The 144,179-nt window shown below is 42.7% G+C and overlaps 1 protein-coding gene and 1 long non-coding RNA gene across 4 annotated transcripts in view; one reads left to right on the plus strand and one right to left on the minus strand.

Annotated features, from left to right (window-relative positions):
* The first annotated feature begins 2,513 nt into the window (after positions 1-2,513).
* On the plus strand, positions 2,514-95,785 carry LOC126161708 (ornithine aminotransferase, mitochondrial). 3 transcript variants are annotated; one of them, XM_049917738.1, is made up of 7 exons: positions 2,514-2,643; positions 80,623-80,745; positions 81,246-81,470; positions 87,365-87,588; positions 93,293-93,544; positions 95,143-95,395; positions 95,506-95,785. In XM_049917738.1, the coding sequence occupies exons 1-7, from the start codon at positions 2,586-2,588 to the stop codon at positions 95,673-95,675; spliced, it is 1,305 nt and encodes a 434-aa protein (XP_049773695.1). In that variant the 5' UTR covers positions 2,514-2,585; the 3' UTR covers positions 95,676-95,785. The 3 variants fall into 3 exon arrangements, with proteins under 3 accessions (XP_049773695.1, XP_049773711.1, XP_049773703.1); XM_049917754.1 differs by lacking the exon at positions 2,514-2,643 and adding an exon at positions 75,038-75,178; XM_049917746.1 differs by lacking the exon at positions 2,514-2,643 and adding an exon at positions 77,686-77,790.
* A 1,919-nt stretch (positions 95,786-97,704) lies between these two features.
* Positions 97,705-144,179, minus strand: part of LOC126161726 (uncharacterized) — a 244,996-nt gene continuing 198,521 nt past the window's right edge. Inside the window, exons 2-3 of the long non-coding RNA XR_007534950.1 lie at positions 107,860-107,997; positions 97,705-98,270 (exon numbers count right to left, since the gene is read on the minus strand). This is a non-coding gene — a long non-coding RNA (uncharacterized LOC126161726). The remainder of the gene's footprint in view (positions 98,271-107,859; positions 107,998-144,179) is intronic.

Below are 144,179 nucleotides of genomic sequence, written 5' to 3' on the forward strand. Positions count from 1 at the left end.
TCCTAAAGAACACCTTTGGGATGTTTTGGAACGGCGACTTCGTAACAGGCCTCACCGACCGAAATCGGTACCTCTCCTCAGTGCAGCACTACGTGAAGAATGGGCTACCATTCCCCAAGAAAACTTCCAGCACTTGATTGAAAGTATGCCTGCGAGAGAGGAAGCTGTCATCAAGGCTAAGGGTGGGCCAACACCGTATCGAATTCTAGCATTACTGATGGAGGGCGCCACGAACTTGTAAGTCAGTTTCAGCCAGGTATCCAGATACTTTTGATCATATAGTGTATCTGGATGTATGTGGAGGAACGGCAGTCAATTCTTTCTCAGGAGTCGAAACCGGAGAAGATAGTTATGTGGGACACCAAGGTCTGGAGCGAAGTCGACGTTCTAACTCATCCGATAGGTGCTCCATAGCGTTCAGCTCGGTAGTCTGGACAGGCCAGTGAACAACAGAAATGTCATTACTATCCACAAACGAAAGCCTCACAGATACTGCCTGTTATGCTGATACGCGCAGTCATCATGTCTGAATTGTCCCTCTACTTTAAACAGTACACATTACTGTAAAATGTGATTATGTTCTTTCGCATTTTGCGCTTTCTTCACGCCGCTAAAGATACCACACCCTAACTACGAAAATCATCCTCATACCTTAAGATCACAACGTCCCTACTTCACTGTTGGCACTACACGTGATCGCAAGTAACGTTCTCCAGAGATCGCTAAACCCCAACCTTTCCATTATGTTATCACAATGTCAGCGTGATTGATCACTGCAAATCACTCATTTCCAGTTATCCACTATCAAGTGCCGTCGCTCTCTGTACCACCTCAAGCGTCCCTTGACACTGACCACAAAAATTTGTCCCTTATGAGGAGCTGCTCGACTATTGTCCTCCATTATTTTCACGCGGAACGCACAGCAATTGTCCTATGTGGACAGCTGGTAGTGTTCTGGAACCCACGGGTGATTCCTTCTGCCGACTTCTTGCGAGTATTTTATGACCACCCTCCGCAGTTGCAACGATCCCAGTCCATCAGAACCTCTTGCCTTCCTGGTCTCGGTTTAGTTGTGGACGTTCCTTCGCGTTTCTACTTGACAGTCACATTACTAAAAGTCAACCTGGCCAACTTTAAAAGGATTGAAATGTCCCTGATGGATGTGATACCCAAGTGACATCAAATGTCTAGTCCATGTTCGAAGTCACTGACCTCTCTTGACGGACCCATTCCGCTGTTACTTCTTCTCTGCTGACAGCTTAGTGCTCGCCGCCTCCTTTTATTTTGGTAGGTCCTCCTCTCGTGACATTTACAGGTGATTTTACATGGGGATACCGAGATACTTTTGATCCAGAAGTACGGGAGACAACACCACGGATATGATACACGAACTGGGGTGGCAGTTATTGAAACAAATACATTTTCGCTGCGGCCGGACTTTCTCATGAAATTTCAATCACTAGCTTTCTCCTCAGAGTGTGGAAACAAGTTGTTGGAGCCCTACATAGGGAGAAATTATCATCACAGCAAAATAAATCAGAGCTCGCACGGAAAGATATACGTATTCGTTTTTCCCGCGAGCTGTTCGAGAATGGAACAGTAAAGATCTAGCTTAAAGGTGATTCGATAAACCATTTGTCCAAGCACTTAATTGTGATTTGCAGAGTAATCATGTAGATGTAGATGCATATCAGATAGTGTACGTGAGCTGACTGTACGTCTATCAGAAATCGATTCCAGCCTGGATTCCGAAACGACAACGAAGAATCACAGAACTCTTTGAGAGCTTCCAGTCGAACGCTGTAAAATAAAAATAAATTAGAAAATTTTCACAATGATACATACGAAGTCCACAGGGAGATGGTCTGAAATTGTTTTGATCCCGTTATGGGCTCCACATCCAGTCCCAACGTGTTGCCTTCCGAGTGATAGGTTCAATTTTGCATAAACATTGTTACCCCCTTTCCTAAAAAAAAAAAAAAGGTTGAAATGGCTCTGAGCACTGCGGGACTAACATCTGAGGTCATCAGTCCCCTAGAACTTACAACTACTTAAACCTAACGACATCACACACACCCATGCCCAAGGCAGGATTCGAACCTGCGTCGTAGCGGTCGCGCGGTTCCAGACTGTAGCGCCTAGAACCGCTCGCATACTTAGGCCGGCTTCCCTTTTCTATTCTTCCCTCCACAACTGCAGTTAGTGTTACCTGAACGAAATGCCACAGTTTTCTTATTTAAATCATTTGCACGATAATACAACCAAGAAAATTTACAGTTGCGTCTTTCACAAACAGATAAGTGCGTGGAATATCTGCGACATGGAACTAAATTATTATAACGGAGCCACGCTTGCGTAAGGCGTGTAAGTAGCCCCTCCGGACACCCGGGGCTCTCTCCAGTTCCGTGTGATATGGTGGCCAGGCAGGCAGTTGTTTTCCGACAGCCAATCAGCGCGACGCGACAGTCGGTGATAAGGCGGTGCGCGCCTCCCAGACCTCCCTGTGTGGCCGACCTCCCCGAACCGTGAGCAATAGAGCAGCCAGTGCGCCAGCAGGCAGCGAGGGATACAGGCGCTACCTAACCATGTCTGTCGTACGAGTAACAGCGCGCGCCTTCTCCACGGCGAGATGTCTTCTCAAAGGTGCGTGAAGGCTTCATCTACTGCTTTTAGTGAGACATTTCCTACTATGATTCTCTCAGCACAGCCTAAATTCGACTACATTCCATTTTCAATACTCTGTGTGGTATACGTTACTGCCGTGGTCTTCTGTCCTAATACTGTTTTGTTGCAGATCTCCACGCTAGTCGATCCGTGCAAGCCCACTGATCTCTACACAATTACCGCAACCTATACTCATAAGAACCTGCTTACTATACTCAAGAGTAACTATCTCTCTACAATTCGCACCCAGTTGAAACCTCTTCATTACCAACTTAGCCATTCGGGAATGGCATCAGGCTGTATTTGTCAACCGTTCCCTCTCTTTAATCAAAATGTGCCACGAACTTCTTTTCATCCCAATTCCATTTCGTATCTCCTCATCAGTTATCTGATCAACGCATCTAATCTTCACCATTCTCCGGGAACACCATGTTCCAGAAACTTTCATTTCCCTCTTCTCTACACTGTTTATCCCACACATTTCGCTTCCCTACAATGTCTTCAGAAAATACTTCCTGATATTAAGAGTATATTTGATATTAGAAACTTCGTCTTTTTCAGAAATATCTTTCTTGCTGTACCCAGTCTGCATTTTATTACTCTCCGCTTTGGCCATCATCAGTTACTTTGCTCACCAAATAGCAAATCTCGTCCTCTACTTTTAATGCATCATTTCCTAATCTAATTCTCTAAGCATCGCCTGATTTAATTTGACTTCATTCCATTACCCTGCTTTTACTTTCGATGATGTCCGTCTTATAGCCTCTTTTCAAGACACTGCACATTTCATTCAACTGCACTTCCAAGTCCTTTGAGATCTCTGAGAGAATATTACCATGTCGTTCGCATACTTCAAAGTTCTCTTTCTTTTTTTCTCCCTGAACTAGTTCCCTGTCCGTCTTCCCCTTGATTTCCTACACAGCATGATCCAAGTTCAAGCTGAAAATGCCGGTGATAGGACACAGCCCTGTCTCACTCCATTCTGAACTGCTGCCCTTCTTTCATATCCGACTATAACACTTATAATCTGGTTTCTGTAATAGATGTAGATAAACTTTCGCTGACTGTATTGCATCCCTGCTACCTTCAGCTTTTCAACCAGTGCTTTCCAGTCAATATCGTCAAAAGATTTGTCTATAAATACAACTATAATTTCTCTTTCTTTAACCTAACGTCTAAGATAAGTCATAGGATCAGTACTGCCTCGCGTTTTTCCTACATTTCTCCGAAAATAGCCCGCATCTCGTGGTCGTGCGTTAGCGTTCTCGCTTCCCACGCCTGGGTTCCCGGGTTCGATTCCCGGCGGGGTCAGGGATTTTCTCTGCCTCGTGATGGCTGGGTGTTGTGTGCTGTCCTTAGGTTACTTAGGTTTAAGTAGTTCTAAGTTCTAGGGGACTGATGACCATAGATGTTAAGTCCCATAGTGCTCAGAGCCATTTGAACCATTTTTTTTCTCCGAAAATAAGAGCGATATTCCCGAGCTTGGCTTCTACCCTTCTTTGCATTCTTCTGTAAATAATTCGCGTCAGTACTTTGCAACCATGACTTATTATTATGATGGTTTGGTAACTGTAATTGTATCAAAAAGTCAACAAGAGATTTCAGCCATTCCAATTGTTTGACACACTGTAGTGATGGGTCGTGTACACCTTTTCGCTTCCTTGTCACGGTATCAGAAGCATAAACTTCACACGCTTATTGAACCCTCATAGGTATAAAACTGATCATTCTCCTGAATCAGTGTTACAACTCTGCTTCTGCTAAATTACCTCACATTTCATATATTAAAAATTAATGTTGATTTCAGGAAAATACAAACGTATCGCGGAAATATTTCGCATTTCTTCCTAAAGGAGAAAACGGCCAGCAACCTGTTCTGATATTAATAAAACTTGAAGAACGTTTCTAAGTGCTATAAAATAGGAAGTCTTCAGTACACTTTGCTTCAACAACGTTACGGAGCTCTTCGTAAAATGTGCAGTGCAAACTGTGCGTCCTGTTGTGTTTTGTTCTTCTCATCTCAATCTTTACCTCGCAATGAGCTTGGCTAAAACAATATCTCGTTATCCATATCCTCGTTGCCTTCTTCCTCCCTTGCACTTGTGCTACGGTGGTGCAGGATATCCTGTTTGCTGTGAACACTTTCTAATTTTGAATAATGCTGTGTTATTTCTGTGGTCGTATGTAATTATTACCGCCGCGCCGTTTGTTAGACACAACATAGGAAGAAACGTCGTGAACATTATCCACCTTGCGAATCGTGTACATGTCTTCTTGTATGTTTTCCACGACTTAACTGTTTATGAGACTTATATTGGAACCAGCCCGTCATTGTACCAAACGTTGTTAATTCCGCTTGAGGATTGCAGCCAAGTCTCGCACGCCTCCCTGTCTCGGAAACCGTCGCATTGCTACGCTTGTGAGCACAACAGTCGTTCTATATCAAAGACTTGTGCAATGTAGAATGTTTTAAGTTACCTCTAACTTACATTAATGCGAACCTTTTGACATACACTCTGTAATATAATAATATCAAACTGGAGCGATCTCCGTTTCCAGATACTGTTGTGCTAACTCCGATTTCGAGTTGAAGGTAATCCGACGTTTCTATTCTATTCTACAATCTCACGTGTGAAAATATGGTCTTGGCAGACGAGATATTAATTAGCAAGTACTTCTACCTACCTCTGGAGTATCTGTCGAGAATAGAAAAAGAAAAGGGTTACGGACGTGTCAGAAAAACTATTTCGGTATTGCCTGGAGTGTTGTAGAAAAACTGCAATAATAACAATTCAAGATACAGGCAATTATACCTCAATTCCGAAATTTTCGGCCAAGGATATTTCGTTTCGAAGTCTTTACGCGCAAAGACAGTAATCACAAGACCTTATCGTTTCCAATTCCTGAAGTCGCTATTATGACGCCTGAAACGTGAACATCCGTCGGAAGCTGTCTTGATGAGAGTGATGATCAACGTAACTTTCAAGTCGACAACTACTTTGTACACTCGTACCTGTTAGTTATGCCGTATTATTATTATTGTATTATTATTACTGTGTTTTTGGAACATTCTGTATGATGGGTCCTGTTCTGTCTTGAGCGGAGTGTTTTTGTTTTGTCACGTAGATCTCTGCGGTGAGTGGTCGTGATTGTAGTACCGCGTTTTTCGTATCGACGGTTGCAGGGAGAGGGCCAGAAGCGATACCAGCGTTTAGTCCGCTCTACTCGAGTAGTGGCACTCTGGCCGATAGGCCTAACGCTACAGGAAATCAGACGGTCGAATGACTGAACATTTCGTTGCTCAGTGCGTCGAAACAGCAGAGACAAGTGTGTGCGAACTGTCCGCTCTACTCGGCAAAGTCCGCTGAGCACTGCAGCGCTCAGTTGTTATTTCAGGATTTGATTACGTATTTGGTTCAAATGGCTCTGAGCACTATGGGACTTAACTTCTGAGGTCATCAGTCCCCTAGAACTTAGAACTACTTAAACCTAACTAACCTAAGGACACCACACACATCCATGCCCGAGGCAGGATTCGAACCTGCGACCGTAGCGGTCGCGCGGTTCCAGACTGTAGCGCCTAGAACCGCTCGGCTATAACGTATTTGTCTCACCGAAAAGTTTCTATAATAAAATAAACTTCATTATTCTTTCTTGTTGACGTTTTCAAAGCAGAAAAATTTACGAACAAGTATATTTCAAGAAGGGTCTGAATATAGCAAAAAGGAGGGACATGCCGATCAACATCGCGTTGTGTACAGCATTAAACTGATTAATTTCGTTTTTTTCTTGTTACACACGTAGCTTCTTTTCCAAGTAGGCTTTCTTTTATTGAGGGTTCAACAGCGCTTGGAAAGTGACTTCCTCCAAGTAGTCATGGATTTTCCTCGCCTGGTCGTCTCATTTAGTAATTTCCTTTTTTCGGGGTTATTTCTTTAAAATCTCACGAATGAGGCTGAACTGGAATTCGGCGATTCGAGTACTGATTCAGAAACACACATATAACATAACAAGGGAATTTGGTGCGCTTATGTCTGAGGTACAGAAAAAGGTTTTCTTACCATTTTACTGTTTGGCGAATACATTCCTCTTAGCTAAGTAAGATACAGTGGGCGCTATTCGTCCAGTTTGTTTCAGTTTTTACGAAATTGGTTTGGCAGTCCATTTTCCTCCATAATGTAAGTTCAGCTGTATGGATGTGGTAAACAGACATGACTCTCTTTTGTTATAACATGTCACAAATATTTACTGAGGCGACTTCTAAACATATAATTCCGACGTTAGCACTCTTTACTCGATCAGCTACCGTCGCATACACAGTCAAGCGAAAAATTTTCGACACTGGACCCATAAAAAATTAAAAAAAAAACGTTAAGACGGTAGTTTTACTGCTTCAGGTGTGTTGCATAGTCTCACGCTTGAGTAAAGCGCTCAGACCGTTCGAAACTGTCAGGAAAGACCTACTGTGGGGTGGTATTCAACTCGCGCTTGACATTGGCATGAATGTAGTTTCCTTTCGCAAGGCGTTGGCAATTCATGCGAATTTCTGTACTTTGTCGTTTTGTAATAGGTTCTTATGTAACACCAAGTCTCGTAAGCTACGATGAGTTTTTTCCAGAAAAGAAGTCTACGTTTTGCATTTCAATCAAATCGGGCAAATTCGCACTTGTCGTTCGTTTATTTCGGGAGTCAGGGTGTACGGGACAAAGTTTGCACACATTTTTCTTTCAGAACGTTTTGAAGAACGTCTTTAACACGTGATTTAGAGACGCTGCTCCATTGCGAATTGTGACACAACGACCCTGACACCTTACTGGTCGCACGTCCACTGCTTAGCATTGCCTGCGCACAACCGACTGGTCGAGCGCGCATCTGTTATTCACAGTTGTTAGTTCAATCTGTTACCGTCGTTACTGCGCGGACATCGCCTATAAGCCAGAAAAAAAATCAGTCTCGGAACTTTTTGGACAGACGGTGTACACACGTTGCTACCGCTAGAGGCACGCAGGTTGTGCACGGATATACAGGGTGTATCAAAAAGAATCATCCGATTTGGCACGTCTATATTTCTGAAACTAATAAACATATACAATGAATTTTGTTTTTTGATTAACGGGAAACTCAAAAAAATTTCTTTTTCATAGCTTTTCCTAGGTGTCCAATATGCCCCCCTTAAGGTGCACGGCGTATGTCAATGCGGTATCCAAATTGTTTCCACACTGCAGCGAGCATGTCTTGAGTTACAGCTTCCACAGCTGCTGTATGCGATGTCTCAGTTCATTCACTGTTGTTGTTAACGGAGGCTCATAAACAGAGTCTTTTACAAACCCCCACAAGGAATAATCACAGACAGTCAGGTCCGGCGACCTTGGAGGCCAGTAATGTAAGGCTGAATCATTTGGTCCAGTGCAACCGATCCATCTTTTAGTAATCCTTTGGTTAAAAAATTTCCGAATTTCCAGATGCCAGTGTTACTATCTGGCGGGAACCATGTAAAACTCGAGAGTTTGCTCTTCCCAACAGTACGTTGTTCATGCACGTATCTCAAATACCATAATAGTTATGATCTTTTTAAATCGGATGATTCCTTTTGATACACCCTGTATAAATAGCTGGCAGTTAAAGCATTGAACAGCGTTACTTATGATCATTCCAAGAGATGTTACTGAGTGGCATACGATTTAATACAGAATAATGACGTGCTGTCGGCTGACGGTGAATGCAACCACTTCTTGTCTCCCCGACAGTCCAAAACTTGTGGTGCAAATTTCATGCACCTTCTGGTTTAGAAACGGTTAGCTTCGTGTCTACGAGTGGCGACCTTGGTAAGCAGAAGGCTTGTGGCGACTTGGTGCGGAATTTCTCTATAGCCTATGTTGATTTTTGTTCCAAGTTGTCCCTGTTTGCGCTGTAGCAAAACGGAGATATGAAGAGAACCAATATTGTTTCATTCGTATGTCGCAGAAGCAATGAAGACAGCGAACGAAATATGCCGAAGGGCAATAAGTGGCAAGGGAATATTTACCAATGGTAAGTTTCGTAGACGTCATAGACCTGTTGACCGAAAGGAAGCAAAAATAATAAGACTTCATGAATGGAAAGGGCATCACACCTGGTGCGTATTTAAAACAAGCTTAGACGAATATGATGAAGAATGGCAGAAGCAGCTTGTATAAAATCGAACTGGAGAATAAATAGTAGAAGGGATCGTGATATAATTATCGTATCTAGGAAACAATATTTCGCACGACGACAGAAGCGGGTGTAAGAAGACGATTCGTACAGATGAAGATAGTTTTCTTTCAGCAACAGCTTGACTGGTACCGAATACTGACACGGATCCGAGAAATAGGTTCCTGCGAGTGTATATCTGGACCACAGCCTTGTACGGAAATGAAACCCAGAGAAGAGGAAACTGGGAACATGTGGAAATTTGATGCAAGAGAAAGGTATCAAAAATGAACTGAGCTAATGAGGTAAGTAATAGAGACCTACGAGAGAGAATCAGCCAGGAAAATGTCTAAGAAAATCTATTACCCTAAGAAGGTACAGATGACTGAGGCATCTGCTAAGATATATAGCACTAGTATTATGACTGGAACAAGCAGTAGAACAGAAAATTGCGTGGGCAGAGAAAAAGAGTGGAATATGTGAAACGTATTAAAAAAGATACTGGTTAGGATGACTACGTAGAAATTATCAGCAGGACAGCACATGCACTGCCTGACAAAAACTGAAGTACCAAGAAGACATGGTCCGACGTCAATGCACATTTACGCAAGCTGCCTAAAGGTGTGTGGCGGAGGATACTTCTGGTATCACTAACTGATCGCCCTTACCCTGTTCCGCTCGAAATGCCGCATGGGCGGAATGATTGTCAATAAACCTTTGTATTATCTCCAATTTTTTCTTCGCTGTCATTTGAGGGGAACAATATGTTGTCCGACTCTTCTCGGAAAATGTCCTCTCGAAATTTCAATAATAAACCTGTCTGTGATGCAGAATGCCTCTCTTGTAACGTCTGCCACTGGTGTTTGTTTAGTATCTCTGTAGCGCTGTCGCCTGGACTAAACGATCCCGTGACGAAACGCACCGCTCTTCGCTGTCTCTCCTATCTGACGAGGATCTCATATTGATGAACTGTACGCAAGAATTGGTCGAACGAGCGCCTTATAAAAGTCTCTCCTTTTGTGGAAGAGTTACATTTCCTTAAGATTCTTCCTACGACTCTCAGCTGGTTTGATGCTGCCTGCCACGAATTCCTCTCCCGTCTCCAGTACCAACCTTTTCATCTCAGAGTAGAACATTCAGCCTGCGTCTTCATATATTTGCTGAATGTATTCCAGTCTCTTAGCCTCTACAGCTCCCTCTAGTACCATGGATGCTATGCCCATATGTCTTAATACATATCATATAATCCTGTCCCTTCTTCTTCTTCTTAGTCTTTTCCATGTCTTCCTTTCCTCGCCGATTCTGCGCAGAATCTCCTCGTTTCTTACCTTATGAGTCCGCCTAATTTTCAACATTATTTTGTAGCAAGACACCTAAAACGCATAGATTCTCTTCTGTTTCGGTTTTCACACAGTTCATGTTTAACTACCACATAATTCTGTGCTCCAAACGTACAATCTCAGAAATTTCTTCCTCAAATTAAGTCCTACGTTTTATACTAGTAGACTTTTCTTGGCCAGTACAGCCCTTTTTGCCAGTGCTAGTCTGCTTTTGATGTCCTCCTTGCTCCGTCTGGCGTTGGTTATTTTGCTGCCTAGGTAGTAGAATTCCTTAACATCATCTAAATCATGACCGTCAATCCTGATGTTAAGTTTGTCACTGTTCTCATTTCTGCTATTTCTCATTACTTTCATCCTTCTTCGATTTACTCTCAATCCATATTCCGTATCGTTAGGCTGTTCATTCCATTCAGCAGATCATGTAATTCTCATTGACTTTGACTGACGATAGCAGTGTCATCAGCAAGTCGTACCACTGATATCCTATCACACTTTGAGTTTTAATTCCATTCCTGAATCTTTCTTTTATTTCCATTATTGCTTTTATGTGGTAATTCCACGTAAGGTCGCTCTGTATACTTACTCCTACATATTTTACGGTAGATACTTTTTCCAGCAATTTGTCATCAATAATGTAGTTGTACAGTAGTAGATATCTATTCACATGTATGCGCAATATGTTACGTTTATTCACAATCATAGTGAACTGCCAGATCCTGCACCATTCATCAGTCCTCTGAGGTTATTCTGCAAATCGATATTGCTTCTGGCGCTGCTACTTTCCTATAATCAACCCCATCATCTGTAAACAGTCTTAAAGAGCTTCCAGCGCTTTCTGCTGGATCATTTATATATACTATAAACAGCGGCAGTCCTTTCACACTGCCATTGAGTACTACCGAAATTATCTTTACATCTCTCGATGTAGTTCCGTCAAGGGTGACGTGCTGAATTCAACCCCTAGTAAAACTTCAATCAGTCGCAAATCTGGTACGATACTCGATAAGCTCCTAGTTTTTTCACTAACTGGCTGTATGGGACGCTGTCAAACGTAAATTCACACATGTTCACGGCACTGGAGGGTATGTAAATGCAGTTGGAATTCTGTGTGAGAGGTATAACGGCCACCAGAGTGCAAAAGTGTTGTTACCAGGTCTGGGTGGTATATAAACGGTGTCACATAGGTCGTTTCTCATTAAAGCAATCATTGAATAAATTTGCTTACTACATCTTTCGCGCTTTTGTTAGGCTACGTATCCAGTGCACTTCGACTTAAATTTATTTAGGACCATCCTGAATCCTGTGGTTTCTTCTTTCTCTTCCCTTCTTGCAATTCCGAATATGGTGTTTCCACTGCTTGTGGGACGAATATCGATCTCTGGTTCGTTTGTGCGCTTCAAATACATAGTTCCGGAGTGTGCCACACGAACAGAATACATGCTTGTTTTACAGCTTCCTTTCTAGACTACACACGAGTTTACTTCTGGATATGGCGTCAAACTCCTGAAATAAGTGCCGAGAAATTTTTATTACCATCTTTATTTCATTCATTGGTCATCATTTTTGGTTGCCACTACTGACGAATACTTCTTCCAATTCTGTAAAATTTTATTCTCTTACTTGTGGATAGTAAATAAACATCGGTTGGAACTACTGTACTTAATTTCATTCCCACTTTCATACTTAATCAACTGAGTTCTTACCCCATCTGTTGAGATTATTCTGCAGACGAAGCGAAAACGTAATCCTCAAATCCAATAAGATTCACAGAAGTTCTGTTGATGCATTTGTGCGTCTTGTAGCCAGCTTCCATCAGTCTTCTTGAGTTTTGGTCATACATCAGGATGGCAATCGGAGCTTCTGATGTTGTGTGGGATACATGGCATAACGTTTCACAGTTATTAGGACGATATGGAGTGTTACACTCTACTAGGTAGATGTCTGCACTTCAGTTGCTCATGAGTGTATACTATCCTCCATCTTCATTTTTTATGATGCAGGAGAAACACATAAAATTGTTCTAGAAATATATACCGGCATCTACGGATAGACCTAGGAACAAAACAGGTCACCGGCCGGAGTGGCCGAGCGGTTCTAGGCGCTACAGTCTGGAACCGTGCGACCGCTACGGTCGCAGGTTCGAATCCTCCCACGGGTATGGATGTGTGTGATGTCCTTAGGTTAGTTAGGTTTAAGTAGTTCTAAGTTCTAGAGGACTGATGACCACAGCAGTTAAGTCCCATAGTGCTCAGTGTCATTTGAGCCATAGCCAAAACAGGTCACGAATAAACATCACAGTTCTTTGGATAAACAGATCTGATATCGGATCGTTGTTGTTTTCCTATAGATTCACGGAGTTCTGGATCCATTATGAATAAAACAGTCGCACAGAGTTGTCAGCTGACGATGAACTCCCAAAGACAAGTCCCATTCTGCGGGCACTTGTGCCTCTTTTACCTCTCTGGTACTTGATCTGTCTTCATAGCCGCCACCAGCACCTGCCTTCACTAGCGTCAAGATTCCCAAACAGATACCGTGGGGTTTCCGAAGCCTACGATAAGAAGCTACTGTCTCGTCCTCTAAGTTAATGGACTGCATTTATTTTGTTATCGTGAAGACGAGTTGTAGCACTTAAAAGCCTCTTATCTCCAATCGGGTGTCATCATAACGAAAATATACCGATAATAGCCACTAGGAGTTGTCCACTGTTCTGATATCCATCGAGTGTCCTCAAGTGGCCACTGTGTTACTAAATTGGTGCGCTAAATCTGTCGGTTACGTCGGACAGCGGATAATGAAAAACCATATGTTCTTTACGATATCGTTTATTATGTCACAATATTTCATTGAGATACAGCAACGTTGCGCAATGCCATTCCCTCTACGTAATGGAGGTCATTTTGTGCTTTCAAGAGCCACAGAAATCAATGCTGATGCGTCTACCTAAACTGTTATACAGAAATATCGCTTTTAGGACATTTTGAAGGCCTTCCATATGGGTTCACATAAGTGCTCTAAGTTGTTGTTTGTGTCATCACGCCGGCCGCGGTGGTCTAGCGGTTCTAGGCGCTCAGTCCGGAACCGCGCGACTACTACGGTCGCAGGTTCGAATCCTGCCTCGGGCATGGACGTGTGTCAAGTCATTAGGTTAGTTAGGTTTAAGTAGTTCTAAGTTCTAGGGGACTGATGACCACAGATGTTAAGTCCCATAGTGCTCAGAGCCATTTGAACCATTTTTGTGTCATCACACCAAAGTTTCGCTCTTCTCGTGATGTTTAAAGCAACTCTTTCACTGCGTTGGGAAGGTGTCGAAATACACTTCCAAATTTATATTTCATAAATTCAGTTTTCTGTCCCTGAATTAAAAAAGATGCAAATGTTTGTAACATTTGGTAACTTGAGAAACTACTTACCATATTCAGTGGAACGATAATATTAATTAGCAGACGCTAAAGAAATTACCGAACTATCAGTCACATCTGCAAAATACTAACACGAATTTTTTACAGACGAATGGAAAAACTGATAGAAGCTGACCTCGGGGAAGATCAGTTTGGATTCCGTAGGAATGTGGGAACGCGTGAGGCAATACTGACCCCACGACTTATCTTAGAAGAAAGATTAAGGAAAGGCAAACCTACGTTTCTAGCATTTGTAGATTTAGAGAAAGCTTTTGACAATGTTGATTGGAATACTCTCTTTCGAATTCTGAAGGTGGCAGGGGTAAAATACAGAGAGCGAAAGGCTATTTACAATTTGTACAGAAACCAGATAGCAGTTATAAGAGTCGAGGGGTATGAAAGGGAAGCAGTGGTTGGGAAGGCAGTGAGACAGGGTTATAGCCTCTCCCCGATGTTATTCAATCTGTATATTGAGCAAGCAATAAAGGAAACAAAAGAAAAGATAGGAGTCGGTATTAAAATCCATGGAGAAGAAATAAAAACTCTGAGGTTCGCCGATGACATTGTAATTCTGCCAGAGACAGCAAAGGACTTAGAAGAGCAGTTTAACGGAATGGACAGTGTCTTGAAAGGAGGGTATAAGATGAACATCAACAAAAGCAAAACGAGGATAATGGAATGTAGTCGAATTACGTCGGGTGAATTAGGAAATGAGACACTTAAAGTACTAAAAGGAGTTTTGCTATTTGGGGAGCAAAATATTTGATGATGGTCGAAATTGAGAGGATATAAAATGTAGACTGGCAATGGCAAGGAAAGCGTTTCTGAAGAAGAAAAATTTGTTAACATCGAGTATAGATTTAAATGTCAGGAAGTCGTTTCTGAAAGTATTTGTATGGAGTCTAGCCATGTATGGAAGTGAAACGTGGACGATAAATAGCTTAGACAAGAAGAGAATACAAGCTTTCGAAGTGTGGTGCTACAGAAGAATGCTGAAGATTAAATGGGTAGATCACATAACTAATGAGGACGTATTGAACAGAATTGGGGAGAAGAGGAGCTTTTGGCACAACTTGACTAGAAGAAGGAATCGGTTTGTAGAGGGAGACCACGAGATGAATACACTAAGCAGATTCAGAAGGATGAAGGCTGCAGTAGGCACTGGGAGATGAAGAGGCTTGCACGGGATAGAGTGGCGTGGACAAGCCAGTCTCAGGACTGAACACCACAACAACAACAACAACAACACAAGAACAAAGAAATTAGGGACGACATTAACTTGGTTCCTACGAGACATATTGTATCTCTATCACGACATGTGCATCTGGCGTAAAGTATGACGAAACTGACAGAAAATATTAATCAGATTATTTTTTTGGTTGTTTAGCTGTGGAACTGAAAAAATAGAGAAATGTAAAGCTCGACATAGCACCAAAATCCCTCATGTTCGATTTGCTCTACTCCCAATGGCCATACTGTGTCCATACTGAAGGAAATTTAATGAATAACTGTTCTTCTGTGTAAAGCAGGTTACTCAACAAGTAAGCTGAAGTTTTCTAACAAGTGAGTTGATCGCACTATTTTACTTCTGTGGCTCCAGCCGGTGGATCTCAAGTCACTGTCTTTTTCCGAGTAGGTTCTCTGAAGTATGAATCTGTCGCCTCAGAGTGAATATATTGGACAAACTGAGACCACTGCTAGACATGTTGCTACTTTTTCTATCACGCTTCCGATTTAGAATTTTTTTTAAACCTTATGGGACTTAACTACTAAGGTCATCAGTCCCTAAGCTTACAACACTGGACTCGCATTCGGGAGGACGACGGTACAATCCCGCGTCCGGCCATCCTGATTTAAGTTTTCCGTGATTTCCCTCAATCGCTCCAGGCAAATGCCGGGATGGTTCCTTTGAAAGGGCACGGCCGACTTCCTTCCCCATCCTTCCCTAATCCGATGAGACCGATGACCTCGCTGTCTGGTCTCCTTCCCCAAACAACCCAACCCAACCCCCTAAGCTTACACACTACTTAACCTAAATTATCCTAAGGACAATCACACACACGCATGCCCGAGGGAGGATTCGAACCTCCGCCGGGACCAGCCACACAGTCCATAACTGCAGCGCCCTAGACCGCTCGCCTAATCCCGCGCAGTGCAATAAAACTTAGTCTGTGTTATAAATAAAATATACGACTGTTACTGCGCACAATTCCCTCCTATATAGGATGTGTCAGGAGGGAAGGTACATGTTTTGAGGTGTAATTTTGTTGGCCAATTTGAGGTAGTTTCCCGTCTCGATAGACCGAAAGTATCCTGTATCAAATTGTCCATCTCAGTCTTCTCTGCACTACTGTGGTACGTTGTAAACAATGAAAATGACTGAATAATGCAGAAAATAAACAGCAATGTGCATTAAAGGTGTTTTGTCTCGGAAACCATTTGGAATAGGGCATATACGATTTTTTGTTCAGAATCATTAGTACTGTCACCCCTCAAAGCAGGTAGCTTTCCTCCTGACTTGCCCTGTGTTACACTGTCTGACAAAAAATTGCAGCGGTCAGAAGCGGCCGAGGAAATGAAACCGAACTTCACGGGATGAGACGATATGTGATGTAATTTCAGCGATTAAAAAGTCGAGACAAATTTACAAAGAACTCGGCAGTATGAGCCCACTTATCAGTATGACGTTGCAGCCCCCGCCCCTTCCGACTCCCGAGGCAAGCTGTTGTAATGGTCCTTGATATCCTGCATGCTATCACTAGGATGAATTTGACTCCTAGCTGAGGGGACAGATCTGGGCATGGTGCTGGCCACTGTACCTCAACGTCGCGCAGACTGTTCATAGAGATACGTGGCATTTGTAAACGAGTGTTGTCGTGTTGAAAAATGGCATCACGTTGCTGTCATATCAGTGATAACACATGAAGAAGCAAGATGTCTGTGATGCACCTTTGTGACGTCATAGTTTCCTCAGTCAATAGCAACCGTGACCTGACGTTATACTCTACGGCTCCCCACACCTAGACGCCAACAGTGACATGGCCGTGCCTCTTCAAACATTGGAAGAATGAGGCCTCCCTACAGATGGTCGCCATACTCACCAATGACGGTCACACGGGGAGGTGTGGAAGCGCGATTCCTTTGTACACAATGCGACGCCACTGATCAGCAATCCGTACTTCTCTGTCACGGCACCACCCCAAACAAAGCCGTTTGTGTTGACGGCTCCTGACACACGGGACGGTAATTCCCTAGTCTAGCTGCTGTTAGTCTTCGACCAATTCTGTGGAATGGTGCAGCATGTTGCAGGGAGTCTACCACTTGTTCTTGGATTACAGGAACAGACGTGAAGGGGTTACCAATGTGCTCGGTGCACAATACGGCAATCCTCATCTGTGGTGGTCACACATGGTCAGCTGGATCCTTGTCGCCGAGTATGCCCCCCCTCACATTCCCATGCAGTCCAACTTCGGGCTCCAGTCTCAGGGCAGAGCGGAGTTCAATAGTAACAACGGCATCTCATCGTTTGTACACAGATTGTATGCATCGCTTAGTTTAGTGTTATTCTCATGTGCTTCTGAGTAAAAGTGGACAGTAGACGTTTATGTAGCTGTTTTTAGTACTGCTATTTATATTTTTGTAAAAACTTGTGTATTTTTCGATCGTTTGTGTTGAGTGAGTTCAACATCTTGGGTTAATGTTACATTACTTGTGGCACTGACAAAAACTGATTAAAGATGGACAGAGAGTGAGCCTGTTGTGTACAGATGCAGGGGGAGTTGACCACTGACGGAAACAGCTGGAACCTGTGTTGGCCACGGTCGACAGGCTTGACTGCTGCCCTAAAGGCACCTGGAACGATTGCTTAGGCACCTCTCCTCTGGAGTCTATATCGTCGTCTGTGATCCCTGATGACGCTGCGTCTTGCGATTCGGAAGTCTCAACTAGGTGACGTTTACCTGACGACGATTGGCGAACAGTGGCTATGTCGCAAATATCGGGGCGTAAAGTGAAAGTGGGTACTGGGCGCACGACCATCCCTTACGTCTTGGAAACAGGTTTGTGGTATTACTTGCTGCTGAAAGTATAAGGGACAGTGAAATGAAAACGAGACAGATAGAAAAAAGTAAGTAAGTGTTTATTATTTCAAAAGTAATCGCCGTAATTGTTAATACATTTTTCCCACTGTGAGACAAGACGGTGAAAGCCTTCACGAAAATGATGATTGCAGTTGCTTACGGAACCGTGACTGTACTCAGGCGCACACGTTTTCGTCCGAAGCAAATCGATGACCATGAATGCCTTTCTTTGGAGCTCCAAGAATATGGAGATCACATGAGGAGAGATCGGGACTGTATAAAGGATGTGTAAGAGCTAACAGCGAAACTTCTTCAGTGTAGTCGAAACAGCCTTACAACACGTGGATCCACCGTGTTACGATTTCAATATTTTCCCATACTCTTATTAATTTCGTTGAAGGAGAAGGGCTAAAGAAGCAAACGACAATTGTACCTACTACCTACAATGTACTCAACTGAGATAGAGAATAGTTTTCGAGATTTGTACTTATTATTTCGCTGTTCGACCCGCAACGTTCAGACGCATCAGAATACTTTACATGTTCACTACTGCAATAGATTTTCACTCTGGCTTATAACACGCCACGAACTAGAAGCACAACTCTAATGGAATCTTTTAGAACGGTTTTGAGATTTCTCGACAAATGACTCGCTGTACACTTGATGCTAGTCAGTATCGGTTACATGTCCTAGATTTCTTGAAGCTGATACTGAACTGATACGTCTGAAAATATTTTTTCCCCTAGAGACATTGGGAGGGGGGAGGGAGGGGGGGGGGGAAGGATGGTGAAAGGGGTCAACTGCGAGTCCCTAGCCCTCGCTGGTACGACCTAACTTCAGCGTGAGCCGTACAGCAATTTACAGAACAGATTCACATTCGGGACGAGCAGGATTCAAATCACTATTCGAGCGTTCAGATTTAGGTTTTCCGTGCTTTCCATCTATCGCTTAAAACGAATACCGGAATGGTTTGTTTGGAAGAACACATAGCCGATATCTTTTCTCACACTTATCCAGTCCATGCTTTTGCTCTGACTATTAGTGATCGGGTTGTTGACGGTATGTAAACTCAGATTTTCATTTCTTTTTTCCGTATCTTAATGAAACTGACATTCACGGGACTTCAAAATCTAGAAAATTGAAACCCATGACCCACAATTTTTCCAATCTTGATTTGTTGCCAAGAAGGTTTTTGTTGTCTAATGGGGAGTCAATATCAGTTCGTACGAAATCTTATGCTCCCATTGTTCGTTTCAGTGAAGAAGTTATGTATGTGGTTTCTGTGTTGAAATAGGACACCGCATTCTTAAGGTTGAGTGAGCTCGATTTTACAAAAATGGGGCGATTACCATGATTTGAATCCGCTCGAACACACTTGCAGCCACATGACCACAGTAAAGGAAGACCAGCCACATTGCAAAAAATCACAGCTGAATTCATAGCTAGACAACAAAATAGATGAACAGCCACGCTATACAGACCCGTCTCTTCGCTGTGGAGGTACAGAAGCCACTGCCCCATGGATGCGTCTCTAGTCGCCACGAATTGTAGAGCGTAGTGATTAGCATGGGCGCCGGAACAGTGATATTAAATGCTTGAATCAGTATGCTGTATAAGTTGAGAAACTCAGATGGGAAGGCATCAAAATCAATATGAAAAACCCACTTTTGGGTAGAGCTCCATTCATATAGGTGGTGGATTTATTGTTCTGTGGAGGTAATTTAGAGCTAAAAAAGTGTAGTCGTATAGCAACTTTGGCAGATTCAGCCGCGTAATTGGAAAAGTTGTGTAAGTGACTTTAATGGGTGTGTGCGTGGTGTAGATTGGTGTGGTGTCACGTTTTTGTGGGATGATGATGTGAGAAGGGAGAGGGTGTAAGCCGGTGCTTGCATGCAGCCCATTCCTCTCGAAGAGCACCGATGTGGCAGCCGAGCTCTCTGTCCCCATCAGACGGATGGTGTGACACTCCCTCGGTTCGTGGGACACTGCGGAGAGGTTTGGCAGACGGCCGGGGTGGCCGAGCGGTTCTAGGCGCTACAGTCTGGAACCGCGCGGCCGCTACGGTCGCAGGTTCGAGACCTGCCTCGGGCATGGATGTGTGTGATGTCCTTAGGTTAGTTAGGTTTAAGTAGTTCTAAGTTCTAGGGGACTGATGACCTCAGATGTTGAGTCCCATAGTGCTCAGAGCCATTTGAACCATTTGGAGAGGTTTGGAATTTAATCTAAGACTGGTGATCAGGAACAATACGCCACCGGCCCTCCTCCGCTTCGCTGCAAAGTCAAAGGGAAAGCAGATAACAACACGCGGCGTACCCAGGCGGTAACCTATTCAACTAATGACCATACCCACATTGCTTCGATGATCCGATGAGAACCGGTGTATTCAATGAAACAAGGCTGTTGGAATTATTTGCAGCTGATGGTACAGGTGGGTAATAGACACAGTCCACCTGCTCATTCATCAAGGTAGTTCACCAGGGCCGATTTGCGAACACTTTTTCACACGACATGTCGTTTGGCGCCCCACCTCTCAGACATTAGCGGCCTTTCCTTGCCCTTTTGGTATGACCTTTAGAAATAAATCTAAATGTCGTGATCGTCAAAACAGGTTCTTCTTTCTTTTAAAATAATACTACATAGATATTCCTCTGTAACAGAAATAAATTTCTGAATATTATTCCAGTGCTAAATATCAAAAGCGAAAATTCAATTGCATGCAGAGTAATTTCCGAGAGCCTTAAAAGCATTTAGCGAAAGCAGAATGAACGCTGTATTTCTTTAGCTTCAACAAAAATGTACTATCAACTAAAGTGAGTAAAACGAACGAGCTGTCTGAATGTACCGGGTGATCAAAAAGTCAGTATAAATTTGAAAACTTAATGAACCACGCAATAATGTAAATAGAGAGGTACAAATTGACACACATGCTTGAAATGACATGGGCTTTTATTAGAACAAAAAAAAGTTCATGAAATGTCCGACAGATGGCGCTGGACAGCAAAACGTCTGCGACTGCACATGACAATCGTGTATAAAAGGAGCTGTAATGAGAGAGAGAATCAGATGAGCCAGCAGTCGCGGCATGTTGACGTTACCTGGAAAGGCGCTTTTAGTGAAGCTGTATTATCAGATTGGGGAATGTGCTAGCTCAGCGTTACGATCCTATCGCCATAGGTAGTGGATTCGAACGGGTAAATGTCCGTTGACAAATGCAGCTGTGGCGAGAATGATTTCGATGTTCGAAGCCACGGGTTGTTTAGACGATAGGCCCCTAGTGGCCGACCGAGCACAAGGCGTAATACTGCTGAGACAGCTCAGGAAGAAATGGAGACTGTAGCGGGTTCGTCTATGCACGGGGAAGTCAGCGCTCGTGCAGTCGCACGTCGCACCGGTATTCCATACACTACTGTTTGGTTGGCACTGAGGCGTACCCTCAGATGCTATCCGTACAAAATCCATCGGCATCATGAACTGTTACCTGGCGATTTAGTGAAGCGGAGGGCATTTGCGGTGTGGGTGTTTCAAAAGATGGCGGAAGATGACGATTGAAGCTCATTTCACGCTCCGAGGGTCTGTCGACGCCCACAACTGCACAATTACCTAAAATCCTAGAACTGTCGTGGAAACTCCATTGCACGACGAGAAAATCACGGTATGGGTTGGATTTACCACATCTACCGTTATCGGGCCTTTTATCTTCGACGAAATGCGTGATTCTGGTTTTGTAACTGCTACCGTTACGGGTGAGAGGTACGCCGATATGTTACAGAATCGCATCATCCCCAGCATGGCTGATAAACATCTGCTGGAACGTACGATGTTTATGCAGGATGGCGCTCCATCCCATGTTGCTAGACGCGTGAAAGATCTCTTGCGCGCGTCATTTGGTGATGATCGTGTGCTCAGCCGCCACTTACGTCATGCTTGGCCTCCCAGGTCCCCGGATCTCAGGTGTTACCTGAAGTCGCAAGTGTATCGTGATCCACTGACATCTCTAGGGATGCTGAAAGACAACATCCGACGCCAATGCCTCACCATAACTCCGGACATGCTTTACAGTGCTGTTCACAACATTATTCCTCGACTACAGCTATTGTTGAGGAATGATGGTGGACATATTGAGCATTTCCTGTAAAGAACATCATCTTTGCTTTGTCTTACTTTGTTATGCTAATTATTGCTATTCTGATCAGATGAAGCGCCATCTGTCGGACATTTTTTGGACTTTTGTATTTTTTTGGTTCTAATAAAACCCCATGTCATTCCAAGCATGTGTGTCAATTTGTACCTCTCTGTCTACATTATTCCGCGATTTATTCAGTTTTCAAATTTATACTGACTTTTTGATCACCTGGTATGTGAAGAAACGGCAGCCCATTTTTCCTCAAGAGCCGAAACCAGAGAAGGTAGCGATGTTGTCCGCAGGGTTCTGGAGGGAGGTCGACATTGTAGCTCATCCTGAAAGTCTTCCATTGGGGTCACGTCGGGACAAGCCAGCCTGTTTCAGGAATCTTATTGTCCACAAACCATTGCTTCACAAATGCTGCTTTGTGACAGGGAACATTGTCATGGCAATACAGTCATCCTCTTTGAACTACCCTCTACTGCACGCAGTACACAACACTGCAAAATGTGTTCATATCATTCTGCGTTTATCGTTTCTTTAGGCGCAATAAGGGGACCACACCTTACTTAACCACGGAAAACACTGCAACACCGTATCTACTGTACCTCACCGTTGGCACCAAACGTGATGGCAGGTAACGTTCTCCAGCCATTCGCCAAAATCAAACCCTCCATCGATTTGCCATCGGATTGCCTCATCACTCCAAACCAATCGTTTCCAGTTATTCACTATCCAGCGACGTCACCAATTACACCACCTCAAGCATCGTTTACCAGCGAGTTCAAAGATGTAGGGCTTATGCGAAGCTGCTTGCCATTGCGCACTTCCATCGTGCTAGCTGTACTCTTGGCAGCACTCTGGATATGTCGAGTGTTCCCTTGCGCTGATTTCATGCAATTTTTTATAACCAACCTTCGCAATGCTCCATGCCCGTCAGTAAATGAGGTCTGCCCGTTCTTGGTTTAGTTGTGGTTGTTGCTTCGCATTTTCATTTTACACTGGATTTTCAGGTGACATCCAATCAGGGTTTCACGTTCGAAGTCAGTGAGCTCTGCTGACCAATTCATTGCGCTGTCACTGCTTCTCTGCTGACAACACAACACTCCCTGCCTTCTTTTATACTGGCGGGTCCGCCTCTCGTGGCATTTAGTGGTCCAGTCTGCATTACATACGGGTATTGGGATACTTCTGATCACATAGTGTATCATGTTAATAGTCACGAGAGGACGTGACTTCAGCACAGTTGTGGGGATACACGACGAGAGCATCGTGTATCAGGGAAGATTTAGCTTTTCGAAAATCAAAGCTCAGCTCTCGAAATAGGTATTTGAGTAATGTCGAGCCCGCCAGTAAATAGCATAGGGTTGTGTTGGCCACTTTGTCTCCACCAACGCATTCACTGCCTAAATACAACTATGCAGAGAAGCACATGAGCCCACTCTATGTGTTTCGAGTTTGCCTAGGTCTGTGTTGATGTTGATGACTGGCTGTAGGGAGTAACTATAATTGATGATGTGAGGGTAATTTCTCGTCACAGATACACCAGGTGATTGTGTATTTGATCACATATTGCTTACCCAGAGACCTACTGCACTACAAATGTTTGAAAATTAGAATGACGGCTGAATCATAACATATCGAGCAATTGAGAACTTTTTTCAGTATGGATTGTTCGTGTATCCGCCACCGTTGCTGTCTACGGTCCACTCCCATTGCCACCTAATGATTCCAGGGTCTTGCAAGGATCTCCGCTGCACTGCAAATGTGCTGAGCGATGCCTTCGTGCAGCCATTCTTCCCCGGATCTATCGAAACCATTCTGCTGCTCATTTTTCGTTCGATCCTTTCCTCGATGCTTATTCCACTCCACAGCTAACGGTAAGCAATATACAGAGGAGTCATTCTCGGTTTTTACGGTCGTTGAACGTCAGATTGCGCGTGCAGTACCAGGACCTAGGCGATGCTAAAAACGTATACAAACCTGTCTGATATCTGTAGAAACTTATTTTATAATCTCAAACAGTTCGGCAGTCCCAATGGTGTTTGTATGTGGTATCGTAAGGTAGTTACTAAGTGGTAGTAGCTGCGAGTAAATCTGAAAACGTGAGAGCATCTACATCTACGTGACTACTCTGCAATCCAAAATTAAGAGCCTGCCAGATGGTTTATCGAACCACCTTCAGACTATTCAGACTATTTCTTCACCTGTCGACTCTTGAGCAGTGCGCTGGAAAAACGAACACTTAAATCTTTCCGTGTGAGCTCTGATTTCTCTTATCTTATTATGATGATTATATTTCCCTGTGTGTCTAGTGGCAAGCGTTGCTGCCTCTGGATAACGGGGTCCCGGGTTCGATTCCCGGCCAGGTTGGGGATTTTCTCCGCTCGGGGACTGGGTGTCTGTGTTGTCCTCATCGTTTCAGCATCATCCATGAAAGTGGCGAGACTGGACTGAGTAAAGATTGGGAATTTGTACGGGCGCTGATGACCGCGCAGTTGAGCGCCCCACAAACCAAACATCATCATTATTTCCCTGTGTAGCTGAACACCAATAAAATAGTTCCACACTCAGAGGAGAAAGTTGGCCGTTGAAATTTCATGAGAACATTCTGCCTCAACGATAAACGTCTTTGCTTTATGACTGACACTCCAATTCCCGTATCATAGCCGTTTCATATGCTCAGCTCTTCCGCGATAATACAAAAGCAGCTGCCTTTCCTTGAACTTTTTGGTGTCCTCCGTCAGTCCTATTTGATGCGGATTCCACATCACATAGCAATACTCCAGAAGAGTGCGGACAAGTTTAGTGTAGGCAGACTCTTTAGCAGGCCTCCAGGATTTTCTAAGAGTTCTGCCAATAAGGCTGTCTTTACTTTGCTTCCCCCACAACATTATCGATGTGATCTTTCCAGTTTCAGTTATTCGTAATTGTAATCCCTAATTATTTAATTGCATTTACAGTCTTCAGATTTCTGTGATTTATCGTGTAAGCGAATTTAGTAAATTCCTTTTAGTGCTCATGTGAATGACTGCAGAGTTTTCATTATTTAGAATCAATTGTCACTTATCGCACCACACAGATACATTGTCTAAATCATTTTGCAATTGCTTTTGATCATATGATGACTTTGCATGACGGTAAATGACAGCATCATCTGCAAAGAATCTGAGAGGGTTCCTCAGATTGTTTTCTAAATCGTTTATATGGATCAGAAACAGAAGTTAGCCTATAACACTTTCTTGAGAAACACCCAGATATTACTTCCGTTTTACTCAATGCTAACGGTCAGTTACTACGAACTGTGATCACTGTGACAGGAAATCAAGCACTTCGCATTACGCGGATGCGTTAACATCGTTAGTAGTTTCGGAAATGAGAGCTCATTTTCGGCAAGTAACATGCACTACTTCATCCAGCCGTCTTCCAGAGCTCTTGCAATCCCAGGCAGAAAAAAATGAAAAGAATTTTCACCTGTTTGCGGGCGCGGTAAATGTTAATAACCCGCCGGGATTTGAGACTGATTCCTTATCGAGTAGTCACCCGTGTAAGGCCTCTGCAACTTTCTTACTTGCAGGGGGTCCCTGATTTGTATGAATACTGGGAGAGGTGAGCATATCACGGAACTAACAGTAAACAAACAAGGAGTAATAAGGAACATACGTTCTGGAATCAAGATTGAACTAAACACAATTGTAAGCCGTGGGCAGCCTTTACTGATGTTGTACAAGACTAACTAACAGAGAGCATGGTTGGTTGATTTGGGGGAGGGGACTAAACAGCGATGTCATCGGTTCCATAGTATTTTTTTTTTATTCCACAAAAAAGTAACAAAAATGGCTAGCTTACAATGAAATGACATAAATAAGGTGACAGATAACTGCAATATAAACTACAGCATTCAAAGAATGAGGAATGATATGCAGTCTTTAGCAGCAGCACACATTTAGCACGTCCACTGTCACCTTCAACTGGTGGCAGTTCAGCATGCACATTTTCTTCTTCTGCTGCCTGAGGTTCCCCATCATCATTTCCCAGACCCAAATTAATCATTCAGTAAATCTTTGATGTGTGTTCCTTCCAGGGTAAATTACGTGGACAGAAGAGCAGTCCCGAACAGCGACATCGCAAAGTCCTTCGCTGCCTTGTTATTTTTGTCAGTTCCAGCCTTCTAAACTCATCCTTAGGGAGTTCAAGATCTTCCTTGATAGCAGACGCCAGAGGTAGGGAAGGATGACGACGGAAGTCGACCGTGCCATTTCAAAGGAACCATCCCGGCATTTGCCTAAAGCGATTTAGGGAAATCACGGAAAACCTAAATCAGGACGGCCGGACCCAGTTTTAAACCGTCGTCCCCCCGAATGCGAGTCCAGTGTGCTAACCACTGCGCCACCTGGTTCGGTACAGAGAACATGAGTCACAACTACACTGCCGGTAAAAAAATTAGCACACCCGGAAAGCCGGCATCAGTTTTGATCCGATGGCAGCATGTGCCACCTGGGGGATAATAGATGTACTGATAATTGTTTCAACGTCGTCCACTAACAGATAGCATAGTGGCATAGCTACCAGAGCGCCTTCTGTGTCCACACTGTAATAGGGAACGATCACAGCCAGAAGGCTCAGCATGGTGCAAACGTGTGAAGCAAGCAGGCGACCATGCCACGGAGACGCATTCGTGCTTCCTAAAGCGTGGCAACGCAAGTTGGACGTGTTGTGTCAGTTGTACAACGATGCTTGTGTCAGTGGTCACACGAATATCCCCACACCCATAGAAGAGGCTCTGAACGTCCATAAGCACAGGCGCCCGCCAGCATCGTCATATTGTAAGGGCAACAATAGCAGATCGTACAGTTATTACAGCACAGGTAAGAGGCCTTGTGACCCCAAATGTGTCACCACGAACTGTTGCGAACTGATTGTTTCAGTGTGACTATGGGTACGCACACCTCTAGCCCGTCTTCCACTCACGTCACAGCGTCGACGCGCTCGGCTCTGTTGGTGCCGTCAGAGGATCACCTGGAAAGTGGAATGGCGAGCCGTGGTCTTGACAGCAGATTCTGGCTGTACGCAAATGATGGTCTAACCTAACCTAACCCAACCTGACCGCGCGTACGACGTGGACCTGGTGAGCGCTGTCTCGTAGAGTGCGTTAGTCCAAAGACACACTGGCACCACCCAGGCCCCCTTATGGTCTGCGGTGCAATAAGCCGCAATTCTTTGCAAGACGTGTAGCAGCTTCCCTAGCCAGCACAAACTCCAGACTTGTCTCCAATCGAGCGCCTGTGAGATATGATGAGATGAGAAGAGACTCGTGCGACTTGTGAGCCAACAGCACTTACAGAACTTCGTCAACCGTTCGAGCAGGTGTAGCACAATGTACCCCAGGCCAGTATCCGCGTCTGTACGATCGACTGGATGCCAGAATCAGCGCCTGTATTCCCGCCCGAGCCGGCCGCTGTGGCCGATCGGTTCTAGGCGATTCAGTCTGGAACCGCGCGACCACTACGGTCGCAGGTTCGAATCCTGCCTCGGGCATGGATGTGTGTGATGTCCTTAGGTTAGTTAGGTTTAAGTAGTTCTTAGTTCTACGGGAGTGACGACCTCAGATGTTAAGTCCCATGGTGCTCAGAGCCATTTGAACCTGGTAGCCTGTCTCACAACCGCTTGTGCTATTGATCTGTAAATGAAGTCAAATCATATAGTCAACATACACAGTTGCAACAATAAATCTTGAGTGAATTGGTAAGGTCTACAGGGGTGTACCAATTTTTTCCGGCATTGTACATACACAGGACTACGAGCAAATCGGAGAGATAATGCTTAACCAACAGAAGTAAATCATGGTGACAAACAGGGATATTTTGGTGAATCTTACCACGTAGCTGTCGCCGTTAGTTTTGTAATGTTATGGTGAAAATAATAACCAGCTAAACTGCTAGCTCTGCATGGCGATAAATGCCTATAACAAAACGTGGTTGCGAATAATGACAAAGCTGCAGCTGCTGGTTCGTCTCGAAGTTCAAACTGAATGAACTGGACCTATTGTGAGGTGACTGGCGCCGCACACCGGTTGATTTCCGACGTCAAAAAATAGCGCCGTTACCGGCTGTGTGGGAGACGGAGGTGCCGGAGCATGCCTGCTGTGAGATGATAACAGACGATGTCCTTTTTCCGACAGAGGTTTCCAACACCGGACCAGTCCCAACTGTCGGAACAGCGGTTTTTTCTGTATCTCTTCAGCTCCGACGAGCAAGAAGACGCTAGTTTGAAACATTAACAGTTTTTAACGTTTTCTGCTATCTTGAATACATTAAGAAAGCTGTTTCGCCACAACATTTAGCTACACCTTCCACCTACTTCTCTACATAGTCACCAGTCTGACATAGATATTTGTCTTAGCGTTGAACCAGTTTTCCGATACCCTGTGCCATCAAAATGGCTCTGAGCACTATGGGGCTTAACTTTTGAGATCATCAGTCCCCTAGAACTTACTAAAAACCTAACTAACCTAAGGACATCACAACACACATCCATGCCAGAGGCAGGATTCGAACCTGCGACCGTAGCGGTCGCCAAGTTCCAGACTGTAGCGCCTAGAACCGCTCGGCCACCTCGGTCGGCCCCTGTGCCATCCGTGATTATCCACACTGGTCTCTAACTCGTTGTCTGCGCCAAAATACTGTCGCAAACGGTTCATGTGAGCAAAGATATGAAAATCAGAGGGAGCAAAGTGCAGGTTGGGTGGTGAGTGACCAAACACGTCCCATCGATAACGCTGCACGAGCGTCTTTGTTGGAACCGCAGTGTGCGGCCGAACATTGTCATGAAGAAAGACAGTGGCTGATGACAACTTTCTTTTTCGCTTGTTCTGAATTGTTCTTCCTAGACGATTTTTTCGAATCGCCCGACACACTCACTGAACAAGATCATCGGCTGACATGCGTTTGCTCCCTGACAGCCTGCATCATGAACGTCTGTGCGTCCTGCTACAGAGTTCCCGGACCTTTGCCGCACATTGCTGTTACGCGTGACAATTATGTTACGTGGGCTGCTTGAAATTAATAGGAACCTTAGAATGAAGGGATCGAATGACCGCACACACTATCCACCTCATGGCAGACTCTATTGTTCGCATCTTTACGTGCTCACTGTGTACTCAGATCTGGAAAGTGCGATGTGACGCTACCGATGGGCGTACCAGAGACACTGCGCAACACATCTGCACAAAACTTCGTCTGAGTTTTACTGTGGTTCCAGTTTCACAAACGATCGGACCTTTATAAAAAAAAGTACGCCCGTGTTAACTCCTCTCAAAATGACGGACGCCAAAATTTTTTTCCAAATTGCTGTCCCTCAAATCATTATCGTCAAGTTTGTCTTCTCTCGAAAATTTTGCTAATGGTTTAAATCGGGACTGAATTTTAAGTAACTCTGAAACGTCCCCTTAGAAAAATTATACATGACTGTGCTTAAACTGACACACAATATTTTTAGCGCAACGGAATCTGATTTTCAGTAATCCCTACAAGAGAATGGCCCTGACTAAATTAACCTATACGTTTCACAAATCACTTACCTCACAAAAATCTTCGTTACTCGAACTACTGCAATACAGCGAGCGCTACTACTGCCAGCTAAATAAAAGATTCAAACTACAGAAGGCACTAACTACTGATAGGCATAGTTAGCAAATGAAAGATTTTAATAGAGAACAAACAATGTATTTACCTTAATAGCCATAATATACACTCCTGGAAATGGAAAAAAGAACACATTGACACCGGTGTGTCAGACCCAACATACTTGCTCCGGACACTGCGAGAGGGCTGTACAAGCAATGATCACACGCACGGCACAGCGGACACACCAGGAACCGCGGTGTTGGCCGTCGAATGGCGCTAGCTGCGCAGCATTTGTGCACCGCCGCCGTCAGTGTCAGCCAGTTTGCCGTGGCATACGGAGCTCCATCGCAGTCTTTAACACTGGTAGCATGCCGCGACAGCGTGGACGTGAACCGTATGTGCAGTTGACGGACTTTGAGCGAGGGCGTATAGTGGGCATGCGGGAGGCCGGGTGGACGTACCGCCGAATTGCTCAACACGTGGGGCGTGAGGTCTCCACAGTACATCGATGTTGTCGCCAGTGGTCGGCGGAAGGTGCACGTGCCCGTCGACCTGGGACCGGACCGCAGCGACGCACGGATGCACGCCAAGACCGTAGGATCCTACGCAGTGCCGTAGGGGACCGCACCGCCACTTCCCAGCAAATTAGGGACACTGTTGCTCCTGGGGTATCGGCGAGGACCATTCGCAACCGTCTCCATGAAGCTGGGCTACGGTCCCGCACACCGTTAGGCCGTCTTCCGCTCACGCCCCAACATCGTGCAGCCCGCCTCCAGTGGTGTCGCGACAGGCGTGAATGGAGGGACGAATGGAGACGTGTCGTCTTCAGCGATGAGAGTCGCTTCTGCCTTGATGCCAATGATGGTCGTATGCGTGTTTGGCGCCGTGCAGGTCAGCGCCACAATCAGGACTGCATTCGACCGAGGCACACAGGGCCAACACCCGGCATCATGGTGTGGGGAGCGATCTCCTACACTGGCCGTACACCACTGGTGATCGTCGAGGGGACACTGAATAGTGCACGGTACATCCAAACCGTCATCGAACCCATCGTTCTACCATTCCTAGACCGGCAAGGGAACTTGCTGTTCCAACAGGACAATGCAGGTCCGCATGTATCCCGTGCCACCCAACGTGCTCTAGAAGGTGTAAATCAACTACCCTGGCCAGCAAGATCTCCGGATCTGTCCCCCATTGAGCATGTTTGGGACTGGATGAAGCGTCGTCTCACGCGGTCTGCACGTCCAGCACGAACGCTGGTCCAATTGAGGCGCCAGGTGGAAATGGCATGGCAAGCCGTTCCACAGGACTACATCCAGCATCTCTACGATCGTCTCCATGGGAGAATAGCAGCCTGCATTGCTGCGAAAGGTGGATATACACTGTACTAGTGCCGACATTGTGCATGCTCTGTTGCCTGTGTCTATGTGCCTGTGGTTCTGTCAGTGTGATCATGTGATGTATCTGACCCCAGGAATGTGTCAATAAAGTTTCCCCTTCCTGGGACAATGAATTCACGGTGTTCTTATTTCAATTTCCAGGAGTGTATATAACAGTTCATGACATCCATTCTTACAAATGTACTGTTTCTGATGGACACACCTCCAGATTATTCATTCTCAAAAATCGGCCATCTCACTTCCCCACATCCACCACTGCTGGCGGCTCACCTCCAACTGCGCAACGCTATGCGCTGTTAACATCCAGCTGCCCAACACTACAGTGGCAGACAACAATGCAAACTAGCCACAGACTGCACACAGCACAGCCAGTGATTTTCATACAGAGCGCTACGTGGCGTTACCAATATAAGAACCTAAACAGCCTACTTACATAGCCCCCTGCTCCCCACAAAAAATTTTACAAATTGTTTTAGGCAGTGACCAATACAGATTTGAAAAAATTTTTCATAATTACAATAACAAAGAAATCAAAGCCACACACTTATTGATACAATGTTGGTCGAAAGCTAAAATTCTCTCACAGTCTATAAAGACAGTCCTGATCGTTCATCACAGTAAAATAGCAGTGTTTTTCTTAAAGTCTGAGCAGTAAAAGAAAATGCACACGGAAGTAGTGGATTTCCATGCAGTCTTGAAGAAGTAGTGTTGTCCTTCTAACGGAAAGACAGTGCTGACTCTTGACATGCAGGCAGGTAATGGGCCACAACAGGGCAAACCCACAGCAGAGTCAGTCGAAGTTTTGAAGAATATTGGTAGGTAGGTCATCACAGAGCAAGACCCACTGTAGTCCTGGTAGAGAGTATGGTATTGGTGGGCCATCAAAGACGCAGACCCACTGTGGTCCTTGCAGAAGCAATGGTATTGGTGGGCCATCAAAGATGCAGACCCACTGTAGTCCTTGTAGAGACGGCCAGCAGCCATGTGTTGCGACTGTGCAGGTGCACAATCACCACCGAAGAGTCTTGCGGATTATATAGCAAGTCCATAAACCACCACTTGTGCGCTCACAAAAAATTTTTTTGAAATATCCTTAGAACCAGCAATGCTGTTATCCAGTCCCTTGCTGAATTATTAACACACTAACAGTCCATACTTCTCACATATTGTCCATATACTATGACCAACAGAAACGTGTGCAGTGAAATGATACTTAATTTGATGAACTGTTGTCAATTACAATTTTATAACATAAGAATACAATAACAAAGGTACAAAATACATCATTAAAGAACATAACAATATAGATAACATTTGTAGTAAAACAGGATTTACAAAATAATAGAAATAAACATGTACATCAGTGTTACAGGAATTATGACGTAAGTAAATATATAAAATAATGAGAATAGTTTTCGAAACATTAATTTCACACTTGAGCACAGAAACAAAACAGAATTAATAATGTCAAAACATCTTTACAAAGTGAATAACATATTATTAATGCAAATTATATTTGAGGATAACAGTATTCCTCATCATAGTGAATGTACCTTAGTACTAGAAAAATTCTACAACATAAATCGTATTAGCTAAACACATAAAGACAGGAAGAACACAAATATACCAGAGTACACAAACACATAGCAGAATAACAGAAAGGGAAAGGACAGGGTTTGTTTTACTGCAGTATCTTGCAAACAAAACTTTCTTTACTTCTTGGAGATCTCCCTTTATTCGTCATTATTTCAAAAAGTGCTATCTATACCTGCTTTCTGTACTTTTTTCGTAAAACTTCTCAATGCAGTTCTTCCAATTAATCGCAACTCATTCTCTTAAGCTAACTTAAATGTACTGAGCTCAGATGTTAAACCAAGGGACGAGGCAATTCAGCAGCACAAAACAATTAATACAAACAGCAATGAAAAAATGCAAATTGGCAAAGCTAGCAGCAGTAAATGTAATAACTTACATCTAAACATGACAAACCCACAAGCAGAAAAAATATTACAGTAAAAACAACAATGCAGATAAGGGAAATGTCTATTCACATCTTAATGTCTATGTAATTAAAGTGGTGCACCACAACAACTTATTGTAAAAAAAAAATTACCATGTACTTGAAAAGAAAATTATGTATGCAGTTACTGTTACTAGTCCCTTCTCATTGTTCTTTCCTATCCAAGTGCTCCATTTTTGAAGAATATGGATCATAAAATTATTATTTAACAGATCTGTTGACAGAAAGTTTTCACATTAGCAAATGCATTCAATTTTATTTTATAAAACCAATGTTGTAACACAGCTGGAAACCAGATATCAAATGAAATACGCAACTATCTAAAGTGAAGCATAAAAATATCATTCAATAGTCATGTGGCATTTCATAAGTTAGCAGAAATTCTCTCAACTCTCGTATAAAGACACTTGTCATAATCAGGTGTGCAGATGTTAGAATATTACCCATCAGTTCATAAGCATTTCAGTAAGTAGCACAAAGTGCAATATGTTTCCAAGTAATGAGCGTGTCGTATTTGCAATGCCTTCTACAAAGGAATGTCAATGGCGAGGATAATGGCCTCCCTTTTTTTTCCAACTTTGCCTCTGAAAGGCACACACTAATGGCTTTTTCCCAGGCGACTATCGCGCAGCTGGGTGCCCACCACGCATTACATGAAGGTCACTTAACTTTCCTACAGATATATTTACAACAGCAGTTTGCGCTACAGTGACAGTCTCATATAAAAAAATTCACAGGTCGAGAATTTGCGTTACAAATCTGTAGAAACAAATACCTATAAATATAACAGTGTAAAAAAAAAAATATTTGGCGGCTATGTGATACATTCACGCATTTACACATATTTCATAACTCTTAAAGTACGATTCTTGGTTTCCAACATCCTTTTTCACAAATCATAGTCCCTAACCAATACTCATTACTCCTTACCTTATTACACATATACATATTTGTCGACACTTCTTCAATATTTCATCATAAGAAATACATAGCATAATCAAATTCCTTATATACGGTAGCATCATCTTATTGATCATAAACATACCTCAACAGCATAATACATATCGTCGTCATAACAATATCATAACATCTCAGTCAATTCTCAAAATCGTCGTAGCATCCTCCAATAATTTCAAAACCTAAAAAAATTCTCTGCTCATTTCAGTAGTGTCATCTACCTCAAACGTACTTTAAAAATCATGATCCCATACCCAATACATCATTCAAAGCTCTCATAATATCACAATGGTTCCGAAAAAATATGAACAGTTCACAAACTACAGATAAAATACAATTTCATAAGTGTGAAGTTATCCAACTGTGTAATTGCATAAACATCTGTCACTGACGTAGTAAAAAGAATGTTTGTTTCTCTGTCAAATAATCTGATATCTGTGTAATTCTGTGTTACAGAAATATGGTACCGATGTGTAAAGTTGTATAAGAAAATACCATATCAGCTAGGGCTCCTTGTGTTTGCCAAACACATGGTACACAAAGTAAGCGTGTACCCCCCTGAGGTTTAATGTAATTATACCCTCAGGTGTTACAGATTGCCCGCATCTCGTGGTCGTGCGGTAGCGTTCTCGCTTCCCACACCCGGGTTCCCGGGTTCGATTCCCGGTGGGGTCAGGGATTTTCTCTGCCTCGTGATGGCTGGGTGTTGTGTGCTGTCCTTAGGTTAGTTAGGTTTAAGTAGTTCTAAGTTCTAGGGGACTGATGACCATAGATGTTAAGTCCCATAGTGCTCAGAGCCATTTGAACCATTTTTTTGTTACAGATTACAGCAATGGAATGAAATGTATCACGGAAAACTTTCTTTGTAATTCAAAAATCTTTAAAAAATAAATGTTTTAAGTACAAAATTAATCACTCAAATACGTGTACTGTAGCGCTAAACTGTGCGTCTTGTAAGATAATCTCTGTGGAAGTGTCGTAGTTATCGTCCTCTGTAAGCAAAGTTCTGCTGAAATCAACGTACTTACCTCAACATAAACGAAAGTGAAATGCTTTGCGTATAGATATCGTAGTTATTACGTACCTTACCGTGATCAAGAAAGTACTATAATGTCACGTATTGTTGTGCTACGGAAAAGGCTGTCTCATTGTAGCTATACCACAAAAGTTACTACTAAAACACGTTTTACTTTCCAGAAGAATTCAGAAAAACTGTGCAGATATAAAACAGAAACACCGCAAAAACAACATTGTAAATTGTCACTCATTAGTAGCATCGTGATAAAATCGTGTAGCTGTCACATAAACTAACCACTGTGTCATCTGGTATACTACAGAAAGTACTTTATATCCAGAATGTATTTTCAAGTTAACCAAAATGTTGCATTATAATCTCATTAGCAGTACCAGTACATGTTCTAAGTATATAAGCCTTATAGTTGTTATGTAATCGTGCAACTAACAAGCAAGAATGTACACACACAATAACACTGTGACATCTGTTCACTATAACAATGCATTCGTAATTTCTGTTTATATAAGTTCTCTTGGTTCTTGACTGGATATTTAACTTCAAACATTGTTGCATGTTAACAGATTCTAAGTCTGACAAAGCATACTAGTAATGTAAAGTGAAAAGTTTTATGGCAAAGAGAAAGTTAAAAAGCAGATTATCTTTCAATAAACGGTTTTACGTGTGAAATGTGGTGTAAACCTTTACTCTTCCTAGTTAGCAGAGTTTCAACTTCAACGCAATTATCATGTGGTTACGTGGGTAAGGAACGCTGGAATTTTTCTCAAGGTTAGCTTATGTTATTTTTCTCAAGCCCAGCCGGCGCATGTGGCTGCCTACCGGTGCGAGTCATTGTCTGTTTCTTCGTTGGCGCGCGTCGTTATTAGGATTAGGATTAGGAGACCTAACTTCTACAAATTCACCTTGTCGAGAGTGCCCTGCTCTATTGTAATCTCGCCAGTTCTGACGTAATTCAAGTCTGTCGTTACGATTATATCGTTTGTCGTCATGTTGGTAGTTCCTGTCGTTTCTTTATTGTCGGTTAAGTGGTGGAAAATTTCTCCCCGAATTATCACTGCATGGTGGACTGTTGCGTCTGAAGTTATTCTGTCTCCCCTGATAATAATAGTTCTGGTTGCCATATTGTCTGTTTCTATGATTGTCACTGTTATATTCATTACTACAGAAATGCGATCTTTCTCTGTAACTCTTACTACTGTGCCAACGGTTGTCATACGGGTGGTGTCTGTTTTGGTCACGATTTGTGTCGTGAGAATAGCCTTGTCGTGTCCAGTTATTATTTCTTCCATCGTGGAATTGCGACGGATGTGACCTGTAATTGTTGTGTTCCTGTTTTCATGTCCCGCGATTGTCAGTGTCGATTTCCAATTCTTGTAAGAATCCCTGAAAAGCTTCAATGTCGTCTTTGAAACGTCCTGCCAAAATAATACACTCCTGGAAACGGAAAAAAGAACACATTGACTCCGGTGTGTCAGACCCAACATACTTGCTCCGGACACTGCAAGAGGGCTGTACAAGCAATGATCACACGCACGGCACAGCGGACACACCAGGAACCGCGGTGTTGGCCGTCGAATGGCGCTAGCTGCGCAGCATTTGTGCACCGCCGCCGTCAGTGTCAGCCAGTTTGCCGTGGCATACGGAGCTCCATCGCAGTCTTTAACACTGGTAGCATGCCGCGACAGCGTGGACGTGAACCGTATGTGCAGTTGACGGACTTTGAGCGAGGGCGTATAGTGGGCATGCGGGAGGCCGGGTGGACATACCGCCGAATTGCTCAACACGTGGGGCGTGAGGTCTCCACAGTACATCGATGTTGTCGCCAGTGGTCGGCGGAAGGTGCACGTGCCCGTCGACCTGGGACCGGACCGCAGCGATGCACGGATGCACGCCAAGACCGTAGGATCCTACGCAGTGCCGTAGGGGACCGCACCGCCACTTCCCAGCAAATTAGGGACACTGTTGCTCCTGGGGTATCGGCGAGGACCATTCGCAACCGTCTCCATGAAGCTGGGCTACGGTCCCGCACACCGTTAGGCCGTCTTCCGCTCACGCCCCAACATCGTGCAGCCCGCCTCCAGTGGTGTCGCGACAGGCGTGAATGGAGGGACGAATGGAGACGTGTCGTCTTCAGCGATGAGAGTCGCTTCTGCCTTGGTGCCAATGATGGTCGTATGCGTGTTTGGCGCCGTGCAGGTGAGCGCCACAATCAGGACTGCATACGACCGAGGCACACAGGGCCAACACCCGGCATCATGGTGTGGGGAGCGATCTCCTACACTGGCCGTACACCACTGGTGATTGTCGAGGGGACACTGAATAGTGCACGGTACATCCAAACCGTCATCGAACCCATCGTTCTACCATTCCTAGACCGGCAAGGGAACTTGCTGTTCCAACAGGACAATGCACGTCCGCATGTATCCCGTGCCACCCAACGTGCTCTAGAAGGTGTAAGTCAACTACCCTGGCCAGCAAGATCTCCGGATCTGTCCCCCATTGAGCATGTTTGGGACTGGATGAAGCGTCGTCTCACGCGGTCTGCACGTCCAGCACGAACGCTGGTCCAACTGAGGCGCCAGGTGGAAATGGCATGGCAAGCCGTTCCACAGGACTACATCCAGCATCTCTACGATCGTCTCCATGGGAGAATAGCAGCCTGCATTGCTGCGAAAGGTGGATATACACTGTACTAGTGCCGACATTGTGCATGCTCTGTTGCCGGTGTCTATGTGCCTGTGGTTCTGTCAGTGTGATCATGTGATGTATCTGACCCCAGGAATGTGTCAATAAAGTTTCCCCTTCCTGGGACAATGAATTCACGGTGTTCTTATTTCAATTTCCAGGGGTGTATGTCGTAAATGTTCAGGTAATTTGATTAAGCAAATGCGGATGAGTTCTGAGGGGCTGTATGGGTTTGACAGGTACTGATTCCTGTGCAACATGTCTTCAAAATATTTCGCAAGACTGGAAAATTCAGATTGTTCGAAATGTTTCATCATTATGATGCTATGTTTTACTCGGTCTTGTGTAGCTTGAGACCAATATGCTGAGAGGAAGGCATGATAAAATTCTCCTTCACTGTGACAATCGTGAATGACCGATCGCATTCTTTCAGCTGGTTCATTCTCTAAGTAGCCACACATAAATTCTAATCTGTGCTCTAATGACCAGTTGGGAGGAAAACAATGAGAGAATTGATGGAGCCACGCTTGTGGATGAATGTCGTTGCCAGAATTCTTAAATGTTTTGAATTTACGTGTAGTAATGAACAGCTTATAGTCAAAATCATCGTGTCGGCGAGTAGCATATTGGTCATTGTTACGTCGTGTCGGCGGTTCCATCTCTGATCCGAAAGTTCGGCTACTTTCTCCGATAGTGTACTTATTTTCTCAGTGTGTTTTTCTGAACCAAATTTCAGAGTGTCCATTTGTGTTGAAATCGTATCTACTGCATCCTTTAAGTTTTCCTGAGTTTTTGCAAGTTGCGTAACTGAATCGGTAGATGCAACTGAGTCAGTTTTAGCTTGCAAGGTCTCATGATTTTCATGAACAATAGTTTGCAGTTCTTTTATGGCTAATTCGTGATTCTGTAATGTATTTTCATGCCGCAAAAAAATAGGTTGGAAATGCTCACAAATTTGTGTTTTTACGTCATTACAGACTTTTTGACATTTCGATTCGATTTTATGTAATTCAGTAGTTAAATCTTCTCGTGTTTGTTCAAGAGTATGTTCCACTGAGTCTAACTTTTGAAGCTTTTGTTCCATTGTGTCTAACTTTTGAAGCTTTTGCTTTGTTTGTCTCTGATTTTGTTCCATTTGTTGCATTAATTGCAATAATAATGTATTAGTGTCTGGAATCTGTTCCTCTATGCTCTTCGGCAGTGCATTTGCACCGGCAACATTCACAGTTTGACAAGCAGAAAATGTGTCTTGACTTATTTGAGAAAACGGTGAGGACGCAAAACCTGAATCTACAGTATTTGCAAGATTGTGTCCTGTCATTTCGGATTCCTGAGGCGAGCTGTTGCCGACCGATCGATCGATAATGCTTCCCTGTTCACTAATTGTTTCACTGCCTACACCATTATTTGCAGCCCGCTCCATTTCCCTATGCACAATTACCAAATTACTACTTTGAATATTAGTTAATTCATTACTCGGCGGCGCTGATAAGCTACGCTCGTCCTCACAATTATTTCTCAGTTTACTTTGGAGCCTAGTGTTACGTTTTTCACACGCCATTATTGTCACAATATTTCACACAACAACACAGAAAAGCACAATTTGAAGAGCAAAAATAAGAGATCACATTAACATAGCATTGAAAATAATATCTCGTTAATTGCAAGCGCAGCTGCGAAATACTTGGTGCAAATCTACTTGCATGCCACAACTGTTTTACTGTACAAGAATGAAAAACTACAACTACAAAGGAAATTCTCTCTACAATTATGCGCTAGCAATAAACAAAAGCTACACTAATTACACAAACTACAAGGAAAAAATCAGAAGATTCCAGTGAGGTATCCTTGGCTAAGGGTCGACATATGATCGTCCCCTTGCAAAAATTATACATGACTGTGCTTAAACTGACACACAATATTTTTAGCGCAACGGAATCTGACTTTCAGTAATCCCTACAAGAGAATGGCCCTGACTAAATTAACCTATACGTTTCACAAATCACTTACCTCACAAAAATCTTCGTTACTCGAACTACTGCAATACAGTGAGCACTACTACTGCCAGCTAAATAAAAGATTCAAACTATGGAAGGCACTAACTACTGATAGGCATACTTAGCAAATGAAAGATTTTAATAGAGAACAAACAATGTATTTACCTTAATAGTGTTTAAAAGTCATAATATATAGCAGTTCATGACATCCATTCTTACAAATGTACTGTTTCTGATGGACACACCTCCAGATTATCCATTCTCAAAAATCGGCCATCTCACTTCCCCACATCCACCACTGCTGGCGGCTCACCTCCAACTGCGCAACGCTACGCGCTGTTAACATCCAGCTGCCCAACACTACAATGGCAGACAACAATGCAAACTAGCCACAGACTGCACACAGCACAGCCAGTGATTTTCATACAGAGCGCTACGTGGCGTTACCAATATAAGAACCTAAACAGCCTACTTACAACTCGTAATAAAATTGGTAGAGAATAAATGGAAACCCCAGTGGCTTATTCATTACAAAAGCGCCCTTACTCTGTCACGTGACTGACTGCTTGTTAATTCCTACTCGGCTACTTCTTTTTGTTCGCGGCCTTGTGCAACCGCCCAAACGCGCCTCTCAAGACGTGCCGGTCTTGCGAAAGTTTGTCACACGTGCTGTGGCATCCACTTCGTCAAGACAATGCCGGTACGGTTTGCTGTAATAGATAGTGCCGGAGCTGTGTGTACAGTGGCTAGCAATCGCAAACACTGTCTGAGAGTGTATCCCAGCACTGACGAACCAAGGAAGTAAATATTTACGAGAACGATGCTGTGGATGTTAAGGCTATTATGGCAGGGTCATCTCTTTGGTATAAAACCGTTATTCTCGCCTTAGCGATATGTTAGCAAGGATAGATACGTAACAAAATGTAAGAGAAACACCAATCGCCTCGGAGATTAGCGAGTCGAGAGGATAAGACTTAAAAGAGTTTCTCCTTGGGGAACATAATCTATGGATGCGGCTGCTCGGTCTGTGGGCAACCGTGGAAGGTGCAGCGATGAAATTACGGCCCAAAGACTTCGTATTTACAGAAGTGTTTAACCAATCAACTTGGTGGACAAACTCTGAAAAGGCGTGTGTGAGAAATAGCATGTGGATGTGCACACAAGCTTGTGTGATGACCATCGAACTTGCCAAGAGATGAAATGAAAGCTGATGGAAACTGAGTTTATCGACTCATTGTGTTGATCTAAAGGCATGTGTTGGCCTATTTTCCATAGTTTCCCTCTTTGTTGTCTTATGGAATTATCTTTTTCTGTACTACACCTAAAATAACTAAATAGTTTACTTGACAGAAACGAGCAGTAAGAATGCCTTGTAATGTAGTTTAATGTACACCTTGCAGAAATTTTTTAAGAATCCTGGAATTCGAACACTCACTTCAAAATAAATTTACTCCTTAACAATTTTTGTTGCTGACGATAAACATCAGTCTAAACTTAACTGTGGTTTACACAGTCACAACAGAAGCCACAAAAAAAATATCCATCGACGCAGGAAATTTGAAATCGCTACCAATACAAAAGAAAATTACTAACTTACTTCATCACCCAGTCTTTTTGCAAGTTATATGAATATGTAGATTTAGAAATGGAAAAATTCTGTCAACTATTTGGGAAGCGGCAGCGTTTGTTATAACGCTGCATAACACGAATTAATGAGCTGTAAATAGCATTTGGTATTCACAAACAAGGAATAAAGGTTTCTTTGGAAAAATCAATGTAACTAAACAAATATTAAGCAACAGCTATCTATTATAACAGAGGAAATAGCAGGTTTTATTTCAGAGAAGCAAATTTCTTTCTAATTTCTTGATTAAAATTACCTGGCATAAGTATGAAATGCACCAAGTACATTTTTTGGGAGGAAATGTGTACTTTGAATCGTTCCACATCCTTAGAGGTCATGTTTCTTGGTGAGATGTACAGATACGATGAATAAAAGAATGACTGGAGGAATGAAGACTGAGGTCAACTCAGAGTTATAACTACGAGGGGCGTTCGAAAAGTCCTGCAAAGTCCGAGAGATGGCACCACCGGCGCTTATCGCGGTCATGTTTAGCGAGTAGCATCTTTGGAAAGAACGCCCACCAAATTTCAGCCGTATTGGTCAATTTCTTTGCGAATCAAGGAAGTCGAGTGGTTGTCAAAAAATGGACGAAGAAGAATTTTCGTGTGGTGATTACACATTACTTTATGAAAGGCAAAACGCCTCAGGAGACTAAAGTGAAGCTTGATAAACACTAAGATGACTCTGCACCTTCGACTAGAACGGTTTATAAATGGTTTTAAAATTTTCTGAGTGGCCATATGGGCACAAGTGATGCTGAACGTTCTGGACGCCCTGTGGAGGTTACGACTCCAGAAACCGTTGATGAAATGCATTTTATGGTGATGGATGACAGAACAGTTAAAGTGCGTGAGATTGCTAGTGCTGTGGGCATCTCGAATGAACGGGTACATAATATTTTGCACAAACATTTGGACATGAGAAAGCTATCCCCAAGATGAGTTCCGCGATTGCTCACGCTTGACCAAAAACGGAATCGTGTGAAGTGTTGCAAGGATGGTTTGCAGCTCTTCAGGAAGAATCCGCAGGACTTTAAGCGTCGTTTCGGTTCAAAAATGGTTCAAATGGCTCTGAGCACTATGGGACTTAACATCTGAGGTCATCAGTCCCCTAGAACTTAGAACTACTTAAACCTAACTAACCTAAGGACATCACACACATCCCTGCCCGAAGCAGGATTAGAACCTGCGACCGTAGCGGTCGCGCGATTCCAAACTGAAGCACCTAGAACCGCTCGGCCGTCGTTTCGGCACTGTGGGTGAAACATGAATACATTACTATACTCCTAAGACCAAAATACAATCTAAACAATGTGTTACCAAGAGAGAATCTGCACCAAAAAAGGCGAAGACCAGCCCTTCGGCCGGAAAGGTTATGGTGACTGTCTTTTGGGATTCGTAAGGGATAATTCTCATCGACTATATGGAAATCGTCTGGTAGAATTTTGCACAGAGCATAACTTAATCATAGCTAACACTTGGTTCAAGAATCATAAAAGGTGGTTGTACACATGGAAGAATCCTGGAAATACTAGAATGTATCAGATAGATTAAGTAATGGTAATACAGAGATTTAGGAACCAGATATTAAATTGTAAGACATTTCCAGCGGCAGATGTGGACTCTGACCACAATCTATTGGTTCTGAGCTGTAGATTAAAACTGAAGAAACTGCAAAAAGGTGGGAATTTAAGGAGATGGGATCTGGATAAACTGAAAGAACCAGAGGCTGTACAGAGTTTCAGGGAGAGCATAAGGGAACAATTGACAGGAATGGGGAAAAGAAATACAGTAGAAGAAGAATGGGTAGCTTTCAGGGATGAGATAGCGAAGGCAGCAGAGGATCAAGTAGGTAAAAAGACGAGGGCTAATAGAAATCCGTGGGTAACAGAATAAATATTGAATTTAATTGATGAAAGGAGAAGATATAAAAATGCAGTAAATGAAGCAGGCAAAAAGGAATATAAACGTCTCAAAAATGAGATCGACAGGAAGTGCAAAATGGCTAAGCAGGGATGGCTAGAGGACAAATGTAAGGATGTAGAAGCTAATCTCACGAGGGGGAAGATAGATACTGCCTACAGGAAAATTAAAGAGACCTTTGGAGAAAAGAGAACCACTTGTATGAATATCAAGAGCTCAGATGGATACCCAGTTCTAAGCAAAGAAGGGAGAGCAGAAAGGTGGAAGGAGTATATAGAGGGTCTATACAAGGGCGACGTACTTGAGGACAATATTCTGGAAATGGAAGAGCATGTATATAAAGACGAAATGGGAGATACAATACTGCGTGATGAGTTTGACAGAGCACTGAAAGACCTGAGTCGAAACAAGGCCCCGGGAGTAGACAACATTCCATTAGAACTACTGACGACCTTGGGAGAGCCAGTCCTGACAAAACTCTACCATCTGGTGAGCAAGATGTATGAGACAGGCTAAATACCCTCAGACTTCAAGAAGAATATAATAATTCCAATCCCAAAGAAAGCAGGTGCTGACAGATGTGAAAATTACCGAACAATCAGTTTAATAAGCCACAGCTGTAAAATACTAACGCGAATTCTTTACAGACGAATGGAGAAATTAGTAGAAGCCAATCTTGGGGAAGATCAGTTTGGATTACGTAGAAATGTTGGAACGCGTGAGGCAATACTGACCCCACGACTTATCTTAGAAGAAAGATTAAGGAAAGGCAAACCTACGTTTCTAGCATTTGTGGACTAAGAGAAAGCTTTTGACAATGTTGACTGGAATACTCTCTTTCAAATTCTGAAGGTGGCAGGGGTAAAATAGAGGGAGCGAAATGCTAATTACAATTTGTACAGAAACCAGATGGAAGTTATAAGAGTCGAAGGACATGAAAGAGAAGCAGTGGTTGGAAAGGGAGTGAGACAGGGTTGTAGCCTCTCCCCGATGTTATTCAATCCATATATTGAGCAAGCAGTAAATGAAACAAAAGAAAAATTCGGAGTAGGTTTTAAAATCCATGGAGAAGAAATAAAAACTTTAAGGTTCGCCGATGACGTGGTAATTGTGTCAGAGACAGCAAAGGACTTGGAAGAGTAGTTGAACGGAATGGACAGTGTCTGTTGTGAATTGGCAGGAGCCAATTCACGGAGTTTGGAGGAAGCCGAAAGGCACGCGATTAAGCTCACGCAGGCTGGCGTGAGGTCTGGAACAGGTCAGAGAAATAAGACTAGCAAAACAAGAGTAACTGGTAGAATACTTAACTTTAATCCACAATGGGTGAACATCTCTCGTTACTGTACAGGCTTCACAATAATAATTATCAAATGCTATGGCGCCTTGCTAGGTCGTAGCAAATGACGTAGCTGAAGGCTATGCTAACTATCGTCTCGGCAAATGAGAGCGTATTTGTCAGTGTAGCATCGCTAGCAAAGTCTGTTGTACAACTGGGGCGAGTGCTAGTACGTCTCACTAGACCTGCCGTGTGGCGGCGCTCGGTCTGCCATCACTGACAGTGGCGACACGCGGGTCCGTCGTATACTAGCGGACCGCGGCCGATTTAAAAGCTACCACCTAGCAAGTGTGGTGTCTGGCGGTGACACCACAGTGTCTTCAAAGGAGGATGTAAGATGAACATCAACAAAATGAAAACGAGGATAATGGAATGTAGTTGAATTAAATTGGGTGATGCTGAGGGGATAGGATTAGGAAATGAGACGCTTAAAGTAGTAAAGGAGTTTTGCTATTTGGGGAGCAAAATAACTGATGATGGTCGAAGTAGAGAGGATATAAAATGTAGACTGGCAATGGCAAGGAAAGCATTTCTGAAGAAGAGAAATTTGTTAACATCGAGTATAGATTTAAATGTCAGGAAGTCGTTTCTGAAAGTATTTGTATGGAGTGTAGCCATGTATGGAAGTGAAACATGGGCGATAAATAGTTTGGACAAGAAGAGAATAGAAGCTTTCAAAATGTGGTGCTACAGAAGAATGCTGAAGATTAGATGGGTGGATCACATAACTAATGAGGAGGTATTGGATAGATCTGCAGAGAAGTGGAGTTTGTGGCACAACTTGACTAGAAGAAGGGATCGGTTGGTAGGACATGTTCTGATGCACCAAGGGATCACCAATTTAGTATTGGAGGGCAGCGTGGAGGGTAAAAATCGTAGACGGAGACCAAGACATGAAGACACTAAGCAGATTCAGAAGGACGTAGGTTGCAGTAAGTACTGGGAGATGAAGAAGCTTGCACAGGATAGAGTAGCATTGAGAGCTGCGGCAAACCAGTCTCAGGACTGAAGACCACAACTACAACAACATATATGGAAAAGGAAAAAACTATTACAGGTGCAGGTTATTGGACCGTTTGAAAACCGAGCTGCGAGAAAAACGCCGGCGATTGGACCGTAAAAAAGTCCTTTTCCATCACGACAATGCACCAGAACACACCTCAGCAGATGTGGTCGCAAAATTAATGGAAATAGGAATCCAACTCGTTTCACATCCCCCCCCCCCTCCCATTCTTCAGACTTCGCTCCCTCGGACTACTATTTGTTCCCCAATTTGAGGAAACGGCTGGTAGGACAAAGATTTTATTCAAACGAGTAGGTGATTGCAGCAGCTAATAGCTATTTTGCAGACTTGGATAATTCCTATTATTCGGAAGGGATCAACAAATTAGAACAGCATTGTACGAGGTGTATAGGTCTAAAAGGAGGCTAAGTGGAAAAGTAAAAAAGAAGGTTTATCCCAAACACGTTAGTAGTTTTTATTTTTGCACAGACTTTTGAAACACTCCTCGTAGCTCGCATGAATCATAAATAGAGAAATTAAAACCCTGACACCGTTCAATGAACCATCCTGGAACTTGTTTCAAATGATTAGGTAAACCGTGGAGAACCTAATCAAGATGGGAAGGAAGAGAATCTGATACTGTCTGCTGCACCACTTCATTCTGCAAGAAGATGGAAAGCATCTAGGGGGGATGTGAAAGGGCTAGCAAAGTTCCTGTGGTTATCATACGAGCCAAATATAATACGTTTATCACTGAGCCAGGTATGTGGTTGTAGTCTGATGAATAAATCACACACACCTCTGTACTTGTAAATGGGCAGAAATTGCAACGTCTGATGTTGGTATTTTCCGGTTGTCTGCTTAGGGGCAGATAATTCTGTAGATGCTTGGGTTTATCATGGTAAATCTTTTCTCCTGTAGTAATTGGTCAATGTCCCAAGCGGTTTATGAATGCCACGATAGTGTCGCAGTCTAATCAAGAAATTTATCAGTGCTTTTGACACAACAGTCCGTCGCAGAAAATCGGATTCATTGATGCTAGTGTTTCACTGGCGGTAGCGCAGTTCAATGCTTCTGACGATAAGCTACGGATTGTATTTCTCACTATCTCTTCCTGAGTGTGACTCGCCCACTCTCTACCGTACATTCACAATCGGTACTCATTGTTATATCATACTCAGTTTTGTTTCTGGCTTCGATTTAGTTAATCGAATTCCACCTCACCATGCAATTGAAGCAATGACACATGTTAGTATCAGTGAGGCTTGTATTTCGAATATTCCTTCTTTGCTCAGATTTCCGGCGATTATCACAAGTAACTTAAACTAACGAAGAGATTTTGAGTCGAACTGGAGGAAAAAGAAATTATGGCATAACATAAGAGAATAAATCGGTTCAAAGGGTACATTTTGAAACATTAACTTATTTCAGAGTTGGAGGATGGAGGGAGGTGTGTGTATGTGTGTGTGTGTGTGTGTGTGTGTGTGTGTGTGTGTGTGTGTGTGTGTGTGTGTGTATGGGAGAGGATGGTGGGAGGGAGACGAAAATAGTGGAGAAAGATCAGGACTTGAATACAGTATATAGGTTCAAAGGGTTAAGCCAGCAGTTATACAACGGTGAAGGGGCTTACACAAGATAAACTAGCGTGGAGAAAATCGTCAAACCAGTCTCTGGACTGATAACGACAGCAATATTTCAAAACCGTATGATGTGAGAGAGAGCCGAAAACAATAGACAGGCAGGGGGTAAAACAACTGAGGAAATAAATGAGTTAAATTTCTTCCCGCCTAAGATCATTCTGCAACGTAGACAATATCTGACGCAAAAATCGCGAATTCGACAGTTTTAGTGTAGAGGGGAGAACAAGATCGGTAAATCACTTAATTCCCCGCTGATGTTAAGATCGTTGCAGAATGGTACTACCTCAGTAAAAAAAGGTGTGAGGATGGAAATCTCAAAGAACTTTTCTAGAGGAATTCTTGTGACCATAGGCGACTTTCCGATGACACTGTATAAGAAATGGCTCCGAGCGGTAACCACCATGGAGGACTTCAGGACCTCACCACCGGCGTGTGACGTGGACTTGCCCACTGGGCGCAGGCCGGTTGAAGTGAGCGACCAATTTAACGAACTGCTACGCATCGACTCATGTATTAACGAGCTGCACCTAGCTACTCTTCGGATTACTACCATGGCGAGATAGTCTCACTCGATCGCGGTTGATTCGCTTCTTCATTCCGCAATGTATAATGTCATTTTCACCTTCGTCACTTAGCCTGGCCGCATGGATTGTCCTTCACCTATTGTCTGTCAGTGCAAGGACCTCCTCCTCGCATCGCCATCACCTGAGTGTCTTTTCCGTTTGTCGTCCTCTTTTGTGTCTTCCCTCATATCTCTGCTGTCACTTTTTCACTAACAGTCGCAGAAATAATGAGCTCTGTAACTTCTAATCACAAAACACCCACTATTATAGACATTAACCTACATTCTACCCTGCCGCGGGCATGGGTGTGTGTGATGTCCTTAGGTTAGTTAGGTTTAAGTAGTTCTAAGTTCTACGGGACTTATGACCTAAGGTGTTGAGTCCCATAGTGCTCAGAGCCATTTGAACCATATATTCTACACTTGCCTCGATATATAACTTCGTCCCCTACCGCAAATCGCCACATTTCTTCTCAACTCTCCCGTCTACTGCACAGCTAGCTTGGGCTCGTTGGTTTTACGGCATCTTACACTCATCCACTACCCTATCCACTAGCACCAAACTCATCAACAGTCTCTGTTACAACTGACTGCTAGGTGCTTTACTTTTCCTAACACCAACACTTCAACACTAGCATCAGCACAAGTTATCCCCAAAGCCCTGAGCATCTGCACCTACCCTACTCGCATTAGTTGCCAATGCAGCTCCATATTCTATAACATCTTATCAATATGGTCACGCTTCACGTTACACATATTGTTATAACAAGTCCCCTCTGACCAGTTCATCCATCCATTAATCCCTCTGCAGCCGCAACAGCTCTGGTCCATCATTCCTTGTCCGTATATTTTCAGAATCGCCATCAAATATTGCTTATGCAGTAAACTACGCCGTCCTCATCTACCACCAGACATCACACAGAGTCTTTCCGCCCCCAAGTCTACAGGAACCATCTAACCAACTAAGTCAAGTTCCGCCCACCTGTCCTTAGAATAATGTCCTAGCCCGCATCTCGTGGTCGTGCGGTAGCGTTCTCGCTTCCCACGCCCGGGTTCCCGGGTTCGATTCCTGGCGGGGTCAGGGATTTTCTCTGCCTCGTGATGGCTGGGTGTTGTGTGCTGTCCTTAGGATAGTTATGTTTAAGTAGTTCTAAGTTCTAGGGGACTGATGACCATAGATGTTAAGTCCCATAGTGCTCAGAGCCATTTGAACCAATAATGTCCTAACTCGCAATCTCCATTTCAATGTAATACCAATAACTTAAACCAGCCCAATATACTCTTGCAACAATAAGCTGTAATCCCTCTCACAAAATCTGAAATGAGTGTCACGATATGCTTCATCGACACACCACGCCATCCATACAATTCATTTCTCCCCTCACCACGAAGACATAATCCGCTTTGTCAAGACTGTATTCAAAAATATCACCCATTTTGCAAACCCATATCCCGAAACAAATGACACTAGCTCCCAGTTCCGTATTTCACTACCTCACTTTCCCAGAACCACTCCAATTTCAGCTTCTCCGCTCAGATTCCTCGTCTGCCATGCATACTATCTTCAAACTTATTGCGCTCTATTTTCACCATAGATGCACAAAGTCCTTGTTCCTTTATCTCAAACTTCGACGTAAGGATGACATATTCTGTTCTCGCTACACAATGTCCCACTTCTACCTATTTTTTCTTTAACGAACAATCCCATTCTATTCTCCTGTCTGCTCAACACTGGTCATCCTCCCTCCTAACATCATCCTCCAACCAACATATAGAAACATCATCATCGTCTAGAATAAAAACCACGCCACAACGTCCACCTAGAAAATCGTCTTCGTCACTTCAAGATAATCTGTTTTAGTAAATCTATACTTTTTATATTTGTTTCTGACCACATTTTTAAAAAATGTGTATAGCTGAGGAGTAGTCACATTCTGCTGCCAGCACGCCCACTTTTTGGGAGAACGAAACCGAACTGTCGGTATGTCGTTACCTACGTTTCTCACCTGCTTCTTGCAGCAGGATTCCCGGAGTCGTTAGTCTTTGGACTTACCATCGGACTATTTATGATGTTTCTGTTGGCGATCCCATGCAGTTGATTAGGTTTGTGAGCAGGATAGATTATGATTTTAAGGTTGTGTTGATGGATTACTAAGCTTCGTGTTTGGCACCATACCGTTGCAGTACTTTTGCGTCATGAAAATTGGTGTCGTGTCCTATAGTAAAGCAGTTACCGCCACATTTACTTTAAATTACTTGTGATAAGAACCCATCTATTCTTCAACATTCCTTTGTACTATCACATTTCAAAAGCTTGTATTCTCTTCTTGTCTGAACTGTTTACCGTCCATGTTTCACTTGCGAACAATGCTACGTTGCAGAAAAAAAACTTCAAAGAAGATTCCTAACACTTAGATTTGTATTCGAATACATATTTTTGTGTTAATTGAGCAGGAAGATGAGAACATTTAATGCATTAATATTTAATGACAACATAAATTGTGGTATAATAACTTTGTTATAAAATCAAACAAAGAAAATATAAAACAGAAAAGTAGATAAAATGACGCAAGGATTAAGCTTGTTTAAAACCGTGGGCGGATGGTGTTGTACATTTATTCAGAAAGGAGTAAAGGAACAGAACTAGCATTAGTTCAAAATATAAACAAGTAATATATTTTTGAATCTGACAAAATTCGTAGAGTTTCAGTGTGGCTTTGCTATATTTGAAAGCAGCCGATTCGAGTATGGTTGTTAAACAAATTTTTCTCCCCAGTATTTGTCAATGCGTGATAGCATAAGAGCGTGGACCAATGTACTGTGTTAAATCCAGCAGTTCGTGCCAGGTACCAACCGGTACTACAAAGCGCCTTCGTGCACTGGAGTCTTGGTCTGAGGACGGCCTTATAGACCGAAACCGGTAACCAGAATTATAAATAGAAATTTATTGCAGTCTGGACTGCGTTGTATTAAAATACATAACCCCTGAGTTCCCTGCGGCGCCTAATGCAGCGAAGGCATATGACGCTGATAAAGATCAATAATCTAGATCGTCTTTCCTAAGTTCTGTGACCACGTTGGTTCTGTTCAACAGATTCCAGAGACGGAGATTCGTGTGACATTATTCTGAAAGTCTTGCACGAAAATTACTTCGCGTAGATAATTAGAGAACCAATCCGAGAAGAAAAGGTCTTAGACCTCCTAGCCATAAACTGACCTAAACTTATCTAACCAGTTAGCGCAGAAGAAGATATCTGTGATAATAAGGCTTTGATAGCAACTATAATTACGTATAGTACAAGGAATGTTAAGAATGGCACGAAAACATTTTTGCTTAGTAGACGTGACAGGATACAAATGGCAGAATATCCGAGTAGTCAACAACAAGTATTGAGTGCTAAAGACGAAGATTGAAGAACAAATGGAAAAAATTCAAAAGCATCATTCAATATGCTGTAGACAAGTATGTTCCGAGCAAGGTCTTAAGGCATGGGAAAGGCCCACCTTGGTACAATAGCCGTATTAGAATATGGCTACGTAAACAAAGAGAGCTTCACCACACATTCAAGAGAAGACAAACTCTAGAAGACAAACAAAAGCTGAACGAAGTGAAAGTGAGCCTAAGGAGATCAATGAGAGGAGAGTCCAGTGACTTTGAAAGTATAATTTTGTCAACCGATCTCTCTGAAAATCATAAGATATTTTGGTCTTACACAAAATCAATGAGCGGTCAGAAATCATCTATTTATTCACTCAGCGACCACACAGGCACCGAAACGGAAGACAACAGAGAGAAGGCAGAAATGATGAATTCGGCCTTCAAACACAGTTTCACCACGGAAAATCGTAGTACGGTCCGTCCTTTCAATCATCGCACGAACATCTAAATGGCAAATGTTGAGAGAACCGATCACGGCACAGAGAAGCAAGTACAATCCCTTAGTAGCGGAAAGATTATGTAAGATTATGTGAAAGAACTTGCTCCCATTCTAGCAACAGTTTATTGCAGTTCGCTGTAGCAACGAAGGATACTTAGTGACTGCAAATAGCGCAGATCATTCCAGTTTTCAAGAAGGGTCGTAGGACAGTTGCGCATAATTATAGGACTGTATCGTTGACGTCAATCTCTTTTAGAGTAATGACGTCTCTGGAGAACAGAGATCTTGATAAACTCAGCTCGCTCAGTTCCTTCGTGAGATCCATAGCGCTTTAAACAATGACGGTCAGGTTGACGTCGTGTTCCCTGACTTCAGGAAGGCATTTGACACCGTCCCGCATTGCTTTTTAGTGAGAAAAATAGGAGCTTATCGAGTATCGGACCAGACTGGTGACTGAATTCAGGACTTGCAGAGAGAACTCAGCACGTCACCGCAGCACAGAACAAAATCGACAAATGTAAAGGTAATTTCGGGAGTATCTCAAGAAAGTGTGAGAGCACCCCTACTGTTTACAGTGCATGTAAACGATCTAGTAGAAAGCGTCGGAAGCTCTTTAAGACTGTTCGCAAATGATGCGGCTATCTGTAAAAAAGTAGCAACGCCAGAAAACAGTATCGAGTTGCAAAATCACCTGCAGACGACTGATGAATGGTGCGGTCTCTGGCGTTGATCCTGACCGAAAATATCAATGTAACATACGAGCGTCATTCAATAGGTAATGCTCCACATTTTTTTCTCAGAACATATTTATTGTTAAGAGGCAGAATTTGGTGACAATACACATCAACATGTCTTGACTATATCCTATTTTTCTGCGTAGTCTCCATCACGTTCTATGGCCGTACGCCAACATTGTGGAAGTGCATGTATTCACCGCTGGTAGAACCACTTCTTTTGTAGGCGTAGCCATGTTTTCACTGCACAACTGACACTCTCATCATCTTCAAAGTGTGGTCCCCGTAGATAATCTCCAAGCGGCCCAAAGATATGGAAGTCGGAGGGTGACAGGTCTGGACTGTAAGGTGGATGAGGCAATGATGTACAACCCAGTTTGACGATGTGTTCCCAGGTTCTCAGACTTGTGTGTGGGCGTGTATTATCGTGTTGAAGCATGATTTCTGCTGGATTCTTGTCCGATTGAACACCTCGGGAAACGATTCTTGAGTCTCTGAATTGATGGTTGACCCTCTTGGCATCACATCCACGAGAATGACGCCATCACAATCCCAGAAGACTGTCACCATGACATTTCCGGCAGAGGGAGTTGTCTTGAATTTCTTCTTTTGTGGTGAGTGAGGATGATGCCACTCCATAGACTGCCTTTTTTCGGTGCAAAGTGGTGCACTCAGCTTTCGTCCCCCGTAACGACCCGTGACAGAAAGGCCTCTCCATTGGTCTCAAAACGCTCCAGCAATTCAGATGAAATGACCTTTCATTGAATCTTGTGGTCTGCTGTGAGCACCTCTTTGAATATCCGAGAGTCTCGATCATTGGAGACGCACTTCCAACGCTGACCAACAACTGTAGAGCCAGTTGAGTTGTGCGCACGATTCAGCATATCTGGAGCAGTGGCTATGACTGAACAACGCGAGCGTGGCTGGTCATGGAGCTCTGTTTCTACATTTCCTGAGGCTGTAACTTCTTTACCCATCGCCCAACTGTACTATCAACTACAGCATCCCATACACTGCAGACAAACGTTTGTGGACGTTCACCACGGAAGAATTCAATAATTGCACGCTGCTTGTAACGTGAGTCGTATGAAGACGCCATTTTGCCGCTGTACTACGGCTCTGCCACCTGCCAGAACGGTTCGAAACTTCACCAGCGCATAGAACAAACATCAAATGTGAAGTACCAACAGGAAAGTTTGTCTATGTACATTAGTCTGTTTTTCAAAGAAATGTTAGGCCTTACTTATTGAACGACCCTCGTATTAGTATACTCAGGAAAATAAATCTACTACTGTATAACCACAAATTGCTGGAAACAGTATCTGCTGTAAAATATCTAGGACCAACTATCCAGAGCGCCCTTACGTGGAACGGCAGCATAAAGCAAACAATAGGAAAAACGGATACGAGACTGAGATTGATATGAAAAGTCTTATGGATGTGTAATTCATCCACGAAAGAGGTGGCTGACCGATTCTTGAGTACTGTTCATCAATCTTAGGCCCTTACCAGGTAGGACCGATAGGAGCGAGAGAGAGAGAGAGAGAGAGAGAGAGAGAGAAGGTCCAACGAAGAGCTGTGCTTTTCGTCACGTGAGAGCGTTACAGAAATGGTCAACTAACTACAGTGGCAGACGCTACGAGAGACGCGTTGCGCATCAGCGAGAGGTTTGGTATTGAAGTTTCGAGAGAGTACTTTCCGGGAAGAGTCGAACAACATATTACTTCCTCCCACATACATCTCGCGAAATGAGCACGATGAAAAAATTCGAGTAGTTAGAGACAATACATACGATTACCGACAGTCATTCTTCACTTGCGCCATTCGCGAGTGGAATAGGGAAGGGAGGATCAGCTAGTGATTCCAGAAGTACCCTCCATCACACACTGTCAGGTGGCTTGCGTAATACTGATGAAGATGTAGAGCAGAATATATTATGGAATGTCGTACCATCACGTGGACTGTCTCTCGCTGTTATTGGCACCAAAACCACTATAGTGAAGTTACGTTTCATGAATAATGTCAAAATGTCATAAGAAAGAAATACCGAGCGAGGAGGCACGTGGTAAGCACATTGGAATAACATTCGGGAGGACGGCGGTTGAAACCCGCGCCCTGCCATACAGATTTAGGTTTTCCATGATTTCCCTAAATCACTTCAGGCAAATGTCGGGATGGTTCCTTTGAAAGGGCACGGCCGATTTCCTTTCCCATCCTTGACATAGTCCGAGCTTTTGCTCCGTCTCTAATGAACTCCATGTCGACGGGACGTTAAAGTCAACCTCCCTTCCTTCCTCATATAAAACAAAGGTGACAATGTGCGAGAAGAAAGATTTCCAATTAGGCACCTGAATGTCACAGAAAAGAACACCATACAAAATTTTCCTTTTTCTGTTACGATGAGGAGTAAATTCATTTCATTCATTTAGGTAGCTTTCATTCATTTAGGTAGCTTAAAACTTGACTGGGTTATCATTCTCCCAGTGGAGAAGAGTGATTAGCATACCGTGGAATAAAAGAATGTTAGAATAAGTAGGTGAGGTTGACAACACAGATGACAGAGCATCAATTGTTTACAGTCCAAAAACATTTGCAGCTCCTAAAGAGGTTTATTGGCAATGCAGAAGTCGCAGATCTGAAACGTGAGGCTTTTCCAGCCAGAAATTTAAGAATAGATAAAGTAATAGACAAAATAATAAGGGAATCATTAAAATAAAATAATCAGAATAATAAGGGAATCATTAAAACAGGTAAAGTATCAAAAACTGCAGGTAGACACTACACGCGTCAGAAGCACTTTTAAAGAAAAAAGAGGACGAACCGCAAGATTGTTGACAGGTGGTGCCCGAGAAAGTATGACAAACCGTTGGCTGGCGCGCGAGATGGTTACGACAGCCGGAAACTCTTATACCGTATAACGCTTTTCACGGGAAGCTTTCATGTCGCAAACAGAGAACGTGCGTGGCTTGTTGTTATGTCGCTATGCTTGAGTTGATGGGAAGTCCACTCAGACGCACGGGCGATAAGATTCCCTCAGCCCCGAGAGGATGATTTCCAATCAACATGCAAGATGCTGATTCTAGAGAGATACTGGCTACACTTCGAGTGTCCACTTTCTCAGAGGGGATACAAAACACGTCGGGGAAAATTTTAGTCTTATCTGAGAAAGTCACACTACGAACATTGACCGCTAAAGACATTTATCAATTATCACTCGCCATCTGGGAACACCCAGAGCAACTAAAGCATATAAGTTTAACTCTTGAGTGAACGATATGCTGCTATATTTCAAAAAGCAGTAATGCGTTTACTCAAGTGTAAAAGCAGATTCACTACCCTGTCAACTGCTGTGGGCAGATTTCATGTTCAAAAGACTTATTATCATCAGATATGGCTCTGTGGAATTACTTAGTTTTGTTAACAGTTGACATTTACTGTTGAATTTGACCACTTTCATTGCTTTGGGAAGCACTTGGGTGAACGTCTAGCAATTTTCTTCTTACAGTTTGCTATTAAAACGATGAAAAGTCGCACGTTTTAGCAGTTTCTGATGACGAAAGGATGCTGACTTGCGACTTGCAGACAAAACAGGGTACCTTAGAATTGACAGAAAATATCAGAAACGTGGTTAAGATACTGTATTCGTTTTCATAGAACCCAGGCTTCAAACCCCACCCAGGACATCCAGGTTATTACGTTAAAGGTGAAAGCCAGGATAGTTACTCTGAAAAGGTCTCCAATGATATCTAAATCTATCTACATTAACATCTTTTCTCTGCATACCACTGTGAAGTGAATGATGGAGGGTACTTTCCACCTCACAACTTACCGTGGTTACTTCTCCTCCATTTCATCTATATAGAGCAGGAAGAACGATTGCTTCAGCGCCTCTGTTAATGCTGTAATCAGTTTCATCTTGTTCTTTTGATACCTACGAGGGTGATATTTAAGACGTTCTACTATATTCTTAGATTCCGCACTTAAAGATGGTTCTTGAAACTTGGTAAGTGAGCTTTCGCCGGATAATTTATGTCTGTCTTCAAATGTCTGCCACCGAACGAGGCAGCACACTCAGTTTGCTTTCGAGAGGACTATGTTTCAAATCCCTGTCGGGATTTGTGGTTTCCTTGATTTCCATAAATCACTTAGGGCAAACGACGGGCTGGTCGCTTTGAGATGGCACGGCCGATTTCCTTCCTCATTCCTGCCTAATCCGAACTTGTGCTCCATCGCTACTGACCTCGCTGTCGACAGAATGTTAAACAGTAATCTTGCTTCCTTCCTTCCTTCAAACGTCTGCCACCTCAGTTTTTTCAGCATGTGCAAGACGATCAAAGAGATACGTGAATGTGTTGACTTTCAATGCCTCCCGTTAATCATAAACGGTACGAGCCCCACATAGTGGAGCAGTGTTCTAGCATGTGTAGTACTGGTGTTTTGTGTGCTGTCTCTTTTTGCAGATTGATTGCATTTCCCTGGTATCTTAGCAATGAATAGACCTTTGTCATATGTTTTGCCTACAACGAGCCTATGCGATAATTACATTTGATAGTTGTAAACTGCTGAGCTGACTGGTTCCAACTATGACTCAATATTGTGGTAGTCATATGATAGCACGTTTTTTCGTTTTGCAAAGTGTGCGCTTTTAAATTCCTGAAAATTTAAAGCGGACTGACCATCATTACAACACTTCGCAATATTATAAAGATCTGAATATTCGTGCAGCCTTTTACAGACATAGCTATAAGTGTTCAACATCTGCGAAAAGTCTGACGTTACTATTAATATTGTCTGCAAGGTCAGAAGAAAATAAGTCTGGTAAATATGGGTTCTAAAATGCATGCCTAACGAGATATGAGCAGTACTTCATCTTCGATACTGTGAAACACATCTCTGCTACTGCAAACTCTTTGCCTTCCATATCTCGAGAGGAGGTAGTATGGACCAAAACAAGGGAAAAAAGGTCCAGTAAACAGGGATTATAAAATACATATCTTAAGAGCTATGAGCACTAGTTCAATGGAAGAGATGAGCAGCTGCTTATAACTCTTACGTTATACGTTTTAGAGCCCATGTTTACTAGACTAATTTTCTTCTTTTTATACGAGAAATCCATTCCTGAAGCTTTGTCAATGAGTTCTGATACATCCTACATATCTATTGATGATTCCCCATCCAAATAATATGCTGCGATCTTCGTTTCACAAATACTGATTTCAATCACAAATTTTGTTGGCTGCCTCATATGATCGTACTTCCGCTATTAAGCGATTGTGTAGAAATGAGTCAAATAGTTTTTGGAAGTTAAAAAATCATGTACCCGACTGCCTTGCTCAATGGCTTTCAGGATTTCATACCAGAAAAGTATACCTCATATTTCGCATGACCAGTGTTTTCGGAATCCACGCTGGTTAGCAAGAGGGAGGTCATTGTGTTCAAGGTACCTCACTACGTTTGAACTCAAAATATGTTCTAAGATATTACAGATGGTGTACGTGAAAGATACTGGACAATAGTTTTGGTCGACCATTTCTGCTACTCTTCTTGTAGGGTGCGATGCTGCTGTCCAAACCGATTTCTATGAACTTTCCGTGGTTGGGAAACTAAACTCTACTTTTTTTTAAAAAAATTTGATACTACTACTCAGAAAGCCTACTGATTCTTGGCCATAAAGTCACAATGTCTTCTGGGCTACTGCTAATCTGTTTGTGGGCAAGAGGAATCCTGCCGAACTGAATCAAAGTGATAGAGATACACTCGCAAACTTCCACGTGTAAGCTACGAGCTGTGCGCCATCATTGTCTTCTAAGTTACAGGAGTCAGAGGGTTCCAATTTATCACGTTGCATCTTTCGGACAGTGCTACGCAGCACAAATACAAATAAAAAAATAAAATAAAACACTGAGCTAACGCCACTGAAATTACCCATTACCTAATCACTTGTTTGATATCCAGTGTCTTTTGGTATTTCCTACTCGAATCACACAGTGTGTTTAATGTTTCGCTCACGTGGAACAGATAACAAGGCAGACCTTGGGCCGTAGCTGGAGACAGGACTTACAGATTGCATCAGATACCTGTGGGGTATTTAAGGCAGGGGCTCCTACTCGCTGCCACGTTAGTGCGACTCTTTGAGGAGCACAGGGTGGATAAGACTGCTCAGAATCTCAGCCACAAGGTAACTAATTGAGCGAGAGCGCATTTTGACGTTTATCGCCCTGTCAACGAATATTCATCATCCGATCGAACGCTCTTTGTGGTACTGTAGTGAACTTACATCTAGAGTTTCCGGTTCTGTTCATTCTAACCGACTTGGACCGTTTTAAGCATCGTTGCATGATGTCTCAAAGTTCACCCCTTTCTGGGTTTGTACTCGCTCCTCTGTCTAGGGGCTTTCGTAACTTGCTTTTGGTTGTTCGCCTCGATTTTTCCAGACGTATCCCGTTTGTCACTATCGTTTTACAGAAGACTTCTGTTTCGAAAGGGTCTTCGGGCTTGATTTCTAGTGTTTATGGGTCTTCTGTGGTGCTAGAAAACAAGAGCATTTTGGTTTTGTATTTTGCGTCGAAAACGTCACATCACATTAAAAGAACGCCGATATATAACATCTGGTGAGATAACCATGTACAATTTTACCAGCGATTGATTATAGCTTAAGCCAAAACACGTAAAGGTGTACATTAGTTTTAAACAACAAAAGTCGACCAAGATGGATAGTTCCATTAACTTTTATATAACGATCACGGTCTTGTATAATAACTTTTATGATTCATCGAAGAAATAACTTTTAATCAGTTTATTACCATTCTATTTTACTGTAAACTTCTTTATTCCACTACTTGATGAATTGAAACGCGCTTTTTGTAGATTTATTTATTTATTTATGTAGATCCTCTAACAATCAGCGCTTTAGTTAATGTTTAATATTATACAAGACCTTCAGCTGGTCCGTAGAAGTATTGTCACAGAATTCGATTGTGAACTTATGCGTTGCGTTGATTACTAGTAACCAGCAGGATCAGACTGCAACTTCTGATCAAGGTCAGTAGTAAATTCACACTTACCTAATGTTCAGCTTAGTATTCTGCAGTCGTCGTGATCGTTCCTAGAGGATGATTACTTGCTCAAAAGGTTTGGGTTGTATGTTGAAAATACTTTTTATTAATTAACTGATTGGTTCTTCTTTACTTAAGTATTTTATTCTTTTTTGGATGAATCTTCCATTTTAAAATATTTAGAACTTTTTTCATTATAGCAAGTTCACAAAAACCGTGAAATAGGTTACTTAAGTACACAATTTTCTACCCTTACAGAGTTCAGGTCACGACTGCCTATCATAAACGCACATGGCGAGAGTCTACAGGTAGTACTGTAAAGTATTTGAACGCTTAACAGTATTACAACTTTTTGTTACTTGTTATTACAGTGGTTCGTATTTATTTATAATTCACGTATTCTCTTTATGATAATACTGATATGAATAATACAGAAAGTAAAAAAAAAGTTGAGCTTCTTTAAAATCGAGAGTGGAGAGACAATCTTTAAATAATACAAAACTTGAAATATGAAATACACGGTCCCACGTTTAAATCCGGAGAAATGATTTTTTAAAAAAGAAATTTATTAAAATACAAATGAAAACCCTTTTAAATATAAGTAGTGCGATCTTTCAAGAGTAACGTAACCCTCTTCAACCGCAATGACCGCCTCAAATCTTGTCCTGAAGCGATCGCAAGCTCTCTTTAAAACAGTGCTATCCTTATTTGCAAATGCTGCTTCGGTAGCGGTGTGTAGAGATGCTACATTAGAGTGTCTCATCTTATTGATAACTCTTTCGACTACGCTCCAAACATAGTAGTCGAGGGGGTTGAAATCCGGGCTATTCGGGGACCAGAAATTCTTTGACCAGAACATGTCAACGTTATCAGAGAGCCAGTTTTGGACTTAATAGTTGGTATGAGCTTGTGAGCAGTCCTGTTGAAAGACATGTCATCTCCTCGAGTCAACCGTTACCGTCCACGGTTTCACGACATTCGGCAGAACTCGCAGGTAAGCTTATTTTGTGGCAATCTGTCCCTTTTCAAAGAAATGTGGCGACATGATATCACCACCACTGTTCACAACAACTAGGACAAAAACCCCAGACTTCTCTGAGGCATTATACTTGGCCACAATATCGTCAACAGTTGATCTTGGGTACCCGAAGAATCGAACTATTTCGTCGAAGACTTTCGATAATCGCGGCTCCTCGGTTGTACTCCGCTCCTGTCCTCAACATCTCGGCCATTTAGAGGTTACTGGTTGCCTATGGCTTTCAAGAACGCCAGTCGCGGCCTGCGGCGACACTACGATACGTCGAAATTGAAATTTGTTCGGATTTAAGAGCCGCACTCTGCACTTCTCAACTATTGTTAACACATTAAGGTTCAAATGTCATCTAAATTTGCAGAAAATGTTATTTTTATATCAACAGTATGTTTCAAAAGTTTTGATGAATGTGTTATATAGGTACTGCGAATGACGTAGTTACCACTTAAATGTTTAGTGGCAAAGCGAGAGTATGTGGTTACCGAGAGGTCGCTGGATCGAATCCCAGTCGGACCACGGATTTTCGGTCCGCTTTTAACCTAACCTTCACCCTTCAACAATGTGAAGAATCTCCAGGAACGACACGTGGTTTGGATTCTGTGTCAACCTGTAAGGCCCCTTTCCACGGCTGGAATACTGGCATCGGTTAGGGACACGCAGGTCCGCAACGTAGCGTCAAATTTACAGGCTTGCGCCAGAGCGTTGATTCACATTGAATTTTTATTATTGTTATATACTGTAAATACACTAAATTAAATTATTATTTCAGCATAATTCCGCTCTCAGGTCGATAATCTTTGTGTGAATATTAATAAGAAAAATAATTAAAATGTGTAATAGCATACGTAAATCTCATTCACGCGGTTACAGTACAAGTGACCTGTTTGCAATAAATATATAAAATCAACTCTGATATACGTTTACTGTGTCAACATAAATAAACCACAATTTACGGTTTCACTACAGTCCGAAGATGGCTTCTAACGCCTGCACCCGTATTACTGCACAACTGTGATTGTATTAATGAGTTACATTTTTAATGAATGTATTTCATTTAGCTGGATCTAATATTCTTCTAATGATTTTGAACTATTTCTTCTTCAGTTTTCTAAGGCATTCTTTATCGCCAACCATGAACAGGGCTTCGATTGCTTACCAAGTTACTGGTTAAAGCCCTTATGTTCTGAAAGAAGCATTTTTTTTGCTAGCGATTGTTCGTGATGCTTGATAAGCTGTTTTAAGTTTGTGTATTCCTTTTCTAAGTGATTCCTTGTCCAGATCTTTTTCCGTGAGGCGCTGAGGAGAGGTCTGGAATACAACCCTGCACATGGCGCAACGTCTGGTGATCAGGAAAGGTGCCCGGCCGCGCCCTCGGGATAATAATGGCGAAAAAAATAGATTTCGCAGTCATGATAGAGCCGGAAACCTGAGAAACGCAGGCATATTTTGTAATGAATAAAAAAATGGTTCAAATGGCTCTGAGCACTATGGGACTTAACATCTATGGTCATTAGTCCCCTAGAACTACTTAAACCTAACTAACCTAAGGACATCACACAACACCCAGTCATCACGAGGCCGAGAAAATCCCTGACCCCGAATCGAACCCGGGAACCGGGGCGCGGGAAGCGAGAACGCTACCGCACGACCACGAGCTGCGGACGGTATTGTAATGAATATACATACTAAAGTGAACCGCCTGCAGCCCCTTTGTTATCTGTGCCACGTGAGCGTAAACAGGGTATATTCTCAGTGCAGAATCACTAGCATTTTGTGCAAATTTTACGTTAAAAATTACAGATGTGTAATATGTTACACTCAAAATAGTTTAGGACTGCACCTTGCGCTGCGTTGCTGCGTACAAGTATTAGGAAAAAAGAAATGTTATCTTCGTTAATTAATTACGGGATCATCTACCCTCAAATTAGCTTTTTGTAAAAATAAAAAATCTATTGGACTTTTTGATGCATTAACGTGGCTATTTTCGGTCGATTTCCAAACCTGATATCTGATGCGACTATCCTTGGCATCCATTCTACAACGGCCCTAAATTTGCAAACACTTTTCAAAAATCGTATAATATGTTAATGTTTATAGATGTAGGATATTTAGAGGTTTGCGTGGTGTTTTATGTTGTGTTGGCAGAAGAGCCAACACCGTGTTACTAGTGGAGGCCGAAATGCATGCGTTTTAGCTCACGCAGGCTGGCGTTAGGAGGGAAGAGCTATACTGACTTGAGGTCTGGAACATGACAAGGAATTAGAATTCAGAAAGCGGACGTAATTAGTTTGATACTTAACTTTAATCCATTAATGATGAACGTCGCTCTTGACGGTACATGAGTCACAATATTATCTGTTCAGAAGACATAGTAACTGATAATGGCGCCTTGCTAGGTCGTAGCAAATGACGTAGCTGAAGGCTATGCTAAACTGTCGTCTCTGAAAATGAGAACGTATGTAGACAGTGAACCATCGCTAGCAAAGTCGCCTGTGCAACTGGGGCGAGTGCTAGGAAGTCTCTCTAGGCTACACCTGCCGTGTGGCGGCGCTTGGTCAGCAATCACTGATAGTGGCGACACGCGGGTCCGACGTATATTAACGGACCGCGGCCGATTTAAAGGCTACCACCTAGCAAGTATGGTGTCCTGCTGTGACACCACATTTTATACTGTAATACCTGTGTATCTTAACTACAATTTTTAAAAACATTGTATACTGTTAAAAGCCCAGATTAAGGAAACAGTGCAAAATAATAACTGAATCTCGTACAGTGTCGTCAGACTGGAGTTGAAGACTTTATCCATCTGAGTGGCAAAGAAACGCAGTGGCACGTAACGCGGAGTGAACCCGAACTCCTCCAACAAAATTTCGGTGCTGTATGTAGGCACCTACCCTATTATATGTTGGGCGTCTCAGGAAACACATATTACAAAATTTTTCATTGCTGTGAAAATATTTTTCCGTAAATAAATGTAAATGAGATAACAGAAGCACATAAATAATAATTATATTTCATTAGTCTGTAGCGAGCCGTCAAGGGCCGCGCCTCTCATACTAAAACGCTCAGAGTACATCCGCTAACAGCCTTGAAATTTTGTTGGTGGAGCTCTGGATAACAGTGTGTGTGGCAAAACCAAAATCGTAAGCTCTGTTGTTGGCGCAATCGCTGTTGGAAGGCTTAACAACAAGATTAGATACACTACCTGATCGAAAGTACCCGGACACCCCTATTTAATCCGTAATTGACCTTTAGATGTCACGAAAGGCAAACCTGACTGTGTAAAAGAAGGCAGGGAGCGTTGCGTTGCAGTAGGAAATCAGTAACAGCAGAATGGGTCGCTCAGCAGAACTCAGTGACTTCGAACGTGGACTTTGGATGTCACATGAGTAACAAATCCATCACATACATTTCATTCCTTCTACAGCTCCCCAAGTCGTCTGTTGATGACCTGATGTACTGACGGTTAGGGCTGTTGACCATTGTGGAGGGTGATAGTAAAAAATCGCACGGAATCAGCGTAAAGAGTCACTCGTGAGTTACAAGAGCTATCGGCAATCCAGCTATCACAATGGTTGTGGATGTGGAGTTAAAAATAATGGAGTACATTGGTTGACGAGCGCCTACTAACAAGGGAACCTCCCCATCGCACCCCCCTCAGATTTAGTTATAAGTTGGTACAATGGATAGGCCTTGAAAAACTAAGCACAGATCAATCGAGAAAACAGGAAGAAGTTGTGTGGAACTATGAAAAAATAAGCAAAACATACAAATTGAGTAGTCCATGCGCAAGATAGACAACATCAAGGATAGTGTGAGCTCAGGAGCACCGTGGTCCCGTGGTTAGCATGAGCAGCTGTGGAATGAGAGGAACTTGGTTCAAGGCTTCCCTCTGGTGAAAAGTTTACTTTCTTTATTTTCGCTAAGTTATGATCTGTCCGTTCGTTCATTGACGTCTCTGTTCACTGTAATAAGTTTAGTGTCTGTGTTTTGCGATCGCACCGCAAAACCGTGCGATTAGTCGACGAAAGGACGTGCCTCTCCAATGGGAACCGAAAACATTTGATCGCAAGGTCATAGGTCAACCGATTCCTCCACGGAACAACACGTCTGATAAATTCTATACGACACTGGTGACGGCATGTGCGTACACTTGGCGAATGGGTAAAAAGATTCTTCTACCTTTCCCGATTTAGGTTTTCTTGTGGATGTGATAATCACTCCCAAAAAAGTGATGAAAACATAAGTGTTTGTCACATAAACTGAAAATAAAAAGTTAAAATTTTCATCCGAGGGAAGATTCGAACCAAGGACCTACCGTTCCGCAGCTGTTCACGCTAACCACGGGACCATGGCACTCCTGATCTTCCTCTTCCCTTGTTGTTGCCTATCTTGCGCATGGACTACTCAGTTTGTATATTTTGCTTATTTTTTCATAGTTCCACACAACTTCTTCCTGTTTTCTCGATTGATCTGTGTTCAGTTTTTCAAGGCCTATCCACTGTGCCAACTTATAACTAAATCTGAGGGGGGTGCGATGGGGAGGTTCCCTTGTAAGCCCACGTTTCTGTTGTCAGTGATAAGCGACGTTTGACCGGGTGACTGGAAACGAGTGTGGCTTGGAGTTAATCACGCTATAACCAACTGCAATCCGACGGAAGCGTTCGAGTTTGACGAATGCCTGGAGAACACAACCTGTCATGTGGAGTGGTAACAGTGAAGTACTGAGGAGGTAGCGTTACCGAATGGGGTTGTTTATCGCAGTTACGGTGTGCTCTGGTTATTGTGCTTAAGAAAACACATCTTATCGGATTGTGTACTTCGTACCGTAGAGCGACAGTTCTAAGACGATGATTGTATAGCATGGCAATCTTCCTGTCATAGGGCGTCATCTGTGAGACAATTGTTTGTGGACGATAACACTCCTGAAACTGACTGGCCTGCCCAGAGTCTCACCAGAACATAACAGAACACCTTTGGGTTTAATTCTGAACGTCGACTTCGCTCCAGACCCTAGCGCCCGACATCGTGACCTTTCCTGGTTTCGGCTCTTGAAGAAGAATCGGCTATCACTCCTCCACAGACATTCAGGCACTATTGAAAGTGTCCGCAACAGAGTTCAAGTCATAATAAAAGCGTAGGATGGACACACATATTAAAGTCCACTGATAGTTGCTATAACCAGGACTAACACAGTAAATACAGGGTGATCAAAAAGTCAGTATAAATTTGAAAACTGAATCAATCACGGAATAATGTAGATAGAGAGGTACGAATTGACACAAATGCTTGGAATGACATGGGGTTTTATTAGAACCAAAAAAATACAAAAGTTCAAAAAATGTCCGATAGATGGCGCTTCATCTGATCAGAATAGCAATAATTAGTAAGACAAAGCAAAGATGATGTTCTTTACAGGAACAAAACCAGAATCACGTATTTCCTCGAAGAAAAAAGGCCCGATAAAGGTAGATTTGGTAAATCCAACCCATACCGTGACTTTCTCGTCGTTTTCCACGACAGTTATAGGATTTTCGGTAGCCCAAATTCTGCAGTTGTGGGCGTTGACAGACCCTCGAAGCGTGAAATGAGCTTCGTCGGTCCACAACTCGTTACTCAACCTATCGTCATCTTCCGCCATCTTTTGAAACGCCCACACCGCAAATGCCCTCCGCTTCACTAAATAGCCAGGTAACAGTTCATGATGCCGATGGATTTTATACGGATAGCATTGGAAGGTACGCCTAAGTGCCAACTAAACAGTAGTGTATGGAATGCCGGTGCGACGTGCGACTGCACGAGCGCTGACTTCCCCGTGCATAGAGGAACCCACTACAGTCTCCATTTCTTCCTGAACTGTCTCAGCAGCATTACGCCTTGTGCTCGGTCGGCCACTACGGGGTCTATCGTCTAAACAACCCGTGGGTTTCTCGTCGTTTTCCACGACAGTTATAGGATTTTCGGTAGCCCAAATTCTGCAGTTGTGGGCGTTGACAGACCCTCGAAGCGTGAAATGAGCTTCGTCGGTCCACAACTCGTTACTCAACCTATCGTTATCTTCCGCCATCTTTTGAAACGCCCACACCGCAAATGCCCTCCGCTTCACTAAATAGCCAGGTAACAGTTCATGATGCCGATGGATTTTATACGGATAGCATTGGAAGGTACGCCTAAGTGCCAACTAAACAGTAGTGTATGGAATGCCGGTGCGACGTGCGACTGCACGAGCGCTGACTTCCCCGTGCATAGAGGAACCCGCTACAGTCTCCATTTCTTCCTGAACTGTCTCAGCAGCATTACGCCTTGTGCTCGGTCGGCCACTACGGGGTCTATCGTCTAAACAACCCGTGGCTTCGAACTTCGAATTCATTCTCGCCACAGCTGCATTTGTCAACGGACCTTTACCCGTTCGAATCCCCTTCCTATAGCGATAGCATCGTAACGCTGAACTAGAACATTCCCCATTCTGATAATACAGCTTCACTAAAAGCGCCATTTCAGGTAACGTCAACATGATGCGACTGCTGGCGGATCTGATTCTCTCTCTCATTACAGCTCCTTTTATACACGATTGTCATGTGCAGTCACTGACGTTTTGCTGTCCAGCGCCATATGTCGGACATTTTGTGAACTTTTTTTGGGGGGGGGGGTTCTAATGAAACCCCATGTCATTCCAAGCATGTGTGTCAATTTTTACCTCTCTATCTACATTATTCCGGGGTTTATTAAGTTTTCAAATTTATACTGACTTTTTGATCACCCGGTATATTACCGTTCTACAATTTATTGACACAGCAATGAAACAAATAATTCTATTACCAAGCTGTAGATGAATACTTTATGGAAAACTATATAAACTTATGGTGGTTATACCAACGTCCAAGAAGTGCAAATGAAATGCAAAATTCGGACGAAATCACTAGTCCGTTGACATACTAAGCCTAATGAACGTTGAAGTCTAAGTTCCATTGTGGTATTCGGACTCTCAAGTCCAGAGCTCAGCCAAATCAACATCGATCAGCAGGTCCACTGCAGCGTAGCACTTCCTAGTTGCGGAGCATAACGTAGCACGATGAGACTGGCTTGCAGACGGCAGTAGCGGCGTGCAGTAAGGCCCCATAATTAATGTAGTCGGCGGCTGGGGTCGCTGTATATTCTGGTCGGCCAATCGCTGAGTGTTATGGGTGACCAATCGCTGTGGTTTGGCGCGAAGGCGGTGTGCGATGAGCAGCAGGCAGCGCACGGAGAAGTGCGACCAACGATGCATTTCTCGGCCGCGCGTAATGGAGCGCGCCGGTGCTCGGTGCGGAGCTTTAATTGTGGTGAATACCATAATAGTGTCTGGATACTTTTGATCCGATAGTGTAAAGACGATTTCACCCCTTACGTTGGTTTGAGCACAGTAGTGCTTTACTATCCATGATTTTGCTGGAGGTGATAATCCTTTACCTTCCTCCTACCTTTGAACTGAGTTACCCAGGTAGTTACAGGAGCACCCACATTTAACGTGGCCTCTGAAACATGATTGAAGTTGGCATTTTTACCACATAAACTAATCATATATAGAAGTGAAAGAAGCGGTAAGTGATACAAAAAAAAAAAAAGGCCGGCTGTGTGTTGAACCGCGGACCTGTGGATTTCGGTTTTGGGTGTTATCTATTACGTCACCGAACCACACATTAAAACAACAGGATAAAAAAGCCGTTTTGCAATAACGAGACATTTACCACCTATTATGTGTGTTTCAGAGGAAATCAGGCGGTGCTGGAAACAGCTGATGAGACCGTGACGTAGACCTCTCTGTCAGCTGGGGGTCGGCCTGTGAACGGCGCCGAACAGAGGTCAACGGTTTATCGTGCCACTGCGGGTGCATGCGTCACAGCACGAGGCATTGCCTCTCTCTCCTTATCTTTCTCGGCAGCGTCTAGCTTTCATGGGTCGGCTGGGGTCCACGATTAACTTGGGATTTGTTCTGGTTGTTACTGGATTAGTCGATAGAGCGGTCAGCTACCTACTATCACAGTTAACTGCTTCGTCCTTTTTGCTGTTGCTCCCTTCCTAACGAAGCAGCAGTAACCAAGACTGTGAACAGTGCCGTTGCTGTAGAAACAGCTTTAACTTTGGGAACATCGAAGAACCAAAATTATTAATGGCAAATTGGGTTTCTAACATGGTTACTCTAAAAAATTACTCTGATCATTGCAGAATGAAGTTTTCATTCTGTAGCGGAGTGCCCACTGATATGTAACATCCTGACAGATTAAAATGGTATATCAGGCCCAGACTCGAACTCGGGAGACCATCGCCTTTTATGGGCAAGTGTTCCACCGACTGAGCTACCCACGCACGACTCACCACCCATCCACGCAGCTTTATTTCCGCCAGTAACTCATCTCCTACATTTCAAACTTCACAGAAGCCCTCCTGAGAAGCTTGCAAATTCCTCTGGTTTTAGAAATATTTTTATTGCTATTGCCAGTCGGTATTTTTTACCCTCTATACTTTGAAAATATTCAGTTGTTTTTTTTTTTTTTTTTTTTTTTTTTTTTTTTTGCTGTCCAATCAAAGAAATTTCCTCAACTGCTTCCAGCGTCTCATTTTCTAATGTAGTTCCCTCTGGATACCTGAAGTAATTGTACTACTGTCCGTTACCTTTGTTTTTCGTTTGCTGATGTTATACTGTATAAAAACATGTGCAACTAGTACTGGAAGATAAAAGATTTATAAAAGCTGTTTTAAATAACAATACAGTTTCTGGCGACTAGTTCGTCGGCTATGACGTTTATTGATTTACATCTCATATCCTCTTTCACAAGACACAATACACTCCGTTCAGCTGCTCTTCCAAGTCATTTACCGTCTCTGACAGAACTGTAATGTTTCGACAAATTTCGGTGTTTTAATTTTTTTCTCCCTCAATGTAAATTCTCTTTCCAGTTTTCTACTTGGATTCCTTTACAGCACTCTCGATGTACAGAAAAAAAGAATCGCAACACCAAGAAAGAGTTGTGGGACGTACACGAAAGGTGGCAGGCGTGTTTCTACATCTGAATGACGATGTCTGTGCAGATTTCGTACCAGTCAGATATGAGTGGTGCTAGTAGCGCCACTATGAGAATGCAAATCAGGTTTACTTTAAATAAACGCTATAAAGGTAGTGAACGTTAGTTACCCTTGAGGTTGGAAGTGGTGAGTTGATGTTAGTCAAGAATGGCTTTAAGGTGACGAAGACGCCATTGTCAGCACCTCACCGAGATTGAACGAGATAGTGTAATAGGGCTACGGGAAGCTGGACGTTACTTCAGCGATAATGCAGAAAGACTCGACAGGAATATAAGCACTGTACATGATTGCTGGCAGCGGTGGTTACGAGAATGTGCGGTCGCTAGATGACAGGGCTCTGGACGGCTACGTGGCACTACCGAGAAGGAAGACCATCGTGTTCGGCGTATTCCTCTGGCGTATCGAACTGCATCTGAAGCAGCAAACTGAGAAGCAGGTGGCACCACAGAGAGGCAACGAATTGTTACAAATGAAGGACAGCTCTTAGCTTGACGCCCTGTAGCGTGCAATCTACTGATCCCAAACCACCACCATTTGCGGTTTCAGTGGTGTCAAGCGAGAGCTCAACAGAGGGCTGGGTGTGTTTTCTAATGAAAGCTGGTTCTGCTTCGGTGCCAGTTATGGCCATGTGTCGGTTAGAAGGAAGCCACTTAAGGACCTACAACCATCCTATCTGCGTGCTAGACACACTGGAACTACACTTGGAGTTATGGCCTGCGATGTCATTTCGTATGACAGCAAGAGCACTCTCGTAGTTATCCCATGCATCCTGACTGAAAATTTGTACGTCATTCTGGTGATTCGACCTGTTGTGCTGCCATTCGTGAACAGCCTTCTATTGGGTGTCTTCCAACAGGAAAACAGTCGCCCACGTACCTCTGTTGTAACACAAAATGCTTTACAGAGTGTCGACATGTTACCCCGGCCTGCACGATCACCAGATCTATCCCCAGTCGAGCATATATGGCACACGTCGGACGACAACTCCAGTCTCATTCACAACCAGCATTCACCGTCTCTGTACTGACCGACCAATTGTAACAGGTTGTAATATCTCTTTATATTTGATGGATTATTCTGATACAATTCTACCCTTGAATGACGTTTACAAATTTTCTATCTTCATACTCGCAGAATACATGCGCAAAATAGTTTCATACAATAGCTATGCCATGAGCGCATAAGTATTCTTTGTAGTACTCTCTCTGGTGGTTGTTAGAAAAAAAAGAAAGGGGGCTTCCGAGATTGTCTTCGTGCCGATTAGCCTGAGCTTGGTTTGGAAGAACTGTAATTTGATTATTGAGATTTATAACAGAAGATAACTGATACGAACTGTACGATTAAAAAGGAAATATACATGTAGATTGCTCCTTCATACAAAGGTGTGTATTTCACAATTGAGAATTAATGATATTTATCGATATATTGCGTAGCTGTTAATCAGAAGGGACTTCCGAAAGACTGGATACGAACCTGCATTTAATAATCCAAGAGCTCCATTACTTCTTCGGAAGGTTAAACTTCATCAAAGCCAAATATCCGCTTGATCTGAGGTTTCCCGACTGATTATACAACGCTCCCAAAAATTACGAGGCATTTTATTTGTACAGATTAGCAGACTGCCGCAAAACACGAGCCTGCAGAGAAGAAGAATCATCGCCTGATTTCATTCTAACAAGTAAAATTTCAGAATCATTTTGAGTGACTGAGCTATGACTGTGTTTCCTATCATGAATGATTGATTGCTCGAACGAATTGAGAGCTACAGAATTACGTAGATAAGGAGAAAAAAAATTACAAGGTATGGAACTCCATCCCCCAAACTGACAACCTGCGCCTGTACAACACAATACATGCACGTTTGCATGCTTGCATTCAACATTCTGCCAGTTACATCGATTATTGATGTGCCAACATTTCACATTTGCAACGACTTATCTCGAGCTTAAATTAACGTGTGATGTTGTAATGTTAATCACTGAAATATGCTATCTAGTCAAATATATTCTCCAATTTAATTACTCTGCATCAATCATTTTTTAGTATTGCAATTTTTTCCGTCAGTGTTGATGATGTTTGGTTTGTGGGGCTCTCAACTGCGCGGTCATCAGCGCCCGTACGAAGTCCCAATTTTTACACAGCCCAATTTTTGTACACAGTCCAATCTAGACACTATCACGAATTATGACGATGGCGATGATGATGAAATGATGAGGACAACACAAACACCCAGTCCCCGGGCAGAGAAAATCCCAAACCCGTCCGGGAATCGAGCCCAGGACCCCGTGATCCAGAGGCAGCAACGCTAGCCACTAGACACACGTCCGTCAGTGTGTTTGCCCGTCTTCACACTATCCTCGTCAGCCAGTTTGGGAACGAAAGTCTGTCCACCCAATTTTGTGAACTAAATCAATTCCGGTTAGTTGTTCCTATTCTAAGTGAACCAAAAGGAGAGCTAGCAAGGTATAACAATTCGTTCGAGTGAGTGAATCCCACTACAGCAACATCAATAATCGTTATTTAATGTGGTTCGGACGGCTGTCTCGTAAGCCAGCACTCTGTGCTCAGCTTTATCTCATTCGTGTGTGAATATTATATATTCTGTGAACAACGTGTAGTTCCTTTGCTGCTGGACATTTCCTCTCTGTGGTAAAAAAATAATAAAAAAAATAAGTGTCGTGTAACTAGGGCCTCCCGTCGGGTAGACCGTTCGCCGGGTGCAAGTCTTTCGATTTAACGCCACTTCGGCGACTTGCACGTCGATGGGGATGAAATGATGATTAGGACAACACAACACCCAGTCCCTGAGCGGAGAAAATCTCCGACCCAGTCGGGAATCGAACCCGGACCCTTAGAATTAACATTCTGTCGCGCTGACCACTCAGCTACCGGGGGCGGACCTCTCTGTGGTGTAACGTATTACTAAAACGCCTTACTCAACATTGCGCAACTTTTGGTTTATTGAGTAAAAACACTGTTTGACGAACAACTATAGCATTCTGCAAAGAGCACAAGCTTTCTAGACAGGGAAGTAAGTCTGGATCGAACTCGAACGCCGGGTGAACTGCCGTTGCACTGGTACAGCGTCCAAGCTGTGAGCGATTTTTAGCTTATTTATCACACCCACCTAGATGGATAAGAGGTTTTCTGCAGAGCTCCGCCTAAAACATACAGACAGTTAAAATACGTAAAGAAACACAGATGCCTTTCGCGACTTCTCATCTTGGAATAGTGGGTGATGTCTATTAATAGACCTACAGGACTATAGAAGCCAAAATGCGAAATCAAAATGAGTGTTTATTCACCGTGTACAAACCTCAAGGATTTATAGTAACGCCTAAAGTTGCAGTATAGATACTGTCCGTTTCCTAGATACCTTAGCCAACATTCAGTACCAAGAGTCGCTTCTATGAAGGAAGAAGCGAATTTAGTAGTTGCGAAGACAGGGACTAGCGTGAATGAAAATATACTTAATAATTTATTTGCGTCGCAACTATGGCCATCAAAACCACCCTAGTGAACAATTTAAGGGGATAAATAGAATTTAAGGTTCGGTCAACTAGACATCATTAGAGACGGAAAGAGTTTAGTTGGAAGATTGCGCTGGAACAGAATCGGCCGTCGTTGTTCTGAGAGAACTACACCAATATTCGCTCAGTTGTGTAGACTGCACGTAAGTTTCTAGAGCGTGTTCACAGAAGAAATACAAGAAAACCTACAAAGGCCTTAAAGATTGTTAAAATCACCAAAAGAACATTTTGAAATTTTCACTATAATGTGAATCAGGGGAAAAATATCACTAAACTGACGTTAGCCACGGTCTTGCGACATCTAGCGACCCGTATTCTGAGTGTTTATTTAGACCATTTAGCCAACGTATAAGAGCCTAGGAAACTAGCAAAAGTGTTTTGATCTCATAATACGCGTAATTAATCGATACACAAAGACGTCATTGTCTGAGCTGAGCGTCCTGTAGGACAAAGGTTCAAAACCCCGTCCGGTCATCCAGATTTAGATTTGTGTGAGTTCCCTAAATGGCTGGTTGGTGCCTTTCTAAGGGCACGGCTGATTTCCTTCCCCATTTTGAGTTTGTGCTTCGTCTTTAGTCGCCTCATTATCGACAAGATGTTCAACCCTAATCTTCCTTCTTTCATTCTTTATCGATTGAGGATCGCCTTTACACCCCAGTACCGAAGAGATGGGAATCACAGAATTTTAGGGCTGGGATTCAGGGAAACTGCTCCAGTAAATCACGAAGGACGCTTATTTAATGCAAAGTGAGGGATAAAATAAGTTTGTCAAAGGTTTTCCAAGGTCCACTTCAGAGCTTTTCAACTACGCTGATCCAAATCAGTACTATACTCGTACTGCTGTAACATGTGTATTACCTGACGACTGGTGATTATTCACGGATATACTAAAACGCGTATTTGTCTCAGTGTTTGTGGAAAAATTGCAAAACTACATTAATTTAGATAGCTATACATTTATTAGAATTGCGTTTGGAACCTTACTGTGGTTTTCGTTTTCGACGTTTGGTTCTTATAGGAAATATTTTTCTCACAAAATTTTTCCACTTTTATGAACTGGAGGAGTTTGCTACGCATCTTTGGTTTTTGGTTTATCATGTGTCACTTTACTTACTCAGATTTCACCTCAGCTATGGGTAAAAGAGTTTGCTTTCTCCCCACTTGAACGAAATCATTCACGCAATAAGAATGTTTTATGTTAATAGTAACGTCGACGCACTCTTCGTTAAACTGTATTTCGGACAGTAAGAAACTACATATCTACGAGCGCAGATATATATATAACGTGGGCTTGTTTTGACACATGTTTTTAAAATGAGGGGAAACAGTTGGCACTGTCATGCCGTTTCTCATATATATACGCGAAGTATCTCATATAAAGTAAATAAATATTTTCTTCTTGACTCGCAGTTGCAAGCATGGACAACAAGCTGTCTAATGGAATGACGAATACGAAAATTTGTGCTGGACTGGAACTCGACCGAATTTCCCGCTTATCGTGAGCAGTTGATATGATTGTTTTTTTTTTTTTTTTTTTTTTTTTTTAAATTCCCCATCATTCATTGTTCTCGGCATTTGGTCTGGGTAGACATCACGTGACAGCCCTTCAAATTCATCGCTTAATACTTCACACAGATTAACCAGACCTCTCTGACCAAACACGCTACTGTACCAGCTAGCCTAGGCTATCCGAGCACACTTCAAGGTCAGAATAAAACTTTCGTATGTCGTGAACCATGTGTGAACGAACTGCAGTCCTACATCCATTATATATATTCCCGTATAGGGGAAACATTTTAATTGAAAATTGCTTGCCCGGTGTCAGCGGATAAGTGCAATATTGCAGTGCCTGGGTTGTACAGATGAGCGATGCATGCATGGCCGAAGGAACATTGCATCGTGATTCTGAACAACACAGGCACTGCCACATCGTATTTCTCGCTTGTAGACACACTGCTTAAGAGTTCTTAATTGCTGTAAAGTCTGAAAACTAGTACTGTTTCACTGCTTTACAAGAATCGAAGTAAATATCGATGACAGACTTTACTGCTTTACATCTCTGACTCGTGGACGCAGCGCCACAGAAGTGACGTCGATGAATGCTACTGCAGCTACGAGATGGCAGCACGAGTTACTGGCAATTGGTACCTGATACACTTTAAGATCTCTTGTTCTTGGGCCTGTCCCACGTGTTGTGATCTGACAGTTCCACTCCAGTGGCGCTACCAAAAGAGCACCTAATTCGTTCAGCTGTGTCTGCTAGCAGGCCTTCGTCACAACAGCTTCGAAAAGAAGAAATACAGGTGTGTGTGTCTGGCCCCAATCTTAGAAAAAATCATGAATGATTGTTTCTGAAAAAGAAATATTTGACGCTTCTGCAAATCAGAGTTTTTTATTGGTTTCTTCCCGTTCTGAGGTAAAGGCAAATAACGTGTGTTGCCCACAGCACACACAGCATACACTTCTTTTTTCTGCGTATCATACTTGCTTCTGAAATATTGAATCACAGTTTTAAAAAAATGCTTTCCGTGTCATATTTTAAGTAGCAGAAAATATGAGCTGAACAAAAGAAAATGTGCAAGCTGACTATGCGAAAAATCGCTCGTTGTTTTTTATTTGAGTCGATCTTCTGCAGTAATAGGAAAGTAGTGGTTTTAGCTTATGTCCTGCTGTATTTCGGAACTTTAGGCACAGTCAAACTGCAGTTCACATTGCATGTAAGGTCTCTGAACAGTGCATTGTTTTGTTTGTTTGAGCTGAGTGACGCCTGCAAATACTTCGATCATTTTCATTATAACTGTGACTAAAAGTTCAGCTTAACGCCGCTCGAGATAATAAACGAAAGTTTGAGCAAAAACCGTCAAAGAATTTGTTTCTAGTTTATCGCTGTGTTCTCATTTCTTTGGTTTTTCATGTGCTTCCTGTAAATAATTTTGCATTTTAGCTCTTGAGACGGAGACAGTTTGGATATGTTTTCCAGTTAGCGCGCGACCTTCATTTCAATTAGATTCATTGGCCGCGGAAGCAAACAACAACATTGGTTGCGTAAGAGCAAAAGCGTCTGTAAAATTCTTCGACAAACATTTTCTTTAAAACGGTTCCACTTGTTCTCTAGGAGTCTTTTCACATTTACGTACAAAATCTCTACATTACATAGAGAGGTTAAGATGTATAGTTATTGGTTTCTGAAGGAAATAAAGCACTCTCCTACATCATAAATAGTATATTAACATATGCAACGTCGTATTAGGACCATCAAAAACATGTCAGACTTTTTTACCACAGAACTGTATGGCGTAAATGTTTTTGAAAAGCGGAAATACGCGGATATTAAGAATTCTTGTGTCTTTTGTTAATCCTGAGAGTTTGGGAGGTCTAACAGTCGCTTACTGCTAATAAAACTGTACAGCGTTGGTGAAATTATCAATGGTAACAGCTTATGAACATAAATTTATTGGATTCATTAAAACTCTGCTAGCATCTGAATTTACGGGGTCTTATTTTTAAGGAATTGTGTGTTGAGATAGTGATGAGATGGCGTAGTGGTAAGGCACTGAACCAGCAGTTGGGAGAAGTAGGATTGAAAACCTAGTGCGGCCATAAAGCTTTTTATTCACGAAGCCAGGATGGTTTCTTTGAAAAGGAAGGCAAATTCCATCCACATCCTTGTCCAGTAACAACTCATCTTGTCGTCGTTTGGAAGTTACAACCATATTTTACTTGTATGTTTTAAGATATTTAAAGTTTTCTGACATGAAGATAGTGGTGGAACTAGTGGAAAATTGACATTTCAACTTGCTTAGTCGGTTGAACATATTAACTTGGCTATGATACCACTCAGGCGAAAAAGAAAAAAAAAAAAAAAAAAAAAAAAAAGAGACAACTCAAAACGTAGCCTAATTCAACTTATGGCCTTGAGTCGCACAAATGTGTTAGGTAATATTTTGACATCTGTCCTATGGAGGAGACAAAAGAAGTTACCACAATGAAAGCAAGTACTGTGCTTGTGATGGGGGTTACGTGCCGTCTACTACATTTTCAGCCGTTACGATTTAAGAGGGAATAAGTAATAAACTCTAGTATTGGTGACGTTGAAAATAAACAAGACTGCAGTGTAACTACCGGGACTCCACAGGAAATTGCGAATTTCAAGCGGTCCGTGCAGACAATTTTCGTACGTATATGTAATGGATGACGTAAAAAAATTTGTCTAACGTACTGAAAATTGGCTGTTATGTTCACCAGAAAAGATTGTTTTATGAATTAGGCACTTAGAACCTAACTGTGCTTGATCTGTATGCGCGCCGTGAATAGATACCAGATCGAACAGTGAGCTGAAATATGCTTGTGAAGTACTTGTTGTAGTGAGAGTTTTGACTCTGATAACTATACTAAAATATTAAGTGAAACTGGGTATCCCATAGATGCGGAAAAAGTTAATGTAACAAAATGTTGGTGTCCCTAACTGTGGGAAAAAACCTGTTAAGGTCAGAGCAGCGTAGGATACGTGGAAACAAAGCCTTGAAGATTGATTTTTTTACACTTATTGCTGTAATTTTTTACCGACGGAATATCGGAGAGCGAACAACGTTAAAACATCAAACATTCAGTGTTGAAATTTACGAAACTGCTGGGCTAGTTAGAACACAAGGCCGATACCATGGTAAAAGTTTCACTCTCCTACACGAGACAATGTTCGCTTCCTGTTTTCCTAATCCAAACATCATCGTTGGCAGACACAGTGCACCAGTCAGACTGTAAACGTTGTGCATGTGTTTTTATCTTTGCTTTATAACAGGCGATTGAATGAGTCAAGTCGTTATCTAGCCGCGCGTTGGTGAAATTGTGGAAACACGAAGAGAGATGTTGCAAGAAGTGTCCGTAAAAGCGAAAGTAATTGAAAATGTTGCTACGGGTAAGTCTGACAATAATAAACGAAAATTTCATGGAGCAGGATGAACTGTTGCAGAAGTATCTCAATTACTGCGGTGTAGTAGTGCTTCAAATACTTGCCGGAATGAAATTCACCACTTTCTAGAGCCACAAGATTATTTCTCCTCAATTTTTAGAAATTGTCTTCAGGTAAATTACGCCTAGAGCAACGGAAATCATTGAGCAGCTTCACATGTTTAAACTATGTTGTTTATTTGTGTTTTGTACACAGTTCTATACGTGCTATTGGGTCTCTACGTGATACGACTCATCTTTCATTGAAATTTATTTAGTATATATTAGTCTCCATATGGTCTTCTTTCTCAGTTATACGTTGATAATTTGTAATTATTGCTGTTATGGAAGTGAGATGCTGACTTGGTAACTAACAGTTAAAAAGTACCTGACAGTTTTGTTCTCATGGATAAAAGATATTGTAGAGAGGAGAAGCAGCAGTTAACAGTATCTAAATACGCCAGCTACACAGTTTTCTGTACACTAGTTACGAAAGGTAACATAGTTTGAAAGGTAAATCAGTAACCATATGACAGAACACCTTAATAAGGTCGGGGTTATTTCGAGAAGAAACAGCATTGTCAAGTTCAATAAGTCGTTACGCCGCGAAAACATGAAGATGCACAGCATTGTCAAAGAACGGAATTCAGTTCACGGTCAGTGCCCCAAAGATGAATCATTATATTTTGGTGCAGCAATTAGCACCGAAATGGAAATGATGCCCCGCCCCTTTTTTATAGCTCTAGTTTAATGTAGTGGTGCCCCTTAGTATGCCAGTACGAAATAATTGACTGATGCAATAGTGAAAAGATATCGGGATCTTGGAGGCATTGTTGAAATAGTGGGAGAGCGCTAACACATTCCATTGGCGTATCGTAAGAGATGAAAAATTGTTATATATGATCTTGGTACAAACAAGGAGAATAATTTTCTCAGATTCCCTGTATTAACAGTAATCATCTAGGGGAGCATAGGAATTTTACAAGTAAATTTTAGTGTTTTCAGAGCAGCGAGGAAAGCGTAATGTGCGAAAAACAGACGCGGCTATACGATAACTTAAGGAACGGCTACCTGGCGAATTGCTATCGCGTCCGTAGAAACATCATCTTTTCCATTAGTTAGAAAGGTTTTTCATCGTTTTCTGTAACTTTAGACGCCAGCTATCTAGTGCAGCTGCGCTTAGCAGTATGTTAGATTTTCTCTTTCCTCATAAAACGTATATGCACAGCACCTTCCTCTGTAGCTGCCTCTGGATAACGGGGTCCCGGGTTCGATTCCCGGCTGGGTTGGGGGATTTTCTCTGCCCGGGGACTGGGTGTTTGTGTTGTCCTCATCATTTCATCATCATTTATGACAGTGGCTGGATTGGACTGCGTAAAAAATTGCACTGTGGAAAAGCTGGGACTTTGTACGGGCGCTGATGACCGCGCAGTTGAGCGCCCCACAAACCAATAATCACCACCACCACCACCACCACAACCATCTGCATCTGCAGTTTAGTCTTCTCTAAATCGCCGTATGCAATATACAATCGCATTGACTCTTTCTAATGCAACGTTCCATCAACAATTGTACGAGGTTATTAACCTGTCCGATTCTTTTAACTGATCTTCTAGTGCATCAATATGCAGTAGGCTGCGGTAAAAAATGGCGGTAGCAGACTGACACAGCTGTCGACAGCATGAAATTACACTATTTGCAAACCATGGAAACCGTGTTACATGTAAGTAGCTTTTTGTATAATTCTAAACGAGACCAAGACTGGATATACGAAATTCCCTTGATATTTTGTAATGGCTATGTTGCATTTTGTGCCTCTTCAGCGTGATAACACATGGTCCATTAACTTATACCTAAGTTACTCTGTTCAATGTATTAAGATTTCATGTGATGAATAGTGATGAAAAGTAACAATATAAATGTGCTGACATTCTTGGTCCTTCTCATTGAAGATAAAATCAGCTAGGATGTTAGGCTGCGTCCTGTTCCTCTTCAGTTTCTTCTACACGATAGACGTTTCGACTTCTCTGCTGAGATGATCTTCAGGATCTTCTGGCCTTCAGCTAACTGAACTCCTGAAGATCCCATCACGGACTTCGAAACATCAATCGTATAGAAGATACTGAAGAGGAACAGACGCGGCTCAACATCCTAGATGATTTTACCTTATACGTCAAAAGTATATTTGCATATTTCTAGAGCGCATAGCGTTACATAATATAGCCCTGGAGTGACCCACCTTCTTCTTCTTCTTCTTCTTCTTCTTCTTCTTCTTCTTCTTCAAGCATAAGGTTGGTTAGCAACAGTTCGTCAAGCAATTCTGCCTTTGGCTTCCTCTTGAGAGCGGTAAAGGTGGAAATTCCATATTACAGGAAGAGATGAAAGTGATTTGCATCTGGGGCAGCATCGCTTCTAATTGTTCTACGTCCTCCCTTAACTGCGACATCATCAACATATCTCAGCAAGACCCACACCGTTGCAGGCAAAATCTTCATTCGTCTGTCTTTTGATTTGGAACAGATACGCAGCATTCAGCCCATGATTGGTAAGATAATGTATAGATGCAGTTGACGGATGAAGAAATTGTATTTTTAGTCTCACTCCGGTGTTAATTTCTTTCCTATATCTGAAGTGTCTGTCATATTTGTGGTACACTTATTCGTATTAGCCTCTCTCGTGTAGCTATATATCTGTGTTCCTTTCAGCTTTTTATTTTAGCGCGTGACCTTTTACCCACGTTTCGTATTGAATCTCCGCCTTTTATGCAACAGAGAAGAAATTTTTTTGCTTGGTGTTGCAGCAAGTGCCGCAGCCCAGCCGAAGATGTCTCAGAAGCTGACGACGGAGCAGGTGCTGGAGAGGGAGGAGAAGTACGGTGCCCACAACTACCACCCGCTACCAGTCGCACTCTGCCGAGGCAAGGGTAAGTCATCTCAAACGCTGGTACGATACGCCTGTGTGATACCCAAGGCACACAGTGGGGGATGGCGGGTGGAGAGGAGAGGGGGATGGGGTGCAAGGTGAAACGGTGGACTCTACCTCACCAAATTCCACACTGAGACCATTACATAGGTGGTGGCTGGTTTTTGTGTGTGTGCTTATATAGATGTATACCTTGTCTAACATGTGGGGCATCAGAATTTGGCTCCTAAAACTAATAAAGATTTTTCCTTTGCAGAATTGTGGACTTCAGAGTATTAAGACTACATAAAAGAAGTGATAAACTTTGCTCATGTGATAATGTGCAGACGCCTGTATTTGTCGTCTTGGGCAACTGTCCTAGTGAAGAGATGTTACAGGCACTAGCATTAATCTTTATTTGCATTCATTTACGACTAACGCAATTCCAATTTTTCTTGAAATGGATGTGTTGTAATTGAAGTATTTGCAGCTCGAGTGAGCAGGTGCACGGCTTGTTCGCAGGTGTTTACATGTGGGACGTGGAGGGCCGCCGCTACTACGACTTCCTGAGCGCGTACTCCGCGGTGAACCAGGGCCACTGCCACCCCCGCATCGTGGAGGCGCTCAAGCAGCAGGCGGACGTGCTGACGCTTACGTCGCGCGCCTTCCACTCGGACGTGCTGGGCGAGTACGAGCAGTTCGCCACCAGCCTCTTTGGCTACGACAAGCTGCTGCCCATGAACACTGGTACGTGCGCCCCCGCAGCTCACGCTCTGCTGCCTCAACGAGTTCCAACTTGTCGATAAGCTCAATGGTTGTTTGCTGAACGTTATGACGTAAAGGATCCCTGACCCAGCCATCCCCAATAGCACCTTTCTCAGGAGGAAAATGGATACTCGCCTGACCTCCAAAGCGCATTACGACTATTAAACTGATTTTGACTGGTCTCCAGTTGCTCATTACAGTAAAGATCGATTCACTTTGGACATCAACTGAACGGAAGGCAACATCACTATCATATAACGGTGTGTTTAAACTAAACGTAATGTCAACACAACGTCACTAAGTTTAGCCCAAAACTGAACAGTGAAAGTGAGACTGAGAGACACAATTCGTGATTCATGAACGAGGAATATTGAATTAGTATTAATGAACTAGTGGTGACAGTAGATTTAATTTATACCGAAGCAAAAACAGAACTGTCCGGAAAAAAGAAAATAAAGCATCACCATTCTGGCGAGTGACAAGCCAATCGGAACAAACTGACGGCCTAGTCAACCTCTGAAGCAGTTTGGACGCGCATCATGGGGTTACCACGTCTACCTCCCTCTTGGCGTCGGTTTAGCTACTTCTCTTTCAAGTAACTGTTCAGTTGGCATCACGAGCTTGAGTACACCCTGTTACAATTCTTACACCAAGGAAAACCCCTAGCAGTAGAAGGAATGGAACTTGGGTCCTCAGCATAGCATGTCTTCTCCATGTATACCCCTGAGATGGTGACAACAGCCAGTCTCACGTGACTGATTTTACAGAGCGTTACGGATCTATCAGAAGTGTGCTCGTCACCCTTCGTGTGATGCGGCGAGGGAGGGTTTATTGTCTTGAGAATCCCCTTCTTGAATGCTTTTGCTCAGATTTCCCAAATTTGAAAGACCGTTCTGTTAAGAGTTAACACTAGTCAAAGTTAGCTGATAAAACTGCGTCACCGGAAACATGATGCCACCAACAGAGACCCACCATTCAGGTGGGAGCCGTCTTCAGCGGCTCTGGCCGGGCGAGTCAACTGGGCAGTGTTTGGGATGAACTGTAGTCGGTAGCAGCCACAGAAAGAGCGTCTGCGCCCCTGGTATTTGTTCCACTGGACCATTTCGCGCTTCTGGTTTCGGCTTTCCATCTCTCCCACGTTAACACTGGTGGGTGTAGTCTCAGGTAGCGATAGTATGGAAAACCCTCTTCATGGCTGAGAACTGAAAGATCAGGAAAAAGTATCGTCACATTTTAAAATATTGGGTTCATGGGTTCACCCAAAAAATGTATGAATGTACCAACAATACAAAAAATATTTTATATAATTGCGGAAACATAGCCAGTAAGTATTTTATATGGTTGCAAAAAATGGTTCAAATGGCTCTAAGCACTATAGGACTTAACATCTGAGGTCATCAGTCCCCTAGACTTAGAACTTCTTAAACCTAACTAACCTAAGGACGTCACACACATCCATGCCCGAGGCAGTATTCGACCTGCGGCCGTAGCAGCAGCGGGGTTCCGGACTGAAGCGCCTAGAACCGTTCGTCCACAGCGGCTGGCTATAGGGTTGCACTCAGCTAATTTAATAGACAAGCAGAGTCTTGAAAACTTTGATTCACGTCAAACATGATTTAGGAAACAATGCACAGCACCTTTTTACTTTAACTTGCTTTCCTTCTAAGCCTCAAGTAATATCAAAATACCTTTTTCCTTCAACAGATGTGAATTTTCACTGTTAAAGAAAGGATTTTCTAAAGCAACTTGTTTATTCTGTTAATGTTCATGTTAATGCAAAGCATAAGCTCGTTCTTTGTCCATCTATTATAAAACTGAAAACTTTTTCGTTTTCATGTACTTGCCATATTTTGTGTAAGAATGATCGTTGGAAAAATATAAAGTCTTCAGGCAAGCTCTTTGCTAAGCCAGCACAGGACACCGACCCTTGCAGTGTTACATCCCTTTTCGTGCTGCAAGTACTTATCACACTGTTGGTGCCTGAACTGGAAACTCACAGCATCTTCCAAGGAGTTTATACCTGTCATGGCTGGTTACGGGGACTCTAAGCAATAATCAAACAGCCAGTTTGGCATTGCTGCGGCTGGATATGACTCAACACGTTCCTTCCCTGGCTATTGCATGTAAGAAATTTATGACGAAGAGGTGGGAACAAATGCTCCACCTAGCACTTAGTTTGGTTTAGGACCAACGGAGCCGGCCGAAGTGGCCGCGCGGTTCTGGCGCTGCAGTCTGGAACCGCGAGACCGCTACGGTCGCAGGTTCGAATCCTGCCTCGGGCATGGATGTGTGTGATGTCCTTAGGTTAGTTAGGTTTAACTAGTTCTAAGTTCTAGGGGACTAATGAACTCAGCAGTTGAGTCCCATAGTGCTCAGAGCCATTTGACCAATGGAAATTATTTCTTGACCAAAAGCTATTCTTTTTTGTTGAACACCTTTAATGCAGGTTTAGGGAATTAGCAACGATTTCGAAAGTGAAAAGTGGTTCAGCCCTGACTAAAACTATTACTTGCTGTGCTCCCCACCTGTGACAACCTGGGTGGCATTGCTGTAACTATCACTCCACCGTAAGTCTCAGTATTGTATAAGGTATCATCTTCCACAGTAACCTCCTTTTACAGACAGATAACGATTGAAGTTCCAAATTGGAGGGGTAGGGAGTGCATTTCGTCCATCGTGTCCAGTGAGGACCATAAGACAATACTGTTGACACTGGGGCTTTCATCTTGGCCTATGAAGACGACTCGTTGCCTGAGAAGGTCATAGTGATGGTGTATCAGTGCAATGTGAAATCGTATGATCCCCATACCATACTGTGCTTCAAATGCACGAGATTTCGGCACATGTCCACCAATTGTAACGCCATCCCCTTCTGTAGAGATTGTGGACATCAGTTGCACATGAACACTCCTTGTGCGCCTCCTCCTGTCTGTAACAACTGCAGCAAGCACTATTTCCCCCATTTGCTGGACTGCACCATCTTCCAAAGAGAGAAGAATAACTCGAAATACAAGACTCTTGAATGAGTCACGTATCAGTATGCCAAGAAGAAATGTGGTAGTTTGCTTCCTGTTCATGTGGTGGCAACGGTTGCTAGTGCTGTCACGACATCACCCTCTATAGAGACCTTACCCTCGCCCTTTGTGCCTTCTACGTTGGCCTGTCGAGTCCACTCCTCTGGTTGCTGCAGCCCCCCCCCCCCCTCTTGCCTGCCCCACACCCACTTTGGGAATGTTGACTCCCCACACACACTGGAACATCGATCCCCAACCTCAAGCTGCAGAAGCAACATCTTCCTTCGGCCTTCCTCATTAGGAAGGGGTCTCTTGGGACCCCCTCTCACCACCAGCAATCGAAATCATGCAAGAAGAACAAAAAGACCTCAGAGGTGGAGTCTGGTGGTCCTCAGGTCTCTAGACCCCAGCAGCTTCGTGCTTGGCTACCACCTCGCCCCAGCCTTCGTGGCACCTTTCCCGTTCCCTGCTGCATGTCTATCCTGTTGCTAGTCTTTTTCCCCTCCATTGGGGAACACGTCCAGGATAGTTTTGGAATTGTTCCACACTGCCGTAGCTGACATACGAACAGTCTCACCACTGATTTTCGTTCCTTTTTCCTTTTGTTCGTTCACCTTCTCCTGTCCTTCCTCTGCTTGGGTATTCGAGGCTCCTTTTTCTTTTTTTTTCTTCTTCCTTCCTGTGCGCTCCTGAAGACCAACTCACATGTCTGCTACGTAACAGGTGACAGGGTAACATGAAATTCCCAGCCCCAAGCCAACTGGTAGGATTTGCACGTACCCCCTGGTACAGGCCAGGCCCAGGGAGGGGTGATTGCCTGAGCTGCTACCTTCCCAAATTGCCGGTTGGCCCCTCTGTCAGGCGTTCAGGAGGTGAGAACAATCACCTAAGGCCAGTGCATCACTTTGTAAAGGGAGCCCCAGTTGGAAGGAGCACACCATCGGAGATGCTGGCAATCATGGGGGGATTTCCTCGCAATGAGCCAATCATCTTCTTTGCAGTCCACGTCTACTAAACGTAAACAGAACATAGCTCCCAATTCAAAGACCCTCACAGCTGCACCGCGGTTTCACGTACTGACGACAGGCAGTCCTTTGCAATGGTAAATCTGTTTATTATTCAATAAGGTGTTGATGCCATTGCTGGCCCTGTGAACTCCTACTCTTGTTTACAGAATGGCACTTTCATTTTGGAGACTACTTCTGATTCTCAAGCACAAAAACTGCTTGCCACTTCGCTTCTCCATGGCTATCCTGTTCATGTTGAGGTCCATAGAACTCTTACTTCTTCCCATGGTGTCATTTACTGTAGACTGCTCGATGGTCTGACTGAGGCCGAAGTCCAAACATACCTCTCTGATCAGGGTGTCATTGCCGTCCATTGGGTGAAGAAAAGGTAGATGCCTCCTTAGCGCCTACAAGCACACTCCTTCTCACCGTTTATAGAGTGGTGCTTCCATTCATGATCAAAGTAGGCTATGAAGTTACCACAGTCTGACCGTACATGCCAAACCCAATGTTCTGCTACCAGTGTCAGAAAGTTCATGGTTCGTCGCTCTCAAGTCTGTCGTGCTCGTGACGGGCAAGGTTTTGAACAAGGGGAGTCAAATGTTGTGTACTATACTAGACGATTGTTAAATGTTGTTTTAGCCTTATTCTTGCATTCTTTTTCCTGATGGTCATGTCCTACCATTATCAGCGCTCAAGCCACAAGGTGATGAGACACAAGGTCAGTAAATTGTTTTGTCAATCGTAAGTGCCACGAGTCAGTGCAAAAGTTGTCTTTGCAGAGTCGATACATGTTCTGTGCTATACGTAAGTGCACAGATGTGCAGGTATCTTCACTGTTGTATAATCAGAGGTTGTTGGCAGTAGAAAAGGAGCAAATTACTATCTAATGGATCACTGGCGCTAAGGTGTCTGTTTATCGAAACACCAGACAACTTTGATCAGCGTCTGCTAAACCAGAAAGCAGCTCTATGAATCGAACCCGGATCTATCCGTTTAGTCGGTCCTTTCCATATTCAGCCATCCCATGATTCGACAGTGTCTCCACTCCCAACATCTTTTTCATTTCTTCCAAACGCCATAACCCTATTCAACGGCGCTAAGTGAGTAACATTTCTAGAAGGGAGGGCTGAGTGAAACAGTAATTTGATCTAAGCTGTCATAAAATGATACAGTTGGTAATGGGCCGTCCCCGGAAGGCCAAGATCAAAATTTGAGACTTTCTGCAGCAGCCAGATGTAATATAGAATTAACTGTCTGCAAGTTTTCAAATGTTCAAAATGTTCAAATGTGTATGAAATCTTATGGGACTTAACTGCTAAGGTAGGTCATCAGTCCCTAAGCTTACACATTAATTAACCTAAATTATCCGAAGGACAAACCTCACACCCATGCCCAAGGGAGGACTCGAACCTCCGCCGGGACTAGCCCCACAGTCCATGACTGCAGCGCCTGAGACCGCTCGGCTAATCCCGTGCGACTCTGCAAATTTTATCTATCATATTTGGTGTAAAGAAGGCATTGCATTGAACAGAAGTATACACGGCTTATGTTATAGTCCAAAACGTCCAAACTTAGGTCGACAGAATTCTTTGTAATTACTACTTTACAAATTGCATGTATCATAGTAGAATTCGCTTATTTAGAACTTTAATAGACTATTGTTCTGGAACCTGTGCTATTTCCTTGGACTTTGCTGCCTGTGAGTAGAGCCCGATTTTATGAAAACGCTATAACTCTGAAACTCCGGTAATGAGCTAATATTTGTGGCGTTCCAAATGTGCAACGAAAATTGCTGTTACATTGTGAGATTAAGCTTGGTTCTTGTCTCTTGATCTGGTTTACTCTTTTACAGGTGTGGAAGCTGGAGAGACGGCGTGTAAGCTGGCACGCAAGTGGGGCTACATGAAGAAGAAAATCCCCGAGAACCAGGCGCGCATCGTGTTCGTGGAGGGCAACTTTTGGGGCCGCACGCTGTCCGCCATCTCCAGCTCCACGGACCCCTCCAGCTACGGTGGCTTCGGTCCCTTCATGCCCGGTTTCTCCGTCATCCCCTACAACGACCTCAAGGCGCTTGAGGTAAAGTCGTACTTCGCTTTGTATGTAGGATGTATCAAATCTTTTGGGTCAAGTTGAAACAGATGGTAGTGAGCTCACAACCGATTATTGAGAGGGAATCAATGGTCGGAAACGCGTATTTATTGTGTTCTGGACATACACAGCATACACTTCATAACAACGTTGTTCATAGCAGTTGTCCAAACCGACGACCGCCAGTTGTGCATGTATTGCAACGGCGCCGCATGCAGTCCTGCTTCACTCTTGGAAAGAGCCAGTGTGTCTGTTGTACACTGGAACTGGCAGCGAGTGCTAAACGGCGTACACTAAAGTGCGCGTCATATATGTTGGCGGCCGAGTTTAGGTTTGTTCTGCGCATCTGACGTCACAAAACAGTCAGCCAATGAACAGAGAACGACGTTGCCAGATCTCGACTGCAGAGCAGAGCACGGACGAGTGTCTTCAGTTTTAGAAACGTTCAGTCATAAATAAAGTAATAGAACAAAAGCAATGTCTTGATAGCAGATTTTCTTTTACAGAAAGTTTGGAAAAAACGGTCTTTATACCAATTGCTTCATATTCTATTAATTAATTAAACCAAGCAAGCAATAAGTCTTCTAATTCAGGCGATAGCAAGTAAAGGTTTGTATCAATCTCACGAACCGCTTTTTCGAAATAAAGAACAGCGGTAATTGTTTATTTCCTATTGTACTTCGACGAAGTGTGAGTAATTCATAATCATACCAACAGTGTTGGTCAGTATTTTGCGTGAGGTGTTAGATACCTCGTGGTGTTACATTGGAGGACGAGTTGCGGTAGCGTAACGGTTAAGGCGTTGGGATCGGAAGCGAAAGGTGTGGAGTTCAAACCTTGTGTGGTGCTAATTATTTATTTTCTTTATTTAAAAACAATATCGAAGTGCCTTACTTCACGAATTTTATTCGTTTGAATGCAATTTTTTGAAATTTCTAGTGCTTTGACTCTTCATTAACCCTTTCGCTGCTGCAGACACGTGCTCCCCGCATTCCGCGCTGTGTGCGATTTTGTCATCACTGCACTGCTCGCCTGTGCAGACACATGGTGTTCTCACTGCTTTGACACACTTATCATTCGATTTCACAAAAACTATTTGGCCCAAAAATTAGATGTTTTACACATCTTCTTGACTGATACCTTCCCCCCAGAAATGAATTAATTTGGTTTCGATGTTCAACCCAGGTATTGTGCAGCATTGAATATAGTAAACCATTGCACGAAATTTTGAAGAGTTTGCAGAGGTAAATATCCATAGAGTATACTTTCCATATGGTCGATTTTAGTTGCCACAATGTTGAGAATGAAATGTGGACAAGGTACCTAAATTTCATATAAAATTTACTGTGTAACAATATCTCATTTAAGTACCACATAGATGTCGTATGTAATATTGAGAAATATTCCATCTTTCGCGACTGCAACAAAAGTGTGTCTGCACAGGCGAGCAGTGCAGTGACAAAATCGCGCACAGCGCGGAATGCGGGGAGCACGTCTCTGTAGCAGCGAAAGGCTTAATGCGGCCTTGGTGGCATTACTTCATGAACTGCGCGCTCCCCCCTAAACGTAAGCTTGCGAACTATGCTAGACCTATGGTGCTGCTTCTCTCGGCGCGTGCGTCGTGTGCAACTGGCAACGCAGCAATCTCCCGCGTCTGGGCGGGCATGCGCGAGCCGCCAAGATAAAAGAATTGAACTATAGTGACCACCAAACAGAACCTATTTGCTGCCTCCCCGTTAAATTGGTCCACGTTGCTTGGTGTTTCTTCGAGGTGTACTGCCACAAATCTTGGAGACTGTACCTCTTGTCTGCTAAAGGATGTGATTCCAATATGACGATGTACAAGCCCACTTCCATGTCAATGGCCACGAGCACCTGAACAACACATACCCTTATCGGTCACTTGGAAGGGAAAGTCCTCTGTCATGGCCAGCCCGATCGCCGGATCTCATTCCTCTAGACTTTTTCCTATGGGCTTACGTCAAGATGTTAATGTATGAAACACTCATAGAAACGGACGCAGACCTGCTTTTTAGGGTTCGAGTTGCCTGTCGCCTGGTGCGACAGACACGAGGGATGTTTGAGATGGTTCAAATGGCTCTGAGCACTATGGGACTTAACATCTGTGGTCATCAGTCCCCTAGAACTTAGAACTACTTAAACCTAACTAACCTAAGGACATCACACACATCCATGCCCGAGGCAGGATTCGAACTTGCGACCGTAGCAGTCGCGCGGTTCCGGACTGCGCGCCTAGAACCGCTAGACCACCGCGGCCGGCAGGGATGTTTGAGAATGCGACATAAATTCGTGCTCCGTTGCCATACATACATGCAATGAGACTGGCGGTCGTCGCTTTAAACAACTTCTGTGAACTACGTCGTTGTTATGAAGTGTATGATGTGTGTTTCCATAAAACAATAAATACGCATTATCGGCCGGCCGGTGTGGTCGAGCGGTTCTAGGCGCTTCAGTCTGGAACCGTGCGACCGCTACGGTCGCAGATTCGAATCCTGCTTCGGGCATGGATGTGTGTGATGTCCTTAGGTTAGTTAGGTTTAAGTGGTTCTGAGTTCTAGGGGACTGATGACCTCAGATGTAAAGTCCCATAGTGCTCAGGGTCATTTGAACCATTTGAACGCATTGTCGACTGTTGGTTCCCTATCTCAATAATCGGTTGTGAGCCCACTACCATCAGCTGTGATGACGCTAATCTTCTGCATCACAATGCTCCAGAAACACAGCGAATTTGTCAGAAACATTTTAAACTAAAAACAAATTCTTGTTCTCCGAATCTTCAACAAAACCACGTTGAGTTTGATGAAACGTATATCGCTTTAGACTATTTTTACGCGTTAGTCTTAGAGCGAGCTACAAATGTTTGATTTCTTCGTTTGTGTTGTCACATTGCCTGTAGTTTACAATTGATAAGTGGAAGTGGAAAACGTTTTACGTTAAGTATCAGATTAGTCAGAGAGTGAAAAAACGATGTATCATTATTCGTACATTACTGATTTGCAGATAAAAAAAATAGAGGAGGTATTCTGAGTACCAGAAAATTATGCTGCTCATCACATCACCGCAAAAAGGGCAAATTACGAAATAAATATTTTAATAAAAACTTTGTAAGTGCCATACCAGGAAACCTATTGTTCAAAGCTGTACTGAGATACTACGTTTCGTTGGTGGTAATAAAAGTAGAGAAATACAGCTCAAACTTCTAACTAATAGAGCTTTAGTCAACAAAAACATTTCTCGTATCTTTCAAATACTGGAACTGCAAAGGGAAGCACTGCTCGCCCAAAATCCATGCACCATGTGCTAAGGAATGCTTCAAACATTTTCTCCATGATTTGGCACTTGGATGAAGCACAGACATATGCATCAGATTACGAAGAACACAATAGCACAGAAAATACATTTTGTGAAAAAATGCCACTTGCAATGTTTTGCATTTACACTCTCCAATTCGTGACTGTATTCCAAATCCATCCTGGCATTTGCTAGAAATGTGTTTATTGAACAATGCACATTCCGTTTTATCCTATTAAATCATAGAAAAGATGCGTATGTCTGATTTTGTTTACATGCAGATGTGTCATGATTTCAGTTTTCCAGATATTCTTGTTTAGTACCGGTGTTTGTGGCAAAATAAAAGTTTGACTTACGGCACTACACATTTCTGACATGTTTATTTAGGCCTTTCTAATTAACTGTATGTATGTTTATATGAACACTAACTCAGGAGACTGTAAATAAACATTAGTGGGGCAATATCTGATTGTGTTTCTTCTGGTGCATTACTGGATCTTTATTTGTGGATTATCTAATCTTTTTTTGTGTTGTATTACTTAATCCTTTTTTGCTGCGCACAATTTAACTGGTTTTTACACTGTGCAACGATTTTTTGTGGTGCCCTGTGGCTTTTTGTGGTGCCCTATGGTTTTTTCCTGCTGCATTGTAATTGTTGTTTTTTCTGTGATGCGTTGTCATCGTCGTTGTTGTTCTTGTTGTTTCTGTGGTGTATTATCGTCGTCGTTGTTGTTTCTGTGGTGTATTGTCGTCGTCGTTGTTCTTGTTGTTTCTGTGGTGTATTGTCGTTTTTTCCGTGATGCGTTGTTGTAATAGTACTAAAAATTAGTTCTGTTTTTTAGAATGGCCATTCTATGCCTTTTTCTCTGAAATATGATTTGCATGAGTGTAAAATCGACACTTGATGACGCAATCGCTTTGCTATTATTAGTCACTGAATCAATCAGTAAATTGACTTCCAGCCTAAAGGAACAATATAAGAAGTTTTAATTGACAAAGTCAGGTAGCTATCCTGACAGTAATGGATACTTTGAGCCTTAGCTGCAGTTGGGTGTTACGATGTTGAGTCGTGTGTAAGCTGTGTTACTCCAGAAGCTGTCAGTAGTCGTGTCAGTTAGCAAGTTGGTAACACTGATCTAAGCCATTTTCATTTTTCAGGCACTGTCAGTTGTAACGTCTGCTCTTAATCAGTGAAGAAACAGAGATTTTGTAAAATGTCATTTTTAGAATAAAATTTTTACTCTCAGTGGAATGTGAGCTGATATGAAACTTCCAGGCGGATTAAAATTCCGTGCCGGACCAAGACTCGAATGCAGGACCTTTGCATTTCACGGGCAAGTGCTCTGCCAACTCAGCTATCCAAGCAGCTCAAATCAGTGTCAGCAATTTGATAACTTACATACGACTACTCAGCTTTCCTTCCGCCAGTACCTCAACTCCTAACTTTCAAACTTTACAGAAGCTCTCCTGCGAAACTTACAATACTAGCACTCCTAGAAGAAAGGGTATTGCAGAAAATGGCTTAGCCACAAGCTGGGGAATATTTTTAGTCAGTAGAGCACTTACCCACGAAAGGCAAAGATCTCGATTTCGTGTCTCAGTTCGGCACATAATTTTAATCTGTCAGCATGTTTCATTTACTTTACTCGTTGGCACTGAGGAAACCTGAAGGCATGCCCCTGCACTGAGAGAACGATGCTAAATAGCAAAATGGATATATTTTTTCCCCATCATCAATTCAACCATTTTATTAACGGGTTAGCTCCACGTTTGTTGACTAAATTGCTTTAGTAACAGTCAACTTAATTATCATTCTCTCAGTGCTAGTCTCACTGCTACACTAGGTAGATAACCTTTGATGTATACTGATTGTATACAGCCAATTTACATCTTAACATAAGACCTACCTATAAAATAACATGGAGCGATTCATTACACAAAACACATAGTATGTTACGCACTTTTTATTCATACATTAGTATGTATCTAGGTAAGGTTGAGCAATATTATATCTATTAGTCTATTTCATTAAGTAATTCTTTTGCAAAACTTGTGAGGACTAAAATCTATTTACTATATGAGACTCGTAAAACTTGTTACAGGACTGATAAACAAAAGTAGATTGATCTCAATAGATAGATTTGAGTGTCGCTGTTCCTAAGTGCGTGTAAAGTGCATTAATTGCTGTGCCATTTTACTTGGTCTGTAGCTTGTCGGTCTGCGAAGCGTAACGTAACTCTTAGCTCACGTATCACCAGGAAGGCATGTATCCAGCTCGAAATCTCTGTCTGGCATAAAGACACCGTTGGCATCTGCGCTTCTTCCAAGCTATCATTTGAACTAGTTGGTTTAATTCCCTCGTGTGAACACTTTGTTTCAGGAAGCTCTGAAGGACAGCAACGTGTGCGCCTTTATGGTGGAGCCGATACAAGGCGAGGCCGGCGTGGTGGTGCCCACAGAGGGCTACCTGAGGGGCGTCCGGGAGCTGTGCTCGCGCCACAACGTACTGTGGATCGCCGACGAGGTGCAGACGGGCCTGGCGCGCACGGGCAAGATGCTGGCCGTCGACCACGAGGGAGTCAAGCCGGACATTCTGTGCTTAGGGAAGGCGCTCTCTGGCGGCGTTTACCCGGTGAGTACAGCACAGGTTGTGCAGCCTCTGCTTTTGTTCTCTTCAGTGCGAACTCTCGTTTGACGCAGCTCTCTAGTGTATCTTGTGAAAGCCTCATCATCTCTGCCTAACTGCTGCCATTTACCCTGCACAACATAATGGGTCACTTTTTTGAAACCTCGTGATTTTCTCCCATTGCCACACATAAGTGTGAAATTTGGCTCAAAGGTCCCTACAACCGTCCTTTGTAATTGTGCAAAAGCATGGTGCCTTACGACGTCACCTTTGGGATCGACGACCCCTCAAACAGCAAGGTGTCGTCCCAAGTGAAAGTAAGTCCAGAGGTCAGAAGGTCATGTAAGGTGGAAGGTGAGTTAATGACATTTCATTGGCACCAAAATTCATCAAAACTCTGCTCAACGCAACCCTGGATGTGTCACAGTTTAGGAGCATTCTCACACTTTCCCCTACCCATAGCTTACCCCTCCTTTGGACGCCTCTGCAGTGGAGGTCAGAACCGCAATGCCCGGAGTTGAAATCACGCCGTGTTGTCACAGATGGGCGAGGAAAACATTTCAGACACACTACCTCTCAGAATCGACATGAAAAGGCCTTACCCCTTCTCTTGGGGTGTTTACTGTCACACATTTCGTAGCTTAAACCCGCAGTTCTCAGTGCAATGAGCAGCAGGACATAGTAAGGCTGCAACCCCATTGAATGTGATCTGACCGCTTTGGAATGTATCGCAAACCCAACTTTTGCTCTGCTTTACAGGATGGAACCACTGAGTACCTTTCAAAACCTTCTTACAAAATTTGAACTTGATCCGAATCAGCAAAGGACGTTCATGCACTTTCAGCCATTCTGTTTTACGCACTCCCGTGGTGTGATCATGGGGATGCAAAATTTGCATGTGCATGAATAAAACGTCAGTGGGTCCCTCTAAGAATCTCTAATACGGGAACACCCTATGTATAACCCACACAATTCTGTTGAGCACTTAAAAAATGTACCTGTACAGAAGCTTCGACACACGTTCAGCAGTGTGACGCTCCAACGCTGCACCAGCGCCTGAGGGATGGCAACACCTTCGACAGCCCTTAGATTCCTCACACCTCGAAGCCACATTAGATGATGGGAATATGCAGTGGTTAACGGAGCTGATCAGGTCTTAGAGAGACGAAGTACAAGCAGCTCTTTTCATTTGTCTTCAATAGAAATACTCCACCCCATTCATCCCAAACGAAAGATCTATCATTACTAGAGATGTAACCTGGGACTCTCATGTGACATAGAATGGAAAGGTTTGTGCCCACAAAATGTTAGATCGCAGACGCTTATGGAAAAGTAAAGTGGAGTTTTAAGCGTGTACAACTGATAAGAAAAATACAATTTCAGAAATTTGTTCTATTGTGGACGCATGGAGTGATGAATAACGTACTTGAACAAATACATAGGTAATACGGACATGAATCCATTCTTCCTCGGGTTTTGATTACATTTATATCGATCTTCACCTTCTTGCTTCAGCTGCCAGTGTTTTGAATGGTCGATTAAGTGATGTACGCTGACACAGTAGTCTACCGATGTGTTACTCATTAAGCTGTTTACTACCGTAGGTGTCGGCAGTGCTGGCTAACGACGACGTGATGCTGTGCATAAAGCCTGGAGAGCACGGTTCCACCTATGGTGGCAACCCTTTGGCGTGCCGTGTGGGCATTGCTGCTTTGAAGGTGTTGCTGGAAGAAAATCTCGCGGCAAATGCAGAGAAAATGGGAAAGCTTTTGCGTGACGAACTCTCGCAACTTCCCAAAGACGTTGTGTCGATTGTGCGTGGAAAGGGTCTCCTGAATGCCATTGTCATCAACAAAAGTAAGTTACATGTTTTTCATTGTCTGCTATGTTAAGTCTTCAGTTTTTGTAGAACTTACGAAAAACACCAGTAGAATGAAGAAATTTACTCAAAACTTCTGGATTTACAGAGTTCGATGCGTGGGAAGTGTGCCTGAAACTAAAGGAGAATGGACTGCTTGCCAAACCCACACATGGAGACATAATCCGTTTCGCTCCTCCACTCGTCATCACGGAGGAGGAAATGCGTGATTGTATTAGGATAATAAAGGAGACTGTACTATCATTTGCGAAGAGTTAGCTGTAGACACTTTGTCCTCTTGACATTCAAGAGATGGATGAACACTACAATAAAGATAACTTGTGTGTGTATTATAATCTTTGTCAAAATAAAGTTTATTGTTCTCTACAGTGCTATTATGAATACCATAAGTAACTGAAAATCGTCAGCATGTTGACGTATATGTACAGTATGACAATTACCTTTTTTGACTTAACAGACTTAGAAGCACCATCAAAACATGTATTACATTGAAGGGAAAAAGGAGTGTGAAAGCTTAGTTTCCACCTGCCTTGACTCCTACGGTGTCCGAGATATAAGATCGTCGGAGACGTAATGCTATCTCAATTTTTGTAAAAGACTGAAGAAAACAGTAGTTGTTTATTTGTAGGAATCATTACAAAGTATCACGACAAAATATCTGTAGATTGGAACACATTTTACTCGAGGTATTTTAGCAATGTCATGACATCTTACTTGGCATTAGGAAAAATAATTTGTTTTGTGAACCAATACATTCTTAGGATGTACTTGAACTGAGGAATTGGACGATCAGTAATTGCTCTGCTCACCTCTTACTTATTTTATACGTCTAGTTCTGTAGGGCTAAATTGAGGAGCAAATCTCCTAGGTCAAGGAATGTCTCAGTACATGAAATTACAACGTAAAAGTAATAACAGATGAATTAAAATGGTTATGAAATGAAAAAGACAAGCTATATGAAATGAAAAAAGACAAGCTATAAGTTCATGTAAACGCAATCAACAATAGAACACAGGAATCAGTTTAATTTTTCAAGGAAATCCTTGACGGAATAAGAGTGACCCATGAGGAAACTCTTCAGTTTCGAGGATTACTGCTACGATTTTTGGATTCTTGTGGTAGCTTACTGAAAATGGATGTAGCAGTACACTGTACACTTTTCTGCACAAGAATCAAGGAAGTGAGATTCAAATGCAGATTGGATTTATGCCTAGTATTAAGTGAGTGAAAGGTGCTAATTCTTGGGAATGAGCTGATAGTGTTAACAATAAACGACAGTAAAGAATATACATATTGAGAGGCCAGTGTCAGAACACCCAGACTAGTGAACAGGGGTCGATAAGAGGGTCGCTAACGTACACCACTTACTGCCCGAAATGCCCGTTTCTGGGCCAAAAATATCCTTTGAGAATAGGAAGTGTTACCACAAAATACAGTATCATAAAAAAATAATCAAAGTAGACTGCTTTCCGTGTCGAACTATCACTTACTTCAGATACAATTCGAAGAGTAAAAATGGCAGCATTAAGTCTTTGAAATTCAACTAAATACCTTGGAATTACAATTACAAACAAATTGTAAGGAACACACAGAAAATGTTGTGGGGAAGGCTAACCAAAGACAGCGTTTTATTGGCAGGATACTTAGAAAATGTAACAGATTTACTGTGGAGACTGCCTTCACTACGCTTGTCCGTCCTCTGTTAGAGTACTGCAGCGCGGTGTGGGATCTTACCAGATAGGACTGACGGAGTACATCGAAAAAGTTCAAAGCAGGGCAGCACGTTTTGTATTATCGCGAAATATGGGAGTGTGTGTCACTGAAATGACACAGGATTCGGGCTGGACATTATTAAAAGAAAGACGATTTCGTTGCTACGGAATCTCCTCAAGAAATTCCAATCAGCAACTTTCTCCTCCGAATGCGAAAATATACATAGGGAGAAACGATCACTTTTCTTCAGTACTTGTTGGTAACTGGCGGCTGGTGATTTGTGAAGAACTGAATTGGAAACTTTGTTCAGTAGTGTAACGTTGTTTACAGTAACATCTTCCAGATTTTTTCCGACTGTACTTAAAGTGTACTTTCTAACTACGTTATTCACTCCCACCTTATTATTCACTGCATTATATACAAGTTTACTATCGTATTAATACCATAAAAAGAGAAGTACCCATATTATCCTCTCATACAGGCTTATTTTTATGCATTCTTGATGAATTCCATGAGTTAAAGATGTGGGCACAGTTCGTGAATGGACACTTTTACATTGGGCCATTGTGATTCAATGAGTTTTATTAACAATTTTTTGCATTACAGGATATGTGATTAAATGTACTAGCACAACAAATAATAATAATAGTAATAATAACAATAATAATAACATAGTATGTCGCACTTAATTTAAGTGATCCCGTACATAGTTGTTCACATTAAACAAAATAAGTTATTTTCTAGACCATAGCTATGAGCTGAAAAGGAACCCCAAAATTTAAAGCTTAACATACGATAAATATTTAAAAAAATCAATGTTAAATGAAATGTGCATACGAAACTGTGAGAATTTAATAAGTAGAAGCGATCAGTCTTCCGCTTTAAAGCAAGTAAGCAGTTTTCATCTGGAGAAGTGAGTGGAATCTTGATATCAGGAATGAAATTCATTGCTTGTCAAGGTCAGTTCTCTCGGCCGTAAACAAGCAGCCCTTTCCCTCTCGCCCTCTCTTCCGTTTAACATTGCTTCTTTACTGATGGTCGTTATGTATGATGGCTTCAGCACTGAATGACAGTTATGGATGAATTCTTCTGCTCAATATTATTACATTCAGCAGGGACCTCGTTTCACTAGTCGCAATCCTGAAACAGCAAAAGTGAAGATTTTAGTATCTCTTGCACTACTAATAATATCAATATTGATGTCTCGATATGCATGATGCAATTTTGATCTGCTTAATTAGAGCAAAAAGTTAATATTAACTGAAAATCGTATTGTCAACAGTATATGCAAAATGTTAGTCTATATCAAACTGAACGGTTTCTCACATTTACACTACTGGTAACTCCTAATCAAATCAAATGTACAGCAGATGGAATGCAGGTTAAATGGAAGAGAAGACATCAACATACAAACATGCTAAACAAATGAGATTTTTAAACGAAATTAAATGCAGCCACTCTCTGCTATACTGCCAAATGTGCAGCGTTGCCCAGAAAGTAATGCACCACATTTTTTCTTCAATAATTCTGTATTGAACATAATGAGAATTACACACACGAAAGAATGGTGTTTTATCTACACACCCTATTTTTCCAAGTAATCTCCATCCTGTTCTATGGTCTTCCTCCAGTGCAAAACAGGTGCATGTATTCTCTGTCGGTACACACACTTTTGAATATCCAAGAGTGCGAGTAATTGCATCCAGCTACCGAGTCGTAATGCATCTGTCATCGCGAATGACATCAGCTCGCTGCACAAGTCAAATGTGACAGCTGTGGATGGTCTTCCCGACCGCCGCAAATCGTTGAGCTCCGTCGAACCGCCTTCTGAAGACCTCACCCTCCGTGCCCAGCGACTAACTGTACTTCTGTCGACAGCAGATGCTCCATAGACTTTGCACGAGCGTTTATGAATATTCCCCACAGTTTCTCTCTTTGCAGTAAGAAATTCAATGACTGCATTTTGAAACTGTCCTGCACCTATGCTATCTGTCGGAAGTGACGGAAATTACGCGCCTTCACTCAGGTGGCTTCAAATCGTACATTCGTAACGTGTCGCATTCATAACATTGTTTTCGGCTGAGAAAAACAAGTGATGCATTACTTCTGAGTAGCCCTCGTATGTAGACATCTTCCCATAATATTCTTTTTTTTTTTTTTTTTTTTTTGTTCCATAAAATTGATATCTACACTAATACACATCACATTAAGTTTAGTATTTCTTGAAAGTATATAGTATTACACATGCCATAACATCTACAGCAACTGAAAATTGTCTCTACGAGATAAATTTATAAGTACAGAGTTTGTCATTGGTCCCTTTTGAAAATTATTCTTACAGACTTTAGCTGTATCCATGTTTGAAGTGCAGCTTGTTTCTTGGAATGGCAAGGCATTATCCGAGCCTGTTAACGGAATACAGCATACTGAGGGCAAATAACTTGTTATGGAAATAATTACCCAGCCAATCAAAGGGAGACTGAACCTCTTAGACAGGAGGTAAGAGAATAGTCAAATAAATTATAGGAAATACTTATAGTCGGTAGATATCCCTCTTTGTATGCAGACAATATCACACACTTAAAACAAAGGTTACCGGTACTGCATAACAGATACAAAGTGAATTATAAAGTCACCGATAGGCTGATGTTTATAGAAACACACTTAACTACAGAAGGGCGAAGTAAGGAGCCTTCGGTAATAATTTCTGTATAACGCTTTCAATTATCTCAATAAAAATATAAGCTATCAGGTGCACAAAAATTAGTATCAAAGTAGTTATTAACGATTTTTTTATACAGTATATGGAGCATCTTGACACAGGTTCCGCAACCGTAATAGTGATTTTGAATAAAATGCCAGTATCAGTTGCATTTTCCTTTATTTTAAAAACCACAGCCGGTTTCAGCCCCCAAGGTCCTTACCCAGTGGTATGTCAGGCCTCGTAAGGGAACACAGGACGACACAGAATTTGCAAGTCAGTTCGCCCCAGTCTTAACCATAATCTACCACAGGTTTTTTGAGCATTGAAATATTCTCTGGCCGGCCGGTGTGGCCATGCGGTTCTAGGCGCTTTAGTCGGGAACCGCGTGACCGCTACGGTCGCAGGTTCGAATCCTGCCTCGGGCATGGATGTGTGTGATGTCCCTAGGTTAGTTAGGTTTAAGTAGTTCTAAGTTCTAGGGGACTGATGACCACAGATGTTAAGTTCCATAGTGCTCAGAGCCATTTGAAATATTCTCTGTAATTGGAAAAGAGCACGCACTACACCCGTCCACGAAAAGGCTACTGAATGAATCCACAGAACTGTTGTCCTGTGCCAGTGGTTATAGGAGGATCATAAGACATTCTCTCAGGTAAAATACGAGGGCGTGCTGAAAAGTAATGACTCCTAATTTTTAATAGAAATTTCATAAAGATTTTAAAATGAAACAAACGTTATTAACAATCTACAAATTTATTCTTCACGTCTGCATATTTCTTTTTGAACATAGTCACCTTGGCGATCAACACATTTCTCTGAACGAGAGACCAGTTTGTTGGTACAATCACTGCAGACTTTGTTGACAGGGCCAAAACCTCACCTCTGCTTGCACTGTTTCATCATTACTAAAGTCAAGTAGTCTTCGATGGTGTTTTTAAGTTGAAAGTCAGATGGGTCCAACTCGAGATTGTGTGGAAGGTAATCGATGGCAATGAACCCAAGGGTCGGATTGTTGCAGATGTCGCAGCGCTCTTGTGTTTTGGCATTGGCATGCTGAAGGAGAGGGTGTGGACTAACTCTTCTGCGGTTAGAAATTCTATTAAAGCACGCTGTTTCTCACGCACCGACATAGTTACGTTAAGGCGCGTTTACATTGAGTTCGCAACATTGTTCACAACACTGTTCGCAACATTGTTCGTAGCTAGTAATTGACTACCGATGTTCTCAACATGTTCGCAACACAAAATCAGTGTTCCACGGCTGCGTCGGTAGAGATCAAAGAAACATTGTTCGTGGCCTGCTACCACTGAATTCCGCTACGCAGCGCTAGTGTTCGTTTGCTCTGAGTGAGTGCTTTGGTGTTTGTTTTGCTGGAGTGTAATGGTGCGTTTATTTTATGTCCCTTCATTTTTATTTGAAATGGAGTGGTCACGAGACAAAATTTTCCAATTGATATCGCTCTATGAGGCAGAGGAGTGCCTGTGGAATGTACGTTGCGCAGGTTACAAAAATACTAAAATCAAACATGATTCTTTACAAAAGGTTGCTGCGGCGCTTTGCACCAGCAGCAGTGACGTGGATAAAAAAATTAAATCTCTTGTCTCAGTACCGACGAGACATACGAAAAATAGAGGAAAGTAAAAAATGTGGATGTGGTACTGACACACTTCAAGAAACGAAGTGGTTTGGATTTAAATACCTACGTTTCCTGGATGATATGGAACTATTTGAGATATGGCTGGCTTTGATAGGAGTCTCCTGATGCCAGAAAACGAAGAGTAACAGCAAGTCTTTTTTCACAGGGATTGCTTTTCTGAAATTTGTGTCTTTCTTTGAAACAACTGGTCCTACAATATTCAACAACATTTCAAAATCTGATGGTGATATCCTAGTGAAGTTACGAAATCCAGAATCGTCTTCCAAATTCAGCTCACAAAGCATGTCATTCCCGCCACGTCTTCAAAAAAAAAAAAATGTTTCAAATGGCTCTGAGCACTATGGGACTCAACATCTTAGGTCATAAGTCCCCTAGAACTTAGAACTACTTAAACCTAACTAACTTAAGGACATGACACACACCCATGCCCGAGGCAGGATTCGAACCTGCGACCGTAGCAGTCCCGCGGTTCCGGACTGCAGCGCCAGAACCGCTAGACCACCGCGGCCGGCGCCACGTCTTCAATAGTATGTTTTGGTCCACCAACGACGACTACGTCGTTTTCTTCGTCTGTTCATTTCGTTAAGTATTATTAATGCAGCACCAAATGTCATTAATTCTTCCTCTTCACTTGACATAGCGTATCTCTTGATGTGAATACACAAAGTAACCTATCAGTTCACCGCAGCAGACTACACGAATACGTAGAAATGTTGGTTGTTGGTGTAAACGGGAATGCGGTCCGCAGCTCGTGGTCGTGCGGTAGCGTTCTCGCTTCCCGCGCTCGGGTTCCCGGGTTCGATTCCCGGCGGGGTCAGGGATTTTCTCTGCCTCGTGATGACTGGGTGTAGTGTGATGTCCTTAGGTTAGTTAAGTTTAAGTAGTTCTAAGTTCTAGGGGACTGATGACCATAGATGTTAAGTCCCATAGTGCTCAGAGCCATTTAAACGGGAATGCGAACAACGAACAATGTTGCCAACATGTTGAGGGAACAAGTTGCACACAATGTTCCGAACAAAAACATGTTCTCAGCTCGATGTAAACGCGCCTTTACGCATCGCCATTTTACACGCTACAATTCGGAACCCTCTAGCGGCAGAGGATTGCAACTTACGTCAGCGAAGCGGAAAGTCGACCGGGTAACATGCTTGTCATGGAATACGTAACCGATATTGAGAACAGATGAAAAAATTCGGAGTCATTACTTTTCAGCACGCCCTCCTATAATTATCTACCATGACCAAAATGGGCTTTCCCATACAAGAAAAAGTCATACATTTCGTCAAAAGAAAAAATTTTCCCCCTTCTGACGAAAGTTCTCTTGCGTAACAAAGGATACCAAGCGATTAGAGAAAAGTCAGTACAGTTTCCAAGGAGAATAATCACACGCATAAATATAATTACAGAGCAATACAGGAACGTGAATCTGTTGTAGAACTCTGGAACGATTTTCTGCCGTCGTTAAGTGGAAACAGATATCTTGAGAAACTGGGCTCGCTCTTTTCGTCCATGGCATCCAGAGCGCCGTAGAAAATGACGCTCAGTTCGATGCCACCTTGCTTAACTTTCTGAAGGCATTCCAAACAGTTTCGTGTTGTCACACAATGGACACAATAGGAGCTTACCGAATATAGCAGTTGCTTTGAGACTGGATTCAGGACTTTCTTTCAGGTAGAATTCAATACGTCGATTTTAGCGGGACCAGAAGACTAGCGAAATGTAGCAAGTCCTGCAGGGAACCAGTTACTGGTGCAGGGACTGGCAGTTGACCATAAACATAAATAAACTTAACACGTTTCACGTAAATAGGGTAAGAGATACATTGTTGTTGCACATGATTTCCATACGCATTGTTTGTGTGAAACCGAGCTTGATCTGTACATCCGATGATATCCACAAGCAAGTATATATCGGAGTTCAGGTTTCAGCTGTGTTTCTTGACTTATGTACAGTTCTGCACCGTCGTCTATTGAACAGGCGGAATTCTTTACGGGAACGTGACTTGACTGAAGACTTCCTAACAAACAGAGCTTAGTATGTTATTAAGTCAGAGCCATCGCTATAAGTGAAGTTAGTGCCCGATGGACCTCAAGCTTGTTGTGGTGAGGTGAATGTGTACAATCTGGTGGAAAAGATTTATGAAGCTGTTCGCAGACAACACGTTGTGTAAGGAAAGATGACATAGTTAGAAACTTATTCAGAGATATTAGCAGAAATCAGCGCCACAGCCAAATACATATTATAGTCACGACAATCCTGCTCATTTTTATTATACAGTGCGACAGCAGCGCTCCAAGCGGACAAGATGTTACACTTCTGAAAACGACATCGACGAACGCGAATAGTATCGTTTATATTGACTTGTAATTTTACAATAGGAGCGTATGTAATGCCATAAAAATGGCAACAACGACAAAATTGCGCCACATTGGTCTTTCTTTAGTTTCCTTAGGATTCTGTGAAATATGAAACGGTACGTTACAGGGTCGTTTATTTACGATTCTCGTGTAACATACAAGATGTTTGCTGAAGAATGTCATACTTCTTTAAGAACAAAAAAAGGTTAGTAAATACCAGAAGACCTGACTTCTTGCAGAGGGACGTCGTATATCTACCCAACAACGCTCAGTTTTGCTCGTTACACTTACACCCAAATCAATGAATATGGAACGTAGGAGACTTGTGTGGAATGCAGTACCTACATTATTTAACGTGCCAAATTAGTCACGACAGCGCTAGCTGAAGGGAAAACCATATAGATGTGGCAATAAAACGTATAAATCAATAACAAATCCTTCCCAACGCAAAAGAAATCAATTCCACAATGTTGCTTCGTCTCAGTCACAAGCGGCGAGAATCAACAGCACTTTCGCTTTTGATGCAGAAGTAATTACAATTACAAAATATCCGCATTTTAGAAAGAAACTTGAATTGTAAGAATTTGGGAATCATTAGACTGCATATAAAATTGTTAGTGTCAAGAAAAGTGCCTATAGTAATAATAACGGGCAACAAAAGAAATATATGCTTCTCATCCTTAAAGCGGTAAGCTGCAGTTACACAAGTTCACTTATTCGAAAGTATTTCTTCATGAATAAGTTCCAACTAATGACACTGAATCAGTGGGATTAATCTGTTTTACATTTATTTCACGGTTATTCATGTCTCTTAATAATTTACTAAAGACTGGCAGGCAAAAATATAGCTATTATATTGTTAATTAAGTAGAAAAATAGTTAAAACCAAACATTAATCTTATGGCTGCTTTCTCGCTACTAGGGGCGCTAATGTTGCTTTAACTGTCAGACGGCAACAACCACAGTCTAGACTCTGGTAACAACTTTCACGAAACTGAGTGTGATCAGCACCAGGTGCAAAGATTGGCTGCTCATTCTTGACAGAAACAGGTGTAATGCAATGAGTGTCTTAGACTTGAGATGATACACACCGCACATGACGTCACTATATTGAAACCAACATCTCGCTCAGCTGCCTAGTGGCGGCAACCATTTGCAGGCGACTTCTACAATACTGTTCATTTTATTACAGTGGTTAAATCTTGTGCAGCGATTGGTTGTGACGAGGGCTGTGCGAAAGGAAATCATATTTCGTTCCACGGGAAAACACAATTTTCGAAAGTACGTATCTGAATTTACAGGATGAAGCTAAGGAGGGGTACTGCTATCAGACAGATGCGAATGGAGTTTTGTTTGTGAGTATACACTTATCTATAAATATTACGAATTGAATGGTAAGGGTCATAGTATAACTATCTCTTGGAAAGAAAAGTTTGTCATCAGGTTTAAAACTCGATGAATGAAGACGAATTTGAGACTTTCCCACTTCCATCAACATGAGAGCGAACTGTTTCTTTACAAATTTGGCACAGTAGCAAAAATAAATGTAATTTTAAACTGAATTTACATTTCAAAAACGAGAGAAATCCTTGCAGGACGGAACAATATCTTATATGGGAAAAGTGTTTGCAAGAAGTATGCACTGAGTCGTTGATGTTCACATGATAATAGTTGAGCTACGGAATTATACATGGCCCAATCACATTAACGTGACCACCCCCTATATTCAACATCAACCACTCGCAGTCAGCAGGTGGCAGCAATAGCAGTGGTGGGTATACAGGGTGGGTAGACAGGGTGTAAATTTTAAGTTGACAAACCAGAATAACCCAAAAAAATAAGCTTCACACGGAAAAATGTGTAGAATCCAATGTTGATTATTTTCGAGGGGGACATCTGCTGGTGCTAAAATTAGCCCGCCCCTCGGAGTGGGGTGTGAGGCAACTTAAAAATTTCAAATGGGAACCCCATTTTATTCCATTATCAGGTTCTACATAAAAATACATACATATTGTCTTGAATATTTGTTTTGATTCTTGGTAGTTGGCGCTGTAATTCAAGGAAGTCCATGTTCTCATTTTTGCGTGGAAAACGATTACGGATAAATAAAAAATACTTGTTTACATAGTAAATTTTGATTCACTAAAGCTAAAACTCACCTTCTCTCCCCATAGTATGGGATTTGAGAGAGAGGAATTAGAGTTTTACAAATGTTGACCCACATATTAATTTTGTCCGCAGATTCGGTCAACATTTGTAAAACTCTAATTTCTCTCTCTCAAACACCACCCTATGGAGAGAGAGGGAGAGTTTTAGTTTTAGTAAATCAAAATTTACGAAGTAAATAGGTTTTTTTATTTATCCATAACCATTATACACGCAAAAATGAGAGCATGGGATTTCTTAAATTTCAACGCCAACTACCAAGAATCAAAACAAATGTTTAAGACAATATGTACGTAGTTTCTTATGTAGAATCTGATTCTGCAATAAAAATGGGGGTTCCCATTTGAAATTTTTAAGTTGTTTCCCGCCGCACCCCCAGGGGGCTGGGGTGGCGGGCTAATTTTAGCACCAGCAGATGTTCCCCTCTAAAATAATCAACTATGGATTCTACACATCTTTTTGTGTGAAGGTTATTTTTCGAGTTGTTTTGGTTTGTCAGCTTAAAATTCACACCCTTTATAAAGCATGTTGGAGAGGGGAGGGGGTGGAAACGCGGAAAGGGTGCAGTCGTTGCTGCAGTGCGAAATGGAACGATTTACGAAAGGACATGATCAACGGATTTTGGGCCAAGAATGAAAGCAATTTCGAAACGGCGAAGTTTTTAAACTGGTGGCGTGCGGCCCTGGTTAAAGTACACCCTGCACGGCAAAATGGCGCTATCCGTAACCGGCGCCGAGACAACTGTGGCGCACGACGGGCCATAAGTGACAGAGGCGTACGATGGCTACGGAGATAGGCATCTGTTGAGCAACTGACCGCCCAGATGAACAAAGAGGCTAACAAGAGAGTCTCCTCAACGACCGTCCAGCGAACACTGCTGCGTCTGTTCCTATGCAGCAGGCGCCTGGTTCAAATGGTTTAAATGGCTCTGAGCACTATGCGACTTAACTTCTGAGGTCATCAGTCGCCTAGAACTTAGAACTAATTAAACCTAACTAACCTAAGGACATCACACACATCCATGCCCGATGCAGGATTCGAACCTGCGACCGTAGCAGTCCCGCGGTTCCGGACTGAGCGCCTAGAACCGCTAGACCACCGCGGCCGGCAGGCGCCTGGTTCGTGCATCCAAGTTGACTGCTGTTCTTCGGTGACGAAGGCTCGAATTTGCACGCCAATACCTCAGCTGGACGTCCGCTGAGTTGCGACCGGTGGCCTTTTCAGATGAATCCCATTTTATGCTCCATCAGTGTGATGGTCGTTGGCGTCTACTGCGTCATACACCCTACAACAATCGTCGGAAGGGTCGGGGCTGGAGGAGGGTGCGTTTGGGAGGCCCAGTTCACAACAACAACAACAACGTATCTATCCTTAGGGACAATGTCCAGGTTTTTGCGGTGGTCACAATAATGTGATTGGACAGTGTAGATAATAGTACGTAAATAGAAAATGAGTGGTTGTTGTATTACTTCGAATAACGCTGATTTTTCTGTTTCTTCTAAGTGATTCATTGTGAATTTGTTCCTACGCGTAATAATAAAATGTGTGTCTTGCGGTTGCAGCACGTCATGGGAGGAGTGTTCCGGAAGAGTGCCCGGAAAAATGCCCGTGTTCCGTTTCATGAAGTCAACTTGCGCACTACTCACGGGTTTTACTTTTAAATGATATCTGCATGATCAAATAGCTACCTAAAATTTACAGAAACCTCACTCATACATTTCCCTTTTCTTAGTGTGGGGGTATATTTCTATGTCGAAAAACCCGCCGATAAAACTGAAGACATTGGCTGTAGTGTGTCATTTTAGTATGATAATCTCCAGCGCAGCCCGCGGCGATGCTACTTACGCCTTTTGTAAACGCAGTTGTAGATGATGACGTGGCAGGCGCTGGGGAAGGTCTTGCGGAACTTGTTGCGTGGTCCTGCGGCGCATACTGTCGGCTGGTCTGGAGGACACCTCTTGGGACACGCTTCCACCTCGTTACCTGCAAACAAGCAGTTAACAGCATGAGCAAGCGACGTACTCGCACTCTGCAGCGCAGAGCTTCATAATGTTGCTTGTACGTGGTCAGCCGTCTTGGCTGGACACAAAATTTCTTGATACCACCATTTTGAGGCAACAGGGAAGGAAAGACCTCAAGAACGGCAGTATGAAGGTTATTTTATACTCAAGTCAACATCATAATCGTTAGAGTCGTAACGAATTGGACTTGGGCGGGAGAGGGAAGGAGCCTTGACCTTGCTTAGGAAGCAAAAACAAAAATCACAAGAGTAAATATGTTATTAATAATATATATGTTTGGCGATTATGCAAGAAAACAGATACATTAAATATACACTAGGGTAACCATAAATTTTTAATCGTCGTATCGAAAAAATAAAGTTTCTCATTAAGTTTTTCTTTGGCTGCAGGTTCAAGTCTGCAGTTGGCCGGCGGCGGTGGCCGTGCGGTTCTAGGCGCTTCAGTCCGGTACCGCGAGACTGCTACGGTCGCAGGTTCGAATTCTGCCTCGGGCATGGATGTGTGTGATGTCCTTAGGTTTGTTAGGTTTAAGTAGTTCTATGTTCTAGGCGACTGATGACCTCAGATGTTAAGTCCCATAGTGCTCAGAGCCGTTTGAACCAAGTCTGCAGTCGTGGTACACAATGGAAATCTCCGGACCACAGTGCCGTACCATACCTCTAGACGAGACAGAACAAAACGGCGTACTCTGTTGTTAAAGTGGAGATGAGCTGCGCGACGTTGCCTTATTGCTCTATCGGTATGCTACGGTACTGTGGTATGGAGATTTCAATTGTATACGGCAACTGCAGCCAAAGACAAAAAATTACAAGTAGTGCTATGCTGTAGGCAATCACAGCTAAAGTAATCCATATTTGACAATCAATCCTCTTACAGCTGTAAATGAACCTGTATTTATAGGAACACGACCGATTTCGTGATATGAAATCACATCGGGTGTGCATCCGAACAAGATACAAAATATGCAGTCAACATTATCATACAAAAACTAACAAGAACCTTAATAACAAAAGCAACACGACAGCCAATATGGAATACTCACACGTCCTTCAGTTATTAAATTTGTAGGATGGGAAGAAGGGGGATTCAACCTCCTCTAGAGAAAATGCTGCTACCCTCAACAAGCAGGTCGTCAACTTACAATGAAAAGGGAAGGAAATAAGAGACAGACCAAGTTAGTAGCGTGGATAGCACGAAGCACGACGACTTAAAAACTGTAATCATATCCTGAAGCGGCCTCCCTCCCCCCCCCCCCCCCCCCCCACCGATTGGGGCCGCACTGCTAGTCACCGCACACTCACGTGTTTTATAGCGGGGGGTGCTGAGGCACGTGGGTATGCGGTGCCTAGCAGTGTGGTCCTATGGGGGGGGGGAGGGGGGAAGGAGGATGCCGCTTCCCGACCTGATTGCAGTTTTTAAGCCGTCGGGCTATCCACGTTACTAACTTGGTCTGTCTCTTATTTCCTTTCCTTTTCATTGTAAGTTGACGACTTGATTGTTGATGGTAGCAGCATTTTCTCTAGAGGAGCCTAAGTCCCCCTTCTTCCCATTCTACAGATATAATATCTGAACAACGTGTGAGTATTCAGTATTGGTTGTCATATGGCTTTTATTATTGGGGTTCGTGTCAGTTTTTCAATCATATTGGTCGCTGCATATTTTGTGTCTTATTCAGATGTACACCTGATGATGCGATTTCATATCACGAAACCGGTCGTCTTCCTATAGATATAGGTTCACATGCTGCTGTAAGAGGATTATTTGTCAAGGAAAGAAAAAATAATTAAGTACGGAATTTTGTTTTTTCGAAGTGCTAACTAGAACTTCATTTCTATGTTGTTGTTGTTGTGGTCTTCAGTCCTGAGACGGGTTGGATGCAGCTCTCCATGCTACTCTATCCTGTCCAAGCTTCTTCATCTCCCAGTACTTACTGCAACCTACATCCTTCTGAATCTGCTTAGTGTATTCATCTCTTGGTCTCCCTCTACGATTTTTACCCTCCACGCTGGCCTCCAATGATAAATTTGTGATCCCTTGATGCCTCAGAACATACCCTACGAACCGGTCCCTTCTTCTTGTCAAGTTGTGCCACAAACTCCTCTTCTCCCCTATTCTATTCAATACATCCTCATTAATTATGTGATCTACCCATCTAATCTTCAGCATTCTTCTGTAGCACCACATTTCGAAAGCTTCTATTCTCTTCTTGTCCAAACTATTTATCGTCCATGTTTCACTTCCATACATGGCTACACTCCATACAAATACTTTCAGAAACGACTTCCTGACACTTAAATCTATACTCGATGTTAACAAATTTCTCTTCTTCAGAAACGCTTTCCTTGCCATTGCCAGACTACATTTTATATCCTCTCTACTTCGACCATCATCAGTTATTTTGCTCCCCAAATAGCAAAACTCTTTTACTACTTTAAGTGTCTCATTTCCTAATCTAATTCCCTCAGCATCACCCGACTTAATTCGACTACATTCCACGATCCTCGTTTTGCTTTTGTTGATGTTCACCTTATATCATCCTTTCAATACACTGTCCATTCCGTTCAACTGCTCTTCCAAGTCCTTTGCTGTCTCTGACAGAATTACAATGTCATCGGCGAACCTCAAAGTTTTTATTTCTTCTCAATGGATTTTAATACCTACTCCGAATTTTTCTTTCGTTTCCTTTACTGCTTGCTCAATATACAGATTGAATAGCATCGGGAAGAGGCTACAACCCTGTCTCACTCCCTTCCCAACCACTGCTTCCCTTTCATGCCCATCGACTCTTATAACTGCCATCTGGTTTCTGTACAAATTGTAAATAGCCTTTCGCTCCCTGTATTTTATCCCTGCCACCTTTAGAATTTGAAAGAGAGTATTCCAGTCAACATTGTCAAAAGCTTTCTCTAAGTCTACAAATGCTAGAAGCGTAGGTTTGCCTTTCTCTAATCTTTCTTCTAAGATAAGTCGTAAGGTCAGTATTGCCTCGCGCGTTCCAACATTTCTACGGAATCCAAACTGATCTTTCCTGAGGTCGGCTTCTACCAGTTTTTCCATTCGTCTGTAAAGAATTCGTGTAAGTATTTTGCAGCTGTGACTTATTAAACTGTTAGTTTGGTAAATTTCACATCTGTCAACACCTGCTTTCTTTGGGATTGGAATTATTATGTTCGTCTTGATGTCTGAGGGTAATTCGCCTGTCTCATACATCTTGCTCACCAGATGGTAGAGTTTTGTCATGACTGTCTCATTTCTATATGTCTTATTATTTACAAATAGAGCCACATTAACAGACTATCATTTTACAGAGTGGATTATACACAATAAAAATATCATTCTCTTATATCTAACAACATGGACATGGCAAACATGCTGATGAGCTTCTGTTTGAAGTAGTTTTTGTCCCCAGCATCTCGTTACCACTTAATTAGGTGGTGATCTGTTAGTCATATACTGCTTCTGGGGCCGTGAATGACAAATGTCGATATAAAAAATAAAGAAATCAACTTCTAATTTACATTACCACCAGTGAAGTAACATGCGTGATGGCACATAAACCAAAAATTAAAAAAAATGCGAGAGTAATACAACGATTCCGAGAAAATAACACTGTGTTATAGTATTGTGCAATGTTTGTTCTGTAACTGGGTGAACGGTTCCTTGAAAGTGTGCAAAAATGTCGACGATAATGTTACATAACGCAGCCAAAAACCGACCATTGTCACACATGCTCTTTTATTCCAGGCCAGGCTACGAGAATCTGACAGCCAGAAACATTCGAATGTAGCCTGAAGTCCAGTAAACTAAGTTCCTCAATTAATCCCACAAGAGGAAGGCTATCGGAATCAGACCTAATGACCATGGAACATGGCAACCACGGTCAACCGATTGTTGCCCAGACGTATAGTTGGTAGTACCTAACATGGCGTGACAACACTCGGTAATATGGAAACCACACAAACCTACAGCATGTCTTCAGGGAAGTAGGAGATAACTTGTTTAGCAGACGCCTTTGTTCACACACTCGGGAAGTGCAGTTGAAGAGTAAGAGTGACTGGAGACAATTGATTTCTGACACTGAATCTATCAGCAAACATCTACGGACAACTTCTGAGAGGCTGACGGTAGGGTTCCTACACACAATGCAAAAACAAAAAATGTTGTTCGGAACAGACAGTGTTGTCAAGAAGTGCAATTTTTAATTTAGTTTCAAACTTAACCTTGCTACCTGTCCAGCTTTTTTTTAGGATTAGGCAAGTGATCCAAAATATCAGTCACGGTAAAATTCTTTCATTTTGTAGCCAAATTTAACTGTGATAAAGATTTTTTTACCTCTCATTATGGAGGACGTTATCACATTAAAATACGAAAGAATATTTAGAATTATTTTCTCAGAAGACTATATGTATATACCATGAAGCTCTAAATAAGTTCTTAATTCTGTGATGAGCTCACTACAATATAAATGTGCTTGATGGGAGCATATTGTTCTTACGACACAAGTTTCACAAAGAAAACTCTTTTTAAAAAATCATGTTTTAGTGCAGAATATTATTCCACAAGCGACGTCTGGAACGATGCAATATGATACGATGTACTCAATATTCTGAGTGGAGAATTTGTAATTACCTTAACCAGACTAGCAGACAACAGGGGCTTAGTTTCATTGTCCGCTTCTGTTTTTAATTTTATGTGTTCACTTAGTGTAAAGTTTGTGTTGAACGCTTGCTTTTGGATGCGCCTGCGTGTGATATCTCTGAGCATCCCTGCTCATGACATTTAAAATTATTCAAATTTAAGGCTCGCAACGTGTATGCGGAAAGACCGTCAAGTTCCAGTTGCCAAAAGCAAGCTGTTTTACGTAAGACACGATGCAATGCGTAGGCCTTACTATTATTTTTGTATCGTGAAACGCCGATGTAAATAGCTCTCATAGTTATCAGTAAAAACAACGATGATAGCGCAGGCGGAAAATACTGGTAAGCCCGTCAGGCAGAAGTAAAGGGCGCAGTATCAGCCGACGGATATAGAGTCACATGCTTAAAACATAACTAAAAACCTCCATCACTGACGAAATCCTTACCTCTTAGAAAACTTAAAAGCGAAAGAAAATAATTCTAGCATAAGCACACGTAGCTTAAAGAGTTATACCTACTGATATTTAAATTATTTTTTACATTAAGTGAGAACAACGTACTTGCTTTTATTTTTTATTTGTATTCTACGACTCCATTTAAGCCAACACGAATCAGAAATTCGTGACAGTTTAAAACCACGTTCCAGAACAATACTCGAGCTTAGACGACTACTCTTCCCTGAAGACTGAAACAGTGAAGTAACTAAGTGTCACGATTATAAGCAAGGCGAGAAAAAATTAAAGTTACATATTGTCCCTTTTTTACAAAAAAAATTGTCGAGGTGCGACTAAGACTCGCGGACTCGGGATATCGTACAAACGTAATTATATATACAGACAGTTCATCCATTTTTGAAATCGAGAATGTCGACCATTTTCGCCTGTTATCGACACTGATACTGGCAAGATATTGGTCGCAGGGCTTCCAAGACTTTTGAGAATGTTTTAATTTCAATAACACAAACATGACATAAAGTTATGTAGGAGGCGACCATTATTACAATAAAAATCAATAGGTCGCCCGTCAGGCTTACTGAGCCGCAACGGTAAAAGTCAGACATCAGGCAAGGAATGAGTTTATTGCTCGTATGACTCATTTCGGAATTTATCCACCGTCAGTTGTCCATGACCGATTATTGCTGGCAGATATGACGTTTCATACTGTATGTGAAACATCAAACAACCTGAAACACAATACCTACGTGAAGTAATCGCTCCTGGATGTCTGATGATGGATAAACTCCCAAACGCGTTATATGAGCAATAAAGTCATCCTTTGCCTGATGTTTGTCTTTTTCGGGTTTGACGTCGAATAACAAATGACAAAAGAAATATTTTTTTCATATGATATAATTAAAAATTAACAGTTTTCGGATTTTTTTTTTCGTTTGGCTGCACTGGGAAATTTTCCTTTTTGCTGAATTTCATGATTTAGACCAAGGGGAAGTAACCTAGTGAGTGAGTTTACGAGTAGTAAAATATGTGACATAAGTGGCCGTATCTTTCGACTGCTGTGACTTAAAAGAGGCTTCAATTTTTTTCACCGCTAATGGACCACGGACTTCGGTATCTGCAGCACATTTCAACTTGATTCGTCTACTCGATCCTGAGCAAAAGGGCTTTTAACAAACAGTCGGGCAGACAGACAACTAAAGCGATTCTATAAGGATTGCGTTTTTACCAATTAGGTCACGGATCCCTAAAAATCACGTATAGTTTTAAAGAACAACAGCAGGACACTGATCTCCATTTCGATCTTTTCTGTAACGGCTACCACAATTGTGCATTTTACAATAGCAGCTACTACATATCTTTCATGCTTTCTCAACGAAACTGAAAATCACCACATTATCGAATTTAAGTGGGCTGAATCTCTGAAACCTCGATATTAGCAAACAAATATTTGCTTCTGAATCCGTTTCGTCAACACCCTCAACAGAAGGATTAGATTTCACAAGATGAACTTTTGTGTCTAATTATTCTGTTGGAAGTGGCACTGCCAGTGAAATCAGAACCAATAGAAATTACGTGTCTACATCTATACACTACAAACCACTACGAAGTGTACAGCAGTGGCTATTTCCTATTAAGCCATCCGAATATTAAGGCTACGTCTCGTTCCATTCGAACAGGGAGAGAAGGAAGAATGACTGCTGAAAGGCCTCTGTGCACCGTGTAATTAGTAAGAAATGTTGTACTCCTTTACGAAGAATGCAGAAAGAAGAAAGAACGCTAAGAGAAACCTTAACTTGAAAGCCCAAAGGAATCTTCATTGGCTGTGTCCAACAAGAATGAAAATTCAGCAGACGCGCAAGAAATTTTTATTGGAAGGTCACTGGAAATGAACGTGGTGTACAACGCGCAAGCCTGTGAAGAGCGGAGCTATGAAACAGATGTAGCAGCTGTTACTCGTGATTCACATATTAGCTCCAAGGACATTACATTTGTCTATGGAATAAATCAGCACAATGTTGTTAGCATTTTGAGCGGAAAGAGATTTCGTCCGTGGTAAGCTAGTTTTGGTACACTTCGTAAATGAGTAGTAAATGGTACGGTTATCGGTAGCATTGGTAGCAGTGGTAAGGGAAGAAACATAAACTGGGAGCTGACAACTTCTCTTTTTTTTGATTGGTTGGTTGTTTTGCTCATAATTAGAGTCGCGCATCATTCTGTATTACTCCATTGTCTATTTTATAGCCTTAGAGAATATAAATTGCATGTTGTAACTAACAAAAATTAGTTGCTCACACAACTTCTGCGCTTTCACGTAACCAAAGCAGTTACTTTTGATGAATGTACAGTTAACATGTACAAATATGAGAAAGTTATACGTATAAAATTATTATTGTTATTTTGTACTCAATAGAGCGTTCTTCGTCATGACCAAAGCCAAGAGTTTTCTGTTATTATTGATGAATGTAAAAGTTGTTTACGAGTAACAGAAACATGATCGTATAATTTCGACGATGTACTGAAGTGATGTTGGATATTTTTTGTTTTGAAGTTTTTTGTTTTACCTTTTTGTTGCGTTTTCTAGCGCTATACGCTAAATCTGTATTGTTTTCTTAATTTTTTTGTGCTTCTAGTTACAAATAAAATATTTTCGAATAAAACCTGAATTAAACATTGACAGTTCCAGTTTTGCTAAAAAAGCTGTTTATTTATAAATAACAGACATGAGTATAGCTATGAAGAACAAAAATGTTTCTTAAGTTACGTGGCCCTTTATATATCCTTACTCAGTTTCTAAACTGTTCACCTGTTCCGTTTTTTAGGGGAATCTAGTGAGACACTGATCGCATAGTAAGGAAAGCGATCGTTATGAGGTAACGGCCGACAGGTATGCAACGCACCTAACGAACAGGTAATATGGGTACGACCTTCACTGACCAAAGCCACTAGGAAAACCGCAGTAGTCTATGCTTACATTCGGTAGCCTACAGTAGTTTTACAGCCCCACTACCAGCAGATTGACCAGTGAGATTGCTGAAGATACATAGAATTCTGTCGCTCCGTTCTGATTTGACGTCAGAACAACCTGCTTCACAAGCCCAACCAATTTCTGACGTTCACCTCTCTTTAACGGGTTTGGCAGAAACAAGACAAGATTCGTTACAGTAGTTCAGTGAGGAATCATCCTTGGATTCCCCCTCCTTTGCCTTCCAGTCCTATCGATCCAATTCCACGTAGCCCACTACGATGAGTACCAGTTTTAAATTACACCCTCTCAGCTATTCCGAATTCGTACTTAGCTGTCTCAGTCTGGAGCCGGATGCGACAATTCCTAATGATAACTTCCGCGTAAGGCAGTCAGCGGCTTCGTACTCAAAACAGATAAATTTTAAGTTCAAAATATTGTAATTTCTTCGAAAGTATTTATGGGGTTTGGAAGAGGGAAACGCGGTTGTATTTTTCACTTTGAGATCCCCAAAACTAGTAGCAGAATTTACTATGGCTCCATTTGTAACAGCTAAAGTGATATTTTTCTCTCTGTAATTCGTATACATATACACGATATTGCAGTAGCTGTTTTGTTAATAAGAACGATCAAATATTTCTTTGGATATGCATGCATCTCCTAAGGAACAGTGCATCGTTCTTCTTAACAACAAAGGCACTGCAATGTCGTATTTATCCGCCAATAATGGGTAGCGATTTTCAAATCAAATGTCCTCTTCTGTACGTGAATTACATAACGCGTGAACAAGTACAAATTATGACGCAGGAACGACGACATGGAAATTTGGGTGTGCCTGTGAGACGTGCACGAATGGTCATAGCTGTTAAGACGACAACACGCGTAAAGAGGGAAATCCGGGTTCGAGTCCCGGTCCGGTACAAATTTTCATTGTCGTCATTCCCTTACATAGCTGATGCTTGTTCCTACTCGCAACAGCGAATACATTTCATGTATCGTATAGATATGGCTAGAAACTATTGGTCGTTTATTAACGACTTCCGTACAACTCATGAGGAAGAAAACAAATAAAGGTATGGAAAATGAATTAAGGCAAATTAAATTATTTCGGAATTTAAGGTGTTTCCGGTACGACTCTACCGCTGTGTTTGGCTCCGGCAGGGAGCTAGTGAAGGAAAACTGAAACCTTACAAAGTAAGTGTCGTGCGTCGACTGACCAGTTCCGAAATTGTTGCTAGACGTCAGTACTGCAACTGACTATTGAAGTCCGTGCATGAAGGAGAGGTGGATCGTTAAATTATCTTTTCCTTCTATCAAGAATAGCTGCGTTTATCGGGCACACTAATTCTCAGAAATATGGACACTGGTGTTTTGAAGATCATCGTTAGTTACATTATGATTTACAAAACTCGAACGTCGTTGCTCTGTGAATTCACATGTCCCAATGAATGAAGACACCTCCTCTGTGACTGTTTTAGGAATACACAGAAAAACTAGTCCGTGGAGACTGGATGGGATGTCGAACTTCGTTCCTACTATTTACCAATGCAGCGTCGTCAGCACTTTGTCTACTAATTTGGTAATTTTACGAGCGCAGCATTGGCTTTTTCTTTATGATTACAATTCCCACCATGGACATGACCCTTGCCCAGATACGGTGGCTTGTGCGCCTCAGCGAGGCATAAAGCACCGTGGGTGCACCACAACGGGGGGGTATATGTCGAGAGGCAATATAAGCAAATTTGTCTTGAACGTGGGCAAAAGCCTTTTCAGTAGCTGCCGGGGCAACAGTCCGGATGAATGGCAAATCTGGCAGTCTAGCATCAGCAAACATGTCCTAGCTGATGCTGTGTACGGCTGAAATCATAGCCGTTACTTTTCCGAGGGCATGCAGCTATAATGTAAGGTTAAATGACAATCGCAGCCTCTTTGGCAAAATATTCCGGATATAAAATAGTCCCCCACTAGCATCTCCGGGTGGGGACTTCTCAGGAGGATGTCGTAATTATGAAAAACAAAACTAGCTCTACAGGTTTGAGCATGGAATGCCAGATCCGTTAATCGGATAGGTAGATTGGTGAATTTAAAGAGGGAAGTGGATAGGTTGAAGTTACAGTGTGAACAGGACTTCGTTTCGGGTGAGTACAGGGTTATGTATACACAATCAAATAGGATTAATGCAGAAGTAGTTCTAAGGGTAAGCTACTGCGAACAGCGCTGTGAATGCATTACCGCAGCAAAGGTAGACACAAAAGCCCACACACATCATAGCAGTACAAGTGTCTATGTCAGCTAGCTCTGCAGATGAAGAGATTGAAAGAATGTTTGATCAGGTAAAAGAAATTATTCAGACAGTTGCGGGAAACGAAAATTTAATCCTTATGAGGGGATCGAATTCGACGGTAGAAAAAGGAAGAGAAGGAAAAATAGTAGGAGGATATGGACTAGGCGTAAGGAATGAAAATGGAAGCCACCCTGCGGAAATTTGCACAAAGAATAATTAAGTCATCGCGAAAACTTGTTTTAAGAACCATGATAGAAGTCTGTATACGTGGAAGAGGTTTGGAGACACTGGAAGGTTTCAGAATGCGGAACCAGATTTTAAACTGTAAGAGAGAGATTTCCAGGGGTAGACGCGAGCTCTGACTATAATCTATTTGTTACGAGCTGTAGACAAAAACTGAAGAAATATCAAAAAGGTAGGGAAATTGTGGAGATGGGACCTGGATAAGCTGAAGGAATCAGGAGGGAAGTTTCAGACGCAGCATTGGGTAGGCTAACTGTTGGGGGGAAGGGAATACAGCCGAAGACGGTTGGGGTAGCTTTGAGAGCTGTAATGAAATGAAATGTATTGTTCCTAGAGCCTGCCGTCGGGTAGACCGGTCGCCTGGTGAAAGCCTTTAGAGTTGACGCCACTTCGGCGACTTGCGCGTCAATGGAGATGAGATAATGATGATGATGATAAAGACAACACAACACCCAGTCCCTGACTGAGCGGAGAAAATCTCCGACCCAGCCGGGAATCGTTCCAGGGCCGCTTAGCATGCATTCCGTTTCGCTGACGACTTTTTTTAAAATTTCATTTTGTTCGTTTTCGTTCGTTGCATATGCTCCGGGCGGACGTCGTTAAGACACCCGTTTAAGTTAGTCGTTGATCCATTAACTAAGTTTTTTTTTTTTTTTTTTATTACAGAGGTCAGCTATCCCTCTGACCGAACACACTGAGCTACCGTGCCGGCTCCACTCAGCTATCGGGGCGGACACTTCGAGAGCTGAAAAGTAAAGACAGCAGAAGATCAAATAGACAGAAAGACAAGGCCCAGTAGAAAACTTTACGCGTCACAGGAGATATTGAATCCGATTGATGAAAGTAAAAAATAAAAAAAATATCGCAAATGAAGCAAGCGAAAGGTAAAATAAACGACTTTAAAACGACACTGTGTGGTATCCACCACTATCAAATCTCCACACGAGCAGCGGTGCGCTCCATTACAAGCGGCAGAGAAACGCATCGTTTGATGGCACTTCTCCATGCGCAGCCCGCTGCTAGCATCGCAGGCCGCTCTCGCGCGCGCGTGCTTCAACCCACGGCGATTGGCCACCCAGAACACAGAGCGACTGGCCGCCCAGAATGTACAGCGACCACAGCCACCCTCTCCATTAACTAAGATGCCTTATTTAACGCTGCCACCGACGTCTACAGGCCAGTTCTCATAGCGCTGTATTCTACTGCGCAACTCGGAAGTCCGCTGCGGGTGACCGTTTCGTCTCTTGCATTGATGTACCTGCTGCTCGATGTTGATTTGGTTGTGCTCTGACTTAGAATATGCTTGCGATACTGGAACTTGGATTTCAAACGTACACTAGGCTTAGTATGTAAACGGACTTGGGATTCCCGCCGGAATTCCACATTCCACTTCTACTCCCTGGACATTGGTATAACCACCATCAACTTATATTATTTTCATAGTCTCCTATCACTCGGCGCTTGGTGACGGAATTATTTGTATCAGTGTTGTGTTAATAAACTGCAGAACTGTGATTCTTCCGTACGACAGACCGACAAAAAGTGCAAAAAATTGTTAACCAGGAATGGCTAGCGGACAAATACAAGTCTATAGAAGCGTGTATAACTAGGGGATACCACTTACAGAAGAATTAAAGAGGCGTTTAGAGAAAATAGATACAACTGTATGAATATCAAGCTCTCAGATGGAGAACCAGTATTACACAAAAAGTGGCAAGGTGGAAGGAATATATAGAGGGACTATACAAGGGAAATGAACCCGAAGACAATATTATAAAAAAGTGAAGAGGATTTAGATGAAGATAAGATGGGAGATATGATACTGTGAGAAGATTTCGACAGAACGATGAAGGATCTAAATGGAAACAAGGCCCCTGGAGCAGACGACATTTCCTCAGAACTATTGATATCCTTGGGAGAGCTAGCTATGACAGAACTATTCCCCCAGTGTGCAAGTTGCGCGAAACAGAGGAAAATCTTTCAGTCTTCAACAAGGATGTAATAATTCCAATTCCAAAGAAAGCAAGAGCTGCCGGCTGTGAATATTACCGAACCATCATTTTAATAAATCATGGATGCAAAATACTGATACGACTCCCAGATGGGACTCCCGGCCAATAATGCCACAAGCGCATATCATTTAATTTACTGATACGAGAGGAATGGAAAAACTGATAGAAATCGACCTAGGATAAGATCAATTTGGATCCCGCAGTGGCAATACTGAGCAACTACTTGCCTTAGAAGATCGATTAAAACTCGGTAACCTAAGTATATATGATTTGTACACTTAGACTTGATGATGTTGAATGAAACGCACTCTTTGAAATTCTGAAGGTAGCAAGAGTAAAATATAGGGAGCGAAAGCTTTTGTTCTACTTGTACAGAAACCAGACGGCAGAGTAGCAGGGCATGAAGGGTGACAGTGCTTGAGAAGGGATTGAAACAGGGTTCTAGCCTATCCCCAATGTTATTCAATCTGTATCCTGAGGAAGCAGTAAAGAAAACCAAAGAAAAATTTGGAGTAGGAATTAAAGTTCGGGGAGAAGAAATAAAAGCTTTGATGTTTGCCGGTGTCATTGTAATTCTGCCAGAGACAGCAAAAGACTTGGAAGAGCTGTTGAGCGAAATGGGCACTGGAACGAGGGTATAAGATGAACCTCAACGAGCCGGCCAGAATGGCCGAGCGGTTCTAGGCGCTTCAGTCTGGAACCGCGCGACCGCAACGGTCGCAGGTTCGAATCCTGCCTCGGGCATGGGTGTGTGTGATGTCCTTAGGTTAGTTAGTTAGGTTTAAGTAGTTCTAAGTTCTAGGGGACTGATGATCTCAGATGTTAAGTCCCATAGTGCTCAGAGCCATTTTTGAACCTCAACGGAAGCTAAACATGGGTAATGGAATCTAGTCGAATTAAATCAGGTGATGCTAAGGGAAATGGGTTAGGAAATGAGGCACGAAGGGTAGCTATGTGTTTTACTAGTTGTGCAACAAAATAATTGAAGGCGACCGAAATAGAGAAGATATAAAACGAAGATCGGCATTGGCAAAAAAAGCGTTTTCGAAGAAGAGAAGTTTGTTAACATCGAATATAAATTTAAGCTCTAGGAAGCCTTTCATGAAAGATTTTGTCTGGAGTGTACCCTGTACGGAAATGCAACATGGGTGACAAGCAGTTCAGACAAGAAGCTTTTGAATGTGGTGCACAGAAGAATGCTGAAGATTAGATGGGTACATCGCGTAACTAATTAGGAAATACTGAAGACAATTGGCGAGAAAAGAAATTTGTGGCATAACTCGACTAAAAGTAGGGAACGATTGATAAAACACACTCTGAGACATCAGGGTATGATAAATGAAGTATTGGAGGGGAATCCGACGGGTAGAAAATTGTAGGGGGAGATCAAGGGATGAATACAATCAGCAGAAAGAAATGGATGTAGGTTGCAGTATTTATTCGGAGATCAAGAGACTTGTACAGGGCAAAGCAGAGTGGAGTGCTGCATGAACCAGTCTTCAGACTTAAGACCACAACATCTCAATCACAATTTTAGTTTTAGTACCATCGAAGCGAGTACTAGTATTCAGTTCCTGAGTATAGCGCTGTTAATCATTATCTACATTACGCTCTCAACCTGTACGCAGTATACTATGAAATTAGGACAAGACTGTTTTGAAGAGCGCGCCGCAGCGCGTAGTGTGAAGCAGTCGCCCTCCTTTTGTGGCGATGGCGCCGCTGTGGCAATCGCAGCTTTGGTGTCTCTCTCTGGTGGGAAAGGGGAAAGGTTGCCTGTTTACGTGCATTTAAGGGGCGCTATGAGCTCGCCAGTCGGTCAGTCTGGGCCAGTCTCTCGTCCCCAGCTTGCTAGTCTGTCTCTCGTTCGCATTTGTTAGGCAGTTTGTGTATGTCTGTCGTTCGGACCAACCTTTAAAGCCGGCAAAATGAGTCTTTCCACTCCGCCAGTAAGAGAACTCAGCGAGTGGTCGCCCGGTCGGGGCTTAGTTCCTGCATCTGAGTCTGCGCGTTAGGCCGCCAGTCTGCTCGCGCTTGCTCAGGCAATGGTCATTGGCGGTTGGGTCGATCGGTTGGTCGGTCGCGCACTGAGACACAAGATGACTTGTCCGTCTTGAGCGTCGGCGCATGTGAGGTCGCCACGTGAGTCCAGTGGGCCGCGGCGTATAGTGAGGGGTAGTGACTTCGCGGTCGACACGAGAGCAACAGGAGCCAAACCACGACATCAGTCTGGCCGGTGCGAACTGCGACGCCGTGAGACGGGAGATCGGCGCGCCTTCCTGCGTCCGTTGAAGCTGCTTGCAGCGGACGGTTCGGGAGAGACGATTTGCCGGTGCTGCGCCAGGTCTTCTCGAGAAATCGCACTTTATTAGAAGTTAAGTGATTGGTGATACGTTGTTTTATTTACTCTTGTTAAATTCTACTTGTTTTCTTGGTGAGGTCACCAGCCGTTTTGCTTTGGGGTCGTCCCACCATTCTTCTCCGTTCGCCCACCCGCGGGAAGGTGGTTGTTTCTAAATTGGGTGGTCCGTATTTCCCTTGTGGAGTAGGGGCGGGTTAGAGCAACCCGCGGTTCGGGTTGTTCGGTAATCTCCCTATCAATCTACAGTACGTTAGTAGCTGCCTCTGTCATGTTTGTCGGATTTGGTGTGTTAACGAATTTATTGCTTGGAGTGTAACGGCCTAATACCTGAAATATGTTTTGATCTTTGGATCTTTGATATTACTGCTTATGATTTTGAGAGGCGGTATCTGTGTACTGTAGAGCATCTTAACTATTGTTTGTCCAACCTTGTAGAATTTTATACAAGATTGCATTTCATGGGCTTTTATTTAAATGATCATTTTAGTATATAAAGTTGCCACCCTTTCACCGTAAGACTTTTCTTAGAAGTTAAAATCAAGTTGCACCTTCGGTGGCAAGGTTAATATTTTAATTGTTTGTGTTTTGTACCATTTCTATCCCTCCTATTGGGGGTTCATACTTTGTGTGCTTGTGTAAATTGTTAAAACTCTTAGTTTAGAGTTATCTGGTGTGTTGCAGATTTGCACCAGTGTAGTCTTTCAGAGGCTGTTATGAGCGGTCGTAACTATGGCCGTGTCAAAAGGGAGCGGCAAGGTTCTCTGCCCGAAAGCTCATACAGTCAAAACTTGTTTCTTTCTGCCTCTGAATAAATTGTAACTTTGATATTTAGAGGGTGCTTTCTGATTATAATTTTAAATCTGTTTTTTTTAAATAAAGCTTTTAGCCACTATTAAAGTGAATAAAATTCCCATTTGTTAAAAAGAATTTGGTTATGATTTCATCAGTTACTGCCTGTCAACTACTTCCATGCTTACATAGTGTGATTAAATGTGTTAATGTTCTTGATGAATCGCTAGTAAATAAAATAAATTCTTAAGAATATTCTTTGAAAATAAATCACGGTTCACCGACCGGTGTGACCGAGCGGTTCTAGGCGCTTCGGTCTGGAACCGCGCGACCGCTACGGTCGCAGGTTCGAATCCTGCCTCGGGCATGGATGTGTGTGATGTCCTTAGATTAGTTAGGTTTAAGTAGTTCTAGGGGACTGATGACCTCAGATGTTAAGTCCCATAGTGCTCAGAGCCATTTGAACCATTTGAAATCACGGTTCCCTGCCATTCCATATTTTGCCACATTGACAACTCCTAGGTTTCTTAATACATATCCATCTGTCCGTCCCCTATTCTCGGTAGATTGTTATCAAAGAACTATTTCCTCGTTTATTCAAGGAGCTGTCAATCGCATTACATGCACTCTGTCGCGTCCCACCAGCCTTCTACGAAGGTGTGGTCTAGACGAAGCAATCAGTACGTTGACGACACTGTGAGATGAGATATGCTAATTTCCCCTTCACGGAGTGAGAGGGAGAAAGTCTCCTAGAATATTTAGCAAAGGTGATGTTATAACGGAGAGGAAAAGTCTGTACGAAGTGAATAAGGGTGCAAACAGTTTCAAATAAAGTTCAAGAACACTTTATTTTTCTCAATAATTTAGGCGCATTCTGAGAGGTGTCTTCCAGTGGCTTTTTTCAAACAGTGATTACTCTCTACCTCTCTAGCAACCCCCAGTTCCTGAGTACCACCTTGCACTGTCAGAGGCGAGTGCTTTGCTAGTGACTTGTTCCAATGACGTCATCAAATACGCGAAATAATGGTGTGTGTGTGTGTGTGTGTGTGTGTGTGTGTGTGTGTGTGTGTGTGTGTGTGTTTTCGACGTCTCCTCCTAAGCCAATAGATCAATTAAAAAAATAACGGTACAAACTAGAAGGGATAGTCAAATGAAAATGAAATAGCTGGAAAAAAGTAAGTAAATTGCTTAGTATTTCAAAAATAACCTCCATAGCTGTTAATACATTTATCCCAATGTGAAAGCATATCGTCAGCGTCTTCGTGGAAAATTTTTTGTATTTGCCTACTGGACCATGATTGTATCCAGGGGTGCACCTCTTCTTCTGAAGCAAATCGACAGCTACAAATATCTTTCTTCAGGGGTTCAAAAAATTGGAAATCGTATGGGGAAAGATCAGGACTGTATGATGGACGTCCAAACGCTTCCCAGCGAAACTTCTGCGGCTTATTCGAAACAACCTTCACAACAAGTTGGCCCAAAGAGGTTCATGTCTGAGTACAATCATGGTTCTGTTGACATCCGCAAACATATTTGCATGAAGACATTGGCTAGTTTTTCTCACAGTGGGATAAATTTATTAACAATTATGACGATTACTTTTGAAATAATATACAAATTACTTACATTTTTTCCAATCTGTCTCGTTTTCATTTGACCGCTCTTTACATTTATTGTTTGGGAAGAGATGCTGTAGGGGCACGAAGAACCTAGCTTCCCATCCGATTTGTGTGAATGGACGCAGATGAGCAGAGAGATAGAGGAGAAAAACGTGGGTAGGGAGAGGATGGAGGATGAGGTGAACGGAGAAAGGAGGGGGAGGAGATGGACAGATGGAGAGGGCGGTGAGATGGACAGTGAGAAAGTGGGGAGCATCAGCTGGACAAAGAGAAAGGGGGGAGGAGGAGATGGACAGAGAGAGAGAGGTGGAGAAGGTGATGTAAAGAGAGAAACAGGAGACTAGCATTCAAATGCCTGAATAAGTGCAATGGATATTCAGTTGTAATTGTCATTGTTTTGGCTTTGGATCTTTATCTGAATGCGTACTTGGACAACTTCTTCACTTCGCGAAATCTAAAGTTCAGATTCTCATAGTTTATATGGATTCCAAAGAATAATTATGCCTTTCGATTCCCGAAAATGTTTTCAAATTGATTAAAAGCTACACTGATTGCTAATCATCGTTCAGTTCTCACAGTTCCTTACTACCACAAAAATATACTCCAAGTACGAATAATAACGAAGAAATGCTGATACATAAATTGAAATATATTCTGAAACTTTTCCAATACACGTAATGCGCCTTGTAAATTTCTGTCTGTCCATTAGGAACGCAACTAATTCAGTTAGCATTCACAATAAGTTCATTTGATAGTCTCCTCCGGCGCAACACAGTCACCGAAATTACACAAACCAACGGCTGACGATTTATATCCTTTTTGTTCTTCTGTCAACGCGCGCGCCTACATGGCCCGGTAATTCTATCCCAAGCGCTTCAGACTACTTTGTAGCAGCGAATTACTCTTTCGAGAACAGATTTGTGAAGAGATTACTACACAGTTTATTCCCCACTTGTGACTTAGATCTTGGCGCTCAGCAACAATTTTCTTTACATATCCCTAGCATTATTACTAATTAGAGGAGGTGAAAGAGACCTACGAACGGTCGACATAGACACATTGTTACTGTATGCCTAATTCAGATGTTCATGAGTGCAGAGAATTAATGGTAAATTGAAGCGTAATATTATTAAATATTCGTACATAACATTCAAATTAGTTAATATTAATTAATGACATCTAGAAGTCTTTTTAATGAAAGAAAGCGTATTGACTGTGCTGGATAGGCTACAAACGGTCATTTAGCTGTGCAGAAAAACATAACAACTCGAAGAATGCATCCAGACCGGTTACAACTGCGGCATCTAACGCGCAGGTAAACGCTCTACGTGACCAAAACCCTAAGGAGGATCTAGGTGATTCGTAATGCCGCATGCAGTACACTGAGAGGCAAGAAAACATGTATCTAGACTGTTTCCAGTGCAGGAAGCCTTCCGCAAAGGAGAGACTTGCAACATTCATAAAGGCTAGAAACAGGCTCATTTTTCTCCCTGAACGTGTCGACATTATTTGATGATAATTGTAGAATGATGGAGACAGCGAACATTCTGTACGTCACATAAACTGCGGAAGATGTACTGTCGTGTGCGATACGTTACGGGGAAACCACACTGTATTGTTTCAGTAACCGTAAAAGCAATTTACTGACAGCTGCGCGAAAGGCGCTGCATGCTTGGCGTTCTTCTGTCGGAGAGCGTTTTCCGTGACTGTTTCTCGCAGATACATGACGCAGACAGTAGCAGCAGTTAGCAAGAGACTCATTAGAATACGGACCAGCAGCTCTAATTTCACACGAAAAAAAGGCAACGTTTAAGGCAAAAAACCTCGTATTCTTGATGAAATAGGTCCAAAGACTGGTCGCTCATCCTGATCTTGATTTTCCGCGGTTTCCCTAAAACCGTTCAGGCAAATGCCAGGGTGATGCCTTCAACAAAGCCGTGGCTAATTCTCTCCCTCTATCCAGCACAACTTAGTTTCCCGTGCCTGATTATGTAGCTATCCTTCTGTCAGTATCCAAGTTCCTTGTCAACTTGTCTGCTGGCGAAGATTTTTCAGTTATTTGGCCTCTACCTTACATATTTTTTAGCCGTCACGATTGAGGAGGCTCTGTTAATGTTGTAAAGGCGCTGTGTTCGTTTTGATATGTGCAATATTCGGTGCTGAAAAATTAAGGGACGCAACGTAAGTTATATTACGCTTAGATCCGACGTCCTGTCTATTACCAGGATTTCATTATCACGTATAGATTGTTAAACTTAAAAATATTTTTTTCGTTGAATTCAGATTCATCTTTTCCTCCGGATGTTTACATCTTCTTTTCCTATGAAGCCAACGGCCTTGCCGTAGTGGTAACTCCGGCTCCCGTTAGATTACCGAAGTTAAGCTTTGTCGCGCTTGGCTACCACATGGATGGGCGACCATACGCGTCTGCCGAGCTGTGTGCACTCTGACCTAGTGAGGCCTCGTGAAGATCTTCTTGATTAGGAAGTGGCGGCTCCGGTCACGGAAGCTCACACCTGCCGGGAGAGCAGTGTGCTGACTACGTGCTTCTCCGTATCCGCATCCAGTGATGCCTAATGGCTCACGATGACACGGCGATCGGTCGGTACCGCTGCGCCTTCCGAGGCCTGTTTGGACGGAGTTTTTCTTTGAAACTACCTATGACATAATATGGACTTATGGCTAGATCTCAAGAAGAGGGAGAGCGCAAAGTCATAGGCAGTAACCAAGGCTCAATAACTCCTTTAAGAAGTTAGTACTGCTTCTCTCGTAACCGTTGCGATACGGCGATTTTATGCAACTGTGAGTACAGAGATACACGATGGAGTTGCATTCTCAAGGTCGAAACTATTAGCTAGTTTTTGGATTTGGCAAACCACGACTGTCTTGCTATTGAGTGGCTGTAAACCTGTACATCTCTTAACTGTTTTTTATTTTTTTTTGTGAGGTTGATTCCATTTTTTCTGTCACAAAAGACTTTCTTGTAGATTTTAAGGATCCAGTCTGTACATGGTATCTTTATGTCCATATGTCTTCTCTCGGTAGTAAACGTTCATACTCTACTACATTCGCAGATAATAAAGATAAAGAACGAACAGGGTGGTGAGATAAAAGAAATTATACGAATCGTTAAGGGAGACGAGAATTTTTTTAGGCGACTGTATTTCGATAGCTGGCGAAGTAAGAGAGAGAAGGAAAAGATAGTAGTAGAACTTGGACTACGGGAAAGTAATGAAAGGGGAAGCCATGTGGTAAAATTTTTCAGAGAGCACGATTTTATGATTACTGGAATTTGCTTTAAGGGTCACGAAAGTCTGTTGTGTACGTGCAAGAGATCTGCAGACACCTGAAAGTTCCAGACAGATACACATGTTGTGCACAAGCATCATAATGAAATAAATAAACTATTATCGTTGTAAGTAGCATAGACCTACTCACTTCTACTCAGAAAATTTATTCCATAAGAAATTGCGCACTTGTATGACGCCGCGTGTAGTGGCCGCGCGGTTTGAGGCGCCATGCCACGGATTGCGCGGCTCCTCCCTCAGGAGGTTCGAGTCCTCACTCAGGCATGGTTGTGTGTGTTGTTCTTAGCATAAGGTAAAGTAGTGTGTAAGTCTAGGGACCGATGACCTCAGCAGTTTGGTCCCTTAGGAATTCACACACATTTGAACATTTGAACTTGTATCACAATAAAACAGATAGGTTTCTATGTTTCTATTTCCAGTAGTAGTAGTAGTAATAGTACTAGTAGTAGTATTTATCCTTAGATTCCTTTTAGAAGGTTACTGGACGCGTCATAGTATTACAATTTGAGAACAACAACATTATCCTAATTCCATATGCAGACATTACAGACTTAAGGGTCTAATCTGGCAAGGACGGGGCTTGTTACGAAACAAGTGGAGAACGAATACATAAGCTTCAACGATAGTGACAATAAATTTTCTGTGGCAAAGGTTTCCGACTCTAGAAAAATGGATTAGTTATAAGATTAAAAGATGTGCATAATCAGTATGACAATACAGTGCTTTTCATTCTATATTTCCTCCACCCAATTAATTTTTTGACATTCATTTTCGTTACCTAGTAAGTAAGTTGACTCTTTAAACTCTAACCGTTGACTGCAAAAGAAACTTGGCGTTCTCTGGTTTGAGCATTATGTGTCGACTGCTCTTTTGTTTCAATACTCGTTCAGCAACGTACACATAGAAATAGGAAATTAATGTGAGTAACTATCTCGTTTATCGATGTCATGTGACCCTGTTGACTGGTAAGACGCCGAAGAACGATAAGAGGAAACAAATGAGAAAACAAACCGAAAATGTACATTTTCGTTTCCCCTTTTACATGGGAATTAGGATTTGTGTAGGCAATCCATTTTAAATACACTCCTGGAAATGGAAAAAAGAACACATTGACACCGGTGTGTCAGACCCACCATACTTGCTCCGGACACTGCGAGAGGGCTGTACAAGCAATGATCACACGCACGGCACAGCGGACACACCAGGAACCGCGGTGTTGGCCGTCGAATGGCGCTAGCTGCGCAGCATTTGTGCACCGCCGCCGTCAGTGTCAGCCAGTTTGCCTTGGCTTACGGAGCTCCATCGCAGTCTTTAACACTGGTAGCATGCCGCGACAGCGTGGACGTGAACCGTATGTGCAGTTGACGGACTTTGAGCGAGGGCGTATAGTGGGCATGCGGGAGGCCGGGTGGACGTACCGCCGAGTTGTTCAACACGTGGGGCGTGAGGTCTCCACAGTACATCGATGTTGTCGCCAGTGGTCGGCGAAGGTGCACGTGCCCGTCGACCTGGGACCGAACTGCAGCGACGCACGGATGCACGCCAAGACCGTAGGATCCTACGCAGTGCCGTAGGGGACCGCACCGCCACTTCCCAGCAAATTAGGGACACTGTTGCTCCTGGGGTATCGGCGAGGACCATTCGCAACCGTCTCCATGAAGCTGGGCTACGGTCCCGCACACCGTTAGGCCGTCTTCCGCTCACGCCCCAACATCGTGCAGCCCGCCTTCAGTGGTGTCGCGACAGGCGTGAATGGAGGGACGAATGGAGACGTGTCGTCTTGAGCGATGAGAGTCGCTTCTGCCTTGGTGCCAATGATGGTCGTATGCGTGTTTGGCGCCGTGCAGGTGAGCGCCACAATCAGGACTGCATACGACCGAGGCACACAGGGCCAACACCCGGCATCATGGTGTGGGGAGCGATCTCCTACACTGGCCGTACACCACTGGTGATCGTCGAGGGGACACTGAATAGTGCACGGTACATCCAAACCGTCATCGAACCCATCGTTCTACCATTCCTAGACCGGCAAGGGAACTTGCTGTTCCAACAGGACAATGCACGTCCGCATGTATCCCGTGCCACCCAACGTGCTCTAGAAGGTGTAAGTCAACTACCCTGGCCAGCAAGATCTCCAGATCTGTCCCCCATTGAGCATGTTTGGGACTGGATGAAGCGTCGTCTCACGCGGTCTGCACGTCCAGCACGAACGCTGGTCCAACTGAGGCGCCAGGTGGAAATGGCATGGCAAGCCGTTCCACAGGACTACATCCAGCATCTCTACGATCGTCTCCATGGGAGAATAGCAGCCTGCATTGCTGCGAAAGGTGGATATACACTGTACTAGTGCCGACATTGTGCATGCTTTGTTGCCTGTGTCTATGTGCCTGTGGTTCTGTCAGTGTGATCATGTGATGTATCTGACCCCAGGAATGTGTCAATAAAGTTTCCCCGTCCTGGGACAATGAATTCACGGTGTTCTTATTTCAATTTCCAGGAGTGTATATTGCGTTTCACAACTTGATTTTATTTCGGTCATATACAATGCCCGACAAAAAACAAAAAAAAAGTAAGCACCTAGAAGGGGAGGGGGAAACGAAATGAAGCTTCACGGGTTTAGAGGTTTTGAGATGGTCTGTGATGTTACTTCAGTGATTACAAAATCGAGTCAAATTTACAAAAGAACGTGGCAGTAGGATTCTCTATCTGTAAGACGTTGCACCCACTATGACCTGGATGGATGTACTGGTTTGGCTGGGAAGGGCATCATTAAGCTGTTGATACCTCCCCTGAGGCAAACTGACCCATAACTGTTGTAAATGGTCGCTGATATACAACGTACTGGCACTGGGACAAAGTCGACATCCGAGCTGGTCCCTCATATCTTCTATGGAGGAGATTTCTAGGGATCTTACTGGCCAGGGGAGAACCTCTACCCAACACAGATAGTTCATAGAGACCTACGTCATGTGTGGACGAACGATGCCCCATTAAAAAATGACACCACGGTACTGCCGCATGAGAGGAAAACGAAAACGTGAGGATGCGGGTCGTGCTTGACGTCTCGTTGTGTAGTCAGAGTTCCCTCAGTCATTGCAGGCCATGACCCGAAGCCATACCCGATGGTTCCCCAGACCATGTCACTGCGGGAAGAATCGACTGTCTTCCCGGTCATGAGACCACTACAAACGCAGCCGTTCGTTCTGTGGTGTTAGCGCCAGTCCACGCACTGAACGGTAATTCCCTAGTCCAGTTGCTGCTGTTCTCTGACCAATGGTGTTAGACGTCACAGAGTGTTGCACGAAGTGCACTACTCCTTCTCGAGTCGCAAGCCCAGACGTGAAAAGGTTGCAACTGTTTGGTGCACGGTACGGCGATTCTTCCTTGCGGTGATCAGACATGTACGACCGGGACCTTGACCGTGAGAATACCCGCCCTCATGTTCCTATGCAGTTCTCCATGGTCGTCTGTCACACCAGTAAATCTGGATATTTCACGATTTGACCATCCGGCCAAATATAGACGCACGATGACACTACTTTCAAACTCAGGTAGCTGTTGATAACACTCTCTCACACGAGTACGCGGCATCCTCGTGGCTTTCACAGTGATCATTCAACACCTGACGCTGTTCCCTCCCCTTATATACCGTACTAGGCCTGGTAATAACACGAAACAGGAGCTACACTAATGCTTCCTGGGAGCCGTTCTACCTGTTACAGAGAATTGCAGCTCTATAATCATTTACACGTCCGGCGATGGTGTGTACGTTACACTGACATCTAACCATGACTTCTGGGTGCTTCACTCTGAAGTCAGGCAGTGTATGTCACGGTTCTTTATGTACCGCAATTCGATTAATTTATGTGTTACAGCGATATTATAAAGGACTGAAAGTGTGTGGCTGGAAGGGTAACGACTGGACATCTAAGGAGAGAGTTGTCAAATCCGCCAGTAATGTCTGCTAAACCGCTCGAGAAAGCTAACTTGAGCATCGACGAGAGGTCGCACTGCGCGCTACGACGGAGGGGGTCGCTACAAAAAAGGGGGACCGACAGCCGCCATCAAAGGGCAGCAGACGGGATGAGCGGCCGCTTAGTGGCGCCAATTAAGCCACGAGCGGCAGCGCCTCTCGACTTCCGTCTGGTAGGAGGCAGCAGCCTGCTACAAGGACATTCGCTAATAAAACCGTCCGAAACCTGTTATGTAGCGCACTGGGGATTTTCCTGCCGGAAAAAAGCCTGAGAAATCCGACTCGCACTTTTGCTTGCTGTATGCCATTTTAGAGCCAACTATCGGCTGTAGCTCCCAGATTATGGCTGCCAAACACGATTCTTTTCGTGGATGTCGGCGTGGTTAGGTATAGTCGATGTCGTCAAACTTCAAAAGGGAGGAGTCAGAGATCATTATCTTGTCGATATGTAGACCAATAGAGACGGAATAAGATCGTAATGAACTAGGAAACAATCGGCCCAAATACACTAAAGAAAGCTATTCTGGCAAAATTCGTAATAACTAACGAAAACATTAAAAAAGATGCACTGACAGGGATTCTAATTCTACTCCTTCGCAAAAAGTATGCAGTCTTAACCAAGTGACCTTGGAACGTATCTACACTGTATCCACGCTGTACAGTGTGTTCGTAAATTGCTGTTACAAACTTCTAGGACTTGTAGAGGGAAGTGAGTACATAATATTTTGTAAAGGAACCCATGTGCAGAAATGTACTGTTTCCGATCGACGACGGTTTCAGTTCAGGTGTTTAACTCATTCACTTCCGATTGAGGAATTGAATTAGGCGTGACGAAGTTCAATTATTAGATAACAATTGGAAAGGAAACATAACGAAACACCAATTTATCACTTAACCACATTTTTTGTATTAACACTTAGACATTAACTGTTTACGTTATTCGAAAGCAAAACAGAACCTAGCATACTGTACGTACTGAACAGTTCTGATGCATTACAACAGCGGCTCGACGTGGCGACCCCCGATGTCGTTACAGACATTGTACCTACGAAGCCCTTTCTGGTGCACGCTGGTCTCTCTCCATTTTCTAGTATTCGGTCAGAACTTGTGCCAGCAGATCTTCCTCTGCCTCAACCGAAGTCTCATAAATTAAACTTTGCATAAACTGTGAAAAATGAGTCTTTTGTTATTTTTCCTTGCGAATTGTTACCTAATAATAGTACTCCGTCATGCCTACTTCCATTCCTCAAGCAGAAGCGAATGAGTTAAACACCAGAATTGAAATCTTCTTAAAACGGAAACAATACGTTTCCGGACATGGGTTACTAATCAAAGTATTATGTACTCACTCCTCTTTATAAGTCTCATTGTTAATTTCCGAACACCCTGTATAAGTAACTACGATGCAAACGTCGGAGTGTTTACATCTCCACACAGTATCTCACCGACATCATACTCTACACAGCCGGATTTATGCAACGCTTGTCTCGTAAACAGACTGCCATGCAATCACTTAAATAGCCCTGCGATATTAACTCTTTATTACACTGTATCTCTATATTAATCAACATCTCTTGCTAGCATGATAACCGTAATTCGACCTTCGTAGTGCTTACCTATGAACAGTAACTTCTCCTCATTCGGATAATTTCGATTTGCGTCTATAGCACCGACAATTCTGCTGAATTGCTGTTACCAATAAATAAATGTGTGAAAACAGCGCAAACACAAAGTTTCCGTCATAGCGAGATTTTCATATTCTCTCGCTCTCAATACTCAAACTATTAGGCCTACAGAAAAAATGAACAGGACCTTTCTTGCAGGAAATTTAATGCATTTAAATTTTTTACAGGGATATGTTTTCGCTAGAGACGGTAGTTTTCGCGTTATTCAAGAAAAATGTACAAAACTGACATAAAAACGCACCTCCATCCCAACTTTCGTCGGTCACCAGCTGGCATTTATAGTATGCTATTCGTCGCACATCTTCCTACCACTGTTCAAAAATTTCCGACTATACGAACTGTTCCCGACACTGGACCTTTTTTGATCTCTATTGATTGGGCTCTCACGCCACCATCGTAGTCGATTTTTTCGTTAGCACTATTAATTTAAACGTGCCCCTGAGGCAATGAAAGAAAAACGACATTTGTAAAAAAGCTAATTACGTTAATAATTCAATCCATACTTAACCCTTTCAAGCACAGTAGTTTCGTAGTCAGAAGGCCTGACAAATACAACGAAGTAATAATTTATTAATTCTGCAAAAGTTCACAAAACTGTCACGGTGAAAGTTATACAAACGTCAGTTTACAATTTGTTAAGTGCTCGACTAAGCCGCTCGCGTAATAAGGCCAGACAATAAAGACCAAAAAAGATCGAATGTGCGCGGCGCCTCCCACCAGAGGTTCGACTCCTCCCTCGGACATGGGTGAGTGTGTAGCGGGACTTTGAATTCGCCGCGCTACCCTCGTTCCCTGAGATATAAGTTATACCGTCGCAGCTGTTTGAGCGCTCGACGGCAGAGAAAATATTTATAAGAAAATGAAGGTACAAAAATAGTAACTCTTTTTGTTTTCTACCTGCTCTTGTCTCTTGAGAGCGGAAGCTTAACTTCACTTATTCGCTAGTCTTGGTATGATTCAGACGTAAAAACTGATTCGTTAGTCTTGGTCTGGTTAAGACGTGAAAACTTATTGATGTGCAGACATATGGTATTCTGGAAGCTTGTATGAAATTTGGAGGATGGAAGCAGCCGTAAAATACATTGCATTCAATATCAAGATGGTTTTAATTCGTAGACGTTAGTAATTCCCGGGCGATGAAATTTACTGCAAGATTTTGGAGCAGCTACGACTTTTTCATGCAGAAATGAAGCAGGAGATTGTTGGGGAACAAGACCTGGACGCCGCACGAGAGAAGAAATATTAACTTGGTAATGAATGAACTCTTATCTACGCCATTTCCCCCTGTTAATCACATTTTGTTATTCTCTGTTCTCTTTCAAATAATTTTTGTAGTAGAAATTGGTTTGGCTTTTGCTCAGACACCCCACAAGGACCACCCCAACAATAGCTTTTCCGAATCACGAAGTCCGATAGCGTTTCTGTAATACGAAGTCAGATTTGCATTTCATTCTTTCCCTTTTTCACTGTCATTAACAATTTTAAAACCCCCTTTTTATTCACCATTTCTTCCCATATTTTCAACCTTTTCTTCTCTTTTTCTTTTTTATTAACCCCTACAAGTGTGCGTCGTTCTTAGCATAAGTTAGTTTAAGTAGTGTGTAAGTGTAGGGACCGATAACCCCAGCAGTTTGGTCCCTTAGGAATTCACACACATTTTAGCCTTTTGAACAGATCGAATGTGGGAAACAATTCGTGCAGTTGCAAATTTTATACAGTGGTAGGAGGGAGTGCCATGGACAGCACACTAGAAATTCTTGTCGTTGTTGGCTGAGTGTGGGAGTGGGGGTACGTTTGAAAGGTCACTTTGTATGTTTTCCTCGAAAAATTCAAGAACTACTGCCTTCAGCGGAAACGTATCCCGCTAGAAAATTTAAATACATTAAATTTCCTACAAAAAGTGCCCCGTTCGCCTTTTCTGCAGGACTTACAGTTTGCGCGTAGTGAGCAAGGGAATATGAAAATCTCGCTAGTGTTTCTGGAAGGCCAGATAAAACATTGTTGCATAAAGCGACAGCGGTAGGGGGAGCTGAATGACCCTCTATACCCTCCGCTGCTAGTGCGACCACTATGAGACGTCAAACATAGGCAGTCATCACATTAATGCGACTGAACCGTGGCTTTTTGAGGCCACTATATAACATTTAAATTTGCGGGCACTGAAAGTCTGTGCTGTAAGAGGAAGCTTCACGTACAAGTAGCGATTCACGTCGACCACTGTGGGATTCTGGCTTTCCTTTCTCGGTGTAGGGACTGTCTGATCTTCCCATTACATCAACAGGCACTTGACCGAAGCAGGCCGCGGTGGCCGAGCTGTTCTAGGCGCTTCAGTCCGGAACGGCGCTGCTGCAACGGCCGCAGGTTCGAATCCTGCCTCGGGCATGGATGTGTGTGATTTCCTTAGGTTAGTTAGGTTTAAGTAGTTCTAAGTCTAGGGGACTGATGACCTGAGATGTTAAGTCCCATAGTGCTCAGAGCCATTTGAACCATTTGAACTTGACCGAATGCTGGGCAGTAACGCCCTACCTGACTCGCCAGCCCCTGGGGAGAATACGATCACAACACTCCGGCCTTTCGGCGCTACTTCAAAGGCCAGACACCGCAACGCCGCTCGGTTGCGTTTACTCTACATGAATCTGGTTATCTGACGAGACTGTGACGTCCCACCAACTGCATGACGCTGCCGAGTCGACCAATCAGAGCAACACTGTTGCAGTCCACTGCCAACGTCGTGATGGTAAAATGTGCATCGCGTACGCAAAGAGGGAGAAGTTTACTGTCCTTTTCTCGATTTTTCGTAAATTTTGTTACATTTCTCGTCCACCACATTGGCAGCAGAATAGAGTCGACTCCTCCCCTTGAAGTTTTGAAAGGCTGGAAGTTGGGCAGGAGGAGGTAACTTCCTGGTCTGTTCGGGAACAAGCGGCGAAGGAGATGAGAGAGCTGTGGGAACCGAGCGACAAAGCAGTCGGGAGCTTACCATCATCTGAGACTGTATGCGCACTTTGCTGATTTTGAGCAGGTGTAAGAATTCGCAACCTGCGTGATCCGACCACCTCGTCTATTATATGTTTTGGGTGTGCAACCTAAATTGCTATTTAATCACAATTTGTATTTTTTTCCCTGTATCAGTGAGCTGCAGAGATAAGGATATCTTAAGGCCCCAGTCATCATGTAGTCTTCCTTTCATTTGCTGCCACTTTTCGTTAACGTAATTCGTGCTGCAGTTAATCTTGTTCTTTCATGACTTTTGATTAATTTTTGTGAAACTTAAGAATAAATAAAATTCTGTTAAAGATAGACTTCTATCTCAAGATCCTTTCCATGGTTAGGGAACCATAAAAAATAAATATAACCTGCTGTACTACCAAGTTGTGTTTTGTTGCGTTGTCTTTGTCCTTTTTGTACAGCAGCCAGAATAGAGGGCCCCGACCCAGTATCTCACGTTCGTAATAACATGAAGCAACTTTCACAAAGATAAGACAGAAAATCAGCTGAGACGTTTCAGAAGTATCAGCTTTGTATTCGGATACAGAGTTTAGGGAGACGATGGAGAACTTAAATTGGGGTGGTGGATAGTGACCTGAACAACGTTCGTCCATAACTCAACCACACTGCAAATCAATTGATTAGCAGATTTTGAAAGAATGAAAATTTATAATAGTAATGGCAGAGCTGTAAGGGGACTGCAGTATTGCGTTTTGCGTAGGCGGGTAATCCGGCGATATGTGTGTTTCACTACTAACTTTTATCTCTAGTTCCGTTTACAATCTGTACTTGAAGACTGAATCAAATCCATTACAGTCTACATCAGCAGCTATCCTCGCGACTATTTGGCAAAATGAAGAATTACACGTGGAGTAATGCCCAACTGTGCGAGGGTACTTGGTTGTATGAACGTAAACCAAGTTTGTTTTCCTACAGAAACTTCAAAACAATCACGTAACTGTAAAAATGCGACGTTTATAACGTGTCAAAATGCCGCGAAAGTGACTGCTTTCCCTGTTTTTACGATAAGTATGACTCTAGCATGTGTAAACCATCAACTAAGACAATGAAAGAATGTAATTTTATGTACGTCTTACAGTTCCCTCTCTAAAATGTACTTGCAATGACCAACTTTCTTTTGCCTTTCCAGTTCATGCCTTTTATGAAAATATTAATAAATACAATATACTGAGAAGTATTTCAGTTTACTTGCAGTATAAGTAACGTGAAAACTGAAAATAAAAGCAGCTACCACAAAGCTACTAGATCCCACGATTTTCTGATAACCGTTCTGGAGTCTTTCCACTGCGCGAACCGCTGCTGTCAATTACCATATCATAAATGGCTCTTGCCTCGTCCAGGCCAAAAATGCTATTTTCTCTAAACGCCTAGTAGTCTCGTGCCCCACTTCTGTCACTTTCTGTCTTCCTGGCCAGGTCCTGCTTACACGATAAATTTGGACAAAATCAATGATGACGAGTAGGTGCGGTCCCCTTGTCAGTCTTGTTAGTGTGAACGCTTGGAAAAGAACTGGACGCCCCAAAATCCTAGACACTGTCTCTATAAGCTTCTTTTTTCAGTCTGTTTGATAAAACGAAGTTTAATCATGTGTTCTTAGGAAGCTATTTACAGGCAGACAGGAAACAGAGGCTTACAACAGAATAATAACAATATTGTTATCTTAAGAGACAACGTAGGCGACGAGGTGGAGTTTTTATGCTTCAGCAGAACGCCACGAACAGTGAATCGGCCCTGAGGAATACGACGTTCAGAAAGCGCAAAGCAATGAAGGAAAGTTAAGGATGAGGTCCCGTAGACGTTAAAGGTGTAGACTCTACGTTAGCTGGAGAATGATGCGAGAGGGACACGGTCAAGGCTTGTTTCAAGAACCATACTGGCATTGTGTTATGTAGAAAAACCAGGGAGAATCCAAATTAGAATGGCTTGACGGAGAACAGAAACTGAGGCCTCATGCAACCACTGGAGAAGGTGTTTCGGTATATTAGTGTAGAGCTGGTTAATGAGGTGTTTGAAATTAATGTTGCCAGGGATCTTTCTCATATTTATATATCCTCTGTGAGGATCTCTGTGATACATACGCTTGCTGAAATATGTGATGTATTCTGCCTCATAGTAAGCCAAAGACGAAATGATTCAAATGGCTCTGAGCACTATGGGACTTACCATCTAAGGTCATCAGTCCGCTAGACTTAGAACTACTTAAATCTAACTAACCTAAGGATATCACACACATCCAAGCCCGGGGCAGGATTCGAACCTGCGACCGTAGCAGTAGTGCGGTTCCGGACTGAAGCGCCTAGAACCGCTCGACCACAGCGCCGGGTAAGCCAAAGACGGTGAACGATACTGTAAATATGTTACAGTAATTGAGATCACCTAAAAATATATCTTATTTTGGTCTTAATTTTTTCGGGGTGTTCGGAAACAAGAGATATAAAACAGTTGTCTTCTTTGTTCTTCAGCCACTTTTTTCCGCAGTTGCAGATGATACAAGTTCAAAAAAGAATCCTATCTAATAGAACAAGGATTGACAATGTCATCATCAATTTCACGAAAGTCAGCAAGTATTTTCATGAACAAAAGAAAAGAAACAATTTTCCAGAAAGCAGTGCCAGGAAATTACAATATACCGTATTGGTGGAACTATGTGGATAGCATTCTCCGCTCGGTAGGTGAACCAGAAAATAAAATAGAACAGCTACATTCAGAGATACACCCAATACAGAAAAACATAAAATTCACCATATAAAGAGAACAAGAAGGCCAAAAAACTTCCCAGACATAGCCAGCGCAAAAAAAACTAACACTCATTCAGCATTTACAGGAAAAACAACACAACAGATAATATTACAACAATCATCTAACCACCCGTAGGCCTAAAAGGACTCTGCCTTTAAATACGTGATCCATAGATTAAACACAATACCTCGTGAGAAATACAGCTATATTAAGGAGCTGGATATATTTACTCAGACAGCAAAAAATAACAGATACCAAGGATCCCTAGAAGCAAAACTGAGCACTGAGATCCAGAAAGACAATTAAAAAAAAAACCACACAAATCCAGAGACCCACAACACCCACCACAAACACACACATCAACATCACGACCACTACACAGCAAGGGAACAAAACACAAACTCAACAGAAAAGCTGGTACCCACCCACACATGGAAACTGACGCATAGAATTGGGAACATCCTCAAAAAACAAGGAAGAAAAACAGCATGGCAAAGCAATAACTCTATACAGGTGTGTCTATTACCAACTCCTCCGTAGCAGTTGTGATGCTCTATACCTAGGACAGAAAGACAGAAATCTTGAAATAACGTGTAAGGAAACCAAAAGAGCATGGAAGTATGTACCAGCCAGTCAACATTTGTAGTGCACATCCGGCAAGATAACCTCCACCCTACATCAACAGAAAAGGACACGAAAATATTCAGATACAGCAACAAGAAACATCTCGTCAACCTCAAGAAAATTTGCTAATCCAAAAAGCAATAATAGAGAAAAAACGCATAATAAATGACCAGATAGACATAAGAAACCAGACGTTATTTAAACTACCAAAACAAGCAAAGACAGACGAACGCAACCTGCAATAGCAAAACAAAAATCACGAAATGTGAGACGACAGTGGTGCATTACAATTCAGAAAAGTGAATATATTTAGTGCAGTGAAAGTGCTGCGTGCAAAGATGTAACACATACATGAAGAAGAACAGGAAAAGTAACATAAACAACAAAAAACCGTGATAACGAGAAGAATTAACACTAAGTAAAGCGTGCGTACTGTTCATGAGCCTAGCAAAAGAAAATTGTAAGAGAAAAAAACCATATTGTTAGAGTGACCGTTCAAGATGCTTTAAAATAAATCGAAAAGCGTTTGGTCCTAATACGACTTTCATTACAGATGCAAAAGATGGTATTTAACCTATGCAACGAGGTATAAAGCTTCAACATTTGTAGACAAAGTGACAAATTGTAGGTAGACACCAAGTCACTAAGTTACTAAATTTATGCTAATCACTTCTGTTATATTCGAGTATCGTATGGTAGCGAGACACGGCAATGTTGAAGACTGTGTCTTTTGCAGCCGATGTCGCAGTTTGAACGAAACGTAGAGCATCAAGAAAGTCGAAATAAAAGATTCCAAATTGTTTACGACAGGTTTTCATTTCAGCAGAAAATAATGAACAAAACATACTGGCGCTAAAGATATTTTCCGTGACCTTTACATGAAGAAGAATACAACGATTAGGTGATAGCATCGTAACCGATCGTATTAACGAAGGTCATAATCATGACTAGATGCGCTATGATGAAATCGGTACATTTCCTCCGTTCTCCCGAGAATGGCCACAGCCTTACATACGTTATGTTTTAGGTTTTTCTCTACAAATTGCTTATTTTTTGTGAGCTGGGAAATGAACCCCAAGTGTCCTGCATATTTTCAACGTGGACCGGACACGTTCGTTGCTCCTCGCAGTAGGCGGCTGCATCGAAGTTGCCTTACGTTGATGGCGCCTGGTTGCCTGAGTGTTCCCCACCTGTCTTATTTTTAATTACCCAGTCGGCAACATCGGTACAGAACTCTTGGACAATCAAAATTTCCTCAGACAGATCTCACTAGTTCCACAACTTGAGTATCATCATCTGACGGTATGCTTCGCAGCCTCCGCTAAAATATAATAAAATAGTTCAGTATACGGGCGAAGATACACTGAAGCGCCAAAGAAACTGGTATAGGTTCAGATACATAGATATGCAAACAGGCAGAATACGCCGCTGCGGTCGGAAGCTTCTATGTAAGACAACAAGTCTCTGGCGCAGTTGTTAGATCGGTTACTGCTGATTCAACGGCAGGTTTATCAAGATTTAAGTGAGTTTGAACGTGGTCTTATAGTCGGCGCACGAGCGATGGTACACAGCACCTCCGAGGCAGCGATAAAGTGGGGATTTTCCGGTGCGATCATTTCACGAGTGTACCGTGAATATCAGGAATCAGGTAATACATCAAATCTCCGACATCGCTGCGGCCGGAGAAAGGTCCTACAAGAGCGGGAGCAACGACGACTGAAGAGAATCGTTTAAAGTAACAGAAATGCCACACTTCTGCAAATTGCTGCAGATTTCAATGCTGGGCCATCAAAAAGTGTCAGTGTGCAGACCATTCAACGAAACACCATCGATATGAGCTTTCGGAGCCGAAGGCTCATACGTGTGTCCTTGATGACTGCACAACACGAAGCTTTACACTTCGCCTGGGCCCGCCAACACCGCCATTGGACTGCTGAAGACTGGAAACATGTTGCCTGGTCGGACGAGTCTCGTTTCAAATTGTATAGAGCGGATAGACGTGTATGGGTATGGAGACAACCTCGTGAATCCATGGACCCTGCATGTCATCGGGGGGCTGTTCAACCTGGTGGAGGTTCTGTAATGGTGTGGCGAGTGTGCAGTTGGTGTGGATGGCACCCCTGATACGTCTAGATACAACTCTGACAGGTGACACATACGTAAGCATCCTGTCTGATCATCTGCATCGATTCATGACTATAATGCATTCTGACGGACTTGGACAAATCCAGCAGGAAAATGCAACACCTCACATGTCCAGAATTGCTACAGATTGGATCCAGCAACACTCTTCTGCGTTTAAACGCTTCCTTTGGCCACCAAATTCCCCAGAAATTAGCATTATTGAGCATATTTGGGATGTCTTGCAACGTGCTGTTTTCCATCCCCTCGTATACTTTTGGATTTATGGACAGCCCTTCAGGATTCATGGTGTCAATTCCCTCTAGCACAACTCTAGACACTAGTCAAGTCCATGCCACATTGTGTTGCACACTTCTGCGTGCTCGCGGGGGCCCTCCACGATAACAGGCAGGTGTACCATTTTTTCTTTTTTTTAGCTCTTCGGTGTATATTTTACGTTGTATCCCGATAGTGAACGTTGAACGTACCCTCGACTAGCTGGCGGGAAGCGGATTCTTTGTTTGGCTGGCATGAGGGCAACATCTATCGTAATTATATGATCATACATATTTGTTTAATAAATGTGCTCTTGGAAAGCAAAACTTTTATTTCAACCAATCACGGCTATTCTTCAAATATTAAAAAATCCTGTATTTCTAAAACTGTACGAGAATTATCATTAACAGTCATCAGCAGTTTTGGACAGGAGAACTCAGATTGTCCCAAGCCTTTATGGTTAAAATTACGCAGAGTGAAGAATCCTAAACTAAATCATTTAAGATAAGAATACAGGTGGGAATTAAATATTTAGTTTTCATTGACGTGCGCAATTAATATCTTATTCGTAGAATAGTTTATAATGCGAACATCGGTAAAAGAGCTTTTTACACAGCAAAATAACTGGCGATGGCCGAGATGGATACAAAATGCACATTGGCAACAACAAGAAAATCGTTTCTCAAAAAGAGAAATTTTTTAATCTATACGAACAATAAATCTGTAAAACTGTCGTGCCTGTCTGCTTGCATGTTTGAACATGTTTCTCCAAAACTGCTAACCGAATTTTCATGCGGTTTTCGCAGGTAACTTGCACCTAAATTGGGCACATTACAGGTTTTAGCTCATCAACATCGGATCACAAAAAATGAAAGGTACCCATACATATTATAAAAATGTCTGTAAGTATGTAGGGCTTCTATGTGTCGGTATGTTCCACGTTTCCTGCGAAGCCACCGGAAAGGTTTCAACCAAAAACACTACACGTATCACTTACTGGCTGGGAGGAATCGTTGTGTGGATTAAGAACCATCTACCTGTCGAAGGTG

The sequence above is a fragment of the Schistocerca cancellata genome, chromosome 1 (genome assembly GCF_023864275.1).
Source record: "Schistocerca cancellata isolate TAMUIC-IGC-003103 chromosome 1, iqSchCanc2.1, whole genome shotgun sequence".
Taxonomy (NCBI): Eukaryota; Metazoa; Arthropoda; class Insecta; order Orthoptera; family Acrididae; genus Schistocerca; species Schistocerca cancellata.

Coding starts and splice junctions, on each gene's coding strand:
- LOC126161708 (XM_049917738.1), top strand. CDS start 2,586: ATGTCTGTCGTACGAGTAACAGCGCGCGCCTTCTCCACGGCGAGATGT. Junction 80,746..81,245: donor CGCACTCTGCCGAGGCAAGG/GTAAGTCATCTC, acceptor GCTTGTTCGCAG/GTGTTTACATGTGGGACGTG. Junction 93,545..95,142: donor TCTCTGGCGGCGTTTACCCG/GTGAGTACAGCA, acceptor TTACTACCGTAG/GTGTCGGCAGTGCTGGCTAA.